Source organism: Setaria viridis, chromosome 7 (assembly GCF_005286985.2).
Source record: "Setaria viridis chromosome 7, Setaria_viridis_v4.0, whole genome shotgun sequence".
Taxonomy (NCBI): domain Eukaryota; kingdom Viridiplantae; phylum Streptophyta; class Magnoliopsida; order Poales; family Poaceae; genus Setaria; species Setaria viridis.
Window position 1 is genome coordinate 11118132 of NC_048269.2, and position 141205 is coordinate 11259336.

Here is a 141205-nt window from a genome sequence, read left to right on the forward strand (position 1 = left end):
TCAAAAACTATTTTCATTTATGAGAGAACTATGTCCAAACGCATCAAAGTTTCCTCTCCGAGCTAGTAGTCAGCGCTAGAGTGTGAAAGAAATAGTAGTAGCTTCGATAAAAATTTCTAGCATACTCACAAGTCACGTGAGAACCAATATCACCATCAGAAGTGCTTACCTGAGACCCTGAAACTAAAAGTAGCTCTCATCCTCGTAACCGTAAATAAATAATATGATAACATCTGAGGTTCAAGAAAGCTATTTGAGCCACGTGTGGATGGACCACAAGTGCAAGCAAATTGGGGTGCTAGTTCAGCCCCATTTTTACTCTCTTCTAGATCCGCTCTTTGCAATGAGTACTTCCTCGTGTCAGAAAGGCAAGAAAAAGAAGGCATTTGTGATCTAATAACAGTAGAAGATGAAGTACGAATGGGGCAACACGTACCCCTAACATTTAATGCACGTGTGTATGTCATTCTTCTTATCCATGATTGCGCACTGGTATGATCTAATCCTATTGCAGAACACTCCGCGGGCGTCTTGTTAGTACCCTCTGCCTTGTGTTAAATGTAGCCAAAATTACCGAGCCTACTACAAAACATTATTCTCTATCCTAACCACGGGCTTGCTGCGCCACTCCGCCTGGCGAAGCAGCAATGCGCTGCCCGGTGGGGATGGGGCTTGCCGCGCCAGAAAGAGTGGCGCGGCAGCAGTGATCTGCCGCACCAAACGAACCAAAGTTTCAGTAGGGTTCGCCCGGGGTGGGCCTTGCCACGCTAGGCGGAGTGGCGCGACAGCAGTGCTCTGTTGCGCCAAGAGACCCAAACTTTCAGTAGGTTTCGCCCGGGGGTGGGGGCTTGCTGCGCCAGGCGGAGTGGTGCGGCAGCAGTGCTCTGCCGTGCCAAGAGACCCGAACTTTCAGTAGGGTTCGCCCGGGGGTGGGGGCTTGCCACGCCAGGCGGAGTGGCGTGGAAGCAGTGCTCTACCGTGCCAAAAGACCCAAACTTTCAGTAGGTTTCCCCCGGGGGTGGGGGCTTGCTGTGCCAGGCGGAGTGGCGCGGTAGCAGTGCTCTGCCACGCCAAGCGAACCCAAGTTTCAGTAGGTTTCGCCCGCCCGGGGGGCGGGGCTTGCCGTGCCACTCCGCCTGGCATGGCAGAAGTGCTCTGCCGCGCCAACTGCACAAAAGTTTCAGTAGGTTCGGTGGTTGGGGGCTCCCACGCCTAAAACATTAACTGTTTTCTGGACTGCTTGACTTCCGCCGAACATTTTTTGTTCTGATTTTTCTTAACCTAGTTTCAACCATGAAATTATTCCGTATCTCCGTCCGTACGCGGTAGCCTACCAGTACGAACATTTACAAAAAAGTACACGAAACACAAGTATGTCACAAAGCAGTTCCAATAGTCTTTTACACACGTGAAATAATACCATTGTACGGACAGAAATAAACCTAATATCCAACTTAGTCTTTTACACACGTGATAGTTCCAATAGTCTTGCACACACATATAACATAAATTGCACACGTAGTGCATCACACTTGAGACATGCAACGTTCAGTGTCGTGGCCGCCGCTCAACCGGAGGGCTAAAAGGATCTCTTGGGCGACGCTCCCTCCTTGGATGCGTAGGCAGCACATTGGCGCTGCCAACGTCAGTGTGGTCCCGGGAACGACGCCGCCGGCATGGCATCCGAGTACGAGGTGCAGGTTCCTATGGAATAATTGGGCACAAAGCATAAAATTTGTATGACACTTCGGGAGTGAACATTAACAATCTAGAATTGAATTTGGGGAAACTTGTGAATGTACCTGGCTGGACTCTCCCCGCGTCTGAGTCACAGGTGGAGCATCGATCATGCCGGAAATCTCCAGTTCCTCACCATATGTAGGGTCGTCATCCTCAGAATGCTCACCTTTAGAGTCCTCGCTTGCCTGAGGGGATGCGGGTTCCTTGCCTCGTGATCTCCTGCTAGGACCTGCAGCAGTGGATGGTGTTGCAGCCCTGGGGGGAGTCGCCAATGGAGTCCGACGTGATCCCGAAGAAGTACCCTGGCCATTGCCCCCGTGGTGCACATCTGAGGACGACATGCAGTTCATCCTCATGTCCATTCGCCTGTAGCTTTTCCGAACCCTCTGCAACATGTAAGCAGCATATGTTCACGACTATGATATTGATAGGGTTACAAAGGTAGTACAAGTATAAGTGGAAATTAGTTTGGGCTTCTACCTCTGCAAACTGACGAAGCAGACCATCATCGGATCCGACGGCGTGCTCCATAACCACACCCGTCTCGTTTGAGAGCCTTGCAAGTTGCTGTCCCTGTACCCATAGTTTTCATTCCATGAGTGATCAATGTTACGATACTATGATTACAAACCGAAATCTTACCATGTAGTCGTGGAGAGGTGCACGCTTAGGCTGTGTCCCATATCGTGTCACCGTGTCGTACACGTCAGCTATGTCGGCGTCTGAGTCAGACGGTGCATCCTCAATGGGCACATTACTCCAAGATGGTTTCACTTTAGTTCTCGTCAAAGTACAGTACCATCGTATGTACTCATTGTTTGGTCCTGGTCACCAGTGCGGTCCACCTTCAGGATCTCATCCCTGCTTATTCTCCCACATGACGAGGTACTGACCATGCTTCACCCTCCAATCATTCTCCTTATACCTCTTTCCGCAGTCGATCCTGCATCAGACGTTAGTGAAGTATTAGTATAATATGTTAAGTATGTTAATTGAATAACCTCCAATAGTTATTTATTCCTGCGTACCTGTGCAGCTGCTGCGAAGTCGATAATTCCAAAGGAGGGCACGGTTGCATCCTCCCAAACTGCCGCATCACCCTATGTGGCATATGAAACTCTACGATGTAGTACAATATCATTGGCGTCGTGCACCTCCACAGCTCTTTGTCTCTGTAGCACGTCAGTGAAAATACGATCTGGCTTAGCTGCTCACGGTCGTACGGTTTCCATTCAACCTTCAAAAATTTTCACGCAATACTTATTTCATCTATCATTATACGGAAGTGAGCTTAACAAACTCTGGTGAGCAAATTACCTGGTGCTGCGTGAGAACATCAAACTCGTTTGTGTAGGCCATGTAGCGCCTATCAGGATTGCCACGAACGGGCCGCACATGCTTCCACACATGATAGAATGTGGGATGAGCATCGTCTCGATACCATGGCTGAAATTGCAAGTAAGTCCAATTGGTCACATGATACAACAGTTTTCCGAACATTAAAGCAGAAAAGGGAATTAGCCGTTTTGACTTCCATCGACATGGAGACGGGAAGGTCGACCCACGGGCATTCGCTCCCAAATCCAAATCTGCAGCATATAAGTGCACCCTCCAACATTGGAATCCCTCGCTGTGTGCCTGCAAGCCTCACATAGCTGTCTGTACAGCCAGGCAAGGGCCACTGAGCCCCAACTGTAAAGGGCTATGTTGTCCCAATGCTGACCCAAAATGGGGAGAACCATCCAAGATACTATGTTTCCAGCTGCTGTAACGACCCTGGTTAAATCCGCCGAGTTAATCTCAATCTAAGTCCCTGATTCCTCTATCTCAGCTCTTCCCGAGCAGGAGCGCTCCACTCCGGTTCTTAGTCCCGAATCCTGAGAACCCAACCAACCCCGTCGGTTCCTTCTGAGTCCCCAAACGCAGTGCTCCTTTTAATCTTGGAGCTGTGGAACAACCAAGACTGATTGGTGGGCTCGTAAATCTTTTCCCCGGATCTCCCGAGGCAGATGCACTCGAGCAGCCTGCGCCGCTTCAAAGCTTCTCCACCTCGTGGCTTGATCTCTCTGACGCCCGCCGCTTCGCCCAGTCGCCGGTCGCGACAGAATGGATTTCCGCGCCCTCCTCCCCAATCGCAGCGAAAGCCCCTCTGCAACCCTTTCCGCCTCGTCTCGCTCACGCCCTCGCCTGCCGCGCCAAGGTGCCCCGTCGCCGCCATGGCAGAAGTTTGCCGCAGTCGCGTCAGACCGCCTCGCGCTCATCATCTTGCCGGATTCCCAGCTGCAAGTCCCGATGCCTTCCGGTTTTTCCGCTGCCTCTCCACAGTCGCGCCACCCACGAACTCGCTACGCAACGATTCCTCCATCGCCAACCCCGACTCCGGCCACGAGAGCTCCTTTTCCGTTTTGCCAGAACTGTGCCCCAGCCAACCGCTGCTTCGCGCTCGCCCGCACAGCCGCAGATCGCCCTGTCTTTTCACCTGTTGCAACCTCACTTGTAGCGCCGTTCTCCCTGTCACACCAATCAAATCCGCCGCTCGACGACGCCCGCCTCCGCCAAATCTCAACCCCGGCAAAACTGCGCCTGCGCCGCCTTATCTCCAGTGCCCAATGGCCGAAGATGCTATCTCTGAAGTCCTGTTCCGCCGCCCATCGCTGCTGAATCGCCGCCATGGCAGCGCACTCCATCCTTCTCTTCCGGTCTTCGTGCCACTCGAAATCTCTCTCTTTCGCGCCACTATAAAAGGGAACGCCAGAGTTCCACCGGAGTTCCTTCGCCTTTGCTGTTTCGCCGCCCCTACTCTGAGCGCAGTTGAGCACTTCCGCTGAAACTCTTGAGAGTTCCCCTCTCCGGTCAATTCCGCTTCTCCCCAGTCCACCGAGCCGCCTGCTCCTCCGCACTGTGTTAGAGCTTCCTTGTTGCTCACAAGAAGCTCCGCCGCCGCCGGAGCACCGCCGAACATCGCCGCCGCCCAAGCCTTAGTGCTTAAGTCCTTCCACCCAAGTCTGTTCCTTCCCGACCCCAAAGCTTCACCTATAAACCGAAGGTAAGCTGCTGACCCCTTTTTCCGTCTCACCCGACCCTGCCTGTTTAGCCGACCCTTTTCCGCCTCGCCCGAGGACTCGGCTGTATCCTTTTCCTTGACCTGAGGGTATCTGTCTAAAAAATCAGGATTTCTCTGCGTTAAGTTTGAGGACCCCAAACACAGTTATCCCTTAAAGTTTAAGGGTCAAATCACAAATCTATTTTCCCATCTGACCCCTTTTATCCTGATCTCCACCAACTACAGTGAACCTCCCCACCTTTTCTGTAACCTTGCTACAAGTGTCCGAGCTTAAACTGCAAGTGTTGTTGAAATAACCGTCTAAATACTAACTCCTGCATTGCATTCGTGTAGAGTTACACCTTGCTGACAGCATCTACGAGCTACACCCGGCGCCCGAAGACGGAGCTATAGCTGAGCTGCCAGTTCCAGAAGCCGAAGCCGCCCCAGCTGAAGATCAGTTCTCCTCCCCTCCGCTTGAAGGCAAGCCCCGGAGCATGAACCCCAAATTCCTAAACTTGCACATGCCTTCCTACTTATGTTTGTGCATTTGCGTATAGGAGTTGTTTGCAACCATATATGCATGCCATAGTTCCTGTGATCTGAACACTGGTTTTGTTGGGCCGAGTAGTTGCTATGCTTAAATAGGAATCGGTAAAAGCCGAGTGATTCCTTGTCACTCGCGAGTTATAGGAGTTGTTTGTTTTTCCCTTCTGTTACAACTATAAGGACGATGGACAGGGCAGGGTTTTGGTTAACTCTTTTGGTGGTCGGCTGATCGCCCCGTCTATCTATGGAATCTGTTAAGGCCCGATAGTGGTGGTTTAGATCTATGTTTGCTTAGAGTAAGTTGCAAATGTAGACTGGTTAATGAACTTAGAATTTGAGCTAAAAACTTGAAAATAAGGACTCAACATAGCCGCTTTTGGCAAACAAAACCCCTCAGCCAGAGAGCCTTGCATGTCTAGGCGTGGTGGAGTAGTTCTTTTTCCACCGGTCGGTTAAGTCTTGTTGAGCTTAGAAGCTCAGCCTTGTTGTGGCTTCTCTTTTCAGGTGAAGTTGCAGCTTCCGAGCTCGCTGCTGGCACTTGGCCGCCCCAGCTCCCTCCGGGTTGGACGGTCGAGTGGGATCCCTCCTCGGACGGTGGGGAATGGGATCATTGATGTCCCAACTAGCCTCACCAGGGATGTCCGACCCGACGAGTAGCTTCCGCTTGTTTTATCTTCTATTGTTTCCTTTAGAACTTGTAAAACTCTGATTTCAAACAAGTGTGTACAACTTATAATTTACTGATGGACCTATTGTATCCTCTAGAACCACTCACCTTCGTGTGGGTTATGCTAAACTCGGTCTTGTCAAGTGGTTAAATCGGATGAAATCCGACGGCACCTCGAGTTAGCTCGATTAAGGCATGAGGATCGCCTCTTAAGCGACTTAACTGTGCTTTAGTTGGGTTAATCCGAGGTGGTTCTGCCACAGCTGCATCTGGAAGGAGGAATGTGCTGACAAAGTGCCATAGCCAAACTCGAGCATATCGCTGCACAACCTCGTCATCCCACCTAAGTGGTGAGTGCACCCTAGCCCTGAGTGGTTTCAAATCCTACAAAACATTATAAGATTATTACAAAAATGAGAAGTCAATGCATTTGAGAATAACGGGCTACTAAAGTGGTAAGTAACACAAATATGATATAAATGACATTTCCAGTATGAAATTGTTTACATTGTACACAAGCAAATAGTAACGATAGGCACATCCTCAATTTATAAGAACATTTCATACAAAAATCTTGCAATTCTCATCCTAAGGTATGCATTCATCAGCATAAATTAGCAACCATTGTTAATAACTAATGTAGTACCTCATTTAGGTCCGCGAGGTGGTGGGCATGGTGCTGCAAGTCGTAAGCAGACTCAAGAAGAGGGTACGGCGGGGCCGCCATCCTAAAGAAACAACAAACAAGATCGTTAGTAAAAAGCTTCATTATATGATAAGTACGGTAACTATGATAATTTACTACTATAAAAAAAGATAAAATGATAACCATGCAAAATACGAGCAACGCGCATACCCTATTGTTCGAAGAATGCGGCCTAGTACTGTTCGCCCTAGATTTCGTGCCTTTAGATTTTCTATTGCGGCACGTGTAATTCCTAATGATCTTGTGGCACTTCGAGCAACGATTTTCCGACTTGTCCACATCAAAATCACTAGTGCCATAATCTGCAGAAAGCCTCCCTTCTGACACGTCCATGTTGCCTGTGAAACGCTTCTTCTGCCTCCTTCCTACTTTATTTCTCATCAAATTGAGGTTAGGCACGTATCCTACCCCTTCATATGCCGGCCATTGTGATGGATCAAGGTAAGGTTGAAAGCTTGATTTCCATATTTTGACGGTGTGCTCCCTAGAGTACAACGGTGACATGTACAAGGGGCTTTCATAGTTAAGACCTCTTGCCTTGTAAGCTGTAATGAAGTGTGAACATGGAAGGTGCAACAATTGAGGAATGTTGCAGGTGCACAAAACTTCGTTCAGATTCACTCTGTAGTGTCGGCCTCCATGACTCTCACCCCCAATGTTAGTCGTACCGTAACTTCTTATAGAATACACCATCCTTTCTGGCCCGTACGGTTCTGCTAAGTGGTGCACGGATCTAAGCTCAGCCTCTGATCATCTGCAACTTTCCCAATTCTATAGCCTTCATCCAACATTGCACGTGCCTTTTGCCATCGGTCCACAAAGTAGGCGTTGCATTTTTCGAATGAGTATTCAATAATTCCAGAGACGGGCCTACTTCAGATGCCTTTGAAAACTGTGTTGAGTGATTCCAAGTAGTTCGTGGTCATAATACCCCAACACATCCCTCCCTCATCGAAAGCCTGCGCCCATTTATCCTTGTCCTCATTTCACCCTTCAACCATTCTTTTGCGTCATCGTTCAAGTCCTTCACTAGATCTTCTAACTTATCACTAAATTCTCTGTCCATATGAACCTTGCATAATATCTTCAATTTTCCAATCACACGGTTGCTCTTCTGCCGATGCGACATGTTGGCAGCAAAGTGCCTCGTGCACCACCTATGCACAAGCGGTGGAAAACCATCCATGTGGTCCTTCGCACAATTTAGGAGCCCATGATACCTATCTGATATCATACACACTATCCGTGAAGGTCCAAGAACATGTCGCCGAACAAGTTTCATAAACCATGACCAACTCTCATTATTCTCACTCTCGGCCAAGGAAAAAGCAAGAGGCACAAGCTGCTGTTCTAGATCTACACCAACTGCCATCATTAATGTACTCATATACTTGCTAGTCAAGAATGTATCGTCCACAAGTATCACAGGACGGCAATGTTGAAATGCCTCACTACATTGAGGGAAGCACCAAAATACCCTTTGCAGTATATGCTTCAAAACTCCATTGTCAGGATGCATCAAGCCACATGAGTCGATGCACCATTTAACCCCGGGATTGTAGTAGGTTATAGCTGAGAGTACCCTAGGAACCATGCCGTACGACTCCTTCCAGTCGCTCCAAAGTAGGGCAACAGCGTGTTGCTTCGCCTGCCAAGCCTTCGAATACTTCACACGGTACCCACTAAAGACGAAGATGGACTCCACGAGGGATGACACCGATGTCTCACTATCTTTACGGATAATGCCTAGGATACGCCACCCAAGGTACTTTGCTGTGCACTATACATGCTCTCGCTTTGGCTGTGATGACCGACAAGTATGCGGTTGCACAACATTTGAAATCCTCCATTGTCCGGTGCTTGATATTAGCCGACACCATACACGCCAATGGCATCCTTGCTTGCACATCACATTGTATCTTAAGTTCTTGTCAGAGTGAACTACGCTAAAAGGTCTATGTAACCTCACTGCATAGTCAACCAAGAAAAACTTAAGCTCCTCAAGACTATTGAACTTCATCCCCTTCTTAATCACTGGACTCTCACCAACGGACGTCCCTTCGGCATTCACCATACTAGATTCACATATTGCTTTGTGGACCATACTGATGTCCTTATCATTGGGAACGGATGGCAGTTCTACATCATGTTCTTTTAACAACCGCAACTCGTTCTGGGTGTAAGAAAAACAATCATCCATACGACGAATGCCTTCTACATCATGCACGGTTGTGGTGTCAAATTGCGGTTCATCCTCTTCATTTTCTACCCCGTCGTCCTCATATTCATGCCCACCACTCTCAAATAGTGATTCCTCCTCTACCTCCACACCTACTACCCCATCTTCCTCGAATTCACAATCTTCGGAACCCATAGAGACATTATCAACATCTATGTTTGCTTCATCTCTCCCAAAAATGTTATTGGGAAAATCATCATTGGCAATAGCCAAGTCAAAATCATGTTCTGTTTCACCTAACACGTGATGCAGCATTTCTGACTCTTGGGTACCATTATGGTTCACTACCGCCACTTCCTCCCTCATGACAACATTTGGGCTAGGCATACAAACAATTTCGACTATAACCTCCAAACATGCAACATTAGCTTCATGCACTACATCCTTATAGTGCTTCCAATTCGCATCGGATGCTAACTTCATGAGAACATAATGAGCTCTAGCTTTCCCACAATCAAAACGACCTCTCAAACTGATCTCATCCACTCTACATCCATACTTCCTCATTACACGGTCAACTAAATCACTAAAACTTGGAGGACCCTCGAAGAATTCAATCGACTCATTCATATTCTCTAACTCCCCATTTTGTTTCACAACACCACCATCAAAAAATCGAACTAAACAATCCATCTACAAAATACAAATATTTCACCATGTCATATACACTACACATTGCACATATTCGACATATCAACTAGACACATTACACATACTGGACAAATTGCAAACAAAAAATATATATGTCATATCAACTACACAATTCAATGAATATATACCTAAATCGACAAGTTCTAGACGTCAATATTGCGGGCAGAGACTCAATTGCGTATGAACTACGTATCATCTAACACAAAACACCATTGCATTTCATTCAAAATTGAAATCATCAACCTAACCCTAAGTAACCTAAACATCCTTCGATCTACCAAATGCAACGGTAAAACACGAGAAAAAGTAGGGGAATACCTTCCACACGAAGCAGGGACCGATTTCCACTACTTTCCCCTACCGAATCGCCGGATTTTGGGTGGATTTGGGGGTGGGGCGGTGGGGGGCGGCGCAGGAACTTCGGGCTCGGGCGGATCTGGAGGAAGAAGGAGGGAGGGAGGAGGAAGGGAGCCGGCGCGTGGCTGTAGAGTAGCCCCTGCCACGCCAGGCGGGCTGGCGTGGCGAGTGCCCGCCCATGTCAGCGCCCACCTGGCGCGGCGAGTCACTGCGCCAGCGTGGCAGGGGCCCGCTGCGCCAGTGCATGTGGCACGGCAGAGGCTGCCTGCCGCGCTAGGCGGTCTGGCACGGCCAAAAGGGTTATATGCACAAATAAAGTCCCGCTGAGGTTATTTTTAAAATTAAATAAAAAAAGGTTAAAAAAAAATTCAGGCGGGGAGCCCTCCCCGACCAGGCCCACATCTGATCAAGACGATCACGGTGATTCTTGGATGCCGGTGGCCAGAAGTTGTGCTGCCTCCACTCTGGGGAGTGCATTCCGGCCTCGCAATACTGCACCAACGGCACCAGCGTCACCAGAGGCGCCATCATTGCTAACTGGCAGCCCCGCGGCCGCCAAGGCGAAGACGGCGGCTTTCCTCGCCTCTGTACGTTTGGCGCTTCAAGCGCCATTAGCTGCAGGGCCACCACAGCATGTCATCCCAGCCACGATGGCGCAGACGCCAAGGTGCAGCAAAAGGCTCGCCGCACAGCCACTGAACATGGCAATTAGAGCGTCCAAAAAAGGTGAAGTGCTGGCGATGAAGAAGCTGGGAATTATAACCCACGATCATGAAGCCGGCCAAGTCACTGACAAGGAATTTGACAAATTCCTAGTGACAACCATGCAGCCGTGCCACTTCGCCGCTCTCAGGGACATCTTCTCCACTGCCAACAACCTAACTGATGAGGAGCTCCTGCAGATCACCAGCCAGGCGGGCAGCGGCATGCAGCACCGCTTGAACGCGCACGGCTCCCTTACCTACGGTTGTAAAGTGTCATGGATCCGGACAACCATAACTTGCTAGTTTGGAATGTCCGTGGGTTGAACGCACCAAGCCGTCGAGATTCCTTACAAGCGATGGTGTGCGACGCGAATGTTTCTGTTGTAGTTTCCAAGAGACCAAGCTCCATGTAATCTCCCAATACCTTGTTTGTGAAATGAAATGCTCATCCACAGGTTCACGAGCTTCGCCTACCCTTTTGTCAATCGGAGCTAGCGGAGGCATTCTGGTCGCCTGTAGAGGACCTGAGCTCAGCTTCACTGCATTGCACGTTGGCCGCTTCTCCATCACGGTCACCATCGCCATGGGCACGCCGTCGGAGCACTGGTGCCTCACCGCCATTTATGGGCCACAACCAGACGTGGACAAACTTGAGTTCCTCGACGAACTCCGTTCCATCCAGAGCGTAGTCACACCACAGTGGATGATTGCCGAAGATTTTAACCTCATTCTCGACACCTCAGATAAGAACAAAGACAATATAAATCATAGAAACCTAGGAAGTTTCTGGAGGTTCGTTGATGATCTGCAACTCAAGGATATGTACCTCCATGGCTATCGCTACACGTGGAGCAACGAGAGAGCGGACCACGAGTTTCAGGTCAGCCAACGGTTGGTACCTTTCAAGAATTGGGTTGCTTGATCTTGGGTGTGTCTTCAACCTTCCCCGAGAAAACGATTTTATGGCAATGTCCCCGGAATCCCCTCCCTTTGGCCGTCACTTCAGGCACCATCCCTCCACCTTCCCGGTGTTCTCCGCCACAACCATTGCCGACCTCTCTACCTCTTTGTTCCCAAGTTTCCTGGAAGCATTTGCAATCTGTTCCTTGTGAAGTCTCAGCTCTCCACAAACACTCTACTACTGCACCCCCATTTCGGGCACTCCGCCTTTAGCTATAGTGTTGCCTGAAGATTCCCCAATGGCGTATAAGCTGGTTGATCCTACTCCTTTTATGCCGCGGGGATGTCATCGGCAAGTGGTGGGCTTTAGAAAGCCAACGTCTTGGGTGGTGCTTGGAGGAGCACGCAGGAACCAAAGTGACGTCGCCATTGCCTACATTGATCTGCTCCCGCAGCAGCAGGTATCTTTTCAATCCATCCGAGAGATGCTGGATGATTTCCTAACTAATCGGCGCAGAGTTGGTATACACTCCATCTAGCCTTGCCCCTATGGTCAAGCATATGTGCGCTTTCAGTTTGTTCATGACAAGGATTTCTTGATTGGGGGTGGGCCACATGAATATGGTCATTATAGCATAACTTTTTCTGATCACAATAAAGGGTGGAATAATAGAGTTTCAACTATGAATTGTGAAGCTTGGATTATGCTTCTTGGTTTTAACATTGATTATTGGACGAAATTTTACATTGAGAAAGTTGTTTCTGATTTTGGAAGATTAATGGTATGGGAGGAGGATCCTCATAATCTGGCCAGGATTGTAGCTAAAGTTAGAGTAGTGGATCTATCTGAAATTCCTTGTGTTGACGCCAGATTTCGTCACCAGTAGAATCGGCGCCAAGAAGAAAGGAAATTGGAGAAGCACAGTTGGGAATCGGCCAAATGGTGCTACAGTGCGAAATCGGCTGGCGACTTTTGTCTCGCTTTAGGACGAATGCACCAGAGTCTCAATCGGTAATCTTTTGCCGATGAGAAATCGGCCGATTAGGAGGGTGGATTAATTGGGCCTGTATGGGCTTGGAAAGGGATAGAAGGATAAGGTGGAGGTCAGCCCACGAAGCGTGGAGTAACTAACCTAGCACAAATTGTGTTTGTAGATATTCGTTTTCTGTTTGAATTAGAGATAGGATTCTAGTCGGTTAAGGAATTGTTTGTACGGGGCTATAAATAGCTACCTTTGTAAATCTGTAATCATCAACCAATCAATACAACCAGCTACTTTTTCTTCGTACTTACTTTCGAGCAGGCGACTTCGCCATTACTTTTCTCTTCTCACGAGTTCGTGCGGGTTGGCAGGGCTGCATCATCCTGATCTCCGGCCGATTCTGTAAGTTCCGTTTCTCAAGTAATATCTAAGCTTTAACTCCGGGCGTATCGCTGTTGTTTCGTTTAGATTTATTCACTAGTTATCGATATTTGCTAGATTCATAGGTTTTTACCTGTTTTTCTAGTTTCTTATCACCAATTATCCAGCTAGGAATCGGTAGTATCGGCTTTCTTTATTTTCTATCGTTAGATTCATCTGTTGCCGATTAGATCTGCTTCTAGTGTTGTTATCACAAGCTTTGTACCGATCACTTTAGCAATTTCCTGTCTACAAAGCTATAGAGATCAGGCTGTCTTATAGCCGATTTCCTTATCACAGTGAATCGGCCGATTCGCCGATAAACTCTCTCGATCGGAAACTTAGCCGATCGTAATTTCTGGACCTAACACGTGTTCTTCCTTGCCAATCAACAGGTCAGATTGGCTGGCACGCCGCGTGAACCGCACCAGGGCATTCACCCGAATAGGAGCTAAGCAGATTCTCCCGGGTCGTGTGTCGGTTGCTGGGATTCGGTTGACCGATTTCTAGCGCCAACACACTTTTGGCACGCCCGGTGGGACAAATACAACCGCCGTCATGTCGAAAGCTGCTGAAGTCTCTGAAGATAACATCATCGAGGTGACGGAAGAAGATCTAAAGGACGACCAAAAGGAAGATCTGAACAAGTATATGGAACAAGTCCGGAAAACTTGCTTGAAATCTTTCAGCCGTTCCAGGAGCGGGGAGACTGTTAAGAAAACTCCTTTCCCTACTCCCCGACAGATCACAATTTCTGAGGATTCGGATAAAATGTCCGATATGATTCAACAATCTATTCATCACGCCTTCATCGATCAGTCCCCGGTAATCTCAAACATGGTGCACAACGCCGTTGTTAACTCCTTCACCGGGGGCATACCTCAAGGGTACAGAGGACCTACATATTTTCAGCCGATCCCACCAAATCAAACTTACCCATATTCGGCTTCACAGCCGATTCAATTTTCTGTTGGGAGTTCAGGCGCATCTGCATCATCAACTCCGCTGGGATATGGCTCCATCCAGATGTCCTCTGCACCGTTCCCTCCAGTCAGCCCTTCACCCTGGGGGGCACCTTTAAACACGGCCGGTCTGAATCAATCGGCCAGTCAAGGAAACCCTCCGTTCCAGGCACCCTCCCAAGCAGCCATCCGGCCAACCACACCACCATACCAGCCTGTCGCTCCGGAGGTCAACAAGACAGCAGAGCTCATGCTATACGATGAAACGAGTGGTTCATTCAAACAGCCAACCTTTACTACACCGCCGGCTTATACTCAGATACCACCTTTTCATCAGTCTCCTTTTATTCAGCCTCCGATTTATCAGCACGTGCCGATACCGCAGCCAACTATTCCCAAGCAACAACCAGATTGGTCGGCGCAAATTGCGGAGGTGATGCAAGAACAATTCGGCTTGAAGCCGAAAATGCAAACTTATACCTATAGAACACCATACCCATCTACATATGACTTGTTGCCGTTCCCCCATCGGTACAAAGTTCCTGATTTTACCAAATTTTCGGGGATAGACAATACTTCGACCGTGGAGCACATGAATAGGTTCATCATCCAATGCGGAGAAGCAGCTACGCAAGATGCCCTACGAGTACGATTGTTCTCGTCATCTCTGTCCGGATCGGCCTTCCAATGGTTCACGACTTTGCCACCAAACTCGATTATCACATGGGCCGATTTAGAAAGACAGTTCCACAAGTACTTCTATGCTGGGGTCCATGAGATGAAGCTGTCCGATTTGACTAGCCTCCGGCAAAGAAGTGATGAGCCAATACCCTCGTATATACAGAGGTTTCGGGAAATCAGAAACAAATGCTACTCCCTAGCTCTAACCGATGCGCAGTTGGCCGATATAGCTTTCCAAGGCCTTCTGCCACACATTAAAGAGAAATATGCTTCACAAGAGTTCGAGAGCCTGAGCCAGATTGTTCACCGATTGTCCGGACAGGAGGTGCGTCCGTTCGATCCGCGGAGGAATTTCCAGAAGAAAGTGGCATTCCTGGAAGAATTAGAGGATGAGGAAGATGTCGAAATCGGACTTGCGGATTGGATCAAGGGAAAGAAGCTGATATCATGCCCATTCGGCAAAAAGGAGCCGGAAGCATTCGGTTTTGATACAACTAAGGCCGATAAAATCTTCGATCTTCTCCTCCAAGAAGGGCAGATTAAACTCTCGCCTTACCATACAATACCCTCTGCCGAACAATTAAAAAAGATGAAGTATTGCAAGTGGCACAATGCCACATCACATAATACCAACGAGTGCAAGATCTTCAGGCAACAGATACAGTCGGCCATTGAGCAAGGCAGACTCAAATTTGAAGTGCCGGTGAAATCGGCCCAACCAATGAAGATCGACCAGCACCCCTTTCCTACCAACATGGTTGATACGGGAAAAAATTCTCTCCAAACAAAAGTGCTGACATCCGAATCGGCCAAAAAGAGTGGCTCTGTCGATCCCAGAAATCAAGCTACGCCTGAAGATGTCAAAGGGAAACGGCGAATGGAGGACGATGATGGTGAGTCAGATGGACCACGTATTACTTCCCAGTTCCTGCTCCAAAAGTACCAACGCCAACATGAACGCTCAAGGTCCCGAGAAGAAGCGATGCGTCGGCACGAGGAGCACTGGAGATGCCCATTCTTCATTCATTGTTGGGAAAATAACCTCAGGCTACCTTCGGCCGATACTTGCCCAGAGTGCAACGGTCCCTATCGAGGCAATCGACCATTCAACAGGTCTCGCTCCAGGGATGGAAGGCCAGAACCGATCAGCAGGAATTGGCGCAATCAAGATGACCAGCGCCCTCCCGTGCGTGATCGGCTGGGGGGCAGAAGTGACCGATATGATCGGTCGGAAGATAGACGCCATGATAGGCAGGGGGGCAGGGCTGATCGACATGATCAGTCAAATAACAAAGCCAGCGTTCACAGCCGGCTCGAAGACATGGCCGATGCTCGGGTGACGGATGAGAACCCATTAGGGCGCGAACCGGAGTGGGAACGTGCCAGGACAGAAGGGAGGCCAATAAACCCCAGGTGGTGCCCCGACGGTTTGACCAAGTCACAAAAACGGAGAATCCAACGTCTCCGCCAATGGGAACAGCAAGAAGAAGAAAGAGCGACGGACAAGAAGGAAGGGAGACCTCGGGTGTGGCGCCCCAAAAGAAACGATAAGGGAAACAACGAGTCGGCGGGTGATGAATCGGCGGCCGAGATCGGCATGGTCTTCATACTGCCGATAGAATTTATGACCCCCGCCGATCAACAGGACGTATCGGCGATAGAAGGACAGACAACACGATTGGCTTTAGAGCCAATGATGGCCACGTTCGAAAAGCCCGAAGACGACGAACGACAACATATGAAAGCATTGTTCCTTAAAGGGCACGTCGACGGTCGCCCCCTCACTAGATTGATGGTCGACGGAGGAGCTGCTGTCAATATCATGCCGTACGCCGTACTCCGGAAGCTGGGCAAAAGCGACGACGACCTGACCAGGACGGACATGATGCTCAAGGATTTCGAAGGCAAGGTGTCAAACGCTCGCGGTGCTCTCTGCGTCGACCTCACCATCGGCAGTAAGACCCTTCCTACCACGCTTTTCGTTATTAATGGGAAGGGATCCTACAACATGCTTCTTGGCCGAGACTGGATACACGCAAACTGCTGCATCCCGTCAACTATGCATCAGTGCCTTGTACAATGGGTCCGCGATAACATCGAGGTGGTCAAAGCCGACTCCGCGTACAGCATTGCAGCAGCCGACACGCAGCAGTGGAGCTGCGAGACCGTCAGGTGCATATCAGGTAGGGTGTGGGAGACCGATTTCCTGAAGGTCACCGATTTTGGCCTACAGCCGATCCGAGCAGTCGGCTCCGAAGACACATAATAGATGGATCAGTTCGCCCGAGAAGATGGGAAGCTGGGGCACGGATTCACGTCGGCCGATTCATTAGAGATGATAGACTTAGGTGATGGAACCAAACCAAGGCCGACTTTCATTAGTGCAAATTTAGACAAGGAATACAAGTGTAAATTGACAAATTTGTTAAGGGAATTCAAGGATTGTTTTGCTTGGGAGTATCACGAAATGCCTGGTTTAGACCGATCTATTGTTGAACATCGGCTACCCATAAAACCAGGGTATCGGCCGTACCAACAACCCGCACAGCGTTGCAATCCTAAAATTTTACCAGACATAAAACCTGAAATAACTCGGCTAATCGAAGTGAAATTTATTCGGCAATGTCGGTATGCCGAGTGGATTTCCAACATCGTGCCAGTATACAAGAAAAATGGGAAGTTACGCGTTTGCGTTGATTTCAGGAATCTTAATCAGGCCACACCGATGGATGGCTACCCCATGCCTACGGCCGATGTACTGATCGACGCCGCCGCGGGACATAAAATTATTAGCTTCATGGACGGAAACGCCGGATACAATCAAATACTTATGGCCGAAGAGGACATACCCAAAACGGCCTTCAGATGTCCAGGCCATCTTGGTTTATTCGAGTGGGTAGTGATGACTTTCGGCTTGAAGAATGCTGGCGCTACATATCAGAGAGCTATGAATTACATTTTTCACAAACTCATTGGCCTCTTGGTGGAAATCTACATCGACGATGTTGTGGTCAAGTCCAAAAGCCATGAGGAACATCTGGCTGATTTGCGAAAGGTGCTAGAGTGTACCAAAAAGCACGGTCTTAAGATGAATCCCAACAAATGCGCTTTCGGCGTATCCGCCGGACAGTTCTTAGGATTCATGGTTCACGAACGAGGAATAGAAGTCAATCAGAAGACCATAGCGGCCATCAACAAAGTCGTGGCCCCACAGAACAAAACTGAGCTACAGTCTCTAATTGGCAAGGTAAACTTCATCAGAAGATTTATATCTAATCTATCTGGACGGATTCAAGCGTTCACGCCACTTCTGAAGTTGAAGCCAGACCAAGAATTTATATGGGGAGAAGAACAGCGCAAAGCGTTAGAAGATATCAAGCGATACTTGGTCTCACCGCCAGTCTTGGTTCCCCCTCAAACTGGTAAGCTGTTTAAACTGTATTTATCAGCCGATGAAAAAGCTATTGGGTCGGCTCTAGTCCAAGAGTTTGAAGGCAAAGAGCGGGTAATTTATTACGTCAGTAGAAGACTCCTGGATGCCGAAACAAGATATCCTCCGGTGGAGCGTTTGTGCTTGTGTCTTTACTTCTCGTGCACCAAACTCAGGCACTATCTACTGTCGGCAGAATGTGTAGTCGTATGCAAAGATGACGTAGTAAAATACATGCTATCACTACCGATATTGAAAGGACGAATCGGTAAATGGATCTTAGCTTTATCAGAATTTGACCTGCGGTATGAATCGGCAAAAGCCGTCAAGGGTCAAGTCATGGCCGATTTCGTCGCCCAGCACTGTGGACCGGAGATCGCCCTCGTGGAACTGGCGCCTTGGCAATTATTTTTGACGGGTCATCATGCGGGGTCGGATCAGGAATCGGCATCGTTCTCATATCGCCTCGGGGGGCAAGCTATGATTTTTCTCTGCCGATAGAAACCGCCGCCACTAACAATCAAGCGGAGTACAGAGCGGTATTAAAAGGCTTACAATTATTGAGAGAAGTCAAGGCCGATTCTGTTGAGATCTTCGGAGATTCTATGCTGATTGTGGATCAACTAACTGGAAGGGCTGAGTGCAAAGATGACGTATTAAGAATTTATCACGAAGATTGCTTACAGCTTTTAAAAGGATTCAGATCGGCAGTAATCGAGCATGTTCCAAGAGACCGCAACGAAGAAGCAAACAAACTCGCCCAGCACGCATCTGGGTATCGGCCGATTCTGGGCGCTATGGCCTTAGAACTTGCAGCCGACGACTGGCGTAAAGAAATTGCCCATTACCTGAAGGATCCGTCTCAAAAGGTGGAGCGACGAGTACGCTTTCATGCCACCAAATACGTACTGCTCGAAGATGATCTGTTCTACCGAACGGTCGACGGAGTCCTTCTTAAATGCCTTGGGACAGAAGAAGCCAAGACTCTAATGGGAGAAATCCATGAAGGGGTATGTGGAGCACACCAGTCGGCACATAAGATGAAGTGGATGATCAGGAACAACGGGTACTATTGGCCTACAATCCTTGAAGATTGTTTCAAATATTATAAAGGTTGTCAGGAGTGTCAAAAGTTTGGAAACGTCCAACGTGCACCCGCATCAGCCATGAATCCCATCATCAAACCATGGCCGTTCAGGGGATGGGGAATAGACCTTATCGGCCAAATTTACCCACCGTCAAGCAAGGGGCACAAATTTATTCTGGTGGCTACAGATTACTTCACCAAATGGGTAGAGGCAATCCCGTTGAGAGCCGTGACATCGGCTATCATGGCCGACTTCGTAAGAGACCACATCGTCTACCGATTCGGCATTCCTCAGACTATAACAACCGATCAAGGAACAATGTTCACATCGGGGGAATTTGAGGAATTTACAACCGATATGGGCATCAAATTGTTAAATTCTTCTCCGTATTACGCCCAGGCCAATGGTCAAGCAGAATCCTCCAACAAAGGAATAATCAAGTTGATCAAAAGGAAAATTGAAGAAAATTCGAAGAAGTGGCACCTATGTTTGACTGAGGCCCTGTGGGCATACAGGATGGCTTGTCATGGGGCTACTAAGTTGTCTCCCTATCAGTTGGTGTATGGTCACGATGCAGTACTACCATGGGAGTCGAGGGCAGGATCGAGGCGTATTTCGCTCCAAGACCAGTTATCGGCCGATGATTACTCATCACTTATGAAAAGGGAACTTGACGATTTGGCTAGCCAACGATTGAGGGCCCTGATAAGCATTCAAGAAAATAAGAAGAGAGTAGCCAGGTGGTACGATAAGAAGGTCAAAGTCAAACAGTTTTCCCCCGGAGACTTGGTATGGAAGTTAGTACTGCCGATCGGGTCGAAAGATCCTAAATTCGGAAAATGGTCCCCTACCTGGGAAGGGCCGTATAAAATCGGCAGATGCGCTCCAGGAAATGCTTACATTTTAGAAACAATAGAAGGAGAAGAGTTTACTAGAGCTCTAAATGGAAGGTACTTAAAAAGATATTACCCTAGTATATGGGTCGGAGCGTAAGAAATCGACCGTAACACAATCACACGTAGCTGATACAAATCGGTTCAAAATACATAAGTCGATCGGATCGGCCGATTACATTCATTCGGTACGGGCGACGGATTACATGGCCGACAAAACATTAGTCGCCCTTAGAACAAAAAAATACAAAAAACAAACTAATTGTTCTTCTTCTGGGATGCCTTCCCATTCCGCTCCAACTCGTTCACAGCACGGAGGCGCGAGGCCTCTGCCGCCGCAAGGATGACTGGCCGAGGAAGCAGACGGGCCCTATCAGTGGAAGGCCGCTGGCCGCCGTTCCTCTCCATGAAGTCCAGGATCGTGCGGGCTGCCGAAGTGACGTCATCTCCAGGTGCGTCACGACGACGACCCCTCGTGGTTGGAGATCGGCGATGGCCTTCACTTACCACGGAATCCAAGACCGCACAGGCCTCTGCAGTAATGTGTTCTTGAAGCTCCTCTCGGTGAGCCAGAATTAGAGCCTTGTCCTCCGGGGTCAATGGATCTTCAGAGTGGATGCACTCGATGGCGCGCACGAGCTCCGGACTGAGGCGTTGGGGCTGAAACAAAGAAGGAATAAGGCGAAACATTCGTTTCCTAAGATCTAAGAGGGAAAAGTCAGGGCTTCACCTGATTAACAGAAGAAGAGGACGATGAAGCCATGATGAAACAGTTGCGCCGATGAGAAGAAGAAGAAAAGTAAAATGAGAGCCGAGTTGATACTATCGGGAGTAGGCGCCGAGGTCGATATTTATGGAGAAAAATGCGTGGAAATCTGGTGAGGCCACGTCCCATCGGTAATAAGGAAGGCAGTAAATAGAGAAGGCGTCGCGAGGGACGGTCAAAGAAGATAGTAAATGTTCGTACAAAACGGTCAGTGTGTTACAGATTACCCAAAAGGGTATCGATAGCCGTGATGGCCCGGCGCCGGATCTGATCGGCAGAGTCAAGAACCCGTTGGTCTTCTTCTGTCGATCCAGGGACCTCCGATGCGATGCGGTGGAGTCTCAGGGCCTCATGAGCAAAACGCTGCCTCTCCCGTGTCAAATCGGCAATAGCAGAGGGCAGCTCTTGGAGTTTGTTCTCTTCGGCACTGATTGCTTTAGTCACTTGCTCCATCTCTTTGGCGAGCTCCGCCCTTCGACGTTTGAGGCGGTGTATCTCACCGATGATCGTCGGGCGGGAGTCTTCTAGAACATGGATACGCCGATGCGCTTCTTGGGCCTGACGCTTGAAAGCATTTTCATCTTCACGAGTTTTGGCCAGTTTTGCGCGATCGGCCATATGACGAAGGGCCCTAAAGACTGGGATCCTCATGGATTCGATGAAGGCCGTCGGCGCCAAGGCCTCCTCCGCCTCCTCTGGTACTCGCCCGCTGACGTCACCGAAGAGTTGCCGAATCGGTGAAGCATCTTCTACTAATCGGCCGATGTCCCCTTGGAGGAGGGATCGGATGGTGAAAAGTTTAGCTCGAACGTCATCAGGAACGGAGCTCAGGGCGACTTGGCGGGAAGCGACTTCTTCGTCATCAGAAAGTGCAACCGCGAAGGAAAAGAGGCTGTTATCGGGAGAATCTTGTTCCTGAAGAAAATGAAGAAAAAGGGTGAGTCGGCGGAGAATGAGAACAAATCGGCTAGTTGAAAGCCGAATTAGAAACTTACCATTTTGAAGCGAATTTCCTCATGTTGCACTTGTAAAGCCGTCGTGCTTTGCTCAGGAGCCTACGCCGTGGGTTCATCAGATGAGGAAGATTCCACGATAATCGGCGCAGTGCTTGGACCAGCTCCCTAAGAAGAGATCGGTGGTCGAGGAGCGCTCGGGATGCCGATGGCCTGTGTCAGAGGATCGATCAAGTACATTACGCAAATACCCGAAGGAAATCCGTGAGATAAGTACTATACCTCAATGGATGAGGGCGGGGGCGCGTTGGTGTCCGGCTGAGTTGTCGTCGATTGTGGTATTTCCATAGGGGTGCTCTGAGAAGTACAAGGAGAGTTAATATCAAGATGGCAATCGGAGATAGTAAAACTCGGGCTTACCTGTATAGCTTCCAACAATAATGATGCGGCAGCCACCCCGGCTTGTGTGATGGCTTGAGTATCGGCACTTTGAGTGACCAGGGAAGGCGGTGCGGTCAAAGTTTCTACCGATACAAGCACAGGAGGATCCGCCGATTCCGTGCGAGCCCTGACTCGGCGACTGGTCTTTTTAGTGGTTCTCTTATGAACTTGCTTTGATCGGCCGGCAATCACGTCAACAGACGGGGCGTTATAGCCGATGAGAGGGTAGGTGGTATATGGATTGCTCTCTATCAACCGTCCGCTGCGGCTGTGCGTTGGAGGGGTCCGATTCCCGGCCTAAAGAAACAATGAAATCATTAGTGCTCAATCATGTTGGGAAGAATAAAAATCGGCGATGAGAAATACCTCGGCGTTTGGATCAATGTTGGCCGGGTCTAGAAGGTTGCAGTATGCCGTTGCAGAATAGAAATTGCTTCCATTCGGCCCACCAAAGTTTGAACGGCTGGACGGCAAATGGAAATAATAGCCAGTCATTCAAGTTAATCGTACTGGAGTCCGGAATTCGGTCTCGCAACCGACAGTAATCCAGCCCAGATGTGAGCACATCTCTGAACTTGATTCGGCCAGCAAAATACACTTGTATCGGCAGTTGACCCATGCCGAATTGTCGTGCTGCAGTAGATGGGTTGTAGAATTCGTATGTAGGGGCATCCTTCCCTAAAAAGAAGTTGGCTGGTAGGAGTCCTGGTTTGATCAATCCTTCATAAAGATCCTCATCAAACCGGCCAGAAGTCGAATCGAAGCAGGTGGGGAGCTCAAAGACTGGGTTGTCTCGCTGGTACGGGAACCAAATGGATGCGTCTTCATTAAATCCATTATAAAAGCACCGAAAGTACTCGGCTACCTTTGTAGCAGAATACGCACAACCTGGAAAAGCTGACGCCGCTTCACCAAAGGACATGCATCGGCGACGCTCGGTGGGGTCCTCCGCCGATTCGATATTGGGAAACGTCATATGGTCCACCAGATGCCGGGTGATTCTGCTCATGTAAAGGTTCAACCATAGATTGACAAACCACCAAGGCCCGCCTGGATTGCCGATCGGTTCTCCCTTGGAAAGTCTTGTGCCGATTTGATGAAGCATGTGGTACACAGCACCCAGTAGATGTTTCCCGAGAGGAATATGGTCCCCTCTGGACAGTGCTTCAGCTAAGGGTTGGGTGTTGGTTGTTGGGCCGGCCGCTCTTCCACAAAAGAAGTGTTTTTCTAGCCACATCATCAGGAAAGCTGTGTGCTCCCTGTTCTCGACGGTACCGGTCTTCTTGTTACTTTTGATGAAGCCTTTCCAGCCGCCGATTCCCCTTGTGTCCAGCCGATGTGACGTTGTAGTCAGAAGGCGGAAGGGTGTGTCAGAGGAAGATATGTCCAGGCCGGTCAAGAGGATCACATCGGCCAGTGTGGGGGTCATAGGACCGTGTCCAAATAAGAACGCATTAAGTGCGTCAGACCAAAAATAAGAAGCCGCCATCACTAACGGCTCATTTTTCTCCATTTGAGATAGGGAGAGGTTGATGCACTGGCCGATTTTGAGCTCTTCCCACGAGACGCTCTTTGACGTGGCCACCCATTGGTACCATTCCCTCCAACCTGGGGTTTCATTCGGCCAGGATCTGAAAGTACCCACCCATTGATCTAAGTTCATATCGGATCGTTTGAAGGGTATCCGATCAGTTTCCAAATTTATAAGATCTATCGGATCTGGGTCTCCCATAGGACCGAGGCAAACAAGGCTAGGACTTCCCGTGAGGTGAATAGTAATTCTATGCCTAACCGCCTAAAAAAGGAAAAAGAGTATGGAAATGTAAGAAACAGATCTAAGAAAAATACGTTGCCGATAGGGGAAGGATTCGGTATTTACCTCCGGGATGAAGTTCTGAGTAATCGGCGTGGTCGCCGATGCGGATGTGGATGACGGGGCCGCAATGGGGATCGCCATTGGGATTTCTGATGAAGCTTCCTCATCTGTGGATGGAGTGACGGTTGTCGCCACCACCACCGGAGGCGCTGTCTCTAGGGCATCGCGTGCCGGGGAGCTGCCGGAAGGAGCCGCCATTGAAGGAAAGAGGGAAGAAGTAACAGGAGGTGGAGCTAGAAAGCTTCGGCAGCAAGGGAAAGTGTCGAAAGAAGAAGGATGCGCGCGCGTTGGAAAAAGAGACGTGAGCTTGAAGGTGAGGTGCGGTGAAGCGCTATTTAAAGGATGCCTGAAGAGGGGGTAAAAATGGAATTTTCACCGCGCCGGCGTTTCGAGTTTTTCGGGGGTAGTGGCTATCGTGGGCGCCCGTTTCAAAAATTGCAATGATCAGCTGGGAGATCGCGAAACGGAAGGAGATTTTCACTGCGGCCGTTTCGGAGGGGAGGTTATAAAGAATTTTGAAGTAAGAGACTGTGTTTTACTCCGAAACTGGGGGGCATGTGTTGACGCCAGATTTCGTCACCAGTAGAATCGGCGCCAAGAAGAAAGGAAATTGGAGAAGCACAGTTGGGAATCGGCCAAATGGTGCTACAGTGCGAAATCAGCTGGCGACTTTTGTCTCGCTTTAGGACGAATGCACCAGAGTCTCAATCGGTAATCTTTTGCCCATGAGAAATCGGCCGATTAGGAGGGTGGATTAATTGGGCCTGTATGGGCTTGGAAAGGGATAGAAGGATAAGGTGGAGGTCAGCCCACGAAGTGTGGAGTAACTAACCTAGCACAAATTGTGTTTGTAGATATTCGTTTTCTGTTTGAATTAGAGATAGGATTCTAGTCGGTTAAGGAATTGTTTGTACGGGGCTATAAATAGCTACCTTTGTAAATCTGTAATCATCAACCAATCAATACAACCAACTACTTTTTCTTCGTACTTACTTTCGAGCAGGCGACTTCGCCATTACTTTTCTCTTCTCACGAGTTCGTGCGGGTTGGCAGGGCTGCATCATCCTGATCTCCGGCCGATTCTGTAAGTTCCGTTTATCGAGTAATATCTAAGCTTTAACTCCGGGCGTATCGCTATTGTTTCGTTTAGATTTATTCACTAGTTATCGATATTTGCTAGATTCATAGGTTTTTACCTGTTTTTCTAGTTTCTTATCACCAGTTATCCAGCTAGGAATCGGTAGTATCGACTTTCTTTATTTTCTATCGTTAGATTCATCTGTTGCCGATTAGATCTGTTTCTAGTGTTGTTATCACAAGCTTTGTACCGATCACTTTAGCAATTTCCTATCTACAAAGCTATAGAGATCAGGCTGTCTTATAGCCGATTTCCTTATCACAGTGAATCGGCCGATTCGCCGATAAACTCTCTCGATCGGAAACTTAGCCGATCGTAATTTCTGGACCTAACACGTGTTATTCCTTGCCAATCAACAGGTCAGATTGGCTGGCACGCCGCGTGAACCGCACCAGGGCATTCACCCGAACAGGAGCTAAGCAGATTCTCCCGGGTCGTGTGTCGGTTGCTGGGATTCGGTTGACCGATTTCTAGCGCCAACACCTTGGTTCTTGGTCTGCTCAGAGGGGGAAGATTTTGAAGGTATCTCTTGGACTACTCAGGTTGAAATCCTTCAGTATCGACTCCTTGGTATAGAAGCTGCAGATGAAGGTCACCCTCCTGATGATGTGGATCCACATCTATTTGACTTCTTTGGATATGGTCAGCCAAGTAATGCAGGGAATGGGGCCAATCCTAATGGTCATAATGTAGGAAATGGTGGTCCTGCTCAGCAATGGGGGTTATGGCCTGCTGGGCCAAACGAAGAAGATGCTCCTCTCATTGGCCCAGAACTTCCCCAGGATGTCCCAAATGGGCCAGATAATGATGTACTCAATGATAATATAATACCCCCAGGGGATCATGCTTTGCCAGCTAATCCTAATCCTCTGAATATTGATCTCAACATGGCTATGGAAGAAGATTTGGGGGGTATAGAGAATATAGTGTTACCAGCGGATGACAATCTGGCTGTTCAGGATCCCATTCATGAGGATGCTCAAGTAATTGATGGCACAGATTCCTCTGACTGTGAAAATGCTCCTCCAGCACTGTTGGTTAATGATCCAGTTGAGGTGGAAGTTTTCATACCTCAGGACAATGGGCTTCCTATGCATATGATACAGGATGAAGTTAATGAGGATGAGTTGATGGTTGGTGGTCATGATCTTGCAATTCAACCTGAAAATGTTCATCAGGATATGCAGCTCAACTTTGTGGAGCTTCTTCAGCCCCCAACTGATCCAGTTTTTGCCCAAAGATCACAGGCTTTCACTAAGCCTACAGTTGAAGCTCTTGAATTATGGGCAAAGCATTTCTCCCCTCAAGCAGGAGAGCAACAGGCCCAAATCCCTCTCATATGGTCAGATTTCTTTCTAGCCAAGCTTATGAATCCAATTAACTTTGTATGGGCAAAAAAATTTGTGTCATCAGCAGCAATGCAATATCTCCAGTCGGATCCAAGCCTGCAGATAAGTATCCCTCTGAAATGTCCAGCTGCAACACCTCCGGGCTGTTTCCCAGCACTTGTTTCCTAGCAGCCAGACAGTAGCAAGGACAAGGCAATTGTCTTTGAGGGGGAGACTACTGACAATATTGCCAGCTCCTCTGTAGCCCCTTTTGTGCCTACAAAAACACGTTTCTGTTCAGAAGAAACAGTGCTGCCATCTATGACTATGGGTACTGCAACATCCCCTTCCACTCCTCTGGAAAAAATGATTGAAAAAGTTTCACATACAAAGGGTCCTTGGTCCCGATCTCTTCTGAAACATGCTGATCAGACTAGTCACATACAGAATGAAGAAATGCAGGCTAGAATTTCAGATGAAGATCTTCGAAGAAGCAAGAGGAAAAAATTTCATAACAAGGGCTTTAAGGGCTCTGGTTGCAGGGATATCAATTGCATTGGCTGTTCTGCAAATCCACCTGCTTTAACTTCTACAGTGATCAGAAATTTAGGGGAAGCTTTTTGTAACATAGATGCTTCCAAGCTCACATCTGAAGCACTCAACAAGAAGAAGAAAATAGCTCCACCTGGAGACAAGAAACAGCTTAAGAAGAAGACTACAAAGACAACTGATGATCATGGCGATATCTCTAAGCCTACAAAGAAGAAGCCTAAGAAGCAGTGAAATGGACAGCAAAACAATTATATATAGAATGAAGGGTCTTCAGCTTTTCGACTGGTGTTTTTGCACAATACCTCTTTTGTTACTATTTGGCTCTGTAATGAACCTCCTTTGCTGTTTCCCTTGGTCTGTTTTAATATTAGCTCTCTATGGTACTGGTGATGCTCATCTAGTACTGGGGTTCTTATTTTTCTCACAACAGTTGTCTTTATGAGTGCCTATGACTCTAAAAGAATTTGGAATGTTCTGTGTTGGAATGTGCGGGGTATTAATTCGGATAAAAAATGGATTTCTGTTAGAGATAAAATCATTGAATGCAAGAGTGTTATTGTTTGTTTACAAGAAACAAAAAAGGAACATTTAGACCTTCTCTTTATTCACAAATTCTACCCCCGAAACTTTGATAGGTTTGAATATCTTCCTTCTCAAGGTGCTTCAGGAGGGATTGCGGTCATTTGGAAATCTACCTTTTTTAGTGGACAGCGGGTTTTCATGAACAAATATGCTATTTCCATAAAATTCTCTTCCACTCTTTCTGATAATGAGTGGATCCTTACAACAGTCTATGGACCTTGCACTCTTGATGGAAAAAGGGAATTCACACAATGGTTAAAAAATATACAAATGCTAGATGGAGTTGATTGGTTGCTTATTGGTGATTTTAATCTCATAAGAGAGCCTACAAATAGGAATAAACTTGGAGGTAATTATTCTGAAATGTTCATATTTAATGAAGCCATCAGTGCTCTAGGTCTGCTAGAAATACCACTAAAGTCCAAAAGATTTACTTGGACTAACAAGCAACGCATTCCTTTACTTGAGAGACTGGATTGGTTTTTTTCTTCAACATCTTGGTCCCTCTCCTATCCCAATACCACAGCCTTTCCGTTGGTCATGGAAACATCAGACCACTCTCCATGTGTCATTAGCCTTGCAACTGACATTCCCAATGGAAGAGTTTTCAGATTTGAAAATTATTGGCTTCAACATGAAGACTTCCTAAGAATTGTTGAACATGGTTGGACAGTACCAATAACAGCCACGGATAAAGCTAAGATCATTACTGCAAAATTCAAAAACTTGAGGAGAGTGCTGAGGTTTTGGCAGGCAACACTATCTGGTTTAAAGACAATGATACAAAATGTGAAACTAGTATTATCTTTTTTGGAGCTGATTGAGGAAAGCAGAGATTTGCTTTTAATTGAATGGAATTTTAAGGCACTACTACAGGAAAAGCTTCAAACTCTTCTCTTACAGCAAAAGAATTATTGGAAGCAAGGGGGTCCATTAAATGGGTAAAATTTGGAGATGAATCGACTAAGTTCTTTCATGCAAATGCAACTATCAGAAATAGAAAAAACTTTATAAGGTCCTTGCAACATGTTTCTAGGGATATTAAAACTAGTCACAGGGATAAAGAGTCTCTTCTCTGGGAAACTTATAAGGACAGATTGGGAACCTCAGACCCCAACCCTATGCAATTTAATCTACAGCAGTTACTGAAAAGGGATGACAATCTACAGTTCCTGGAGGAACCGTTTGCGCATGAGGAAATTGACACAGTGATTCAACAACTGCCTAGTGATAAATCACCAGGACCTGATGGATTCAATACAGACTTCATTAAAAAATACTGGCCTATAATCAAACAAGACTTCTATGGTCTATGTGCAGCCTTCTATTCTGGGGAGATCTGTCTAGATAGTATCAATGGATCATTCATCACTTTGATAGCCAAAATTGATGGTGCTGCAACATGTTCAGACTACAGACCAATATCACTGCTCAATACATCGATGAAACTATTGACCAAATTACTAGCCAATAGACTTCAGCAGGTTATCAAGCGATTGATTCATGAAAATCAGTATGGTTTCATTAAATCCAGGACAATCCAAGATTGCCTAGCTTGGGCATTCGAATACTTGCACCTCTGTCATAGATCAAAGAAAGAAATTATCATCCTCAAATTAGACTTTGAGAAAGCTTTTGACCGGATTGAGCATGCAGCTTTATTAGACATTATGCGGCATAAAGGCTTTGGGGACCGATGGCTAAACTGGATAACAAAGATTTTTGAGTCAGGAACCTCTTCTGTCTTGCTAAATGGTGTACCTGGCAAAAGATTTCGCTACAAGAGAGGTGTTAGGCAAGGGGACCCACTCTCACCACTCCTATTTGTGCTTGGAGCAGACGTATTGCAATCCCTCTTAAATTCTGCCAAGGATCAAGGGCACTTAACACTTCCTGTTACTCTGAACTACAGTCAAGACTTTCCTATCCTCCAATATGCTGATGACACTCTTATTATCATGGAAGCTTGCCCCTCCCAAATCACATTCTTGAAGGGCATCCTACAAGCCTTTGCCACCTCAACTGGTTTGAAAATCAACTTCAACAAATCTATGATGTTGCCAATCAATATTACAGATGACAGATTACAGGGGTTTTCACAACTTTTTGGTTGCACAATTGGCCATTTGCCTTTCACTTATCTGGGCCTTCCTTTGGGCATCACAAAACCAACAGTTGTGGAATTCTTACCTATGGTATCAAAATGCGAGAGACGACTGCTATCTACCTCTAACCTTTTATCTGAGGCAGGAAGGCTCCAATTAACCAATGCTATCTTCACGACGCTGCCAATGTTTCATATGTGCACATTCATGCTTCACAAAACGATATACAAACAAGTGGACAAGTATAGAAAGCACTATCTGTGGCGAGGGTCAGATATTAATAACAAAAAGCCACCAAAAGCAGCTTGGGAAATGGTAACTCTACTGAAAAAAGAAGGAGGTCTGGGAGTTCTTAATATCAAGACACAGAATGAGTCCTTGCTTTTAAAATACTTACATAAATTCTTCAATAGATCGGACGTACCTTGGGTACATCTCATTTGGGAAAAGTATTACAACAATGGAAAATTGCCTGGACAAATAAATAAAGGATCCTTCTGGTGGCGAGATATTCTCAAACTACTTGATAAATTCAAAGGCCTTGCATCTGTTGTAGTTCAAGATGGAAGCACTTGCTACCTTTGGCACGACATGTGGCATCAACAAGTATCTTCGCAAGCCTATCCACACCTTTTCTCTTTTGCCAAAAAAAAGGATATCTCCTTGCGGCAGGATTATTTTGCCCAAGATATACATCAACTTTTTCACCTTCCTCTATCCACGCAAGCTCTGAATCAACTTTTTCTTCTAGCAAATAATCTGCAAGGGCTCAACTTCCTGAATGAAAAGGACACTTGGACATATATTTGGGGTAATGGTTTCTTCTCATCCTCCAAAGCTTATCGACATTTAACTGGTCACCGTCAGGTTCATCAAGTATTTTCTTGGCTCTGGAAGTCCAAATGCCAAAACAAACATAAAGTCTTCTTTTGGCTCGTGTTAAAGGACAGATTATCCACGAGAAACATTCTTAGAAGGAAGCACATGTTTTTACCGTCCTACTCTTGTGTCCTTTGTCCCCATGACAAGGAGGAAACCCTTTTCCACCTCTTATTGGAAGTCCTTTTGCTCAAGAGTGTTGGATCAACCTTGGCCTGTTCATAGATTTACGAGAGCAGCCTTATAATATTTTGACTAGCTTCAAGAATCAGCTACAAGTTCCTTTCTTCATGGAAATCATTGTTATTATGAGTTGGTGCATTTGGATGGAAAGAAATGACCGGATCTTCAAGGCTATTGATCCCTCTTCTCAAGGAACAATTTTTAGATTCAAGCATTTATTTAGTTTGCTTTTGCACCGTGTGAAAGAAGCTTGGAAGCAACCTATGTGAATGGCTAGAGCGCACATTGTAATTTTCTTGATCTTTTTTGTCTCTTTTTTTGTCTCATAGGTTGTAGCTTCTTGTACTGTCCTTCTTTAATTTAATATATAATCAGCAGGGGTTCCCCTTCTGTTTCCTAAAAAAAAAACAAGAGAGCGGACCCAACCATGGCCAAGTTAGACAGATTTCTTGTCTCCATGAAATGGAAGATGAAATTCCCCTTCGCCTTATTGCAAGCTCTTTCATCTGACATCTCTGACCATTGCCCGCTACTCCTAGCGACCAATGCCAGCTTCGCTGTCAAGAGACGATTCCATTTTGAGGCTTGGTGGCTAAAACTACCTGGGTATATGGACGGTCATGCAAGGTTGGACACATGTCCTCCACAGATCACAGACCCTTTCACCAAAATCGACGTAAAGCTAAAGAACACTGCACGGGAGCTCCAAAGCTGGAGCCAAAGCAGCGTCGGCCAGATCAAAACAAGTTGCTGCTCGCCAAGACACTGATCTTGTGGTTGGACAAGGCACAGGAAGAGAGGCAACTCACCGTGGAGGAGAGAAAGTTGAGGAAAGAGCTCAAGTGTAATGTGATTGGACTCTCATAATTTGAAAGAACGATGGCGAGGTTGAGATCAAGAATGATTCACCTTCGGGATGGGGATGCTAATACAAAGTTATTCCATATGCAGTCCGGCTATCGTGCCAAGAAGAAGCTCATAGCCAAGCTGGAACACGAAGGTGCAATGGCGTTCACACACGAAGAGAAGGAAGATCTGCTGTTCAGGTACTTCTCTGAGATCATGGGAACAACGGTGCAGAGAAGTGAAACCATCAACTTGACGATTTTGGGTATTCAGCTAGCGATCCTGAATCATTTGGAGGTGCCTTTCTCTGAAGATGAGATTTGGAATACAATCAAGACACTGCCCAATGAGAAATCGCCTGGGCCTGACAATTTCACCTCTGAATTCTACAAATCAGCGTGGCCAATTATCAAAACTGACATAGTAGCAGCATTCAACGCTTTCTACAGAAACACCTGCGGTCAGTTACACAAACTGAACGGAGCGCTGATCGCACTGTTGCCTAATACGGCAAGACGTCAGGACGCCGGGTGACTACAGACCCATAAGCCTCATTCACAGCTTTGCATCGCAAAGCTCCTAGCAAACCGGCTAGCACCTGAACTCAACCAGCTGATCGATGTAAACCAAAGTGCGTTTATCATGCAGCGGTCAATTCATGACAACTTCAAATTTGTCGAGCAGGAAGCAAGAACATTGCACCGCAAAAAGAAACCCTCACTGTTGATCAAGCTGGATATCTCCAAAGCTTTTGACACAGTATGCTGGCCATTCCTCTTACAGGTGTTGCAATCCATGGGTTTTGGGCTTAGGTGGCGAAATTGGATCTCAGCTTTGATCTCAACAGCGACAACAAGAGTGCTTCTCAATGGCACACCTGAACGTACTATTCACAATGCAAGGGGTTTAAGACTGGGCAATCCCCTATCCCCGATGCTGTTCATTCTGACAATGGAGGTTCTACATCGCCTACTGAAGAAAGCTGTGCAGGAGGGTGTCCTAACACCGCCTGCGGACACTACCATCCACCACCAGTGCTCCATCTACACCGATGACATGATGTTGTTTGCAGCACCTAATGTTCAGGATATAACAACCATCAGAGAAGTGCTGCAATTCTTTAGGAATGCATCTGGACTTCACACCAACTTGCAGAAGAGCTTGATGGCACCAATAGCCTACTCAGATGAACAAGTTCACAGGATCCAGGCCATCCTGCCAGTTCCAGTCTCTGAATTCCCAATTCAATACTTGGGCCTGCCACTGTCAGTAACTCGCCTGAAGAAATCCCATTTGCAGCCTGTGATTGACAAGGTATCTGCAAGTATACCAATCTGGAAGGCGCCTTTGATGAACAAGGCTGGCAGACTGACCACTGTAAAGGTGATCATGAGCTCCATCTGTGTGCACTTTCATCTCACTCAAAGTGCCAGACTGGGTGCTGCAAGAAATTGACATGAGGCGCCGAGGATTCCTCTGGGCCGGCAAGAATACAGCTCATGGTGGGCAATGCTTGGTTGCTTGGCCATCAGCCTGCAGACCGACTGAATATGGAGGGCTTTGCATCCCTGATCTTCGCATTGCTTCCTTCTCCTTGAGAATGAGGTGGTTATGACTGCAAAAAATGGACTCCAACAGGCCCTGGAGACACATCCAACTTGATTTTGGGCATGACCCTGCAGTAGTTGTTTCAGGCCTCCATTGAGGTACACCTGGGAGATTCAGAAACTTAGCACTGTTTTGGACAGACAAATGGTTGGCACACTCATCGCCTTGCATCGTTGCACCGGAGCTATGCAACCTGATCAGGCCAAGAATCAAAAGAAGACAAACAGTGGCACAGGGTTTGCAGCACAAGCAATGGATTCATGATATTGCCGGACGGTTAACAGTAACTGCGCTTTCTGAATATGTTGCTCTTTGGCATGCACTGCAAGGGATTCAGCTCAGCGCTGGCGTGGAAGACACCGTCACCTGGAGATGGGATCTCTCCGGTACCTATTCAGCAAAATCAGCATACAAGATTTTCTTCAAGACCGCCATCACTTTTGCTCCAGCGGCACCAATCTGGAAAGCCTGGGCACCGCTTAAAGTGAAATTTTTCATGTGGCTTGCGGTCAAGGACCGGTTGTGGACAGCAGACAGGAGGCAACAACGTGGGCTGCAAGATCAAGCTGCTTGTGCTCTATATGATCAAGAGCTGGAGAGTGCAGATCACCTGTTCTCCAAATGCTCTTACTGATCACTGCAGGTTTGGCACGAGATCAGCGGGATACTGAACTTGCAGAACCGCCTTCCAGCACAAGGGGTCTCGCTGCTTGATTGGTGGCTGAAGAAGAGAAGGGACATCAACGCTCTCAAACGAAAAGGTTTGGACTCAGCCTTCATGCCAATATCATGGAAGCTTTGGAAGGAGCGCAATGATCGAGTGTTCAATCGATCGCCGGCCAAGAAAGTTGCCTGGCTGGTCACTGAAATTTCAGAAGAGGGGCAGCTTTGGTGTGCTTCAGGTGCAAAATACCTGGCGTCAATAGGTGTGCTAAGCCAGGCATATCTGCCGTCAACATTCACTAATCGACTGTCTGGTTGCTAATTTTATCGTGTAATCTCCCATTTGTAACAACCCGTGTGCGTGTGCCCGATTGGCCCGTGTTGTATGTTAAACCTTTCATCTTAATACAAAGATACGCAGCTCTCCTGCGTATTCACGAAAAACATATAAAAACATTGCCAATTACCAGTTCCTTCAGTTACATTCAATCCTTCAGTTACATGTGAGTTGGGGTAGTAGGGAGGATAGGACTTTACAAAATTTGATGATTGTTAAAATGTTCTATTTTTTATTCTAAGATGTGTTGAATATTGTGCCTAATACATTATACATTGTTGGATGATTATCACCAATGACAAACCGGCTCCAACAAATATACATTTTTGTTGTTTCGTAGGCAACATAAAAAAGACGAAGAGAGCCTTTGTGTTGGAAAAGGATGCTGAGAGAATTTCATTTAGATGACACATGTTTCTTCTCAATCATTGTTTATTGGCCATATATAGCATAAAAATTGCAGACATGGTACCCAATTAAATGAAATGGAACCCTCTTTGGAATGGTCTAACATCTCGGATTAATGCATAAGCCAATGGCTCTAGCCACACGGTACCTTAAACATTAATTATTTCAGATGGCTCTACTATAAGACCGTCTAGAAAAATGATATATTTGCGACTGTTCGAAAAAACTGTCCGTAATGACCTGTCAAATGTGTCTTACTGTGTAGCAATTACGGATGTATGTTGTCTTCTTTGTGCACATGATGATTTGTAGCTCGACCACAGTTTATCCTATACAAGTGAAGCAGTGGTAAAAAGAAAATCATTCCCTATAAGGCGATGTAGAAAGGTACTGCCATGACCATAGAATGACAAGAACGGATACTCATGAGTCGCAGGCAGCAAAATTTCATTCTCAGTATTGGACCTTGGTTGGAAAAATTCATTCAGCTGTGATCTCTCGGAAGATTGTTACCAAGCACTTCCAAGTGACAAGGCCATCACTTACAGCCAGCATACATCCTCTGTGCTCCTCCCGGCGCTCATGGTGGTACTGTTCTCAGCAGGGCAACTACTTCTCTCAGGCCTCTGGGCAAAATTCATCTAGGTTCTAGTTGATCCTACCCCCCATGGCGCGCTCGGCTGCTAATCCCAACTAGGATTGAAATCTGAGTCCGTGCACCATTGGACAGATGTCCAATATACTTCCCCGGTGCATGCAGCCGCACCACATGTTGACATCGATTGAGTGACTCATACGTGGTCAGGACTCAGGATATAGATAGAAGAACGAAGAAGGCGAATTAGGAGGACAGTATACAAGACTATGAGGTGTGAGATGGTAGCTAGCCGAAGCTTGATAGTACTACTTATAAGACGTTTAGATAAATGGTTTATTCAGTTTCCGTCAAAATAAGAAATATATTCTGCTGTTATTTTTATTTATTTACTCTAGATGGCTATAATTGGCCCTAGCTCTTGTACAGTAGTAGTCACAGCAGCAATCCGACAGTGAGCAACGACCTACCAATCCACTACCAGGAAGTGGGAGACTCGATCTTGATGTCTGAAAACTGTCAGTAACCACCCAAAAGGCTCACATGAGATTACTGATTCCAGAGTAATGGATTAGTTCAAGAGCTGCGTTTTATTTTACACGATAGCTGTGGGTTCTGTTATACTCCTACTACGCACTAAACAGAATAATTTAGGATTAAATTAATGAACAAGAAATTTCTAGTACCATGTCCATATAAAACCTATTTTAAATTAAGGATTAACCTTTACTCCCTTAAGTTGGTCGTAGGTACCGCAAAAACTCTAATGTTTCGGTAGTCATGGAACATGGCAATCAAAGTTTGTCAGCAGGTCCAGTCTTGCTGGCCAAACAACATCCAAAGACCCAGTTTGTGTGGGAGCTTTCAGCACTGGATACATATCTTTATTTTTTTTGTTTCTCATCATTTGTGAGAACAGCCCAAGTATCTTGCTACATGACCTTCACATCATGTTCATAAAAAATAGAAATTAATATTTGATGGATCGATACTGTTCTCTTTTGGATCGGTTCTGCTACACATGATACCACAGCCTTATCCTTGCCAACATGCTGAAGCAACCGAGTAACAGGACGATGCATCTCCGATCCTATTCTACAAACCAATCAAGTATTACAAGCGTAGTAGATGCATGCATCTGCTCCATGTCATGAAAAAGAGGAGGCTAGCTTATCATAGAGAAACATTTTCCTGGCAAGGAAAGGACAAGCGCAATAGAAATACCTGCCCCTGACTACCATGTGATAAGCATTCGTAATATGAGAATGAGCATCAGATCTCCCTCCTAGCTTGATGCTCCTCATTCTGATGAAAAATGTGACATTGTTCAATAGGTAATCAGCATGCTGTTAGAATAACAGTGGCAAAAACAAGTATATATGTCTAACTTTGAACATCTGCGCATTCCCATGCTGATTCCAGAGTAATGGATTAGTTCCTGAGCTGCATTTTTTTACCCGGTTGCTATGGCTTCTGTTATACTAGTCACTAAATGAAATAATTTAGAATTAGATGAATAAGAAATTTCTGGTACCATGCCCATAAAACCCCTTTCAAATGAAGGATTAGATTTAACCTTTGCTCCTTATATTATTATGTTGGGAGTGGGTACCGCAAAAGCTCTAATATTTTTGTAGGTTATGGGATGGCACAGCACATGACAATCAAAGTTCGTCAGCAGGTCCAGTCTGGGTGTCTGGCTCATCAAACAACAATCAATTGGGCAACGCAAAGATGGTTACTTGTACTCACCACACTAGATGTCTTCACACACGAACATGATCAATAGCTAGTCATACCAGGGGGTTTGTTGGAGCAAACAAAATTGATGTGATCTCTGAAAAGAAATTTGATAATTTTTATAGAGCTGACATGCGTATAATCAAAGGAGCTCCCTAATTTACAGACTGCTATATGAATGTATAAAGCTTAGGCTCGCTAGATGAACCGGGCTGTTTGGTGGCTGCACGAGAACCGTAGAAGACTCCTCAAATGCTCCACCAAGATTACCTTTCCCTACTATTGATAGTGCTCGTTATCACACCGAGTTCGGAGGGATGTTTCTGGTATATATACACCACGCACTCCTCCATTTGAAGCAATGTTGATTTGAGAATTTTTAGAACAGCCACATGCATGGCGTCTTCTCCGCCATAGCATGTGAGTTTATGGAGGGATTCTTATCCACCCCTTATATTCTATCTTTGTGTGGGCTGGTTTCTTGATAGTGTTGCTGTTGGATAGTCCTCGATTCAGGTCACCGGTTAAAAACGGTGATCGGCTTCGAGTTTTACTATGAGTTGGCACTGCTTACTCCGACTGCTTGCAGCTAGTTACCATGACTGTGTTTTCAGCTAGTTATCTTTGGTGATTTCTTCTCATGTCGTGAAGATTGGGACTGAGTTTCATCATGTCGCAGGTCCTTTCACGCTATAGCAGTTCACATTGCAACTCTTCCTCCCTCACTTTTATGCCTGTTTCTACAAAGTCCCTCCGTGTCAAGTTCTATGTTGTATCTTTGGTTTTTTTATATCTAATATTTCATTGTTTCATGTGTTTTGTTCAGCATTGTGTTGGTTGCTTTAGTTTTTATACTGTATATTAGGTCATGACTCTCACTACGGTGGCTGAAAAGGAAAAGAAGAATAATCTAGAAATTCCAAAAAAAAAGGAGAATACCCTTAATATCTCCCTTTTTTATGTAAGGATCCACAACGTGGTACTTGACAGGGTCACAGAGCGCACTTGCCAGCTAAAGTCTGGATTGCTAGTGGTCGATGCTAGGAAAGTGCCTTCAATACTGGTTCCTAAACCCTCTTAGTTCCAATTGTACAACCGGTATTCCTACTTCGGTACTAAAGAGAGCCTTTAGTGCTAGGATACTAAAGAGGGGCCTTTAGTACCGGTTGTTTATACCAACCGGTACTAAAAGTCTTTTTTCTTTTCTGTTTCTTTTTTCATTTCATTTTCTATTTCTTTATCCTGTTATGCACCCAATAAGCAGTTATACGAATACAGACAAAACACACAAAATAGATGGCATCTTGTGCACACAATTAGATCGATCATGCATTTCATACATATAGCAGTCCAATACTTCAAATTGGTAGCAGCAGGACTCAAACCAGAATCAAGACTCAAACCGGTAGCACGACTCAAACTGATAGCAGACCATCTAGATAACAAAATAGTAGGACTCAAACGGGTAGTCTTTCATGATAGTAGTTCATCAAAATTAAAGAACAATAAGTAGTATAATTTCAGATATAGGAGCACTTCATCCATCCAGCAGACATGAGCCTCCATCCATCAGGCAGAGCAGCACCACCAAATGACAAGACCTGATCTGGAGAAAGGAAGAGAGAGAGAAGTAAGAAACATACCTCAATTATCTTTAGAAAATAGGGCCAATGTCATGCACTCCAAAGCTTTGGATCTCTCAGCCTCTGCTTCTTCAGTAAGATCACTTGTGGGAGCATACAGTAAATCTCTATAATGGTCTAGCATTTTATTGCTAGTGTCGATTTCACTTGCATCCTATGAGTACAACAGTGCAAGTCCACTTGAATGTTTCAGACAAACTTCTACCATTAAACAATCTAACAGCCCATGGGGGAGGCGTGGCTGGGTGTAGCCAGCAGGATGCAACCGGGAGAGAGGCAGGTCCGGCAAGGAGGAGGGAAGAGAGAGACAGAGAGAGGGGGGAGCGCATTGGATCTCATCGCCACCGCCGGATCCTGCCACCGCCGTTCTATCCACACTGCTACATCTTCTCACGCCAAGCCCGCTAGCCGCCGCCACTCCGTGCCCCGATGGCCATCGCTGCCGCACCTCTCCCCGCCACCGCTCCTCGTCTCAGGCACGAGGTAAGGGGCGAGCGGAGGGTGGAGGAGAGAGGAGGCTAGGGAGAGAGGGAGGGAGGGAGGGGGCCGTTGGAGGGGGAGGGAGGGGGTCAGCAGTGGAGGGAGTGAGGGGCTAGTGGGATAAGGAGAGAGGGAGGAGAGAAGTGGGACTAAGGGAGAGAAAGGGAGAAGTGGTGGAGGGAGAGACAGGGAGCGTGGACATCAAGCGCGCTTAATTGGATTTGAGAAACATTTCGGGTCCGGTCGGACCCGTAGTCACCCATTAGTACCGGGTGGAGCCTTAGGCCACCCCGTACTAATGGGTGACCTTTAGTAACGGTTGGAGCTCCCAATTGGTACTAAAGGGGGTCACGGGGGGCTCCTGGGGAACTAGCCGTTAGACCCGGTGTCGTACATACATCTATGGGCCCACCAGAAGGTTTGGACAATCCTAATACAGGGCTTTACACCGAGACATGTAAGACATGGAGACTACGGTGCAGGATGGCGTGGTCTACGTGGCAAGACAGGAACTAGTTGAGGATTAGGAAATTACTCATAGCAATTAGAGTAGGACTCACTAATAAAATTCAACTAGTATTGTTATAAACAACCAACTTGTAGGCAATTAAATCCAATTCATTACAACCAACACACAGGATGTAGGGTATTACACAATCTAGCAGCCCGAACCTGTCTAAACTATGTGTTCAAGTTCACCTTCGAGTTCCCAATCTCGGCAAGCCCCATGCACTAAACACTACCTTGGGCACCCCCGTCAATAGGTTGTTAGGTATAAACACCGACAACCGATGCGCTATGTAAGGGCTCTTGTTGAGAATCAACTGGCGAACTTGATGGACCAAGTCATCATCAAACCCACCATCGCGTTTGAAGCGGGCATGACATTCATCTTCGGCTCCTGGTTTTGTGTCACTGATGGCGCAGGAGACTTCCACGGCCACATTGCACCAGCACTGGAGAAGCAGCAGCACGCCATCAACCTTCGGCGCCAAACTCTGGAGGATCTCTTTGAGAAATTCGGCAAATTTTCAATTTCTGACCTAGTCAGAGGCTGGGGGGATGAGCCCAAGTACAACCCGACTTCTCCTCCTAGTAGGATTGATTTTCACGAGTCGGCGCTTAAGCCATCGTGCGAATCAGTCTACAATTCAAATCAATTTCCGTTTGGACTCCGAAACACGGGTACTATCTACCAAACTACCATGTTTAGATCACAATTCAACTCAGATTTGATCGAGGACCTCAACTACTACTCAGATCCGGATGAGGAGATCCCATTATTAGGTCCGCAGCAAGGCATGGTGATTACATCAAATCCACAAGGCAGATTCTTCTACTGGCCCAACATGAAGCCACCTGATCTCGCCAAACATGATGAGTCATGCCTTGTCGCCTACCTTGATACTCTCCCGTATCAGGAGAGAACTCCTCTATTGCCTATCTATGAAGAAGACTGCTCCACATAGGTCATCACGTCAAGTTCGGGAAGCTATTCTTCGGAACGAGAACTCTTTGCTCTCGTCGCTACACAAGAGGGCGAGGACATAGAGCAACTAGAGAGAAATCTGCGGCATGAACGTCACCCATATGACATCTCGTAGGATGAACTCACCACCAACATAGTCGGAGAAGAAACTAAACCTCAAAGAACTCGACGACAAGCAAGGAACGCTGCAAGATCATAGCGCTGCCGCCACCTTGCAGCCAACATGCCTATCATTAACCTTGATCACGCATTCGAAGTAGTTCAAAAGCATCAACTCTTGCCACCATCGCATCCATTGATCTCATTACCCGGACGATGCCGCAGGACAAGTATACTAGGCAGTTGGCTGAGTTGGCGGAGTGTGTGTATGAGCAACTTGATAAGAAAAACCTGATACACTCAGTTCCATAGACCCCATCCCAGCATGGCAGTAGCCATAGGAGCACTCAATCCAAACCAAGTCAAATTGGAGGCGCCAGACCAAGTCAAGCCGGAGTAGAGGGTAGTCGGGTGGAACCCTGGGGAGGCCGTGGCCACTGTGGCCACAACCCAGAGCCTGAACGACCAGTATGTTGGGGATAGATCCCCAGTACCCGCAAGGAAGGAATAAGATGGACTCCTACTAGGATTCCAATGTAATCCTACTAGGACTCATACCATGTAATCCTACCAGGACTCCTCCTTGTAACTGACTAGTTATCCCACCCCCTGGAGTATATAAAGGAGGGAAAGGGTACCTAGATTGGCAGAACAGAGGACCAAATCCTCATACCTCGACACCCAAGCGCGGGATGCAATATACAACACCCCAAACAGGACATAGGGTATTACACTACTCTAGCGGCCCAAACCTGTATAAATCAGTGTCTTGTGTCCTCGCTTTTACCTTCGAGTTCCAGGTTCGGCAATTCCCCACTAGCCAATCTACTACCTAGGGTACTCCCTTAGTAAACTGCTAGGTATAAAACACCAACATCTTGTGTGTGCCAAGTAGGGGTGATCGTCAAGGTCATCGGACGAGCTTGAAGGACCTCATTCAATCTATTTGGAGCAGCGAGGTTGTTCTGTTGTGACCAGTCAATGAATCAACAAGCTCCTGCGTTAACTCCAAGCTGGATTCAATTATATTTTAATTCCAAAGCAAAGTCACCAAGTTGAAACTCGAAAGCGGAGAGGATTACCTACACTGATTGCGCTGTCTACAAAGGCTGCAACGCTGCTCGGCTTCGGATAGCCTAGCAATCGGAAACTTTTTGCGGTTAAATTTGAGTCTGAATCGAAGATGCAGAGTTCCCAAACTGTAGTTGTCCAGGATGTGTCAGGCGATCTCATGGCCAAGACAAGGATCGATAAATTACTGGAAGAAAAACTGCATGATGTTGCTGGTAGATCGAGGTGGAATATATGCCTACCACCACCGTTCGAGGCTACAAGGAATTCATTTGCCTCGTTGCTGTAGGCACATGGGCAACGCACCAGGGAAGCTTCGTTTTGATGCTGCGTGCACTCTAAAGTTTATACCAGACAAGACTTCGGCTTGCACGGCAACACTAACATCCAGCGGCATCGACTCACCAACCACTACTTCGACTACTTTTCTCGACTAGAAAACTAGTCGAGGATGAGCGACTACTTGTCTCGACTAGAAAACTAGTCAAGGATGGGTGACTTCAACTACTCATCTCGACTAGAAAATTAGTCGGGACAGACTTCACACCATCGATAACTGGTCAGAATCAACTCCGATTAGTTGGCTTCATCAACAACCGTCATGACTTCATCGACGACTGCCATGGCTTCGAATCAAGCTAAGTCACTTTTCTAATTATTTTCCGGCTTGTCTTCCACATGTGGGGCAACATGCCGACTACTTATTTGTGTACGCCTCTCGACGGTAATTACCCTCCAAAGCTACACCTCGCCGGAGGGCAGCAAACTCTTTGCACAATTGCGTTCTCTTTTTGTGGCAATGCTGACTACTTTTGTCTTCTCTTAGCCGTTGATAATCTCCTTGAGCAGAACATGCCTTAATTCATGAAAGCCTCAGCAGCATCTATCATGCCTAAGTGCTAGCACACATACATGAGACAAAGATTTCAGATGTGCAAATGGCAGTGCCCATATGCATACAAGAGACAAAGATCTCGTCACGCAGTGGTTGTGGCTAAACGGAGACTGAGAGCCTAAACACAACATGCTAACTACTCAGGAGAAATATGGCTGAAATAAGAGTATGACACAAAATGTTTTTGATCACTGAATAAATTTCAATATTCTACAAATATGCTACATAACGTACGCATCTTTTCTTTCAGATCAAGCTCTGGCAATGACGCTTTAGAATGCTAAGCGTACCTCCAAAGGCATCGCTGACTCCCATGCTCGGGGGTTAAGTGCCAGTTACTACTCGGAATATCTCCAATGGATCAGCTAGCTTCCAAGATCGGGGGCTAAGCGCCAATAAGTAATCGGCATGGTTCCTCTAGATCATCTGGCCCATAAGCTTGGGGGCTGGACGCTGCAAAACTACTCGGATGATGACTTGCGTGAAGATTCAATATCCTTGAGTTGATTATCCAATCAATCCAAGGATCGGGGGTTGATAAGCTACACCCAACAATTGATTTTTTCAAGTTGAAAGAAGAAGATTTAAGATTTTATCAAGCCTTAGCCTGATTCTACGATTCAACCTAAGGCTCGGGGGCTACTCCATATGGAGTGCGACTTTCGTCGCCCTCCATATATGAAAATTGTAGAATCAAGACGATCAAAGGCTTTGAGCATGCCATAGCCTCATGGCAGCTTTGAGAAACTTTGAAGATTCAGCCGTATAAAGTACTTGAAGACTACCAAAACTACTCAACGAGGATCTTAAAAGTACTCAAAGACTACTGCATTCGACTATGAAGCGCTCGGGGGCTTATCGAGGATAGATCCCCAGTACCCGCATGAAAGGAAGAAGATGGACTCCTACTAAGATTCCCCTGTAATTCTACTAGGACTCATACCATGTGATCCTACTAGGACTCCTTGTAACCGACCAGATATCCCACCCCCTAGAGTATATAAAGGAGGGGAAGGGTACCTAGATCGGCAGAACAGAAGACCAAATCCTCATACCTCAACACCCAAGCGCAGGGCGCAATATACAACACCCCCAAACAGGATGTAGGGTATTACGCTACTTTGGCGGCCCAAACCTGTATAAATTTGTGTCTTGTGTCCTCACTTTTACCTTCGAGTCCCACGTCCGGCGATTCCCCACCAACCAATCTACTACCTCGAGTACTCCCTTGGTAGGTTGCCAGGTTTAAAACACCGACACAGTACGGGATCTCCATCAGAAGATCAGAGCCAGCCGCGATGCCCGTACAATCATTGACGGACGCCGACGCGAGCACAAGCAAGAAGTGGAGTACCCAAGAGAGGATTCTAACGGGTTCCCATCTTCTCAAAACAAGTAAGGAGGACAGTTCTACCCAAAAAATTCAAACCTCCGAGTATCACCAAGTATGATGGCAAGTAGAATCGAGTCCAATGGCTGCGGTGCTACTCACTGTTAGTACAAGCGACAAGAGGGAATGAGGATACCAAGGTCATCTACTTCCCCATCTGCATGGAGGCAGCACCACTCACGTGACTCGAGTCATTAGGCAAGAAATGCATGGACATGTGGAAGGATCTCAAGGTGGCATTTACCAATAACTTTGCAAAGGGCCATGCAAGGTCCTGGCAACAGGATCAACTTGTCTCAAGTCAAACAGCAACAAGGCGACTCCCTACGCAGTTACTTACATCTCTTCTTCGACAAGAAAGCCACAATCGTGGACATCACCAAACCCAATGTCATAGATTGCTTCCAGAACGGTCTCTATGACAACCAGATGTTCCAAGATTTTGGTAAGAGACGCCCCAAAGATATCAAATCTCTTAAGATCATGATACAAGTGTGGGCAGATGAACAAGACAAGGAGATTGAGTGGTTTGAGTCTCGTCGCAATAAGGTCTAGAACAACAACAATCAGAGTAATGACCAGGCAATGACAAGAACCGTAACGATCATCCCAACAATGACAACCAAAATAACTACTTGGGTGGTCAGAACCGCAAGAGGAAGCCAAAAAATACTATCACAGCAATATCCCATTCATCCAAGAAAGGTGGTAGAAATCAAGAAAGGACTCCGTTTAGTGAGCTCCTAAAGAAGCAGTGCCCGTGGCACCCATATCATAAGCACTCTGCGATGGATTGCTATAGTCTATGCAGACATGAAAGATGTACTGGAACCTTCTGGAAACAAGGACAAGGGCAAGGTCAAAGAGGACGAAGACGACGGTGACAATGGCAAATTCCAGAACCCTTCAAACACCATCAACATCATTTCCGGCGGCACACCGGGTACTGCTACTAAGCGTTCCCAAAAACTAACCCTCCAAGAGATCATGTCCATTGAACCAGCAACACCTACATTCCTCAAGTGGTCTGAGGTGCCAATCACCTTCTCCCAAAAGGATTAGTAGACTAGTTTCTTAGACCCAGGACGATATCATCTCATCCTAGACCTAGTAGTTGTTGGCTCTATGCTCACCAAAGTACTCATTGATGGCAGTAGCGGTCTTAACGTACTCTTCGCCAAGACTCTAAGGAAGATGGGCCTCGATATTACTGAAGCTCACCCCCGACGAACTCTCCGTTCTACGAGATTGTCCCAAGAAACGCGTTTATCCCCCTTGGTCAGGTCGTTTTTGCCAGTTACCTTCGGGACCAAAGAACACTACCGGACAGAGTACATCCAGTTCGAGGTGGCTGGTTTCAAAATGTTATATCACGCTATCCTTGAAAGACCAGCATTGGCCAACTTCATGGCCATCCCGTACTACGTGTACCTAGTGCTCAAGATGCCATGACCCAAGAGACTACTCTCCCTACGGGGAGACTTGAAGAGATCATATGACTGCGACACGGAAGCCGTGGAGCTAGTAGCGACTACTCAAGTGCCAAATTCGATGATGCAAATCTTCACCACTTCCAAGAAACTATCCTCGTTAGAACTTGAGATCCCAGAAAAGAAGTTGGGGGCAACCAAGGTCAAGCTGGCAAGTAAAGTCGATATCAAAGCCATCGACCTTGAGACTGGTGACGGCTCCAAGAGAGCCCTGATTGGCTCAGGGCTAGATCCTAAATAGGAAGTCGTGCTCATCAACTTCCTCTGGACCAATCGAGAAATCTTCGCATGGAAGCCATCAGATATGCCGGGGGTGCCCATGGAGTTGATCGGGCACTCACTAAATGTGGATCCAAAAGCTACGCCAAAAAGACAATGACTATGCCGCTTTGCCCAAGACAAAAGAGAAAAAAGAATTGGCTAAACTACTCATGGCTGGCTTTATAAAAGAAGTCTATCATCCAGAGTGGCTAGCCAACCGTGTCTTGGTGTGAAAGAAAAACAACAGCGAGTGGAGGATGTGTGTCGACTACACAGACCTCAACAAGCATTGTCCAAAGGATCCCTTTGGGCTCCCTAGGATTGATCAAGTCATCATCTTGACAGTTGGATGTGTCCTACTCTGTTTTCTTGATTGCTACTCGGGGTATCACCAGATAGCTCTCAAGGAAGAAGACCAAACCAAGATCACGTTCCTCACCCCTTACGGAGCTTTCTGCTACACAACAATGACCTTTGGGTTGAAGAACGCAGACGCTACCTATCAACAAGCAATCCAGGAGTGCTTCAAAAAATAGCTACACCCCAATGTAGAAGTGTACATGGATGACGTGGTCATGAAGATCAGAAATCCTGACGACTTGATTACGGATTTAGAAGAAACCTTTGCAAGCCTGCGAGAATTACGATGGAAGCTAAACCCAACAAAGTGCATTTTTGGCGCACCCTCTGAAAAAAGTACCCGGGTTCATCATCAGTTACCAAGGGGTTGAAGCCAACCCCGATAAGATCTTAGCCATCACCGATATGCACGCTCCATCGTGTATTACGGATGTCCAGAAGCTGAGTGGATGCATGGCGGCCCTCAATAGATTCATCTCAAGGCTTGAAGAACAGGGATTACCCTTCTTCAAACTACTCAAGCGGCAGGACAAATTCCAATGGACCGAGGAGGCATATCAAGCCTTGCAACAGTTGAAGGACTTCTTATTAAAGCCACTGGTCCTCACGGTGCCAAATTCTAATAAAGACTTGCTGTTGTACATCGCTGCGACTACTAATGTCGTTAGCATGGCGATCATTGTTGAAAGACCAGAACCAGACCATGTATACAAAGTACAGAGGCCCGTCTACTTCGTCAGTGAGGTGTTGTCAGACTCCAAAACTAGGTACCCGCCAATCCAAAAGTTGCTATACGGAATACTACTCACCTCGCGGAAGCTATGACACAATTTCAGCAACACAACATCTCCATCGTCATAGACTTCCCCTTGGGAGAAATTCTCCACAATTGAGATACAACAAGAAGAATATCCAAGTGGATGGTAGGATTCAGAGCATTGTCCCTGGAATTCAAGTCAAGGACTGCCATCAAGTCACAGGCACTAGTTGATTTCATGGCAGAGTGGCGGGAAAATCAAGTACCAGTGCCAATAGAATGCCCGATTGGGTCATGTACTTCAACGGATCACTCAAGCTTGAGGGTTCCGGCGCAGGGGTACTCTTAATCTCTCCCAAAGATGAACAAGTCTCACAATGCAGTAAGAATTATGTTCCAGTCAGAGACAAGCTCTACGAAGAGGCGCATCATCTGGAGTACTCATGAAGCGCGTCTCGTGACAAGATGGCAAGGACATACTAGAGGAAATCCACAAAGGCATTTGCGGCAATCATGCATCCTCCCGAACAATCGTGGGTAATGCTTTCAGAGTAGGGTTCTATTGGCCTACAGCTCTCAGTGACTTTAAGGAACTAGTCCGCCAATGCCAGGGGTGCTAATTCTTCGCCAAGCAACAACTTGTGTCCCTGCCTACAAGCTGATCACCATACCACCCTCTTGGCCCTTCACATGCTGGAAGCTAGACATGATTGGCCCATTCTCTACGGTGCCTAGAGGGTTCGATTGAGTATTTATGGTGATGGACAAGTTTACCAAAGGCAGACAGAGTACTCAACTTCCTCGACGAGATTGTCCATTGCTACAGTTTCCCCAACCGCATCATAACAGACCTGGGCTCCAATTTCAACAACCACGAGTTCTGGGAATATTGCGAGAATAGCGGGATTGACATTCGGTATGTCTCTATCACTCATCCATGGGCCAACGGCCAGGTTGAGCGCGCCAGCGGGATGTTACTGGAGGCTCTCAAGAAAAGACTACACAACATTGGAAACACCAAAGGGGGCAAGTGGCTCAAGGATCTACCCAATGTCCTCTGGGAGCTTCGCACTCAACCATGCAAGCCTACAGGGTACTCGCCATACTTCCTAGTCAATGGATCAGAAGCTGTCCTCCCTACCAACGTCATGTGGAAGTCTCCAATAGTTTAGCAGTACGAGGAAGGCGCAACAGAAGAAACAAGGCGTCTTGACTGAGACAGTCTCCAAGAAGCTCGCTATGCAGCACTCGTCTAGTCGGCAAGGTACCTTGAAGGAATCCACCACTATCATGATCGCAATGTCAAAGAATATTCATTCAACACAGGTGATATGGTCCTAAGGCATATCCAAGACACCAAGGGACTGCACAAGCTAAATTTGCCATGGGAGGATCCTTTCATCGTCTCCAAGATCACTGGGTCTAGGTCGTATAGGCTCCAACACCTCTCTGGCAAAGATGTTGACAACTCATGGAATATTGAGCAACTTTGTCGATTCTACCCTTAGTTTACATATTCATGTAAATTGGCCATCAGCCTAAGTTGCATAGTTACAATTTAATAAAGCAAATTTATTTTTGTCGTAAAACGACTACTTATCTCTACCTAACCATGACTTGCAACTCGCAACTTGTAATAACAAGTCTATATTCAGCTATTTAGCTTTAGGGGAAAAATTGCCTACACACGAATTGTAATAATAAGTCTGCAAAACATCTTTTTGAGTTATTCAACTCATCGAGCAAACATGTCCTGGCACGGCCTACAAAGACAAGTACACAGACAAATTCATGAGTTGTTTAACTCTTCGGACAAGTCTGCCCCCTCGACGGCCTTCAGAAAAGAAATTGTCAGCAGTTTGGGAGTCATCTAGACTACTCGAGCTAATCAATCTAAACAAGTCTGTCTAGTCGTGGCTTGTTATAAGAAGTCCGTAGTTCTAGGTTTTCGGGAGCACAACATCTGAACAACCCAAAGAGGTTGAAAAGATAGGCACCAGCTGATGAAATCCTGGAGAGTGTACTCGCCTAAAAAGTTTGACTACCCAAATGCACAGAGTACTTACACTCCGCAGAAAGGGGTCGCATCCTAAAAGTACTCTACACCATGTGTCTGAAGAGGCTCACAAGAGTATCCTTATGTCCAGACACTCACGACTACCGTACGAGCAGTTACCATGGTAGTTCATGAGATGCACTAAACAACACAAGTTGACAGCAATAGAACTTGCAACAAGACTTCAAATAATTTACACTCCATTCATATCATGTTTTACAATGATCTGATGTTTACTTTTTTACACAAAAATTACTCAATTTCTAACTGATTGGCTACTTACTTTGCGATAGGGGCCACCTCTTGAAGGTACTACTGAAACTACTCATCAGAACAATCCTTAGAAGACTTCACAATAGCCAATAACTACTTGGAGACTGACTTGCCTATCTTCTGGATGTAGCTAGTAATCTTGGTAGGCACTTCCTTGAGTATCTCCGCCAGAGGCCGGGGCTCCACCATATCAGCAATGGGCTAAGCGGCTTTAGTTAGCTCCTTCAGAGCAAGCTTTGTGGTTGTCCGCTCAGCCTCACACTCTTGGATGCTCTTCATGGCATTCACCAGGTCGACCTCCCCATCAGCGAGCATCTTTCGCTCCTTCTCCTAGCGGTGCTCCAAGTTGTTGTACAGGGCAGATAGCTTGCCATGCTGATCAGTTACCCGATAGTAGCAATTCTGCCAATTAGTGGTTCAGCCTTGGAGATCTTCCTTTGTTTTATCGAGCACTACAGGAACAACACAACAAACAAATCAGTGTCATCAAGAGCAATCGGTACTCGAAGACCAACAAGGGAAGATAAGTTACCTTTCATTGTATGCTTCTATTGACGCCGGATTTTGACACGTGTTTGGGGTCGGCGTCAAAGGAGGAGAAAGGGGGTGATGCAGTGGACTAGAAGCTACACTTGGGAATCAGCCGATTAAAACTACAGTATTTCGGCCAACTAACGCAAGAAGAGGCTAGCCGATTGGGAGTCAAAGCGGCTTAGCTAGTATGGGTCTAAGGTGGGCCAGGATGAAGATTTGTTGTAAATATTTGTTATCGTTTAAAATTAGGGATAGATCCTAGTCGATTAGAAAATCAGTTGTAGCAGGCTATAAATAGTTGCCTTGAGAGGTTTGTAAAGGACATCACATCAATCAATATAACAAATCTACCTTTTCCTCGTACTTTACTTTCAAGTCGGCGACTTCGCCAAAACATTTTTCTTTCATGAGTTCATACGGATTGGCAAGGCTGCATCGACATGATCCCCTTCCGATTCTATAAGTTCCGCTTACCGAGTAATATCTAAGCTTTAACTTCGGGTGCATCGCTGTTGTTTCGTTTAGATTTATTCACCTGTTATCGATATCAACTAGAATCATAGGTTTTTACCTATTATTTTAGTTTTATCACCAATTATCCAGCTTGAGGTACGAATTGCCAGCTTTTGTCGTTTCAATCCTTCATCGTCACATAGCCGATTAGATTTGCTTTAAGTGTTGTTTCCGAAGTGTTGTTTAGGTTACTCTAGTAGCTTCTTTTACAATTATTACATGAGTATCGGCTACTTTATAGCCGGTTACCTCTACAGTAAATTGGCCGATTCACCGATATGCTTTTCAAGATAGATCGGAATTTTAGCCGATCGGAACCCCTGGAATTAAATACCTTTTTCCATGTCAATCAACAGCTCAGATTGACTGGCACGCCGCGCGAACCGCACCAGAGCAGTAACCCGAACAGGAGTTAAACAGATTCTCCCGGGTCGTGTGTCCGACGCTGAGGGTCATCGGCCGATTTTCAGCGCCAACAGCTTCAAAGCCTTGTTGCGCCTCCAGAGGCGATCTTTCTCTTCCGTGGCCTGCTGGACAAGGTTATAGTACTTAGTAGCTTGCTCATCATACTTTGTTAGCAGCCGGGAGGAGTACTCCTGGTCCTTGGCGAGTTCTTGCTCGAGTGCCTAAGCTCGCATAATTGTATCTCCATAGCCCTAGAGCATCTCCGACTTCTGGTGGGAGCATTTGATCAGATCCTGCAAAATAGAGCAAGTACTCATGCCAAGATACATGTACTAATTTCAAGCTGTGGACAGCGCAGGAGGAAGCTTACAGCTGCATATTCGCCAAAACGGTGGTACATCTCCATCATCATGGCCTCCCTCTTTATGGTGAGCAGCAGGTCCGCAAAGAGTTGGATGTCTTCCAAGTTCACCCCATCAGCTATCCATGGTTCCTCGTGCTCTTTGGCGATTGTTGCACCAAGCAGAACCAAGGTGCGGCTGGTCGACGGACCTGCCTCGGAAGGTGGGATGGAGACCAATACTTTCAGCACTCCAGCAGCTTCAGCTTCTACTTTTGGCTTGGGGGCTACAAGGGTAGCCACGATGCTCGAAGTTGTCGCCACCATAGCTTCGGTGCCTACCTCCGGCTCGGGGCTACAAGAGTAGCCACAACAATGGAGGTAGTCGCCGTGATGGCCTCGGCTACTGGCAGCTTAGGGGCTGGTACTAAAGAATCATTCAGTGATGCAATTACATCATGCATTAATACAGCAACAAGGGATATAGCACCTAGATTGGTTGCTGGCGCAGGTTGCTCCTGCAATGGCAAACTTGCTAGCGCTGGGACGATGTCTAGGCCAAGTGGCTACTACCATCGGTTGTAGACTTCGGGCTCAGGCCTCCAATTTCCATGCTAGAGGATTTCCTGCAAAAGACAAGTTGTTAGGATACAGACTACAAGGAAATATCAAGCTACAATTAGTACTCGAAAAAAGTACAAATACTTACTTTAAAGACCTCTTCACCTTCAAAGAGGGTTCCCCTAACAAGCGAACTGGCTTGATCGTCGGTGACAGCTTCTTTGGCGGGGCTTGTTGGATCACAATCTGATCCTCGCCAGCCTTGGTCGCTATCTCCACCTCTCAGGTAGTTTGTGCACTGATAGGGTTGACCCTAGGAACGAGAGGTTCTTCATCATCCTCGATCTCAATGACCTCCTAAATTGCTAGCAGCTACTGCTGCACAACTTCTGTAGTTCCCTATGCCTCAGTTACCTCCCCGACTACCTGCAATCCACCAGTGTCGTATTGAGTAGACATGGTGGTAATGAATTCACTTATGAGTACTTGATCCTCAGGATCTTGTGCTTCTTTGAAAGTTATTACCGGCGAAGGCACGTCCTCGGTGGTGAGAGCCTTCTTCACCGTATGCTTCATGGCGACAATGCATTTCTTCTTCGGCGGAGGTACCAGTCCAGCCTCCAGATCATCCTCCGCTGCTCGCTTGGATGACCCAAAGGAAGACCCGGGTTTGTCTAACGGTCAGGCCTTGATTACAAACTCTTCAACAGCCTCAAAGTCAGAGCTGCTGAAGGATGAGAATTCCTCTAACTCCTTTTCCTCGACTACCCCCATATACTCGCTATTGTGTGTACGCGCGGGGCAGCGTCAGAGCCACTTGATCAAGTGGGAGTGGAGAAGAACAGGTGCACATCTTCCTGCATAAGAAGACAAGTCAGGTCATCAACACTTACAAAATTCAATACTTGGGGGTTGCGGCACCGGTGCATACACTACTTGGCGGGTTGGCGATGTAGTATTACTGCATGATTGTTAGCATCTCGCTCACATTCTTGAACAGGCGCCTCAATTGTTCCATGATTTCATCCAAGTGAGGTCTTCTGATGACATCCGGGATGGATCGTTGAGGTCGGAGTAGTCGTACCCCTATGTACACCGCAGTTGCAGGGGTTGGATCCGCCTCTTCATAAAACTAATAGTCACACCTACTCCTACCAGCCCTTGCTGCTTGAGTATGGCTATCTCTGTGGGTAGGCTCGTACAACCACCTGTTGTTCCAAATTGGGCGGTGGCCTGTCACCTTGGAAAGCTTGGGCTCGTGGTTGCCAATATAGCACCACCTTTCCTTCCAACCAGAATGCGAGTCAATTAACTTGTAATCTAAATACAAGTCATTGACTTTCTCCCTCATTTGGATCCCAGCCCCGCCGACTACTTCTGTATCCTCCATCTTGTGCTAGGGCTTGACTCTAAAGATCTTGTGAAACAGCTGAAAATATGGTTGGATTTCGAGGAAGGCTTCGCAAAGGTGAACGAAAATTGCAATATGCATAATGGAGTTGGGGTTGAGGTGAACTAGTTCTAGCTTGTAATACTCTAAGAGCCCTTGAAAGAAATCCAAAGTGAGCAAAGCCAAGCCGCGTTCAATAAAAATTACCGTCTCATCGGCAAATGTCTCCATTGGCTAGGGGTTGCCATATGTAGCTCTCCAGTTGATGACGTCTTGGCCTTGGAGAAGATTGGCTACCACCAGTACCTTGATGTCCGCCTCCTTCAGCACAGATTTCTTCCAGGCGCACGCAGGCAATGGTGGGGCCGTCTGGTCAGTCTTGCCGTACTTGGGAACCGGCAGCTGGATCTCTTTCTTCTTCGACGACTTCTTCCTCCCACCTTCCGCCAACTTGCTTGTAGTCGCTTTCTTCCCTATCCGTGCTGCTACCGTGTGTTCGAGCTCACCTTTGAGTTCGTGATCTCGGCGAGCCCCACGCACTAAATACTACCTCGGACACCCCCTCGGTAGGTTGCCGGGTCTAAACACCGACACCCAGTACTAACGTTCACATTAGTAGTAGGTTAAAAACCAACCAGTATTAAGGACTAAGACTAATGCTCAGTTTTTCAGTAGTGAATTTTGCCTGCACAACTCAGGCGAGAAACAGCAAGTTAAACCAGCAAGATGCGGCTACATCGAGGACTGAGCCACAATTGTGACCACTGGCGGCAAGTCCAAATCGTACACATATGGCGGTCTTCATGTTTGGAATCGCACACTTTGCCTGAAGAGGAATGTCTACGCTATGCTAGCGACAAGTAAAATTTCTCTTCCATGGTCATTTAAAAAAACATATATAAGTAGGATATTATGGCTCATTTACTACTAGACGGGCACCGCTGTGGTGAAGAGTTGGAGGTCAGTTACCCCACTAATGGAGAAGAGTTGAAGATTTTGGTCCAACATCGTGGAAGTAGTCAAGTGTATGTCTCTTCGTGGGTTTTTTTCACTGAGGAGGAAGGTCTTCATGGTATCCACATGTCACGGGCCACGGGGAAACATTGGCCACATAGCTCTCATACATATTGCGCTTGCTAATGGGGTGCCACACGTGCCAAAAACGATTGTAACCCTTTGTCTTCCTACTAGTTAATAAAGCTCTGTTTTTACCCAAACAAAGAAGAACAAGCTGCCCCAAAATTGCCCATAATTAATCTTCTGTTGCTATCATTACCACCTAACACAGTGAAATCAATCTTCATCGCACAGAGAGGATTAATCACTAAGAAATGATATTAATGTGCATATCATTTATAAATTATAACTTCTCAGACTTTAAAATAAATTTCCTTGCACAGTACATAAAACATATCGTGAGAACCCATGCTTATGTGCGGGAAATTTGACTAGTATTTAATTAAAAAGAATTCACTGAAAAAACTCGGATCGTTCTTAACAGTTACGAATTAAGTGTAATCGACCACTTGGAACAACAACTATTTCGGTCTCTAGAAGAAAATTTATGAACATTGGAAGGGAAACTTTAATTGGAGTGATCATATATAAAAACTTCAGATTCTGAAGTGATTACAATATACATTTGTTACCAGATGTATTATTTCACTGCTTGAACCATCACGATATTATTCATGTATGCAACACAAGCAAATCCATATCAGGGGCGGAGCCGGCTCTCAGAGCCACCGGTGGTGGTGTCAGCTCTATTACACATCGATGTCAGCTCCGTGGACAAACAATGTGGAAGAGTAATTATTAGCTACTGAATTTGTAGGAAATCATTGATGTCAGCTGACATCAACAAACAGGCCTAGCTCCGCCCTCCTATCCATCTCCCCAAACATCATTCTGTATTCCATACCTAAATCTACCTCAATGGGCTGTCACGAATAACTCCATGCCTGTCCTTGGCTGCTATTCTTTCATACAACGGGACTTAGAATATATACAGTGGGATTAAAACTTCATGTGTAATTGCAGATGGCACCATTCAGTTTAATTTAAATTGCTAGACTGAAATTTATGTAGATATATAATCCAAAATAGTGGCAGTGTGCCACAATGGAGTCAATTTTGTATGATTTTTTCTACGCAATGAACATATGTGCTTGTGGCAATGGACATATAGCTAGGTGATGTGCCGTGTGCGCATGAGCATAGGCGACTTGATGCAGCTAGTAGTAAATTATGAAAAATTCGACGGCCACCAGTCATAAGTTTTCCCACTAAGATTGTGGTATGCTCTAATCTTTACATGACAACACCTTAGTATTTTATTGATCAGTGGTGTTAAGTGATCAAGATCTATCTTTAACCATCACATTAATGCCACTATAAATATAATGGTCAACTCAGCACCGCCTAGGCAAATAGATGATAACCATCTTGCATTATACCAGTGCTTAAAATAGTACGACCACTCCTGATCTATGAAACTAGGCACAGAATAATGAGACACCAGAGAATTGACAAGTATTTGTTTGTTAGTGCCTAAGTTCCTCCAACTAGAGGACGGCCACCTGGGCTGGAACTAGGGATTAGGTCATCACTCGTTAATATGAACTATTAGGGTATCTCCAATAGCATAGGTAAAACTGGTGACCTAAAATCAGTTTTAGGTACAGGAGAGAGAAGATTTTCATAAAACTTTGGTGCTCCTCTCCAACAGCATACTTAAACTTGGATACCTATAAAGCCCCTTCAAGACACACGAAAAGTACCAAAAATTACATGTTTCAATGAGGGTCTTTTGGCCAAAGGTCATGTCCATGTCAAAAAAAAGTCCCTTCGTCTCATTCGATCCCCCTCACATCATTATCTTCCTCGCGCATCGTCGCGCCCGATGCCCGCCTCCTCCCCTCCCTGTGTCCGCCCACGAATCGATGTCGGCCATGCTTTCCCCTCTGCTCAAATCGACGCTGCCCTCCTCCTCCATGGCTAATTGACGAGCTGCAGCACCCACGAGCTCCTCCCGCATCCATGGATGGCGACAAGGATGTCAGATGAGGAGATGATGAGGACCACCGGCACGTAGGGTGACAATTTGGCAGCGGAGGGCCTCAAATCTAAGCGGAGGACAATGATTCAGTGGTGGATGGCCTCCAATCGAATCAATAACCTCTTCCTCACCTCCTCCTTCCCCTTCGCCACTAGACACCTCGGCCTCACCGACTGCGGTAAGCCATGCCGCTTGAGCTTCTCTCTTATTCGACCGTCGGATTTGGTGCGGCCTCTCTCACTGCAGCAGCAGCGAGCAGGTCGAGCTCGCCCACGTGCCGGGGGCAAGCTCACGGGGAGAGGAGGGGCACTGGCAGGATGGGATGGGATGGGCCGTTGGAGGGGCTGCTGTAGACAAGAAAGGGCGCATGATGGTTGGCGGAGGGGCTGCGGGCAATGGTCCGTTGCCTTCCATGGTAGCGCCGGCGGCCGGGGGCGGAGAGGGCACGAGCTGGGCGCGGAAGCCTCTAAGCGGAACAGTCCCAAGCAGAGCAGTTGGCCTTCCCACGAGAGCATTCCAAGTTTTACCAATCCAGTGTTGGATTGATATATTTGCATATAAGAGATAGAAATTTAGGTCATAGCATAAAATATTTAGGGATAGCAATCAATATAGCAAATCTGTTGGAGCAGTTTTTTTTGCTGTTTTTAGGTATCTTGACGGTTTTCAGGGATAGCAATCCATTTTAAATAAGCTGTTGCAGATATTTTTATGAATGGATTTCAAAGTAGGAGAAGTGGGGTAAGAACGAACTAGCTAAGTGATTCACTACTGTCAAATGGTATCACCACTTGCGTCCCTAGGTGAAACCCGAGCTTCACTAATTCACTAAGGGGTCCAACAAGATTCCTGGCACGTATACTCCCACTATAAAAAAATTGCAGATTAATTATGAGAATTTATGACAAATGTAAAGAAGTTCCAAAACATCAAAAAAGTCGCCGCCAAGGTCAAACAGAAAACATTACTCACTATTACACGAAGGTTTTGTGATAAAATAAGGTCAGTCAGATTATCATAAAACAACCAGGAACCACGTATAATTATGAGGTGAAAAACAAGGTCCGCAAAATCTCCGTAAACCGACAAGGCTCTGACATGTGAGTATGAGGTGAAAAATAGTGAGGCAAAATAAATAAAAAAATCTCCCATGGGTCAAACTCGTAACCGATCGAATTTGAACCTGTGACTCTGTCATTGCACCATGCTCAAATGTTAAAACTACTCATCACCACCGCCTATATCACAGCCAGATTTTCTCAAACCGGTGGTGATCAATTGTCACCGTCGGGTTTTAAAATGATCTGACAGGAAAAAATTTGAATTGGTGGTGATAGTATAACATCACCATAGGGTCAAATAATTATGAGTTGATGGTGATGTCTATCACCAGCAGGCGGTACTAGGAACCGGCCACCGGCAGTGAAGCATAGATCTCGAAACTGGCATCCTCATCCATGTCCATGTCTTTCCCCTCTCCCTCTCCCACCTCACAATCCCTCACTGCTCTCCAAATCTCTCTTGGACTCTCCTCTAATCTCCCCACCCCTACCCCCCACCCCCAACCTCTCCCTGCTCAGCTCCTCAGCCTCCTCCCCCATCCCCTTATCTCCCCTCTGCTTTTCCTTCCTCCCCCATCCCCTTCTCTACCTCTCTAGCAGATCCCTTTGCCACCCACCTGCTGCCCCCTACATGTGCCCCTCACCTCATGCCTGTGGCGAGGAGCGGCGGTGGGGCGAGGAGCGGCGGCGGCCAGCAGGGCGAAGCGCAGCGGCGATAGTGGGGGAGCCAACATATTTCATGTGAAAATCACATATTTCACTGTCGTCAGCCAGCATATTTTGCGTGAAAATTGCCGTCAGCTAGCATATTTTGCGTGAAAATTGTGTGACTTGTGACATTCAACGTGCGTGTGTGTGTGGGAGCCTCTTGGCTGTTCAGAAATGTTTTCTTTATTTTTTTGGACGCAAAGCCATTTAGTACCGGTTGGTATTAATTTAGCCCTTTAGTAGTGGGTGGATGATCCGGTACTAAAGCTCCCACTTTTAGTATCGACATAGTGATACCGGTTTCGTAACTAGTACTAAAAGGGGGTCTTGTCCGGTACTAAATGTCACTTTTCCAATAGTGACATTATGCCATGTATAATACATGTATGCACTGTTCATGAACAGAATCTGGCCAAGTATAAGAAGTATGATTATTGATGTATAATTTTGACTAGTTGTCTTCCATAGAAATATATATGGAAATAGATAAATAAATAATTTAAATTTAAAGTATGTCTGATGATAGATGTAATGGTACATATATCACTTTAAATAACTAATTTACTTCCCAAAATAGTAAGGGTTAATTGGATATATGTCATTGCAATTGTCACGCTTCTAAGATATGCCATTACTATTTGCGATATCGTAAGTGTGCCATTACAATTTTACAGGTCTTGAGATATGCCGTTACTTACCCAATTAACCCTAGGTATTTTCATCCACAATTTTTTATAAACACGTTGAAAGGGTAAGTAGTGGTATATCTTCAAGACTTGCGAAATTATAATAGCACAGCACGCTTACAATATCGTGAATAGTAATAGCATATCTCCGAAACGTGACAATTGCAATGGCATATATCCAATTAACCCACATAGTAATGGATAAAAGACTCATGAGCTTTTGCTTACAACGCGGGCCTTATGGCCAAAATTCCTGCGAATTCTTTTTTTTTATCCCCAGGACCTTTTCACTATTGCTCAACTGTCCAAACATGTGGTATAAAATGCTTTTCTTAAACTGTCCATCAAGGTTCAAATAACTTCTTTATGTGAAGGAAAAGCATGAAGAAATTACTGCATTCATACTAAAAGGTTTATGACTCTCATTTCTTAAAGTTAGTCTCCAGTACAAAACATAGACTTGATGCTACATGAAGCAACAAAACCAGAAACAGATAGTAGAAGGATACAGTACATTCGCAGAGCAGGCCGCCCTTGATAAAATACACAATCTTACACAAACACTATATTTCACATTCTCTATGTTGGTACACTTTCAGTGTCCACCAAAACCTTGTGTGCTTCCCTGAGAACTCTGGATCATGGCTCGACAAGGGTAGCTCCCAAGTGGACAAACATGATGTATGTCTTCACCAGCTTGGGCAGCCCTTCCATCAATATTGGTGAGTTTGCGCATCTCTTGTCCATGAATTTTCTTGTACATTTCATCCCCATGTACTTTATTTGGAATACATGGACATGAATGGAATAAAGCAAGCCCGATGACGGCCAACACAATAATCGTCGTTTTCATATTTTTCTTGTTGCCCTACAGGTAATGAACCTTTTTAAATCTAGATTACTTCTTGCAGGACCAATTAAGGATCTTATGCAGATATAGAAGTTCTTTTGCTGATGATATAGTTATTCATTGCGAAAGGAAGGACAAAATTATTTACCAGAAGAAGAAATAGTCGAAGCTGCTTTCAAATGCTTCCACTGATCAGGCCTTCTCTCGTTTACACAAAATGTTATAGGACGTTGTGCTACTTATAGGAGAGTAAAGTAGTGCCGCTACGTTTGAGCTACTGATTTCATCCAAGTAATTCTCGAGACTAAAAACTACTCCCTCCGTCTCAAATTGTAGATCGTTTTGGATTTTACGTGTTCATCGGTGTTTGTATGCATCTAGACATATACTATATTTAGATGCATACAAATATCTAAAAGCGAAAACGATCTACAATTTGGGACGGAGGGAGTAGATTCCCCTAATTATAGATATCAGACAGCTCGAAGTGGGCGAGATGTTGTCTTTTACCCATGACGCATCATGATAAACGGTAGAGACTTCTATATCATTCTTTTAAGACATTATGAATTAGCAATTGGTAGCGTTCTCCTTTTTCCTGTAGTGATAAACAGACATGCTATCGTTGGGTACCATTCAGTTGTCTTGTCACAATAATGTTGAGGGAAAGGAATTTTTATGCATTTATATCTAGAGGTGCTCCTTTTGCTCCAAATGTATATTTCTCAAATATGTGATTATATTATTTGACTATAAAGGCATAATCGTAACCATGTCTAAATAATTTTCAACATTTCTTAGCCTACGGGTTCTTATTAAAACATGTTTCTTGAGTCCCAAATGTTTTTACTTACCTATTTACTACAGTTAACTGGGAGGTTGTCACTTTGCACCCCCCGCTGATCTAGGCTATTTTCATTTATATGACGGTAAATTATAGTGTTTCGTCTTTTGCTATTCAATTATGTGAAAATTAGTTGCATTTATGAGGAAAATTAGTAACAAAGGCCATATAGTATGATGGAGGCACGACTTCCACTTTGTTATTTTGACAAGACAATTGAAAATTACACAGCATTACGACATTAATAATTAAATTGCCATTGTGCTCCACTGGAGAAATGACAACTGAGAAGCAGTGATATGCCAAGGAGAGATTCAATTTTCAGCTTGTTACCCTCAGTGACTTCCAGCAATTAAGTCTATGGAAAGTTCCAGATAAAAGATATTAGACAAATTTATTTGAAACTTCGGATAGCCATTTTTTTCTTAGTCTTGTTGTGTCATGAGTATAAATTCAAATTTAAATTTTAAAATTTCCATATGTGGCGAAAGGACCTCTAACCTAGTGATGATTAGGTCACCTGAGTAGCACCCAGCAAGTCATGGTTCGACTTCCCGTCGGAGCGAATTAAACAGATCTTAAATAAAATATTATAAAAAAATAGGCAGGGTTCCTGCTGACTTTCCACATGTGAAATATTATATCAACCCACCCACTCATATCCCTTTTGTGACGCACTTATTCTTGCTGGTACCCTAAACACGAATAGAAGTGTGTCAACTTACTTTAGCTTCCAAGTCCACTGAGAAGTTTATGTTATAAAATGTTCGAATACCAAATTTTCACTTTTATCCCCTATATAACTAGCCTATCACCTCTTGTAAAAGTAAACAAAGTTTCACAAAAACAATTTAAATTCAATCAGTTTGCTCAGATTTCAGCAAGTATTATTAACCCTCGCATTTCTAAGAGTTTATATTCCTTTTTTGATGGGAGATTTCAATTATTGCAATTATTTATCCTACTTTATTTTAATGTCAGCTCCCACGGGTAGAAAACTCGCCTCTAATCCCGGTTAGTAGGGAGCGAATCTCCCAAAATCCATCCGGGATAAACCAATCGAGACAAAATGGGGTCTTTTATCCCATGTCACTCAACCGGGATTAAAGACCCCCTTTTATCCCAGTTGGTAACACGCCAGGCGCAGCCCAAAACAAGAAATCCCGAGGGATCCCTGGGAGGCCCCCCCCCCACACGCAAGTCACAAGTCACACGAAATATGCACGTGCGCGGTGTGTGGGATTCGAACCCATGACCTCAAGCCTCGCACGTAGCTTCTTTACCATCCCACCTACATAGCACATCTGACTATATAGGGGATGCAATCCTTTTGTATTAACTCATGGGGCTCCTTTTATCCCGGTTGGAAACACCAACCGGGACTAAAGAACCCCTTTTATCCCGGTTGGTATTACAAATCGGGATAAAAGGGTTCGAGGGATTTAGTCTTTTTCTAGCCATCCGTGGGGGATCCTTTTATCCCCGTTGGAAACACCAACCGGGATAAAAGACCCCCTTTTATCCCCCTTTTATCCCGGTTGGTATTACAAACCGGGATAAAAGACCCTCGACCCTGTTACCAACCGGGATAAAAGAGGGGCCTTTTATCCTTGTTGGTCCTTCTTTTATCCCGGTTGGTGTTTCAAACCGAGATAAAAGGTCTCTTAGAGCCTTTTTTTTCACTAGCCTTTACAACCGGGATAAAAGGTTCCAGTTGGTGAGCCCCCCGCCAGTGACCGAGCTTTAGTCCCGGTTTGTGAACCTTTTGTCCCGGTCCAACTTTAAACCGGGATAAAAGGAGTACATGGAAGGTGAGTTCTCTACTACTGTCCATTTATGTTTTCTCTCATAAATTGAGGACACGGAGAAGCTGGGCATATTCTTCAGGATTCATTTTATGAACTTGAATATCTGCATTCCAAGGGATATACTGAAGGATTATATACATCATACCTCATAGTTCAAGCGTGCCGCAGAAGGAATTCGCAGTCTAATGGCTGGTACAGATGGAAGCTAATTAATTAGGAATGGGCCTCCCAGCATTGATTACCAGTGCCCGCTTGGGACATACCCTTAGGAATGTCTCAGAGCAGTCAGGAAAATCACAATATGTTGGATTAAATTGAGGCAGTGTGGAAGCAAGACTGTCACCACTATGAACATACTATGACTAAGAATGAATTTAGTATGTTTATAGTGAAAGTTACATTAAAGTAACTTTCCATAAACATACTAAATCGAGATTACATTAAAGTTTCACAAAAAATGATAAAGTTACCAATTTAATGCCTTGAATCTTGCTAGAGAGAGGAAGAGTTGATAAATTGAAATGGACACAAAATGAAACAAATCATTACCGCTAGTCCATTGTCTTGGTGGAACCTTTTTAGATATACTATAAGGATGTGTTTTGGTCCCAGTCCAATTTCAGAATTTTCTACGAAAATTAGGATATTATTAAATTTAGAAACTATCAAATAGGTAAGAAAACTAGAGTATTAAGTATACAAACATCTGAATTTTTCCTTCCAAATCTGGTGTGGTATAGAAATGTATGAATGGACTCTCATATTTATTTGTTTGTAATTTAAAGATCATTTTTACAACACATGTAATTCGAATATGTAGTAGTTTCAATAAAAGTAAAATACACAACAGGTCCCCGAACTTGTTCCACAATGTGTCAATCAAGTCTCTTAAGTTCTAAAATGCATTATTTGAGTCCCTATACTATCTAAAGCGTTCATCCACTACTAGGGAATACGCCATTAGTACCGGTTGAGAATTCTCCTTTAGTACCGGTTTCGCAACCGGTATTTGAACCTTTAGTACCGGTCGAAATAACCGGTACTAAAGGGCTATTAAAAAAAATTTTAAAAAGGAAATCCCCGCCACCCTCATCCCACCTCCACCCCACCACCCTCCGCCCCGCCTCCGTTCTGCCCCTCCGCCTCCGTCCGGCCCCACCGCCCCATCCGTCGGCTCCCACCCGCCCGCCCACCGCCGTCTCCGCCCGGCCTTGCCACCTCCACCTTCGCCTAGACCCCGCCTCCACCTCCACCCAGCCCCTCCGCCTCCGCCTCCACCTGGCCCCGCTATCAGTGTTTTAGACTGGCAACCCGCCTAGGAAGTACCCAAGGTGGTCTTTTGTGTGGTGGGTGTCGTCGAGAATTAAGGAGTCGATGGTGATGCAAGGAACATGATTTAGACAGGTTCGGGCCGCCAGATCACGTAATTCCCTTACATCCTGTGTCTTGGTTGTATTGAACTTGTGTCGAGTTGCACTTGTTGTTTGGAGGGGGTCCCTGCTCGCCCTTATATAGTCGGGGGAGCAGGATTACAGGGCACGAGTCCTAGTCGAGTACGTTACAGAGTCCTACTCTAACTCGGTAGAGTAGTTTCCTTTGGACCCGACTAGTCTTCAGGGGGTCCATGAAGCCTACGCGCCCTGTAGAGTAGTCTTCATGGCCGAGCAGGTTTCGGATACGTTCCCTTGAGCGGGTCTGTACAAGTCTTTTGGTGGGCCCGAGAGTGTCCAGCCGACACCCACCACCCCCTCCGTCGGCTCCCACCTACTCACCCACCATCGCCATTGCTGCCTCACCTTGCCCCGCCGCTCCTCCTTACTACCGGTGAGGGGCGAGCGGAGGGGGGACGGGAGGGGAGGCAGAGGAGGAGAGCTCAAGAGTGTGAGGATTGAGAGAGATAGAGAAGAGACGGACCGGAGAGAGACAGAAAGTGAGGAGATAAGAAGACGGATGGATGGGAGAGAGAGAGAGGATAAGAAGCCGCAGGGGTCTGTGAGAGAGAGGGGAGGAGGGCCCGACGGATGGGAGCTTTAGTATCGGGTGGAAGGTTCACCTGGTACTAAAGGGGGTCACAGGGACCATCTCGGAAACTATCCATTAGGCTCGGTACTGCTGCTCTTATTAGTACCGGATCAAAATATAACCGAAACTGAATCTCGGGATGAATGCTCTAAGCAGTGATCCCAGCACGGTGACACGTTGTTCTTCGATTTGCGTCCTGTCTCTCTTCTCCTCCCATCCGTGCCTGCCGGCCTGCGTATCCGCCGCTGCACACCTCTCTCACCTATCGCCCCTCCCCACGCTGCCGCGTCGCCCCGAGCTCCCAATCACCGGTGCACACCACCACCCTCGCTGCCTTTGACCGCAGCTTGGCTGACCACGTCCACGTCAACAAGTACGACTCGTCACGTGCTCTTTCGTGAGGCGAGACGGGCAGGAAGTAGGGCACAGTAGCTAATATATATTATTCTTCCTCATAGTATGATATGTGCATCTTCACGTATATTCCTATATATAATGTTCCATGCACTTATATAGTACTAATTTAAGATTAATTACTGCCAGTGATCCGTAAGTCAGTCAAGAAAAGAAATTATATCTTTCAGTGACCCTGTCTTCGGAAAGCAAAAAAGTTTGTAGATTATATAAACAAATCATACATGTAGATTAACAGATCGTTATTACTGATGAATCCACACTCTTGTATGCTATCAGGTTAATCAGATTACAAAGAGCAATGAAGATTGTAGTGTGTGCCGTTCTCATGCTTGTCATCATCAGCAGTTGCACTGCAAAGATGACCCAGATTATGGCTGCCGAGAAGGAACATACTGATCTCTCACGACAAGCAAAGGCATGTCAATAACGATTTGAACAACCAATCTTATGATGGTCATACTGGAAATAAGAACTGTTCTTATGCTCGCAAAAGTGGTTGACTAGCAAGCTTACATAGGTTGTATCGGTTGACGCCGGATTTTGACACGTATATTGAATCGGCCTCAAAGGAGAGGAAGGTGGCCGACACGACGAGCAAGAACCTACAGTTAGGAATCGGCCGGTTAGAGCTACAGTGTTTTGAGCGATTGACTGAAGGAGTCAGTGAAGGCTGGCCGATTGAGAGCCAGAGCGGCTTGGCCGATGTGGGCCGAAAGTGGGCTAGGGTGATGATTAGTCAGAGAAGAAGGTTGGCCCATGAGAAAATAATAACCAACCCCGATACGGGTTGCGTTTGTTTGTAAATATTTGTTGTCTTTAAATTACAGATAGATCCTAGTCGGTTAGGAAATCAGTTGTAACAGGGTATAAATAGCTGCCTCGTAAGGCTTGTAAAAACAACACATCAAACACAATACAAATTACTTTTTCCTCGTACTTTACTTTCAACTCGGCGACTTCGCCAAACCCTTTTCTTTTCACAAGTTCGTGCGAGTTGTCGGAGCTACATCAACACGATCTCCGGCTAATTCGTAAGTTCCGCTTATCGAGTAATATATAAGCTTTAACTTCGGGTGCATCGCTGTTGTTTCGTTTAGGTTTATTCATCAGTTATCGATATTAACTAGAATTGTAGGTTTTACCTGTTGTTTTAGTTTTATCACCAGCTATCCAGCTTGAGACGAAAACTGTTGGCTCTTTATCATTATTCTTATTCATTATTATAGCCGATTAGATCCATTCCAAGTGTTGTTTTTGTAGCATTGTTTAGGTTACTCTACTTCACGATCGCTACGTGATTATCGGTTGTATTATAGCCGGTTGTCTCTATAGTAAATCAGCCGATTTGCTGATACACTTCTCAAAACAGATCGGAACCTTAGCCGATCGACATCCCTGGGATTTAATACTTTTCTTTCCTTGTCAATCAACAGGTCAGATTGACTGCTACGCCGCGCGAACCGCACCAGGGCGATAACCCGAACAGGAGCTAAGTAGATTCTCCCCGGTCATGTGTCCAACGCCAAAGGTCGTCGGCCGATTTTCAGCGTCAACACACTTTTGGCACGTCCGGTGGGACCGAAGCAAGATCCAACATGTTGAAGGCTGCTGAGATCTCGGAGGATAACGTCATCGAAATCACCGAAGCAGATCTCAAGGACGACCAGAGGGAAAAGGTAGCAAGGGCTTTGGAAGAATACAAGAAGGCATGCCTCCAATCTTTTAGTCGTACCAGAAGCGGGGAGACCATCACGAAGGCTGCTCTTCCAACTCCTCATCATATCACCATCGCCGAAGACTCGGGAAAGATGTCTGAAATGATCCAGCAGTCTGTTTATCAAGCTATGATCGACCAGTCCAAGGTGATGACCAACACAGTGTACAACGTCGTCATCAGCTCCATGATCAACGGCGTGGCTCAGAGGTACCAGGGACCAGCTTACGCCCCCCCCCTATTGTGGCACCGATCAGAGGCTCATCAACGACGCCAAATATGCCTCAGTCGGCTTCTCAGCCGATGCAGATGCAGAGTGGGGGGTACAATACTACAATGCCCCTGAAATATAACAGTGCGGCAGTCTATCAATCACAAGCGCCATTTTACCCCACACCAACTCCTCCCGCACAACTGCTATTTTCAACCTCGGCACCGTGGGGAATGACTGCTACACTTGCCGATCTAGAACTGTCTGCTAGTCACAGGAAATCTCCAGCACAGGCATCGTTTCTATCGACCCCTCGGGCGACAGCTCCGTAATACCATCAGACCACCTCGGAAATCGACAGGGGGTAGGGGCTCCAGATCCACTCAGAACGGCGGCGTCGATGATATTATACGATGAGGCGGCGGATGCACTGCGTTAGGTTGACCCCATGCGACATCAACCATCGGCTCCTCAGCTGACAGTCCAGCCGCAAGATCCACAGCACATACCAGCCTATCACCCGATTGTGGTACCGCAAGTCCAACAGCACATGTCTATTCCTCAATCAGTCGTGCATCAGCAACAGATGCATCAGCAACAAGTGGACTGGACCGCGAGGATAACTGATATAATACAGGACCAGTTTGGGTTGAAGCCAAGGGCACAGACTTATACACATAGGACGTCATACCCGCCCGCTTATGATCTATTGCTGTTTCCTCATCGGTACAAAGTGCCCGACTTCACCAAGTTCTCGGGCTAAGACGACATGTCCACGGTGGAGCACGTCAACAGATTCATCATCTAGTGTGGAGAAGCTGCTGCACAAGATGCCCTGAGGACTGTTCTCGTCATCCCTCTCTGGGTCGGCCTTTCAATGGTTTACGACGCTGCCACCCAACTCTATTGTTACCTGGGCCGATTTGGAAAAGCAATTCCACAAGTATTTCTTTGTGGGGGTTCACGAGATGAAGCTCTCAGATCTAACCAGCCTCAAGCAGAGAAGCAACGAGTCGGTAGCCAGCTACATACGGAGGTTCGGAGAGGTCAAAAACAAGTGCTACAGCCTAGTTTTGACCGACTCCCAGTTGGCCAATACCGCCTATCATGGACTCCTGCCGCACATCAGAGAGAAATACGCTTCCCAAGAGTTCGAGAGCTTGAGCCAGATTGTCCACCAGCTATCCGGCTAGGAGACGTGCCCCTTTGACCAGCGAAGAAACTTCCAGAAAAAGGTGGCGTACGTGGAAGGGTTCAAATCGGAGGAAGAAGTAGAAATCGGCTTGGCGGAATGGGTGAAAGGGAAAAAGCCGATATCATGCCCGTTCAGTAAAAAGGAACCAGAGACATTTGGCGTCAACACATCTAAGGCCGACAAAATCTTCGACTTGCTGTTTCAAGAAGGATAAATCAAACTCTCACCCTACCACACAATTCCGTCGATCGAGCAACTCAAAAAGATGAAGTATTGCAAGTGGCACAATGCTATGTCTCATGATACCAATGAATGCAAAGTCTTCCGTCAGTAGATGCAGTGCTATTGAGCAAGGGGGACTTAAATTCGAGGTCCTCACAAAGCTGGCAAAGCCAATGAAGATCAACCAACATCCCTTCCCTGCTAACATGGTTGACACAGGCAGGAACGTACTCCAAACCAAAGTGCTGATGTCGGAATCGGCCAAAAGGAGCAACACGGTGGACCCCAGAAACCAGACCTCGGCTGAAGATATTAAAGGTAAAGGCTGGATGGAAACTGAAAGTGAGAGCTCAGAGAGGCCACATCGACCCGTCACGTCCTGGGATCTACTCGACAAGTATTAGAGGCAACGGGAGGACTCAAGGCGTCACGAAGAGATGATGCGCCGGCACGAAGACCATTGGAGGTGCCCGTTCTTCATTCACTGTTGGGAAAATAACCTCAGACTACCGTCGGTCGACAACTGCCTGAGTGCAACGGTCAGTATCGCGGCAGCTTCCTATTCAAGAGGTCACGCTCCGAAGATCGAGGACGAGAACTGATCAGCAGAAACAGGCTTGAACAAGAAGATTGGCGCGTTTCAGTGCGTGATCGGCTGGGGAGCAGAGTATACGAGCGTAATCGGCTGGGGGCAGAGCCAGTGCACATGATCGGCTAGGAGAGATGGCCAACGCAGGAGTCTCAGACAAAGGCCCTCTAGGGCGGGAACTAGATTGGGAACGTGCTAAACCACCAAGCAAGCCAGTGAACCCGAGATGGTTCCCAGACGATCTAACTAAGTCCCAAAAGAGGAGAATCCAGCGTTTGCGCCAATGGGAACAGCAAGAAAAGGAACAAAGGCAAGCAGTGGACAATGAAGGAGTCAAGTCCAAGGTTTGGCGTCCTAGGAGAAAAGCCAACAACAAAAACGACGATCAAGATTCGGCTGCTGACGTCAACATGGTATTCATCTTCCCGATGGAGTTCATAGCTCCCATTGACCACGACAATGCAATAGAACTAGAGGAGCAGATGGCTCAATTGGCTCTGGAGCCAATGACCGCCACTTTTGAAAAACCCGAAGACGAAAATTGCCAACATCTCAAGGCGTTGTTCCTCAAAGGGCAAGTCAACGGATGACTCATCGCTAAACTATTGGTAGACGGAGGCGCTGCTATGAACATTATGCCGTACACTATGTTTCGCAAACTGGGCAAAGGGGAGGAAGATTTGATCAAGACGAATATGATGCTCAAAGATTTTGAAGGCAACGTATCTCTAGCCCGGGGGGCACTCTGCGTCGACCTCACCATTGGCAGTAAGACCCTACCCACCATGTTCTTTATTATTAATGGTAAAGGGTCCTATAATATGTTGCTCAGGCGAGATTAGATTCACGCAAACTACTGCATCCCGTTTACAATGCACCAATGCCTCGTCTAGTGGATCGGCGACACCATCGAAGTAGTCACCGCCGACTCCACCTACAGTGTTGTCGCAGCCGACGCACAACAATGGAGCTACGAGCACGTCAGATGCATATCTGGCAGGTACTAGGACACCAATTTCTTGAAGGTGTTCGACTTCGGTCTATAGCCGATCCAAGCAGTTGGCTCTGAAAAATCAAATTAAATGGATCGGTTCGTCTAAGAAGACGGGAAGCTTGGGCACGGGTTTACATCGGCCAATTCATTAGAGATGGTAGATCTTGGAGATGGCAGCAAGCCAAGGCCGACATATATCAGTGCTAGGTTAGACCCTGAGTACAAGCATGAGTTAACAAAATTGTTAAGAGAATTTAAAGATTGCTTTGCTTGGGAGTATCATGAGATGCCTGGTCTAGACCGGTCCATTGTCGAACACTGGTTGCCTATAAAACCAGGATATCGGCCATACCAGCAGCCTGCACGACGTTGTAATCCTAAAATTTTACCTGACACAAAAGCCGAAATCACAAGATTGATTGAAGAAGGGTTTATTCGACAGTGTCGATATGCCGAATGGATTTCTAATATTGTTCCTGTTTACAAGAAGAATGGAAAGCTACGCGTGTGCATTGACTTCAGAAATCTTACCAAGCTACGCCGATGGACGGGTACCCCATGCCGACAGCCGATGTGCTGATAAACGCGGCCGCAGGACACAAGGTCATCAGCTTCATGGATGGCAATGCTGGATACAATCAGATACTGATGGCCGAAGAAGATATCTCAAAAATAGCTTCTAGGTCCCCTGGTCATCTCGGTTTGTTCGAGTGGGTAGTCATGACCTTCGGTTTGAAGAATGCTGGAGCCACATATGAATGGGCCATGAATTATATATTTCATAAACTCATTGGTGTCCTGGTGGAGATTTACATTGATGATGTCGTCATCAAATCGAAGGGGCATTGGCAGCATCTGGCCGATTTGTGCAAGGTATTGGAATGCACAAGGAAGCACGGGTTGAAGATGAACCCTAACAAATGTGCCTTTGGCATTTCGGCCGGCCAGTTTCTAGGCTTCATGGTCCATGACCGCGGCATCGAGATCAATCAGAAAATTATAGCCACCATCAACAAGGTTGTGGCCCCACAAGACAAGACCGAGCTACAGTCTCTAATCGGCAAGGTCAACTTCATCCGAAGGTTTATATCAAACTTGTTTGAGCGCATTCAAGCCTTCACTCCTTTGTTGAAATTGAAGCCCAACCAAGAATTCGTCTGGGGCGTGGAGCAACAAAAAGCATTGGATGACATCAAACAGTACCTGGTCTTCCCTCCAGTGTTGGTTCCCCCACAGGCTGATAAGCCGTTCAGACTGTATCTATCAGCCGATGAGAGGGCTATCGGCTCGGCGCTGGTCCAGGAGTTCGAGGGGAAAAAGAGTAATTTATTACGTTAGTAGAAGACTCTTAGACGCTGAAACCAGATACCCTCCGGTGGAACAGCTGTACCTTTGTCTGTATTTTTCTTGTACCAAGCTCAGGCACTACCGTTATCGGCGGAATGCTTAGTTGTGTGCAAAGATGATGTTCTCAAATATATGTTATCACTACCGATTCTGAAAGGAAGAATTGGAAAGTGGATTCTAGCCCTCTCAGAGTTTGACCTAAGGTACGAATCAGCCAAGGCGGTTAAGGGTCAAGTAATCACCGACTTCATGGCCCAACACTGTGGACCGGAGATTACCGTTGTTGAACCAGCTCTGTGGACTTTGTACTTTGATGGATCTTCATGTGGGGCCGGATCAAGAATCGGCATCATCCTCATATCCCTTCGGGGGCAAGTTATGATTTCTCTCTGCCGATTGAGGCATCTGCCACTAATAATCAAGCAGAGTATCGAGCCATCTTAAAAGGAATCCAGTTGTTAAGAGAGATCAAGGCCGACGCAGTAGAAATATTTGGGGATTCCATGCTTATTGTGGACCAGTTAACTGGGAGATCTGAATGGAAAGATGATATTCTAAGAATCTATTATGAAGTGTGCCTCCAATTACTAAGAGAATTTAAGTCTGCAATTGTTGAGCATATTCCAAGGGGTCACAATGAAGAAGCTAATAGACTTGCTCAGCATGCTTCCGGATACCGGCCGATCCAAGGTGCCATGGCCCTAGAGCTTGCGGCCGACGACTGGAGGAAGGAGATTGCCGATTATCTAAAGGATCCATCCAGGAAAGTCGATCGACGAGTACGCTTTCATGCTACAAAATAAGTGCTATTCGAAGATGATTTGTTTTATCGAACGATCCATGGAGTACTACTCAATTGCCTTGGAATGGAGGAGGCAAAGACTCTGATGGGAGAAATTCACGAAGGTGTATGTGGGTCCCATCAATCGGCTTTTAAGACGAAGTGGATGATTAGGAATAATGGTTATTACTGGCTAACGATACTCGAAGACTGCTTTAAGTATTATAAGGGGTGTCAGGATTGCTAGAAATTCGGTAATCTACAACGAGCACCAGCTTCGGCTATGAACCCAATAATAAAGTCGTGGCCATTTAGAGGTTGGGGAATCAACCTCATCGGATAGATTTATCCTCCATCAAGTAAAGGATATAAGTTTATATTGGTAGCTACTGATTATTTCACCAAATGGGTGGAGGCAGTTCCTCTAAAAATCATGACGTCGGCCAACATGATTGAATTCGCGAGGAAGCACATTATCTATCGGTTTGGTATTCCTCAGACTATTACGACTGACCAGGGGTCAATGTTTACTTCAGGAGAATTTGAGGAGTTCACTGCCGATATGGGAATCAAGTTGCTAAATTCTTCTCCGTATTATGCTCAGGCTAATGGGCAGGCTAAATTGTCTAACAAGGAAGTCATCAAGTTGATTAAAAGGAAGATAGAGGAACAACCAAGGCGTTGGCATACGACGCTGAATGAGTTCTTGTGGGCATATAGGATGGCCTGCCATGGTGCCACCAAGGTTTCTCCTTACCAATTAGTATACGGGCACGAAGCAGTGCTACCTTGGGAGTTGAAAACTAGGTCTAGGTGCATGTCACTTCAGGATCAGTTGACGACCGATGACTATTCTATCCTCATGAAAGGGGAGTTGGAAGATTTGGCAGGACAGCGATTGAGGGCCTTGATCAGCATTGAGGAGAATAAGAAAAGAGTTGCCAGATGGTATGACAAGAAGGTCAAGGTCAAGCAGTTTTCCCAAGGGGACCTGGTTTGGAAGTTGATTCTGCTGATAGAATCTAAAGATCCTAAATATGGCAAGTGGTCACCTACTTGGGAAGGACCGTACAAGATTAGTCAATTTGCGCCGGGCAATGCATATATATTGGAAACTATTGAGGGAGAAGAATTCACAAGGGCTCTAAATGGAAGGTATTTAAAAAGATATTATACCAGCATATGGGTAGATGCTTAGTCGATGATATGGCATATCAGGTTCTCACGGTCGATACCTATTGATTCGCGTTTATACAGCCGATGTAGAAGGCATCGCCTTGAGGATGAGTGAGGCAAGGAAAACATTCATACAAATAAGCCGATCACTATTCGGTACACTAATTGGATACATGGCCGACAAGGTACAAGTCTCCCTTAGAACAAAAATACCACCACACTCATTAAGTTGCGATGCTTCAACGGCGTTTTAGCTGGGCTTTATTCGCATCGATTTCTCTCTGGATCCGACCCAATTCAATCAGAAGGTGGGTGCTCTTATCTTTCACGTCGGCCATTGCGTCTTCGAGAACAACTTGGCGGGGCAGTTGATGGCTCCTTTTGACGTCTGCCATCTCGTCTTCGAGAGCTATTTGGTGAGGCAGTTGATGGCTCCTAAGATTGGCGGCCGAGCTAGCCTCCTGGAGGTGTTAGATTCAATACTATCTACAATCTTCCTGATATGGGCGGGGAGGTGGTCCTGGAGTTCTGCACGATGAGCTTGGATTAGGTCTTTGTCCGCCTGTGTCAGCGGCTCGTCGGAGTGCATGATCTCAATAGCCCATTCAAGACTAGGGCTGAGCCAGTTTGGCTGCAGAGACATTGGACAGTCAGTCGACGGTAAAGAATAGTTGAGGTGCGCAAAGGTTAATTTCGTACCTCGTTGATGGAGGAGGAAGAAGCCATCAGAGCGTCTGATTGGAGGCTCGGAAGAATTTAGCAGAAGGGGAATGTATGAATGTTACGCAAGTGCCTCTGGGAGGATGCGAGGGGCTCGTATTTATAAGGCAACAAGCAACGGTTAGTAAAAGGAAGGCATTCAAAACAAGTAACCGTTGAACCGAAAAAGCTGCGAAAACAGTCGTTTGGATTCATATTCACATGGAAACCGTGGAAGGCATTAATGTTTTACAAGACGTTCAAAGGGTATTCGAGTTCAATACAGTCATCCAAGGAGGAAATTCATGGCCTTGATCGCCCGCAGGCGAATCTGATCTGTCTAGTACTCGCCGATCGTCATCGGCCGATTCTAGCATGTTGCGGTGGAGTCGGATGGCCTCATGGGCAAGAGTCTGCCTTTCTTGTTTTAAATCGGCGATGACGGTCAGGAAATCTTGGAGTTTCTTCTCTTCAGCAGCGATGGCCTTCACAACTTGCTCCATCTCTTTAGCAAGTTCTGCCCTGCGCCGTTTGAGTTTATCTATAGCGCTGACAATACTTGGTCAGGAATTTTCAAGGGTGCCGATCCGATGGTGCACCTCTTGAGCTCGATGCTTATAAGACTCCTCTTCTTCGCGTGCTTTTGCCAGCTTGGCGCGATCGGCCATATGGCGCAGAGCTCTGAACACTGGAATTTGCATTGACTCGATGTATGCCGCATGTGTAAGAGCTTCTTCTGCATCTTCTGGGACTCGGCCTTTGATCTCATTGAATATTTGCCGAATTGGCGAAGCGTCTTGCACCAATCAGCTAATATCATCCTGGAGAAGAGCTCGTATGTTCTAGAGTTTGGCACGGATGTCTTCTGGTATTGAGCCCAAAGCCACTTGATGAGAAGCAACTTCCTCGTCGTCAGAGACTGCCAACGCGAAGGAGAAGAGGCTATTGTTGGGCGTGTCTTGTTCCTGTGAGAAATTAAGGAAAAAGTGCTTTAGCCGACAGGGGTAGGAAATCAGCTGGTGAAAACGAAGGGTCCTTACTTCTTTGAAGCGGATTTCTTCTGCTTAGGTTGGTAGGAGCGCTACTCCCGTCTCAGGAATCGGCGCGGGCAGTTCATCAGAAGAAGAGGATTTGATGATGATCGGCACTGTGCTTGGACCCAGCTCCTGGAGAATGATAGGAAAAAGTCTCTATGAGCATAAAGGGATAATTGGATCTGGGAATGGGTGTCAATTATCTTACTTCGGCAAATCGTGCGGCCGATGGCTCCTGGAAGGGTACAATCGATGTGTCCAAGATAGTCTACACCAGAGATCAATCAGTTTCAGTTAAGGATTGGGAAAAGTCAAATGAAAGGTACATACTTTACCTCGATTGGAGGGCTTGCTGGTGGTTCGGTCTCTGCCTGAGGGTCGACCGATTGATGTATAATTCGCTCTGGGAGAATTTGCGTGACTTGATAAGGAAAGGAATTTAATGTTGACAGTATACTTAGAAGGTGTGTAGCATAAAGGATTACCTGTACAGCTTCTACAAGCAAGGATGCAGCCATTGATCCGGCTTTTGGGGGTCAACCTCCTGAATGACTGGCAGTACTTCTGATTGAGTCGATGCAGCTGAGGGCCCGACTGGTAGCATCGCCGATTGATCGGCTGATTCTGTACGGGAGCGTACCCGATCGAAGAAGACATCTTCAGTTTCTGCTTCAATCGGCCGGTGGCTATGTCTTCCATCAACGGGGTGTGAAAGCCGATAATCGGGAATGATGTGTATGGGTGGCAGTTCTCTATCGGCCTACCACTTCGGCTGCGTGTCGAAGGAGCTTGGCTCTCGGACTACATAGAAAGGGGAAGTCAGTAATAGCCCTGTGGCATAAAAGGATAGTAAAAAATAAACATCGGCCAGTAAAATTGATACCTCTGCGTTCGGGTCAATACGAGCGGGGTCCAGCTGGTTGCAATATATTGCAGGAGACGCGCAGAAAAGATGTTGCTTCCACTCACCCCACCACAATTTGAATTGTTGAGTAGAGAAGGGTGCTACCAGCTAGTTGGTTAAGTCGATGGTGCTGAAGTCTGGTATCAAGCTGCACAGTCGATTGTATTCAAGCCCCCTTGAAAGCCACTCTCAGAACTTTTCACGGCCGATGAAGGCATCTGTCCAAGGCCAAACTGCCGGGCTACCACCGACGGGTTGTAAAATTCATACGTTGGAGAATCCTTCCTGGAGAAGAAATTTGCTGGCAAGATTCCGGGTTTGATCAAGATGTCCATGATGTCATCTTCAAAAGAGTTGGTACCCGAGTCGAAGCAATCAGGATTCTTGAAGAGTGGCTCTTCTGTCTGGTATGGGTACCAGTTCGTGGTTTCTTCACTATAGCTAATATAAAAACATCTAAAATACTCGGCTGTTCTTGAGGGAGTAAACTTGCTGCCGGGGAAAGATGACACGGCTTCTCCAAAAGAGGTGCAACGGCGTTGTGATGATGGGTCATCCTCCGACTCGACATTGGGGAAGGTTTTTAACTCAACCCGTTCTCTGGAGACTTTGCTCATGTATAAGTTAAGCCAAAGGGTGATGAACCACCAAGGGCCACCAGGGTTCCCAATAGGCTCTACAGATGATAACTTCACAGCGATCTGGTGCATCATATAATAGGCCGATCCCAGCAAATGTTTCCCCAAAGGAATAGTAGCGCCTCTTGTTAGCGCTTCGGCCAAAACTTGTGTGTTGGAGGAAGGGTCGACTGATCTGCCACAGAAGAAGTGCTTCTCTAGCCACATCATTAAGAAGGCTGTATACTCCCTGTCGCCGATAGTTCCAGTCTTCATATTTTTCTCGATGAAGCCTTTCCACCCGCCAATGCCTTTTGCTTCCAGACGGTGGGTGGGCTTGATCAGAAGATCGAAGGTCGTATCGGGAGAGGATACATCAAGACCGGTCAACATCAAGACATCGGCCAATGTAGGGGTCATGGGTCTGTGGCCGAATAAAAACGCATTGAGGGCGTCAGACCAGAAATAAGATACTACGATGACTAAGGGGTCGTTCCTTTCCATTTGAGACAAGGACAGATTTATGTAGTGGCCGATTTTCAATTTGTCCCAAAGAACTCTCTTGGAATTTGACATCCTCAGGAAATGCCCTCCAGCCCGGGGTTTCATTTGGCCAGGACCTAAAAGTACCTAACCAGCTGTTCAGAACCATGTTCGATTGCTTGAAGGGAACTCTGTGAGTTTCCAGGTTAATCAATTTGGCTGCATCTGGGTTCCCTATGGGGCCAAGGCTGATAAGACCAGGTGCATCCAGGTGCATCGGATATAGGAACGGTGATTCTTTGCCTAAGTTCCTGAGAAGATATGAAGAAAAATTAAGAACAGATCTAAAAGATGCGTAAGACGGTGAAAAGTAAAAGGGGGAGATTTCGGAGTATTTACCTCTAGGATGAAAGCCATGGTTGTTGATGGGATCACCATTACAGAGACCGGCGCGGAATGATCAAAAAAAAAGAAAAAGAGTCGCCGGAGGAATACGGTTGGAAGTTGAATGAGTGCTAGAGTGCGTCGGGAGATGATCCGTTGGGAAAGAAAAGCTTTTGAGCTCAGGAAGAAGAAGCGGCGGGGGAGGCGAGTACTTAAACGATGGTTTGAGAGAGGGGTAAAGGTGGGATTTTTACCGCACCGTCTGCGCGAATTTCGAGAAGAGCGGTTGCCTGCGGGCGCGTCGTTCAAAAGGATTGCAATCATCAGATAGAGGACTTCGGAGCGAAAAGGGGTTTTGCTACGGTTATTAAATCTCCTGAGACGATGCTATGTGCGTATCTTAAGATATAAATAAAGGGACTATCTATTTATCTATTTTTCTGACCATTGAACTAAAATCCGATAGTTTGGTTTCATCCTTTATGTTAGAAAAGGCTAAATTAAAATAAAATTGAAAAAAAAATGATTTGTCTACTTGGAACATTTATTTCTCTGCTGAACATTTTGTTTTCTTAGACCGGAACATTGCCAATCTGACATTTTTCTTAGAAAATCTGCCACCCCTGAGTTTTTTTACATTTTATTTCATTGTCGGGATATTTTTTAATAGGCTCAACATTGCAAATCTGATAGATTTTTCTAACAAATCTGTCGATAGATAAATAGTGTTCCTCATAGATAAACATGGATATGGCAAGATAGGTCCCTGGCCGTTATGCCATCAGAATGCTTCTGCAGTTGTTGAAAATAGATGTTTCGCATTCATCCATGCAGTTTAATTAGGTGTCAAAACTTAATTGTTTTACTTGCTGCTAGAAGTTACAATCCAATCTATCCTAACCCTATAAAAGAGCGAGAGCTAGGGAGAGAAGACAGAGAGACCGCAAGTGAACCTTAACATAGGGAAGTTCCTTAACACTTTTGGGTACAAACCCCCGAACCTAATTATGCCCTACCTTAGTGTTCCTTCCTAGCGTCGACACATACATACCCCAAACTTGATATTGGCTAGTAACAAAGAAGTCAGTAGCTAAATAAAAGATGAGAAAACTACTTATTGAACACTGAAAGATGACTCAATTCCTTTCTTGGTCCTAAAAAATTTTAGATCAAGAATGATATTGTCGGTGTTTCGTATTGCCGGCTAGTGCTTATACGCCACGCTCTCCTCACTCCCGGTGGATCCCACACAAGAAAAAAAGATTTATACTAGTTCGGGAAGGTCCCTACGTCCAATCTCGGAAAGAGTCTTTGTTCCTCAAGTTTAAGCGTGCGAAGAGCTCACAATGGGATGCTTGCAAGCATGCATGTGTGTGTGTGATGAATGTGTGAGAATCGAGAGAGGGAGAGAAAGATCAAGGGCCTGATTCCTTTATATAGGCTAGGGATCGGGCGACAGTTCGAAGAAAGGAGGGGGTCTCCCGACCCTAGTGGTTAGGAGCTTCAGGAGGAGTGGTCAGGCATCTATCCTGGAAGATGAAGATGGGCCCTCCCTGGCCGGGCCCTCACGTCCCGTCCATCCTTGTTGACATGCCACTGCCCCACGCTTTGTACGGCCAGGCATAGTGAGCCCTGTACATCATGGAGTGCTCATGCGCGGCGTGATCTGGTTCGTGCTGGGGATAGCTCCCATCCCATCCACCAACCCCTTAGTAGGGAACGGGATGGGGGTGGTCGTACTCGGGCAGGTGAAAGTGAGGTCAACACCCCTAAGCAGGCATGTCGCACATCCCAGCTTTTCCCTGACTAGTCGGGCACCGTTGTGTCCATCCCATGCCGTGAGCCCTCTCGCTGGGCCTCGCCTTGCTGACAAGGGTCCGTCCCGAGCCGGTCACGATCGTCCTGTTTTGACCATGACGAGTCGTTACGAGAAGGATGAGGATGATGGCATCACGGTGTCCTCCCCCGGATGTGCGTACAAGCCTAGTGCTTCCATTCCCCCGAGGAAATCCTGGGCGGTCCGAAGGGTGGAGCCTCACCCTTGGATCCTCGGGTCTATGGTCGGTTCCATGCTCAGCCACATCTCCGTACGCGAGCGGGTGGGCACAGCTCCTTCGGTGGCATGGTGCGCATTAAATGCACCACTTGACCCTGCGACACTGGCACCCCTTGTCAGGAGGTCAATGGGGGCCTCCGGACCCATGAAGGACCCCTCCGTGAGTTGTGCCCGAGAGGTTGGATGGGGCGCGGCTTGCCGTGGTTGATCCCAAGAGGTTAGGGCACGGGCCACGCTGGAGCATGATGGGCCTGTTAGATCATGCAGCCCATCGTGGATTAGGGCGTGTAACCCCCTTCATGAGGGCACCCCTGGTACAGGGGCCCCTCAGATATTGAGTTCTAACTTTCATCCCTTATTTAACATTTTCATCACTTCTATTAGCTAACTTGAACATAACGACCATCAACATACTTCCAATATTCATGAAAAATTTCCGGGTCATAGAGCCCATGGAGATGAATACTTTTTGCACATGTACCTTTGCAGTTTTAAATTAAAATTCACCAATTTCAACTACTTTTGAAGCATATTTGAATTTTTTATGGCACCAAACATACTTTTTCAAAAATTTTGGAAAACAACTAGTATTCCTCACAAGAGATGTATCAATTTATAAAATTATTTTCTATCATAAGTCCCATTCTTCATAATTCTCTATGTAACTTGTGCTAGAAACAAATTTAATAAATTATTGCATCTGATGTGATGAATATTAGATATTTTCCTATAATTTGTGAAAAGTTTTTTGGTGCCATAAAAATTCACATAATTTTCAAAAAAAAATATCCTAATCTTGTGATTTTAATTTTCAAATTGTAAAGGTACTTGTGTGTTTTTTTATAAAAAAAATGTGTTCACCTTTATTTATTTTATTAATACAAAATGTTTCATGATTTAGAGATCATTTCAGCGACTTAACTAATAGCAACGATGGAAATATCAAATAAGAAATGAAAGTTAGAAGTTGTGTCATAGTCCCTCCATTCTCTTTTTATAGGGCTATTTGCAAAACTAAATTTTCTCTTTTGATATTCGTATTTGAGTTGCCATCTCAGGTTTAACACAGATGCCCGTGCAGAGTAACTCCTCTCTAAAACTAATTGGTGCATGTAGATGATGTCATCGATACCGAGGTGCATGTATATGATAACGAGGAGTACATAATGACATGATTCATTAGATGATAAGTAGGGTTCATTCTCCTTGGTCATTGTGCTAATGTGAAATAGGTCTATCAAAAGAGGATGGAGGGAGTACGAGGGAGGAAAAACTTTTCATGACCATGGAAGGAATTGAATTATCTTGTATTCTCAAACATGGAATTTCCTCATAAAAGATGCACTTCTTGTCGATTCTATATAAACCTTATCAAACTGTCCTAGGGAGAAGCTATAATTATCCGTGTGTAAAAAAATAAAATTTTAGCAAATATTTCTGTAAATTTCTTTCCAGCATGGGTGTTAATCTAGTTTATACGAAATTCATGATCCATGCTTTTGGGAGGAAAAAAAAGAAAGGGTTCAGTCCAAGGACTCGCTTTTAAACACGAGATGATAGATGTTCCTTGTGCTAATAGAAATGGTAATTTGTTTATAAATTTTGTTGTCCTGAAATACTCTACATGCAGATCTGTCTACAATAATATATCGTCATCCAGCATGCCAAAATATTGTATTGCTCCTTTGCATCATCCTGCAAATCCACAGTAAACTGACTCAAGCATCATGATTCCAATAGTCTCTTGAGAGTAGACAAGAATTGATCACACCCGTCATTTCATATTCATGAGATAATGTTTGTGACCCACAAATACATTTCGTGGCAATTTACTGGACTAATAAGGACTACGTCAAAAAGTACTTGACTCAAACAGTACTACACCTCCTATAAATAGCATACCACAAATGTGCATTTTGAGCCAACGAAAGATCATTGTTAGCCAGTAGCTCTTATAACTTCTGGTATGCATCAGAATATAACAAAGTTTTTCCTTCTGTTCATAGATTCTTCCACTTAAGCACAGTAGTTGGTACATATTCGTCTCCTCTCAGTAATGTGTAAATCTTTATGTATTTTTTTTCCTAATAATGGTCAATGCACTTGTAGTACTATGATTTATTACTGACACAATATATATCAGTAAGTGAGTTAGGGTTCATCTGTGGCAAGGGAAAAATCGTAGATTACGCAAGCAAATCATACATGTAGATTATCAGCTCATTGATGAATTCTTACATTCTATGCTATCAGGTTAATCAGGTTCACCAAGAGCAATGAAGATTGTGATGTGTGCCGTTCTCATGCTTGTTATCATCAGCAATTGCACTGCAGAGATGCCCACGATGATGGCTGCAGAAAAGGAGCATGCTGAGCTTGCTGAAGAAACGAAAGTCTCTGCAAAACACGTTAACAAGAAACTTTATCATCGTACCAACGGAGAGCGGAACTGTACTTACCCTTCTTGCAATTGATTCGCAAAAACAAACTACAACATTTTCGTGCACGTGTACTGTATCTTGCTATCTGCGTATGTATCAACATGTAGTATAACTGATCCATGAGACGCTATGTATCTATCAGCATATGTGTCAGCATATAATGGGTATGGGCCGGGTACCCTACATTATAAATAAAAATGGATACAGATCGGAGAAGACATATCTCTGAACTTAATATATGTTTTGCATCTATCCATGCGGTTTAATTTAATGCGGAAAGTTTAACTTATTTACTAGCTATCAGAATATTTGAACAAACAATCATATCTGATTTAACCCCCCTCTGCAAAATTCCCTACTTGGCGGGTAATTTCAAAGTAATTCATCTTACATTGTACTCCCTCCATCCTATATTATTAGTTTTTTTGACTTTTCAAGATTCATAGATTGTGCTATACACCTAAATATATACTAGAAACACAGGCACTGCTTTGTCGCGCCGTCTGTGGAGTGGGCCGGCCCAAAGGTATGTTCAGTTATGTAGTATGTATATGTATCATCATACAAATATTTATCTCTCCCTTTTTAGTAGGATGATAAGAAGGTAAAAATCCATGCAGGGTTCTAGAACTGATCTTCCTCCAGCTACTACAATGCTCATTGTCCATGTTGGCACTTGCAATTTAAATAGCTCTAAGAGGACCTTTAACCAGATAAGGCTGATTTGTTCGTAGATTCACAGCTCTGATTTACTGTGAGTTTAGAGATTTCTCAATAAAGAGTTGGGCAGTGATTTGTATAGCTTTTTTTTTCTATGACATAGGAGATTCAGGGGTGCATGCGTGTCTGAAAACTGAAGGAAAGGAAAGTATTATTCAGAAGCCGAACATGCAATAGAATCTTTCTAAAGAATCTTACTTGAAAAACATACAGATAATACTGAAATCTAAGGTTTAAAGGGTAGTTATACTTTGGCATCATAATACCATTTGACATGGCAATTTTTTGCATTCACATATCATTACATTTGCAAAGCTCTTTCTCATATATATCGATAACAAGATACATATTCAGTCTCCATACCTTTATAGTGTCAGGTGGTAGTTAAGTACCAGCAGCTCAGTAAGAATGATACTGGTCAGCTTTTGAGATTCCTCCCTCTTTCTCCGAAAGCTCAAGCAGAACATACCGATAGGTTTTGAAATATATTCTTTAGAGTAAAGTTAATCCAGATTCTAAGTCTTATGTGCTTAAGAGCACAGTTTAAATACTACATTTAGAAAGAACAGTATAATTTATTATTTAAGACCACTACATCATCGCTGTCCATTGTGGACCTCAGTTGTTATTAACTTATTATACCCAGAAGATTTCAGAAGATTTCAAAAGGTAAACTAAGTTATGTGAATATTTGTTCAAGACCTGGATCCAAGGAAAATAAATTGAGGTGTAAAATATTACATGTTTGGGACTTTTGTCAACCTGATAATAAGGTGGTTCATTGTCTGATGAGGTAGAGTATACCTCACATGCCAATACATCAATCTCTTTTCAAACGAAGTACTGATGTCTCAACCTTTTCTCCCATGGAAAAATAAGAAATACACCTGGCCATCCTATGTTATACTTGATTTGCGTAGGTACAGAATAAATGGGAAAAAGCATCAACCTTGAGTTCTTCGGTGCATGTACATACCACATAGATAATATATGCAAATTTTATACCAGTTCATTGGTCACATGAATTTTTATTAGAAGTACTACACTGAAATTGGCATAATACTGAATGACTGCACGTGGGTGAAGTTGCCATAACTCTGAAGTGCACAAACATGTTCAAAGCACTAAGCATCAAAGGCATACGCAAAGAGACGTAGGGACTCCGGCATCACCGGTAACCTCATGGCCCCTATGACACCCGCTTGCCGATGCAGCTTGGCTTGGATTTGGTGGCACAGAGAGGGAGTGGCTGGCATGGACCGGTCGCAGTGGAGGTGCGATGGATGAACAGGGACAAGGGGCTTAGGTAGGAACTCATTTTTTTTTCGGGGAATGATTTTGTTTCAAAATTTGATTGAATTTAAAAATTTTCAGTGAAGAATTGGAAACTATAGGGGGCCTGGCCCATGCCCGCTCGCCACTGAACACTTAAACAGGGATGAACCAGGTGCTGGATTTGGTGCTAATATTTTGTTAGATACTTTGATTGAAAACGGAGAGGAGAGGAGATGTCCGGTGATAGCTCGAATTGGATGTTGCGGAGCAAGAATTGCGGGCCAACTGTTCCTGCGGAAGTTGGTACTTTTTTCCACAAGGAAAATTTTATTAAATTCAAGGTTTTTACATCGAGTTGATACAAATTTCTTGAACTATTTTTCCAGCTTCTACATGGATTCACACAGCCAAAAGAAAGAAAGAAATAAACGCATAATCAGCGAGCTAATGGCTGTCAATCCGTAGAATAGACCACCATCCATGTGTGTCTAGGTAAAAAACTCCTTGGCCACCGAGCCAAGTGTTGCGACGTCACTGCAAGTAAGCCCTATGAAGCTGGTTTCTGTAGTATAATCCATGAATGAAGCCAATGGATAATTGAGAAGATAACCTGCAAAGGAGAAGGGTTAAGTTTTCTTTCAAAGACGCAATCATTCCTGCAAAGCTATAACGACCAAACAAGTGGTAGCCACTCCTAGCAGAACTAGTGGTTTCATTTGTTTGCTTATACTCCATAATCAATTCCCAAACATATGTGGTATGCTATGAGGCTGCAAAAGACCTGAAGCCGCATGTGTGATGTACCATACTGTGCGCACAAAATGACAATCAAAAAACAAATGCTAAATCGTTTCATCATTCGCACAGAAGCAACACTTCTTGTTGCCTTGCCAATTACGCTTAGCTAAGTTGTCTTTTGTCAACACTACCCCCTTCATAAATACCAAAAAAAATCATAAACTTTAGGAGGGCTTTTATTTTCCATAAAAAATTGTTTAGGTTTGGGACATCTTCATGTATCATGGCTAGACAGTGAGATTTCACTGAGAACTGTCCAATAGGTTGTATGTTCCAGTGAAATTCATCTTGCTCTTAGCTCAGCACTATATTAGCAATACGGGTATAGATTATTCCATGTTGCTAATGTGTTGCCTATGAGATCCCTACGCCATGAGATATTGATGGGTGAGGAGCTTAAAACTTCTACTATAGTATGCTGTTTTTGTCAAGTTATGTTATATAGACAAGGATATTGACCATGCAAAGTTACATTACCCGACCACTTGTCTTCCCAAAATCTTATTTGTGTCCCATATTTAACTGTGAAGGTTCCAAAATGAAGGAGCTCTCGTTTTACCTTCACCAGACTAGCCCAAAAATGGGAGTACCCATTTTTTCCATTCAACTTGTGATAGAGGTTTAGAATTGAGGTGCAATAGCAAAATTTTTTGCCATGTCCCATCGGTCGTGAGCAGTCTAAAGAGCCACTTACTAAGCAACACAGTATTCTTGATATCTAAATCATGACTTCCTAGCCCCCTTGATTTTTTGGTTGACACAAAATACTACACTTGGCGAGACGGTACTTCCTTTTTTGATCGTCAATTTGCCAAAAAAATCTGGACCGAAAATAGTCCAACTTCTTTAGCACTCCTCTTGGGATTGCGAAGAAGGACATCATATACATGGGTAGGTTACTGAGTTAATCAGTATCAATCGCCCTCCTATTGAGAGATGTATGCCTTTCCAGCTACTCAATCGTTTTTCAAACCGCTCCTCAACTCGTTTCCAATCAGCATTCGATAGTTTCCTAAAGTGAATTGGAATCCCTAAATACTTGAGAGTGTTCACCCTCATTACAACCAAACAGTTTTGTGTATTGAGCGATTGAATCTTTAGCCTCACCAAAATAGAATATTTCACTCTTATGCAAATTTATCTTAAGCCCCAAGAGTTGTTCAAATGTACAAAGCAATAACTTCATGTTACGAGCTTTTTCTAAGTCATGTTCCATGAAGAGTATTGCATCATCAGCACATTGTAAAATAGATAAACCACCATCAACTAGATGAGGTACTACTCCATTTATCTGACCGTCCTCCTTGACTCTCTTTATTAGAATCGCTAACATATCCACAACAATATTAAAAAGTAATGGAGATAAAGGATCTCCTTGTCAGAGGCCTTTTTTCGTTTGGAAATAAGGCCCGACCTTAACATTTACATTAACTGCAACACTTCCACCTGAAATGAAGGATTTGACCCAATATATCCACTTTCATTCGAAGTGTCTACATTAAGAATGGCCATCTAAAGCTTTCTGGAAATCAATTTTGAATATAATTTCACTGTGCTTTTTTCTATGCAACTCGTGAATAGTCTCATGTAAGATAACGACACCCTCTAAGATGTTTCATCCTCGCATAAAAGCTATCTAAGTTGGACTAATTATATGATCTGTAATTGAGTTAAATCTAATGGTGGCCACCATAGTAAATATTTTGAAGCTAACATTTAGCAAATAAATTGATCTATATTGTTGTATGCAGTTTGCCTCTTGGACTTTTGGTAGCAGAGTTATGACACCAAAGTTCAAGCTAAAGAGTGGTAATACTCCAGCGTGAAGATCTAGGAACATTTGCATCAGGTCCCATTTGATGACTTGGTAGAACTCAGCTGGAAATCCATCTGACCCTAGTGCTTTATTATGTTCCATGTCAAATACTGCATTGTGAATCTCTATTTCTATAAAGGGGGCTGTTAGGAATTCATTTTCTAAAGCTGTCACCGGGGGAATATCATCCCTTAGTGACTCATCTAGGGTGAAGGAATTTTCTTCTGGAGCTCCAAACAGATCTTTGTAGAAGTGTGTTATGTATGTTTTGAGATCTGCTTGTCCCTCAATTTTCCCATTCTCGTTATCATCAAGGGAAAAAAATCTTCTTTATTCTATGTTTTCCATTCGCAATCATTTGGAAATATCTAGTGTTATTATCCCCTAGCATGATATCCGTTGCTTTGGCACGCTGATAATATTTAATTTCCTCTTCATGAAGCAGTATGGTTAACTGATCGCGAGCCCGAGTCAGCTGGTCCCGCTCAGCTTCAGACAAAATCCGTACCTCAGCAGCAATATCCAAATCATTTATCATAGATTGTAGGGATGTTTTCTGCTGCTTGTACACACCATTAGTGTGCGATGCCCAGCCACAGAGATGTCTACGTAGCGAGCTCATCTTTTTGTTCCATCGTTAGTACGTTGAACAGAATTTTGACCTGTAACCGGCTAATTCCACAGATTTCCACTACCCGATCATGGAAATTCTAGCAGGAGAACCAACTTAGTTCCATTCTAAATTGGCGTGCAGCCCCTGTGTAAGCCGATGCTCCAGTATCTAGTAATAAAGGTGTGTGGTCCGTACTCCTCTATCGAGAGCCTGTACGGTCACATGTGGATACTTAAACTCACATTCAGTACTCATTAACACCCTATCCAACTTCTCACATAAGTAAGGTTGTGTAACGAATTTGCTCAAGTAAATTGTTGACTAGTTAAATCAATTTCCCTAAAATCAAAGCTGCATTGAACAAGAAAGGCCACTGATCATTAAAATTGTCTTTGTTTTTCTCCCTACTATGCTGCATAATATTGAAATCCTCACCTATGAGAGTAGGTAGGGGGTTTTGTTGACATGCAAACCAACTCAGACAAGAACCCAGATTTGAATTCATCTTGTGCCGGCCCGTACACCACCATAAGAATCCATTTAAAGTTGTCCACTTTATGATGGAGATGGAATTTAATGTAAAGCTCCCATTCCACAATTAGTAAAATATCCAGTTCCACTACTTTAACACTTAGCAGAATACCTCCAGAATGTCCTCGTGGAGGAATTTCACTTTGATTTGCGACCGGTCACCATCAGATCACAACTTCTTATGTCTAGTTCCGTGTCATCAAAACCAATAGCAGAGACATCTTTCACTAGTTCATTTAGTAGGGCACTATCAGTTTCATTGTCCTCGGCATCACTAGTGTCGAAAAGATTTACATGTTTTTTATCTTTTCGGGCTACACTCATTCAGTCAATCTCAACTCTTTTTAGGGCATTAATCGATATATTAACCATCTGGCTACCCCTATCCCTATCGAGGTAATAAATAGCGAATAGCGGGTTGGTAGCGGATTGACGTGGAGGTAGCGGATTGCGGATAGCGGGCGATATTGCAGACGATAAGTTCCAATAGCGGCACCTAATAGTCTCACATAATTTTAATTATATATATATCATGAATAATAAGTATAAATAGATATTTAATTGCATACAAACAACTGATGTCTCACATGCTTAAATTAAGAGTGTAAGACAGCAAAGGTATATGAGGATTAGGAGGAGCTCGAGTCGAGTATGTGAATCGGCGGCGCTGGCAAAGGGCGGCGGCACCGGCAAAGGGTGGTGGCGGTGGGCAACCAACACGGGTGGCGGTGGCGTGTTCTGGATGGCAAGGTCGAATGGCCGATGGGGATCCACTGGTGGGCTGGGCTATTAGGGTTTTTTTTCCACACTATTGCGGCCTGCTACCACCGCTATTACGGCCCGCTATAGCGCAATTGTGGCCGCAAAGTTCCAAACCGCAACAGCCCGACCGCTACCTAGTAGCGATAGCGGCAATAGGCCGCTACCGCTATTGCGGCCGCTATTGCGGCCGCTACCGCCGCTATTTAGTACTTTGATCCCTATCCGTCGAGAACCCTGTATTTTTTAAGTTTGAGATACATCTATTGCTGGACATACCAGGAAATACAGAATATGGGATCATAGGTGATGACCTAACATTCAACCCCTTTTATCCCGGTTAACATTGGACCCGTGACTAAAGTGACTTCAGTCCCGGGTCAAAAATGTGCTACCGAAGGTCACCGCGGGGGGAGCTTTAGTCCCGGTTGTAACGGCTAAAACATCTGGCACCGACCCCCCCCCCCCCCCCCCCCGTCCCGGTTGGAAATTCCAACCGAGACTAAAGGCCCCCCATTTTATCCCGGTTGGTAATTCCAATCAGGACAAAACACCCTCCCCACGCGCGCCCCTCCTCTCTCCACATATCTTCTCCTCTCTCTCTTTCCCCTTTTCCTTATCTCTATCATTTTCCTTCTCCACCGGCGCCTATCTCCTTTTTCTTTCCACCGGATCCGGCCTATCTCCTCCCTCTCCTCCTCTCTCGTGCAGGCACCCCCTCCCCTTCCTCTCTTCCTCTCTCTCGCGTGCGGGGCGTGTGCGGGGTGCGTGGCAGCGTGCGGCCGGGCTGGCCGGCGGAGCGGGGCGGAGCGGAGGCGTGCGGCAGCAGTGGGCGGAGGCAGGTGGGCGTGGGCGGAGGTGGAGGCAGGTGGGCGGAGGCCGATGCAGGCGCGGGCGGCTGGGCGGCGCGCGCAGGCGGCGGGGCGGCGCAGGCGGTGTGGGGCGGAGTGGAAGCAGTGTGGGCGGCGGCCGGGCGGTGCGCGCGCGCAGCGGGCGGGCGAGCGTGGGGCGCGGTGGTTTTTGAAACTTTTTAGTCCCAGTTGGTAACACCAATAGGGACTAAAGAGGGTCTTTAGTCTGGGTGAATAACCCGGGACTAAAGAACCCCTTTTGTCTCGAAGATTTAACCCCGGTTGGACATTGAAAAGATATGGCTCTTACCAACTGGGACAAATGCTCACTTTTCCACCAGTGGATTGAGGTGACGCACCATTGCCGACCATCGTCTTGACCTCTTTAGGTCCATCCAAGTTCCTTGTTGCAGCTCGCCTCATTGCCTTTAATACCGTGTCCTCATCTGCTTGAGAAATTTCATCAGCAGAAAATACGGTATTAGTACGCAAGCTGCGTCATTTTCCATCATAGTAACTAGACCCAGTCAGTAACATGTGTTCAGTACCTGATTTACATGCAGCATGAGATGCATCAGTATTGTTCAGAACAGGAGTGATGGGGGTAGCTTCCACATGTTCTTCTCATGCAAGCAGCGCGGCGAACTACCTTTCGCGCCCAAAGCCGGGGACCATGCTAATGCAACCAATGGTGGTGCCATCTCCATTGCTGAGTGCGCCCGACTAGTATGCTCGTGCCATGTTGGTGGTATCGATGTCGCTACAACCTTCGCTGGCATTTCACGCTGTTGCTATTCATCAACTGCGCATACACGTCAGGATCCCATCCAGCCAGCTCTTGGCGTATGGCTGTAGGGATTGCGGCCTGAGTCGGCACACAGGATGCGTCCGGGGTGTCTGAGTGGGAGTAGGTATAACTGCGGCCACCCTGAGTTGGGGTAGGCAATACTGCAGCTTGGTCTCCTAATTTTTTGCGAACCCACACTAATGGAAAAAGAACCTTTCATCGAGCACCTTAGTACCAGATTTAACGGATAATCCCTGAGAAGCCGGTGACTCCCTTTGGTACCGGGTGAAAGCTCCACCCGGTACTAAAGGTCAGTACCAAAGCCTCCACCTAGTACTAAAGGGTTTCCCTTAGTCCGCTAGCTCCCCGCGCAAGGACTTTAATTTGCCTTATCCACTTTCCATCCGCTAGCTTTATCCTCTCTCCATCCGCCTCAACCTCCCTTCTCCTCCCTCGCCACCGCACCAGCCCCTCCCTCCAGGAGGTCAGTGCCGACCCGGCCCCTCCCTCCCTCCCCGGCCTCACACCCCCCCCCCCCCCCCCCCCTCTGCTCACCCCTCACCTTGTGCCTGAGGCGTGGAGCGGCGGTGGCCATCGGGGCACGGATGGAGCGGCCGGCGAGATGCGACGGATGGAGCGGCGGCGACAGGATCTAGCGGATGGAGCGGCGGTGGCAGGATGCGGGGTCGGGGCAGGGCGGCGGGAGGTGGGAGTGGGGAGGCCGGCTGTCAGTGGGGGCCGGCCGGGTGGAGGGGGGCGGGGGACGGGGAGCCGGGATTTTTTTAAAAAAAATTAATATCCTTTTAAGTACCAAACTAGTAGTATCGGTTGCACAACTAGTACTAAAGGAGGGTTAGGAACCGGTACTGAAGGTCCTTTCCTAGTAGTGCCAAAACCACATGATCATTATGTGTAAAATCAGAAAGAACAGCCGGATTATATACATGGGTATTAAGCAAGCCGGCAGACTTAGAGCTCACCTTGACATGCCTTTCCAGCCGCATTGGTGTAACAGTGATGCTGGGTAAGGGTAAGTCAACATCTAGTCAAAATTTGTAAGAGGTGTCGAGCGTTTGTTCCCAAACGGCGTCCCTGCAAACTGGAATTGGCACTACTGCAAAACTCGGTATTAGTACCGATTCGTAGACTGCATATCTCCTGAAAATTCAACCAGGATTAATCCGTCAAGATAAAAGGGATCTTTTATCACGGGTCCCTCAATCGGGATATAAAACCCTCCTTTAGTCCCGGTTTGTTACGCCACGCCAGGCCAGGCTAACGGGACTGCCACGCCAGGCGGTGGATAGACCCCTTTAGTCCTGGGTGTTACAAATCGGGACTAAAGGTCTTCTCTTTAATCACGGTTTGTAAAACAAACCGGGACTAATGTGCGTGCCGTACAACACCATGCAGGTGCCTGCATGGCACCTATAATTTCATGCATATCTCACGTACCCCTTTTGTTAACCTTTAATAGTTGAGAACTTTTTTATAATGAAATCAATCAAACTAGTATTTAAACGAATCAAACAATTATTTAAATGAATCAAATAAGTATTTATACAAATACTATCCAATTCTTAGTGTACTATATATATATACAAATCTAATTAGCGTACGTATTACATATATTACAAACTAAATCAAACTATATTTATATATGTATAAATCAAACTATATATATATATATATCTACACTGATCTTCCCGTCGAGATGCTGGGAGCGTCTAATTTTCGACTATCGTAATGAAAGTCTCCTTTTGGATTTACCACCTCGTCCACCAGGAATCCAATGAGACCTTCACATATTGCCGCTACTCTTTCCTTCTTCAAGAGTCCCAATTGAATATTCCACATCTGTAATTTGGATACATATATGTGAATTTTATACGAACGATTGTAGAAAATATATAACTATTAATAGTTTTATTTTACATACTTTAAATTCGTGCTCCGTGGCCTTGCTGGTCTTGGGTCCCAATAAATTGTGCATGTGCTCACAGGCATAGTAGCCACATAGATTATCATTCCCAGGTTCCTGTCTTAAGCGCTGTTGTAGGGAAAAATAATTAAGTTATTAAATATTCGTGCTATAGAATGTACAAAATGTGCAGACTTCATACGTATCGGGAAGTCTGTTCTCCATGTAAGTTTTTCTTTGAATTGACCTGATCTGTCTGCCCTGATGAATTCTCTCCATGCTCTGCGGATTAAAATAATGAATGATATAGTGTTAAGTGAAAATTTAGGAAACAAAATTTTGTATAGAGATATAGATCCAGAATTATTACATGTCTAGCATGTGTTGAATGTCTTGGTACTCCTTCGGATCTCTCCTCAACGAATCGAAGACAGTGACGTGACTTCGATCAATGTTAATAATAATGAGGATCCAGTGGGAGCTGCGTATGTAAATGTTCATATATATTAGAGGTAACTAATATTAATCAGGTAAGGAAAAAGAAAACGAATACAGACGGTATACACACACTTACTTGAAGTTGTATGGAAGTAGTATGTGATCCTTTAATTTTTATCTCTCTAAAGAATTGTATACTGCCAGCAACGTTTTGTCTGGAAAATCTCGTATCTGGGATTGGTTCACTATGGATGGATCCATGAAGCCAATATGGAGGTACGCTTCATGTCGGCACGTCCGAATTAGCATCCTACATAAAATGGAAAATGAAGTTAATTAGTACAGCGACGCATGCACAAAAAAAATGATATGAGCTAATATTTACATGTACATATAAACGGACACTTACAGAGTCCAGGCACTCATCAGAGAGACGTCTAGGGCACCATGATGGTACACTTTGTATATATCCTTGAATCGTAGCCACAGGACTGCCTCGCCTTCGCCGTTAAAATCTGTCGGTTTTATCTTAAGGCCCAACATCTCCCTCTCGTTGGTAGACAACTTCATGTACCATTGATGGAATTCGTACATCTTCGTTGATAGCTTCTTTAGCGAATCAGGGCTAACCATAGGCTTGCCTAGCTCAAAGGTCCATTTCGGTTCACTTGGCGGTGCAACTGGCAGCTCGACTTTTTTCCTTTTTTTCTTCTCATCAACCTTTACTAATGCTCGTTCATAGTTCGATAGTAGTGGTTGACTCTTCTTGGCTTGTTCTTGCATCTTGATGAATTTATATAATTCTCTTCGATCTACTGGCGGTGGCTCCATCTCCCTTGCTTTTCTTAATTCCCTCTGTTCCCTCAACCACTCACTAGCTTGCACTTGGATTTTGGTCCAGCGTTCCTCATGAGTCATTGCCTCCTAGCGTTTCTCAGGAGTCACCTCAGGCTCCTTTGTTTTCTTCTTATGCTGTCTTGGCTTGGGAGGCGGTAGTCGCGACTTCTTAAATGGGGCTCTTAGTCTCGGCGAAGGTGATCGTTGAGGGGTGTTGTTGTCATCGTCATCGCTACAACCACCAGGATGTGGTGGAGATGGAGACCTTGATCGTGGAGCAGGTTGTGGTGGAGATGATGGTCTGGATGTTTGAGGAGATGGTCGCTGTTGTGGATTTGCGGAGAGTGGTCTTGAGCTCTGAGGAGGTGCCTTCACATTGGGGGTGATGATCTTGTGTTTGCGCCATAGAATGACCCCGTGAACCACTTCTCCTAGTGTTGTTAACCCGTTGCATGCTGGGAAGTCAAGCTCTAGGCCTTCAAATTGGCTATCAGGGATTCTCTCTACGCCAACACTGGCATAGCCAGGTGGAAGCTCCATGCCATGGCATGTATGATTTGGCAGGATTGGCAATGCACTCCCGTACGCCACCTAGATATATAAAAGAAATGAAGTTCTTAAACTTCAAATTGCGAAAGCACTCCCGAGGCTCCGGTGCATAAATATTATGTATATATACATACCTTAACGCTGAGGTTGCCGATCGGTGTATGCAGCTCACATGTGGTGCATTGCGTGATGGCATCCACAGGGAATAGTTGCTCTTCCACAGGTAATCCTGGTATACGTGGCTTAGGGAGCCCTGTGGACGCACAGCTGCTCCCGAGGTGTTGAGAAGGGCTGCCAACTGCGTCAGCCATTCATCTACTGCCTTCCTCCTGTATTCTTACTTCTACAGATTGCAGTTTGGATTCTATCGTGCGCCACTACCTCTCATCCTCTTGCTCCTTTCTTCGGTTATGGCTTGTGTACTTGTCCAAGTCGCCTCGGAATGTGAACTTCCACAGAACAAGCCCGAACCCTCAGGTACATCCTGGGTGTTTAGGACTCCCCAGGGCTATTGTAAGCTCATCATTCTCTCGGCACACCGTCAACATCCCATCCTTAACATCTTTAATAATCTTGTCAAGCTTTGTGGCCGCTTCACGTAACAAGTCATCGAAGACCAGCGTCCCATCATCTAGGTTTATCTCACCTCCATGAGCGTAATACCAATTTTTCGATCGTTTGGGCCAATCAATTGTTCCTGGTACGATACCCCGCTCAATCAGGTCTTTTTCCATCTGATTCCATTTGGGAATTGCTTTGGCATAACCACCTCGCCCTAGCTTATGATGGTACTCCTTCCCCCCAGCATTACCTGTGTTCGGGGTGACCTTGTTCTTACTATCTTCGGTGCTCTTGTATTGTACAAATGTCTCCCAGTGGTCCTTACACTATGGATACACAGTAAAATCTGGAGTTCGGCCCTTCTTAATGTAGGTGGTATCCAACATCTTCTTGAATGTATGGAATTGTGTGGCCATCTTCTTCAGTGTCCACGCTTTCACATCATTTTCAATATTCCGTCGGGAAATGTGAAATGTTTCTTAACTTCTTCCCACAGCATATTCTTTTCTGATTCCTGGAGCACGTATGGATTAGTCATTTTGCCCTTCCATTCCCTTATGCTGATGGGCACGTTCTCCCTTACGATTGCCCTAATCTGACTCACGTACTGTGTTGCCACTTTTTGGGAAGCAACCGGCCTGCCCTCTTCTGTGAATTCCGTGATGATAGCCTTTTTTGTTCCAGTCTTCACCTTGGAAGGACCTTGGGGCTTCAGACGATGGTTCGTCGATCCAGAGGACTAACAGTTCAAGATTCATTAATTAATTAGTACATAGTAATAATGAATAACATCATATATTATATATAGAGAGGGTTAAAATGTGATCTATACCTCGTCGGAACCTTCTTCCACAGTAACATTTTGCTGGGGCTCGGGCTCTTCATTGCCTTCGACAGACAGGTTGAGAAACATATCTTCCTGGCTACCCTCTTCATCGGTGTACGCTATGGGAAGGTTGGAACTACTATCACCAGCAATAATCCGCTCCATTAGATACCTTCTGGCATCATCGTCTGCCATCAATCTCAACTACTTTATACATGAAATCATATATAAAACAACCATGAAAAAAAATCATTTCAACAATTTTTTTTGAAATATACAAAATGTACTACATTTTTGAAACATACAAAATGTAATATACAAATTGTACTAAATTTCAACTAATTTTTAAGCATTTCAACAAAATTTTGTAAACATGTGTACCAAAGTTCAATTAATTTCTAAGCATTAATTGGCAGTATACAACTATATTCCACAAACAATTAGAAATAATCTACCAAATTTCAAAAATTAATTCAGGCCGGGGGGCATCGGAGTTGGAGGTGGGCGCGTCGGCGATGAGGACACGCGGCGATGACAGGGGAGGCGGCCGGCCGGCTGGCGACAGGGACGGCGGTCGCGACGACGGGGACGGCTACGATGACGGGGAGGAAGTGGAGCCAGTGCGCGATGAAAGGCACGCGCGGAGGTCACGGCGACGGGGATGGATGCGCCGGCGGCGGCGACGGGGACGGAGGAGGAGGCCGGCGATGATTGCGGGCGAAGATGATGGTGGTGGCGATGGAGACGGAGGAAGCCGACGAATAGGATGGGCCGCCGCCAGGGAAGGGGAGCGACGACGGCGAAGGCAGGCGACGGGCGGGACGAGGACGACGAGTGAAAAATTCGCTAAGTGCTGGGCGGGGGAGTGTAGAAGATGCTATAACTTTTATACAGGACCCCCTTTTTATCCCAGTTTGTTACTGCAACCGGGATTAAATGACATTTAACCCTGGTTCCTAATACAAACCGGGACCTTTTATCTCGGTTTATGATCACCCATGATAAAAGCTCCCCCTTTTATCTCGGTTTATGATCAACCGGGATAAATGGGTACTTCCAAGCGGGAATCGAAAAGTCCCTTTTATCCAGGTTCTACTTTATAACGGGATAAATGGGGGCCTTCTCCTGTTTTTCATCTCACGACTAGTTTTTGAAAATTTATTCGATTTATGTTTTCACTGGATTTCAGGATGCAAAAATAAGATATTTACATATTTCAGACATGCAAAAATATATTAAATTAGCAAGTTTGTTTACAGTAAGTTTTAACTAGTAATAAATTCTATACTATTTCTTTTTTCTTCTATTTGAAAATTTATTCTATTTATGTTTTCACTGGATTTCAGGAAGCGAAAAATAAGAAATTTACATATTTCAAACATGCAAAAATATATTAAATTAGCAAGTTTGTTTACAATAAGTTTTAACTAGTCATAAATTCTATACTATTTCTTTTTGCTTTTGGAAATTTATTCTCCTCAGGTGGAACTTGTAGGCATCGGATCTCGCCCGGTTTCGCTAGATTTCATGAAGCAAAAATTAAAACTTTACATATTTCAAACATGCAAAAATGTATTTAATTAGCAATTATATTTACAATAAGTTTGAATGACTCATTAATTCTACACTAGTTATATTACCTTCTTAAATAATTATTTTACTGCATCACTATCATCTATCATTAATCTCAGAGGGCAAACAATATGTTTAGCTTCATTTGTTGTGGATGGCAATTCATTATTCTCAGGAAGAATCTTCTTGATAATTTCCAACATCAGTATCGCAAACTCAAATATTGCTGAAAGTTTACATAGAAATACATAAATTATTTAGCTCATATTTAATTTACAAATAACTAAACTATTAAACAATTCAATATTTCCCACATAATTTACTTATTCTAAAAATGACTAATTCCATACCTCTATCTAAAAAGTACTAAAGTATGAAATTACACCTACAATTTATATGGCTAATTTATAAATATCCATCACATTGTAGCTCAAAAATATATATAAATACAAATCCTCTGCATACTTAACAACAAACAAACTCATTTTTCTCCCTCTCCAAAGTATAAAACAAAGCTTAACAACAATAAATGAACGGATCATGAAGTAGCTAACCTTCACAACACTTTGGATGAGTGAAATTCCCACGGAAATGAGGAAAAAATATTCAGCAGCACCTCCCCTAGGCTTGCTTTGGCGCCATGGAGAGGACGAGCTTCTCAGTCTTTGTGGAGTGGAGTGGCTCGGGCTAGAGGAGTGATCCCTCCTGTAGATAAGATTTTATCCCGGTTGGTAAATCCAACCGGGACAAAAGATTAAAGCTTTTGTATCGGTTGGTGTTTACTCCCTGTTGGTAATCCAACCGGGACAAAAGCTCCATCCTTTTGTCCCAGTTTGAATTACCAACCGGGAGTAAAACGGTTATCCCGGTTGGTAACTCCAACCGGGATAAAAGATCCAACCTTTTATCCCAGTTGGTGGCTCCAACCGGGGGTAAAGGGTGGCGCCGTAGGTGTCCGGAAACTAGCCGTTTTAATTGAGATTAAAGGGTGGCCTGTAGTCTTGGTTGCAAAAAAGGAACCGAGAGTAAAGGTGCGCCCTATTCTAGCCTACCGTGGCACACCCCTTTTCTCCCGGGTCGAAATTAAACCGAGACTAAAGGAAGTGGTATCTAAAGTCAGTTCTCTAGTAGTGTGCATTGGTGATGGCCCTGTAGCCGTAGGTGCTGATCCCGAACCACTTGCTCCTCCAGTGTTCTTTTGCTTCTTTGCTACTTGATCAGGATTATTGTTGTCCAAAGACCCATCACCGCTGGACTTTGGATCATCTTGATCCATCTGACCGTTGCTTTCCGGCGGTGGGGTTGCAGGTTCTAAGTCATTCGCCTCCGGCGTGAAGGTTACTTCATATCCTTCTACTCCAAACACAAGGTCTGTGGAGAAGGGCAACAACCCTCTATTCAACATCCCGACCAGAACTCTGATGACACCTTTTTTCTGTATGTAAGCATGTCCACCTCCAAAGTCGCCCCTATGGCAGTACCTCGAGCCCAGAAACAAAGATAGTGCCTCCATGCATGCGGGACTCCAGTGATGTGTACCCACACTCTTCGTCCAGTCGATATGTGGGTACAATGTCGCCGGTGGCCTCCCATTCAGAGATGGTCAGTGTGACACCATGATTCTTCAGCCGGAAGTCAATATCACTCATGCTACTAAGAATGAGTCTCTTCGCCATGTGGTAGAGCCTCCCAGTTCCAGTCTGCACGAGTGATCGAGTCTTGCAAGCTCAGTTTGGACGACCTCTGCTGCTAATTTACCGCCGGTTACCTTTATTAGAGCTGTGGGTGCCGGGTTTGGTGTCTGCAACTTAAAATCAAATTCTGGCATTCGAAGGTATCCCATCTCATTTTTTCCGAAACCAAAAAAAGTTGCATTCGGTTTTGGCATTTTGAGGATCGGGCACTTAGCGGAGATGTGCGAATTCTTCTTGTTGCAAATGATGCAATCAAGGTCTGCTTTGAACCCTTCCACTGTATCACCACTGCACTTACATCTCCAACAATATGGTCGCTTCTTTGCTTTTGATGTTCCAGTATCAACTGTACCAGCCTGATGTTGGGGCAGCGCTTGCTCCGGACCATGAGCATTGGTACCCTGTTGATTCACACTGTTACTGCCAAAACCTGGTGTTTCCACTCTACCTCTAAACGTCGGTGCTCCTTGTTGTTGTCCAGCACTACCATGGCCATTCCCATCTTGATGATCTCCATGTCCCGGACCATGTTCCCGACCATAGGTCTGCCCAACCCCAGCTCTGATCCGTATGACGGCCAGCCAGTGGACGGTGGGGACGATTTTGTGGTTGCCAATTTTGGCGGCTCCGTGGAGGCGGCGCGCCGCGCATCGGCTGTAGGTGGTGGCGCAGGCTGCCGCGCTGCCATGGCGGGTGGGGCGGGCGGCGGCGTGGTTCTGTGTCGTGGTTGCAAAGCACGAATTAAGGTGTCGATAGGTCTGGTACCCTAGACCCCGTTTTTTGCTAAGCGGTGGACCCCTTGTTATTTTCCGTGTCAAATTAGGACGGGATGGACCGTAGGCTTTGGCCCGCTCGATCGACATTGTGTGGCAATTCACAACTTTGACAATTGAATTTTGAAAAGACCGATGATTACGCTGCTCGCCATGATCTGCAATTCTGCATGCCCCCGCTGATTATGTTGCATGTTGTTGGATAGGATCCGATCGGCATGGCCGGTACGCTCCGGCGGCATGTATCCCGCCAACATCACCGCCGTCGATGTTCGTGGCCGCAGCAACGGACCCTTCCAGGGACGGATGACAACTCCTCTTCGTGGAATTGCGCGTCCTAGCGGCCGTGGGGGTAGTCGCTGCACTTTGTTCGATCACAGGAGGGCCAGATGGTGACTACTGTTCGATTGCAGGATGGCTAGGCAAACCCGAAGACTGGATCACTGGGCCGTGATCCTGATGCTCCCACCACCTGGTTCCTCTTGGAAATCCAATTTCGTTCCAAAAATCCTCGCACAAATCGGCGTCAGATTTAGAACTTTTGGGTGTTTTGTCGATGTTCCGTTCCGACGACTCAACTTCTCCTGTAGCGAGTCCGGCAAAAGTTGCCTCATGAGAAGAAAATTCATTACCGTCAGCAGAGCCGTAGGCTTCGAGAACATCTAGGCCGGCGTGGGTGGCTGCTTCCACGCACTCGGCGTAGTCTGTGGAATGCGCCCTGATTGCGCCGTCGATGTTGCCGTCGTCGACGTCGCCTCCGTTAATGTCGCCGCCATCATTCCGGGCGTCGCCGCCGCCGTCGTCGTGCCTTCCGTTAATTGCGCTGTCGATGTTGCCGCCGTCGTAGTGCCTTCCGTTGTTAGCCTCCCCTCCGCTGGTGGTGGCCGCCAATGGCCTGGGAGCGAGGGTGGATCGCCTTCGCGTCGCCCCTCAACGGTCATCCCCTCGCCTAAGGCCTCCCGTCTTCGCGGAAGTTGGTACCGATCAAGTAGGAGGAAGAGAGGTCAGCTGCTGGCTTGCTGCTTCCGTGAAGAACTGGCCGCCACCGCGGGGACGCAGTGTTGACGCCGGAGAGAGATCGCAAGGCGGTGGCGAGGCGGTCCCTTGAAGAGCGCGAGGTTGGTGAAGAGCGCGTAGGCCGCGGGACGAGCAAGGGAAACGGCGAGCCTCGTGTGGAGTCGCGAACGCTGTCCCTACAGGCGCGAGAATGACGGCTGGATAGAGAACTTTTCCGGGATCTGACGGTAGAAAAATCAGGATAACCGGACCCCAATGATATGCTTGAGGGTATGTGCTAGTTTCGTTACGCAGATATATCTAGATATAGATGTACCGTTAAAATTATAAATCTAGAAAATTCGAAACAGTTAATAATTTAGGATAAAAAAAATTTGTTGTGATCTTTGAATATACATAACACAATGCATTTTTTAGATAGCCTCGCTTACGAAAGTACAATGAACTTATACATAGACATACACCTCACACACACCCATGTGCAGCCTAAAGCATACATCATACACTCACACTCACATGCCTACCTTGAAGAGATGGTTTCGGACACCAGCATGTGTTGAGGCTGCAACAGTCTAGAAAAAATCCTAAAAAATCCTCTCGAAATCCACTTTCGAAGGAGATCGAACGACCCTTTCACCTTCTGGTGACCAACCCATCCCAGACCCTTTCGCCATAATAAATGGGCATAATAGATGTGAGGCAGCCAACGAGAGGTCCGGATCTGTGGTATCACTCTATCAGATGGAGTGTGGTGTTGCAACAGCACTACGGTGAAGGGTCCCGCATGGCAGTGGCCTTCTTGGTGCGCTGTAGTCTGTTTTCTCTTAGATCCCTGTCAACGCGGGGCCACGCCGGGAAGTTTCGGCGACTATATGAGAATGAGATTGTTAGTGGGCACTACGATAAGACTTTCGATATGGCTGCTGTTGTCAAGTGGAGTTGTGTGGTCGCATTGAGGTCCCAATCCAATCGGTCATCTTTGGCAATTTTGAGTTAAGTGTTATCCGTGTTGATGTTCCAATCCAACCGGGCGAGTATAGGTCTTTTCTTTTTCATTTTCCTACCTATAGCCTCCCAGGCTGTTGTCCTATATATTTTTTTTTTTGCTATATCAATAGAAATTTGCATTATCGTGTGCGGTTAGTTCAAAAAAATAATAAATGGGCGTTATCGTTTCCATGGCTCTTTAACTACTCATTTGGTGGGCAGCATCCACTTTGAGGTACAAATAAACATAGAGGCGGAATGTTTATCTGAAGATTCTGGAGGCTTGTACTTGTGATATTCAGACTATACTGAACACGCCCAAAAGATGTTTGTCGTAATGCCAAGCCAAGGTGTTACTGCGATAATATGTGTACTGATGCAATTTAGATGCAGATTGTCTTTCGTCAGAGGTAACACGTCAGAACATCAATTGTGTAGATCAGGGGACATGAGGCTCAACCGCTGAAGCAAGCAGAAAGTTGTACGGGGCCGCCGGGGCATTAGCGGACCTTTGTTCATTCGTGGCCTTTTTCTCTTGGTGGATCCTAGTTCCTTGTTCTACATATTTTTGCCAAATGTAATGTAGGATGTGCTGAGGCCTGGTGCGCATTTATATTTTGCTGCTCTTTCATGCGATTAATGATTGGTGGAGCACCTGCCCTATTTTACAAACACGAAATATCCATGTTGGGCTGCTATATATTGTATGTATGTCCCCTGGAAATGGGTAGGATAGAGAACAAGTATTTGAAATTTGGTTATTATTAATAAATGTTTGTAACACAAAATTAATGTACTAGTTTTTATTGAAATCATCACCTAATCGCTATATTAATTGAGCCAATCAAAGTCTGATCCTAATAAAATGAAATAAACCTTGCAGACACGGATTTACCATACTAAAATTTTTGCCACCCTTTTTACATAGAAAATAACCGTGTCGCCAAATACGCAAAAGAATGGCCAGCCATGTTCCGTCGATTTCACTCCTTTGTGCTAATCACAATGCTACGAGTGCCGGTTGACAAAACCTGTATTGCCAACGAAAACACACAGCTCCAAATGCGCAAACCATACACTATATCACCGTGGACAAAAAATGACTAGTGCTACGGCAAAGTAAATCCGCCCCCATTTAGAAGAGCAACAAGTATATTACATAGCATCCTCCACATACTGACGCTCATCTAGCAGAAACTAATGCTGCAGCACAATGTACATCTATTATCCACTGTAAACTTGTACATGGCCAAAAGGATTTACAGTGCCGAAAACCTAACCCTCATCTAGCTACTCAAGCTCCCGAAAACACTTGATTATATACAGGCAAAATAACTCCTAAAGTATCAGCTAAGTACCCCTATGAAACCATGTATCAAAACGTAATCTCCACATTACTCGTACCAACTGCTGGTTATATTGACTCCAATGCTTAAAAAGGGACTAGCATGCATCTACCGTGCGTCTACAGCTGTACAGATCGGTGACTGCTGTTGTTGGGAACTCAGGGACACCATCCTTGCCCGTTTCTCTGAAATCATGTACAAATATTAGAAATCTGAAAGCATCTCGTCCAGGAAAAGTTCATCGAATTTGATCTCTGCATACCTCCTGTAACAATTAGTTTCTCAACACGTGCAACAATATGCTTCCCGTATGTGTAATTCTTCAGCTCATTCAAGTGTAACTTGATGCTTGAAAGAATCATCCCTAGGTACTTATCATCACAAGTCTGAAGGACCCTCTGTACAACATAGTTACCAAATTGATCTTTCATCAATTCCTGCAAAACAGATGCAAGTCTAGCAGTATCAGTTGAAATCTAGCAGCTCATGGACCACCCAGAAAACATAATATTCTACAAGGCTCTTACAAAATCAGCAACAGATGTGAAATGAATTAGAGCTACACAAGAAAAAACCACCACCCTGGTGCTACTGAAGTGTGCAATGTATGCCAGAATGCCATCTTTAGGGCCTGTTTGGGAAGGGGGTGTTAAAGTTTAACACCCCCTTTTTAACAGATTTTAACACTTTTGGTTGCCAAACACAAGTGTTAAAGATGAAGTGTTAAAATTTAACACCCCTCTTTTCATAAACACATGGAGGGGGTGTTAAAATGTGCTAAAGGTGTTAAAAGTGGTCCCCCTCCCCACTTATTCCCTGGTTGCCCCCCTCTCTCTCCTCTTCTCTCTCCTCCACTGCCCCCATCTTCCTTCCCCGATCCGCACGTCGCGCACCGCCGCCAGTCCGCCCGTCGCGCCGCCGCTGGTCCGCCCATCGCGCGCCACCGCCGGTCCGCGCCGCTCCTGCGCCGGGATGCCGGGCTGGGCAGCACGCGGCGGGCTCGCGCGGGCGGCCTCGCGCGGGCGGCGGGCGGCGGCCAGCGCGGGCGGCCTCGCGTGGGCGGCGGCTGGCGCGGCCGGCGGGCGCGGGCGAGGCCGATCCGGTGGTGTGGGGACCGGCGGGCGGCGCAGGTGGTGGCGGTGGGGGCTTGGGCGGGCGCGGTGGTGGCGTTGGGGGCTCGGGCGGGCGCGGCCGCTAGCGCCGCGGTAGGGGACGCCGGCGGCGGGGCGGGGCCGGAGGCGGCAGGCGCAGGGGAGGGGCCGACGGGGCGGCCGGCAGCGCCGACGCCGACGCTGGCGCCGGGCACGGCGTGGACCGAGCAGGGGTGGGGCCGGAGGCGCCAGGCGCAGGAAAGGAGGAAGAAGGAAGGAGGAGGAAGGAGAAGAAGGAAGAAGGGGTATTTGGCTGCCATTGAGAGGAGTAATGAGGGGTAAAGTTGTCAATTACAACCTAAGGTGTTAAATTTTAACAGATCATCCAAACACCTCAAGATACTAAAGTTTAACACCTTTATTTGAGGGTGTTAAAGTTTAACACCCTGTTAAATTTTAACACGCCCTTCCCAAACAGGGCCTTAGTGTGGTGAAAAAACAAAAACAGGCGCTAGCTAAAAAAATGCAAATGTAGTCTTAGGACTCTCAGATCCACTTTAAATTAAGTAGGCTTAAAAGGTGGAATCGTTTGTCTATGTAATGCTGCGACGCACCAGCTATGCAACTAGAACAAACCTGAAATGTTTGACCAGAAGAAATGATTTCTCCAATAAGGCTATCACGTTCCTCAGGAGTTCCATGAGCCAAACATTTCTCAATGACATTGGAAGCAAACTTTTGCTTGCTCAAGATCACCACTTGCCCAGAGAGCTTTTGAATAATGGATGAACGCTCTTCTGGCTTCCCGTGTTCCAAAACGTGCTAAAGAATTTTCAAAACAGATTCATCAAAAAACGGGAGTACAAAACAGGGGAAGGCATAAGAATAATGAGGTGTAAACAACCAACATAACATTAAGTTCCAATGTTTAAGACCCTAAATTGCTTACAATATTGTTCCAACTGAAATGAAGGCTATAACCAGAAGCGGCTATGTTCCTTCAGTTCTTTATGCAGTGACAGTTCACAATCCATGTGCAAGAATTCACAACTCCAACACTATTTGATTAATCAGATACAAAACGTACCATATTTGTGTTACAGTTTTCTAATTCAACCAACTGATCAAAGTCATATCCAATGAGGTGAAAACTACAAAATATCATTGGCAAAATTGATATTAATTGCGATGACATCCTTATATACTTAAGTCTTACATGAACATATCTTTTAAGCTCCATGCAACAAACATTAATTCAGTCATAGCTTCATAGGACATGTCGTATAATAGAGACCTGTACAGTGAAAGGTACAAAGATTTCTAAAAGCCATGGGATGAAACTTCCCAACACCTGGTTACATTCTAGTGTCACTGAAATACCAGACCAGGTTGCTACGCAGCAGACTGCCTTTGGTCTTTTCTTAACTGTCAATATTTAATCTTATGTTAAGTTTGTCCCTTGTTATGTTTCTTGTATTTCTTCAAAGGTCAACTCGTATTTATAATCTTTTAAAGAATAGCTGTAAATACCACTAGTACCAGCTAACTCGTCTAGTTATGGCGAGCAACGAAACAGAATCAATAGCAAGTTAAATTAGAGTTGCACATGCACATACAATTTCTTTTACAATATACAAATAAACACATGCACGGAAAGAAAGAAATAACATACTTGAACAACATAGTTCCCAAATTTATCATCTGTCAAATGGAAAGTCTGCTGCACAATCTCATTCATGATAGCACTTTGAGTTGCTGGATCATGGCAATGCTCCAGAACTCTCTGCAACAATTGAATCAGTAGTTACTACATGGAACCATTCTAACACTTCTTTAATAAACATAATGTATGTACCTGAATAACTCTGCAACCATATTGATGGGTACAAAGAACAAGAATTTGTGAAAGAATAGGCTCTATAACAAATGGAATACGATCTTCAGGAACACACTCAATGCATTTCTGGATGACATGGTTACCATTCTGATCACCAATACATTTCAGAACAGAATTCTTGAGCTCATGAACAATATTGATCTTCCGGTCCATATCAACTACCTCCAAAACCTGTATTATTGAACATCAGAAATTGTCTCATAAAGCACCAAGGGGATAGATTAAACTTCACTGGAAGTGGCACAGGACATCAACAAAAGAAACTAAAAAAATCAAAACCCATCACGTCAATTCTTGGAATTCAAAAGGATGCCAACAATTTAATGTGATGATAATTACCATTAGATGGGAAGAATAAGACTAAGGAGATTCAAGCACATGTGGTAACTCATAAGATAACTTCCGTTAAGGTCAGAATTAATACAAATTAAGTTGGCAATGAGTGCAGCTGTAAGCCAAGATTCCCAAGAGTGATTTTAATTTTTCATTCCAAGTGTGTAACTATGTATTGCAAATTCATTATTAATTTAACATAGGAGCGCAAGGTGAATTAATCTGCAAGTTCATACAGAAACTAGTCACCAAAGTGACTGAAGGAGTAATAAATGACATGAGAACACAACTAGAAGATCCAGGGTCTCTAGGACAGATTTCGAGACATAGCCATCCCATGCCACTCCACATGGCCACAATGTCAATATAAGATGGGTGAAGTTACAACAACTAAAATTGGATTGCCCCATGATGAACTGTACCATCCTAGAGTGATGGACAATCCTCAAACCAAAAGCCACCTAACGCTCAGCTAGACCCTTGCGTTTTCCAATTAGATCAGTAATGAAGGACATAAATCAGATAGAGCTTCAAGAAACAACTATAGTTAGAGATGAAACTTCCATAACAATGCAATGACATTGAATTGGAGAGACTGTCCAACACTAACTCTAGCACAGAACGACCACAGGACTTGAAACTAGAGTTTGAGATTAATTAGAAATAACAATAACACCCCAATGAACGAAGTAACATTCCAGGACAAGGGAAGAGTTTTGGGTTCTCTAGAGCACATAAGCTAGCAACCAAGCCATTTACTTCTCAACTAAATATGCAACAAGTTAAAATGAAATATACATGGCTCCAACTCAAACCAATCAGATAAATTTGAATCCATATATGATGAACATATTGGCCTTTAGTGGGGATCAACATACTCAAATGACTTATGATAGGGCTGGCGTTCAGGTTTACCCAAAATTTCAGGTAGGTTGGTTCAGGTTTTCAGAAATGACACCTAAAGTTTACCATAAAAAAAGAAAAGCCCAAAATCACTGGTAAATTTGATGCAGGAGATGCATTTCATGTATAAACATTAGATGCATGCAAAAAAGATCCATGACCCAAATTAAGGTCCAAGAACTTTTGATTCTTCCAGTTTATAAAACAAAGGAATGCTCAGAATTTCAATCATCGGAAAAATCTAATAAGTAGGAACAGTAACAATACTACCTCCATTTGGAAATACAACACATCTTTTTAGAAAACTCAAACTTTGTGTAACATTTAATCAAACCATAAGGACTTCAGTGTATAAACAAATATTATACAAATAGAAACAAACTTCAAAATGCTTCATACTATATTGGTTGTGAGTAAAACTGGCACAAATAAAATACACCTTGTATTCTTGAATGGAGGGAGCACATCACTAACATAACTTGCGGCCTTTATACATTGGAATAAATGCAAACATTATTTATATTCTCCACAAATGCTAATTGCAGGCCCCTCAAGAGGGCAGCATGACAATACTCCTTGGAAAGAAAAAGCAAGCAGTTCCCGCACTAATTTAGTAAATGGATAATTCTTATGTCACATCAATCTAGGAGGGGACTAGCCAGATTAAGTCGTGCTTTGTATGTATGAACTCACTACAGATACATGCAAATGTATAATTGAAATTTATATATATAACAAGATTCAGCGAAAAATAATATGCTTGCAGAGCAAGCAGTTCCCACACTAATTTAGTAAATGGATAATTCTTATGTCACATCAATCTAGGAGAGGACTAGCCAGATTAAGTCGTACTTTGTATGTATGAATTCACTACAGATACATGCAAATGTATTATTGAAATTTATATATATAACAAGATTCAGCAAAAAATAATATGCTTGCAGATTTTATAACAAACAAAATCATGAATTTTAAAATTCATGACTACTATGTTCAAAAGTGGCCATGTAGACAATTGCATGATATCAGTGCACCTGAGTTCACAACAACCAGGACACACAAAAAGTGCAAAAGGGCCATGTATTTAGTTCAGGTTCAATGGCATTGCTGTATTATATATACAAAGCATTAAAAATCACTAACCTTCTGTACTACTCTGCAACCATACATCTGGAGGCTGAGTTGCAGAATATGACCTTTGAGTTGATCTGCCAATTGGATTAACTGACTTTCTGTAGCGAACTCGAAAAACTGGGAACATCACATTCCAAATGTCAGGATTACCCTAGAAATACATATAATCAAAACAGGATAGACAAATATACCTTCTGGATAACATAATTGCCAAAAACATCAGTTGTTAGAGCAATTGCATTGGATAATATCTCTGGGAATATTTTCTCGCGTTCATCAGGTGATGCATTTTCAAGTTTTTGCTGAATAAACCGACTCCCAAATTGATCCATACTGCATTAGATGAGAAATGAATGAGATGAAGAAAATTTGAACGGGAAAATGAAAACTGCAGAAAGAAAGACTTGCCTAACTTCCTTAACACGGCCCACAACATCATTCAGATCCACTGAATCATCCCCACTTCTATCTGCATTATCCATGTAGTTTGCTAATGTATTATCGTGATAGACCTGTGATCCAAAATTTCTACCAGCTGCCTTTCTATTAGAGAAGATCCGTGATTGCCGATCACTATGAGAGAGAATGTTCACCGGGTTTGGATGAAAATGGGATCCAGTTCTTTGCATTCTTGAATAATGAAAACGAGGCTCATCATGATAGATCCTGTTATCATTATGTAACAGATTATCATCCTGCAGATATTCTTGTGCAAGTAGATCCTCAAGTAACGCCCTTCGACTCCTAGCCAAATCCAAGTCTCCAATGCTGTTGTATCTATTGCTCATGGAGTTGACCATATTGCTCATAGCTGTGTTGCGATAAAGATTAATTCCTCCAGGCAAGTTGCCTGATCCCATCATAGTTAGCTGTTCAGCCAAAGGTAAGTGATCAACATCCTTGAAGTGATGGTGACTCATCCTTGAAACATTAGAACCATCTAATGCACTGGTCTGCCTGCGCAAAATACCATCTTCATACATTGGTGGTGGACGCACATCCGATCTAGGTGCATGAAAAACATTACCAACCAAAGGGGTTCGGTTATCATCACCAATTTTAGAGAAATCTCTCTGACACTTGAGTAGTTCATCTAGTAGCTTTTCCCCACGATTCCTTTCATCCATTACTCTACTATTGGACAGCCTCAATCCAGATAAAGCATCTGAAAGATCAGAATCAGACATGTAGGAAGCATCCTTATTGGCATTCATCTTCTCTATATTTGACATGAAGCAATTCTGAACATTTCTGCGATATTCAGCATTTTCTGGATCCATATCTGTCCAAAGAGAACCTATGTCAAATGTAGAGTAGTTCGCCATAGCACCACCACTATAAATTCTGCTCGGTCCAAACTGCCACTCATCCAAGTCTCCTGTACCATTAAACAGGAGGCCTGGTGGTCCCACAGATAAAGATGCAGAATTACCAAAATGTTCCTGAAGCAAAAATATAAAGTCCAAAGTTATTTTGGATGCATAGATAATGATAAAGGCTATATAGAAATAGTAAATTGTTGTCTCTTCTGGGGATGTTTGGCAGGGTAGGTTCTTCCAACAATAGAAAATAAAAATACACAAAAAAGAATGACTATAAGAGATAAGAGGTGCTATGCAGTATATTTTGGTACACATTAAATCATTAAAGCATGCAACCATAAATTAAGAGCAGCAGCAAAGCTGCACCAGAACAAATAAGAAAAACAGGAAGTTGAGTTCTAAGCAATATAGAATAACTTGCAACTGATCTCCTTCCTGAGGCACATAATAAAAAATAAACCAGCATGCGTACTGGTAGTCAAGCCTTAAAGAACACGAGCAAGAAACAACTGTGCCCGTGCCAAGGTGGTAAGGTGAGTCACTTCAACAAAATAGGTAAAGGGGAATTAGCATATTGCTGAACACCAACAAACCAGCCTCCACAGCTCTGTTCCACTCATCCTGTTACATCTCCCACAATCTTCATGTCAAATCTAACCCAAGGCCCAAAGAAGTGGCTCTCCTCCAAGCACAATATGTAACCACCATAGCACAGGCAGTGGACATAAGTAGGATGTAGCAAACAGGACTAACATAAGATGCATGATAGGGATAGCTGAAAACTAGTCTCTCTACCGGCAAACCAATCCAGAACCCCAACTCTTCATCAACACCAAACAAAGAGAACATAAAAATTCCCCAGCCAACCTCCCCACCCCCCGGGGGGAAAAGAAAGAAAAGAAATACCATTAAACGTAAACTAAACAGTATTAATAAATGAAGACAGAAACAGGTAAAACATAATTGTTTACTAACTGGATGAAAAAATGTGCCTCATGCAAAATTGAAGATTTTCGATCAAGCAATCAATTTCATCTGAAGCTCTGGGCATGGCAAGTAGACATAGAAAACACAATTCCAGTGCCACCAATCTAGATAATACAGAGTGGCAAACACCATGAACACCATGTGGCTTCTGAGTATCTCTAATACTGTTACTGATTTGTGTATACACAAGCACCTCTGGAAATCAAAATCCGCCTAATAGATATAACAGACAACCAAGCATCTATATAATCTAAAAGACAAAAAAACATGCAGGAAGTCATGGAATGCTGATCAAAATACAATCTTTTTCAGGATTGAAAACCAAACAAACCTAAAGATGAAAAATTTCCATGTTCCTGCCAACTTTAATAAACAGGCAAACTGTAACCTGTCGGTCCAAACCGGCAAAACTACGAATCCAAAACCAAACCATCACAGACGAAAATCGAAGCAATCCGAGGAGCAACCGTGACTCCGTGAGATGCATCTCTAATATTTGCAGTAGTAGAGCAATCTGTGAAGCTATAGAAACATATCCAAGGAGGAATCAAAGGCAACCCCCAACGTTAACCGATCCAATCTACACCCCCAAACAACACAAAAACAACGATGAGTACAAGACCAGCAGCACACCCTCACCTGCGCTCCGGCGGCCCCGCGGCGCCTGCTGACATCGTCGAGCCTCGCGCCGAACCCGAGCCCGTCCATCCCGGAGAAGAACGACGCCGCACCACCGCCGCCGCCACCGCCAAACATTCCCTCCGCCGCCGCTGCGGCCGCCGCCGCGCCCTCCATCGTCGGCGGCGCACTGCCGCTGCGCAGCGGGTCCCAACCCTGCCCCGCCTCGCCATCCCCGCCGCCGTCGCCGAACGGAGCCATCTCCTCCGCCTCCTCTCGCAGCCCCGCGCGCGCGCTCGCGAAAAATTGGGTTGGGTTTGAACGAAACCACCCGCAGGGGCCGCGCGGAACAAATGGGTGCGCGGGTGGGTTGGGTGGCGGCGGCTTTCTATTAGGGTTAGGGTTTTCGGGGGGTTTTGGGCTCGCGGGTTTTACTTGGGCGGGGAGGGAATGGTAATCTCGGCAGCGGGACTAGAATTTGGCGCCGAGAAAGGAGGAGATAGGGATGCGATTCCGTTTGGGAGCACTGCAAAAAAGGTAGGAAAAAGTTTTGATTTCCGTTTATTGGTACTTAGCAAAGTTTTGATTTCCGTTTATTGGTAATGAGCATGTCACCGCACCAGGTAAGGATATCAAGTTACTTGAATACAGGTCAAGACATTCCAAATTTATCTGCATATCATGGAATGCGTATTGGAGTTCGACTCAGATTACTTTCCATGTATCTATCGAATAGATTAGATTCAAACCGACTCGTAACTCTTGGCCGTCAGCCTATATAAGGCAGTCGAGGGCACCCTCGAGGGTATTACAATCCCATCAACTCTCAAGTAATACAAGCCACCAAGCATACAAAATTTAGAGTATTATTCTCCGGAGGTCCGAACCTGTTTAAAACCCTTATCTCCTCTTTGTGTTCTTGCGATCACCTTCAAGTTCTTGTCTCGCAATCGCCCTCACCTACAAATCAACTACTTGGGTAACCCTCTAGTGGACTGCTGGGCTTATAAATCTGACAGTTGGCATACTATGTAGAGGTAATTGTGAGATCCTCCTAGCGACCTCGATGGCATCTCATCCCGGCGTTGTTTTTCCCGAGAGCATGAAGGACTTCCTTGCCAACTCAATCTAGATTCGCTTCGGGACCATGCCAACGGATTTTGATCCGACCGCTTCTTTTGTCGACTCAGCGCCTTCCGTCAACTCGACAACCACCGCTAGCTCGGCTTTCGTAGGCTCTGCTTCAGCGGGACAAGTTCTCCACCCAAGGATCTTCACGCCGCTTGCCCAGAAAAGTCGGCAAGCTCTCTCTCTCCGAGGGTTCTAGATCTACTCTCTACCGCCCGCCCACCCATGCTCTCCGACCTGATCATGGGGAAGCCAAGCTAGCGACCTCGATGGCATCTCATCCCGACGTTGTTTTCCCCGAGAGCATGAAGGACTTCCTTGCCAACTCAATCTAGATTCGCTTCGGGACCATGCCAACGGATTCTGATCCGACCGCTTCTTTTGTTGACTCGGCGCCTTCCGTCAACTCGACAACCACCGCTAGCTCGGCTTCCGTAGGATCTGCTCCAGCGAGACAAGTTCTCCACCCAAGGATCGTCACGCCGCTTGCCCAGAAAAGTTGGCAAGCTCTCTCTCTCTGAGGGTTCTAGATCTACTCTCTACCGCCCGCCCACCCATGCTCTCGGGCCTGATCATGGGGCTAATCGCATCAGTAGCACTATTGCTGAGTGCATAGATCTGTCTGAGGTGGCGCTACATTCAACAAGGTCGGCGCAGGATCCATCCCACGCCCCCTTCGGTCTGCGGAACTCGGTTGCTGTGTACTCCGCCAAGCTCGACCAAGTTTTCCAGATTCAATCTGGAGACCCGCCCGAACCCGCCCAGTCTCCGGATTGTGGCGAATTCCAGGTGCCCCGCATCGTCCTGATGCCAAATCCATATGGAAGCGACGATGAGAGCAACTCCCCCACGCACGATCGCGAAGCTTTCGCGGTCTCCGCTAATGAGCCACCCCAGGACGGCTAAACGGAATCTCACGAAGAAGGCCGTAATGCCCGGAACCAGAACTGCGTAGCACAGCGCCAATAGGAGCAAGTTAACGCCCAACAGCAACCTGTTGCTAACGCAGACGCAGCAGGTGACCAGCGCCCACCGCTGCCCAACGACCGCGATAACGCCAACCAGGGCAGCGCTCGAGACAGACGCAAACGTCCTGTACACGTCCGCAATCTACTAGCCGACCTCGAGCAGGCCGGCCACAACGTCTTCACTACACCCCAAGCCAACCTGGGGGTCGTGTACGCCGACCTGGAGAACCTCCCAGACTCAAACCAAGTCCGGTGGATCCGGGCGTAACTCCAAGTCGCCAACGCCTAGATCAAGGAGCAAGCCAACAGCCGACCTGCACACTCTCGGTCCACAGCCACCCGGCACTCTCGAAACCAATCCGGGCATAGCAGATCCGATCACTGCTGAGGCGACCACGCGGGAGGTCGGATGGAGCAAATCCCTGAAGAAGTGGTGGAGCAGAACACCAACCCACCCGTCAACGCCAACAACGACCATCAGCGCGACAACAACGACAACTGCCGCCACGACAGGAGAAGCGATGATGAGGACCGCGGCTGACCAAGTCAGCAACGTGATCTCCATGATAAGCTGCGCGACCTCCGCAACCACCTTGACCTTCGCCCTGACCTCAACAACCGCCACAACGAGCATGATGAGTTCAAGCTCCGCCGCCACGCCGAATATGACCGTGACTACGACGCTCCTGGACTCAACCGCGACGTTGGATGCCAGGACCGATGTCACCAGGAAGATGAGATGTGTCGCCGTGCTAACTACGACTACATGTACGGCACCCCTGAAGATGCTTACGACCCACCCAGTCGCGACAACGGCAGACGCCCAAGGGCTCCACCCGTTGAGTACTACCTCAACGACGACGATGACACGGCGATTGATGGCTTCACCACCTTCACTCCATGCCTCAGGGCTGTCGATTGGCTGGCCACATTCAAGCCGACCATAAATGAAAAGTACGATGGTCGCTCCGACCCCACCATCTGGCTCAAGACGTACAGTACCGCGATAAAAGACACCAACGACACCTATGACCAAATGGCAGCCTACTTCCCGATGGTGATGGGCCCGCTCCGCTCCTGTAGCTAGAGAATCTCCCTCCAAACAACATTGAAAGCTGGGGTCAGCTCGCTAGAGCTTTCACCCAAAATTACTAGGCTACCCACAACAGGCCCAGCAACACGGAGAAACTCAGCCAAGTGTGTCAAAGGATAGGCAAAACCATCCAAGAGTACACCAATCGCTTCTTTGAGAACCGCAACAGGCTGACCGGCGTTGAAGATCGTGATATTATTATGTACTTTAGCTCTGGCCTGATGAAACCGCACCATGTTCTGCAAGATGTACGAGACTACCCCCAAGATGGTCGAGCAGATGATGGAAGTTGTCAACAAGCAAGCAGACAAAGAGGAGGTGACAAAAGTACAGTTCCAAGGTGTCAAGCATCGCCTGAGCGACGACTACGATTAGCCGATCCACGATGAACATCAAACACGTCTAGAGCCCCAACTCTGAAAAAGGGCCCCTAAGGTTCTCGTTGCTGAAGCCGATCCCACTAGGCCGACCACCTTCAACCGGGAAGAATTTTATGAAACCCTCAGCACTCCGTGCCCCTTCCACAAGGACACATGTCATACTCTTCGGGATTGCATCGTCCTGAAGAAAGAGCTCGGTACCCCGGTGGAGTACAAGTGGTGCCGCCGCACCGTCTACCGTCGGGATGACAACAGGCATGACTACTAACACCATGATGACCGCAACGACCACGACGATCGTTGTCGCGATGACCGCTACAACGATGATCGCGACTACCACCGTGACGACTACAATGACCATGACACTCGTGACAACCGCAAGCGCGATGACCACGATGATCAGAACCAAGAGGAGCACCGCGACCAGCCACACCAAGACACCCAACGTCTCGGTGCCGACCAAAACGGGGAGTTCCAGCGACCGGAGCAGCAAGTCAACATCACTATGACCGCAAGCAGAAGCTACGCCAGCGGGAGCTCCACTTTGTCTCTATACAACCAGTCCAGTATTTGCGTTGGTCAGAGCAATCCATAACCTTCTCCAGGCAATATCACTAGGTCCACATCCCAGATCCTGAGTCCTACCCGCTGGTGGTTTGTCCGACCATAGACCGGACCCTACTCCCCAAGGTGTTGATTGACGGTGACAGTAGCCTCAACATCATCTTTACAGTGACCTTGAAGTGCATGGACTTCGACTTCGAGCTGCTCCAACCTTGTGAAGAACCCTTCTATGGCATCGTCCCCGGCAAAGGATCCTACCCGATTGTTCGAGTTGTTTTGCAAATCACCTTTGGCACACAGGCCAACTACTGTCCGAAGTACCTCATATTCGATGTGGCAAACTTCAAGACTTTTTACCATGCTAGCAAGTTCATGGCGATCCCATACCACACATACCTTGTCCTCAAGATGCCAGCTCCAAATGGAGTCCTCTCCATCTACGGCGATGTCGAGACGTCGTACAAATGCTACATCAAGGCATTTCAGCTCGTGGAAGCCTTGGAGTTATCAGCTAAGACCACCGCCATAATAGCCAAGGCCTAGAAGTTCAACAAGGACCAGCTCATGATCCCTGAAATGGAGCCGACGCCCACGACGCTGCAGCCCGACCCGAAAGTCAAGAAGATCTGCCTCGGCCTTGAAGACCCAACCAAGATGACCCTCATAAGGGCCAACCTCTCGAAAAAATAGGAACTTGCGCTCACCAGTTTCCTACATGAGAACTCGGACATATTTGCATGGAAGCCATCCGATATGCCCGGTGTCCCCAAGGAGCTAGCTGAGCACTCCTTGGACTTGAGCAGGACTGCACAGCCGGTAAAGTAGAAACTTTGCCGCTTCGTCCAAGATTGCAAGGAGGCCATTAGGGTAGAACTAAATAAGCTCTTAGCTGCCGGATTCATCCATGAATGTAAGCATCCCAACTAGTTAGCAAATCCAGTCCTTGTAAGAAAGAAAACCGGTGAATGGATAGAGATCTTGGCTGACTTCGTGGCCGAGTGGATAGAGATCCAGAAGCCGCCCTCCCTGTAGAGGCCAGAACACTAGACCATGAATTTTGACGGCGTCCCCAACCTTGAAGGAGCCGGTGTGGGGTCCTCTTTATATCCCCCAAAGGCGATCAACTCAAGTACATGCTCTAGATCCACTATAAGGCTACCAACAATGACGCAGAGTACAAAGCTCTCATCCACGGCCTCCGCATCATCGTTTCCCTCAGAATCAAGCGCATCCTTACATATGGCGACTCCAAGGTTGTCATTGAGCAAGTCAACAAGAATTGGGAGTGCACCAAGGAATCCAAGGATGGTTACTGCACGAAAATCCGCAAACTTGAGGCCCACTTCGATGGTCTCGAGTTCCACCATGTCCCCAGGGACAACAACATCACCGCCAATGTCCTGTCCAAGCTCAGCTCCAAGCGTGCGCAGGTTCTGGCTGGCGTATTCATACAAGAACTCCGAAAACCTTCCATCAAAATACTGGACCCGGACCAGGTCAACGACCCGGTGCTCAGGTTTCGGCTGACCCAAAATCCACTAACGTCATGATGATTGAGGCAGAAGAAGACTGGCGCGCCCTGTTCATATCCCTGATCACCGACCAGATGGTGCCAGAGGACAAGATAGAGTATGAAAAATTAGCTCGCCGCAGAGCAAACTACATCATTATCGGCAAGGAGCTCTATAGGAAACCTGCATCTACAAGCATCCTAATGTAGTGCATTCTTCGTAGCAAGGGCATTGAACTCCTGAATGAAATCCACTCGGGAACATGTGGCAACCACGCTACCTCGGGTACTTTGGTCGACAAAGCCTTCCGCTCTGGTATCTATTGGCCAACAGTGGTAGCCGATGCAAAGGAGCTCGTCCAAAGGTGCAAATGGTGTCAATTCATATGAAAGCATTCATCAATAAGTGTACAGAACGACAACCAACCATATGCAGAGTATGAATGGAATGCAAATAAGGTGCAACAAAACACTTTAGGAGGCACACATTATGGTGACAATGCAATGCATGCAGAATAGTAAACATGAATATAAACATGATGAAGGTCTAAAAATAAAACAAGTCTAGAATAATTAGCCACAAGTTAATCATCATAAGGTGGTGCCATGCATTTTATTCTCTAAAAGAAATAAAAACTCAAAGAATGGGTTGCCTCCCAAAAAGTGCTTCTTTTATAGTCATAGAGCTTGACTTTCTCACATACCTTCTTATTATCGCAAAGCCATGATCCTTTATGTAAAAGTTAAAGGTATCCATGAAGCTCTTGTTCACTTCCCATACTGTATATGATTATTTATCCTCAATAGAAGAATTGCTCAAGCTATTTTCTCTCACATCATCATCTCCTTCTTCATCGTTCTTTGCTGCTGTCTCTTCTCTATTGAACTCCTCTGCGTCCAGTACAGAACATGTATAATAGAAGAATTGCTCAAGCTATTTTCTCTCATATCATCATCTCCTTCTTCATCGTTCTTCGCTGCTGTCTCTTCCCTATTGAACTCCTCTGCATCCAGTACAGAACATGTACCAAACTTCTACTCCATTGAAAAGTGCATCAAATTCTCTTTCCAACAAATAGTCATTCACCCAAAACAGACTCCGAATGAAAGATTTACGCCTGTTTTACTCCAGCACTGCATTTTGCCCCGAGCTGATTTTAGAACGCGCAGCGTTGAAAGATTTAATCATAACTCTTCGTACGGATATCCAAAATTAGTGATTCTTGATGCGTTGGAAAGAAGACTTGATGGAGATTTTGAATATATAATTTTCTTTTGTTGTACATCTCTGATCATAGGCAGAAAATTAATCACAACAGCAATGTTCAACTTGAGATGTTGATGATCAACCTTGCAACTCTTTGGACATGACTTCTCCATATCATTTTGGATCTCATGTTCCTGCATGGTTAGTGAAATTCGGGTAATCTCCTGACAAGTGCTCATTTAAGGTCATTAGCTTGACCAAGCGCAAAGCAAGATCGAGATTTACAAAACTTATTATAAACATAAGCATCCATAATGACAACCGCAATTGATTTGCAAAAGAATATTATGGTGTAATTAAATTTAGCATATTTTTCTTGCATAGCACTAAGAACTCCACAAGGCAAAGGTTCTGAAGGTTCAAATAAAAGCATTGTCTCTTTATCATTCTCAAGAAACTCTAGCCTATCAACATGATAAACATAGGTGCAAGGCATAGAATTTAATATATCATCCATACCATTGATTGAACATAGACAATTCAAGACATCATTATCAAAACCAATAGTACCTTGAGAGTTTAATGTGTACCTTAACCTTGGAGCTTTTTCAACGAGCGTGATTTTTGGTTCATTTACTGAAGTTGAAAGCAGATTGATCTCAACAACTAGAGGTGGTTCTTCATCATTGTCTTGCAATTTCTTCATCTCTCCATCATGTGGATCATGCAGTCCATTAGCGACATTAGGGATCTCACCCACATCTTCATCTTCAAAGTCTCTTGTATTGCCTTCATTATCTTCCATGTGTCACATGTCATCAAGATCAGTTGCTGTAAATTCATTCTTTTCTTCATCTTTGAGCACTACCATGTCCTGATTCTCTGGTGTTTCAGCTTCAATAGCAAACAAGCTATAAACCTTTGCATTACATGCTCTTGTTTTCCGAAATTTATCCTTTGGAACTTCAGCCATATCACCAGAATTACTAGAGAAGAAATTTTGAAATATTTCTACACTTACCTTCAAATCGAGAGTGATTCCCATCGCATCAGCTCTTCTTTTCGTTATCTTTCTCTCTCCGTCAGGCAATACCCAATCGAGTTCTTCTAATGACTCTAATTCTTCTTCTCCAACTTTTGTGCATGATGCTGTAGAGAGGGATCTTTTGGGCTCATCATAGTTCCGTTCTCCTTGGGCTTCATTATTTATTTCTAAAATATAATTTCGATCGATCCATCCTCCATCTTCTTCTCCTTCTTCTTCTTCAAATATTTTCTAGATCGATTCTCCGCTCATATCTTGATCAAATATATCATCAATTCTTCTGGCTTTGCTTCGATGTTTCTCATGTCGCACATTGTGGACTAAATGGCCAAAATCAATCGAAATCCAATCAAGTTGTTCGAATTCCGCCAATGATCTAGCATTCTCAAAACTTCGGCTTGCATTCATATTAGTTTCAGTAGTTTTAATATGCATAACGACTCTTACCTCAAGAAGTGGTTCTTTGATTTTTAGTGTGGCCGATCTTCCTTGAGCTCTAATTCATCTTTTTCAAAAAATTTAGCAAGCATCTCTGACTTGCTTTTGTCATTTTGCTCCTCCCAGCAGAGTTTCTGACATTCTTGTTCCACTCTTTGCGCATTGGTTGTCCTTTGTAATATCTGTGTAGCTTCTCTAATTATTTTCTCCATGAAATTACCTCCTACACACATTCTTACATACTGGGCAGAGGGAGGGGTTAGTGAAAAATAAAATGAATCCAACATCATGTCACCAGAAATTCCCAAGTTTGGGCCTTGCTAAAGTAGTCCATTCAATCAGCTCCAGGCTTCACCAATTACTTCATCCTCTCCTTGCTCGAAACAAATCACTTGCCTCCTCAAACATTAGACCTTACTTAAGGAAAAATATTGTACGCAGAATTCCTTCATGAACTCATCCCATTTTCCCTTCACTTCAATAGATGCAAGTGTGTACCATATCCGCGCTTCACCTTCAAGAGAGTATGGAAAAAGATTCCACTTGAACCAAGCAGCCGGAACTCCTTGTAGCACCAGGTTGCATATCATCGTGAATCGCTCCATATGTTTATATGGGTTGTCGTCCTCCAATCCTCTAAAAGGGTTTGTTGCCACCAACTTGATGAGTCCATGCTTCAATTCATAGTGAGTTGTAGTAAGCTCCAAATTTGATTTTTGCATCTCAAAGTCCTTTGATGATGGCATTGCTAATTCCCTTAGTGACATTTCTTTATTTTCCAATGGTAAGATGAACAGATCCATCTAAGCACTGAAAATAAAAATAAAAATAAAAAGATTCTACACAAAAGTTAAGTATTAGCGGGTTAGAAAAAATTAATACAAGTTTTAGCTCTTCCTGCGAGCCTGCAGTTCAATGTTCATCTTTGGGCCTTCCAATATCCAAAGTCCGGGCCCAAGTTCAACTTGTAGAAAAACCCTTCATTTATGTTGTATTTCCTGTGATTTTACAATATGGTCTAAAACACCACATATGCGAATATGGGGTTATTTCAGGTGCCAAGTGGTTATTTTAGGTGCCAAGTGGTGGGTTAGTATAAGAATATGCCTAAAAACACTAGTTAAATGGTACTAAAAGTGTGTTAATAACCAACGTCAACCGTGAAGATTTGGTCTGCTCCTCCATGGACAGATGAACGATGGCGACGTTGGCGTCGTTCCCCGTTGGAGGCATCGTCTTGCATGACATTCTCGCTCTACTCCCGCTAGCTTCCGATTATTAGGCAATCGGTGATGTGCATGTGTTCATGGTGTCCTTATCTTCTACAGATCTCAGTCATCTTAGGTCATGTTAAGTGTGGTGATGGTGCTGTGGTTTTTTTTTGTTGTGTTTCTGTTGCTGCTCGCAGGTGGTGGTTGTGGTAATTCTGCTCTTTAAGATCTCTCCTAAAATTGTATCGTTATAATTCTCTTCTTCTTAATAAAAAATATGCTATAGACTAAGGCCCTGTTTGGCATGGCTCCAACTCCGGGTGGAGCTGCTCCACTCCAGAACTCCACATGGAGCCAGCTCCGCTTCAAAACTCCAGAACAAAAATGAGGTGTTTGGCTAGATGGGTGCTCTCAGCTCCAAAAAAGATCGATTTCAGTGTGGATTGCCATTGTTGCCCCCAATTAAGGCCCCACTTGTCATCTTCTCTATCCCATCTTCTTCTTCCCCTTTTTCCACTGCACTGTGCCGCACACGGGAGACCCTCCACGGGCGGCGGGGTAGGTAGCGATGGGGCGGCGGGTGGCGACGGGCGACGACAGGCGGGCGGCGACGGGTGACGGGCGCGGCGGCGGGCGGCGACGGGCGGCGGTGGGTGGCGGCGGGCGGCGGCGGGCGGCGACGGGCGGCGGGCGGCGACGGGCGCGGCGGCGGGCGAGTGGGGCTCGGGAGAATAGAAAGGAGAATAGAATGAAACATTTTTTTGTGTAACCAGTGGCATTGGTGGGTAATTACCCACCAACTCCACGAGAAGGTTCGAAAGAGAGATTTCTGGAGCAGCAAAAGAGGTGCTCCAAAACTCCACCTCCATTTGCACTACAGCTCCATGGAGTTGGCAACTCCATGGAGTTTTGGAGTTGGGGTGTTTGGCTGAATTTTTTGATGGAGTTGCTGGAGTTTAGGAGTGGAGCCGTGCCAAACAGGGCCTAAGCCATGTGCCGCACAAATAGGCCGTACAGCTCGATGACCCATCGGAAATCACCGGAGCCGCCCGCGCTCTTGCCGTAGCTGCCCACGGCATTCGATTTAGACAGAAGCATCCTCTTCCGTGAGGGGCGACGGGGGTCGCATTGCTTTCCTCCTCACCGGAAGTGTGTCTCACCGTTGATGAATCAACTGGCGGCGGGTGCAAACTATGAGTCTTCCACTCGAAGATGAAAAGGGGACGGCTCGATCTGATTTTCGCTCGAACCTGCTACGAAATCGGCTCGATAGAGGAACAATGGATGGCTCAGCTAGCGAATGGGCCTACACATGAGATGGGACTAGCAGGACGCATGACGTCCATATGACGCGTGACGTCCATATGGATTTGATGACAATGTCAGGATGTTGTGATCGGGTTGTTAGCTGTTTGCTTCAGTTGTATGCAGCCTGACATTGATATCAGATTTTCCTTAAGTAATAACAAGTCATTGATCTTGCCTCTCGCACTCTAATCTCCCTCACTAACACGTTCGCCAATACCAATTCTGCGGGTGGCCGTAGGCTCGCTTGCGAGCGATCGATGTTGTCCGATGCGCACACCCCTCCCATGTGCGCGGGCCCCACCACTACCCTATTAGTCTGCCTCTTCCATTTTTTTATTTTTCCATTCTCTTTCCTTCCTCCCGAGATTCACTCCTCTTCTCACCCCTCAACTTCTTCTCAGATCCGACGTACATGCCCTGCAAGGACGACACCCCGAAGAGGTCGTAGGCTGATGATGTAACAACCTGGGTGCTTAAATGGTATTTTAATCGTAAGAACAAGACCTTCGTACTTAAAGAAGAGCTTTGGCAATATCCAAGTCAAAGTCCCCTAATTTGGTCAACTCAGCCTTCTTCAACAATTCTAGTAAGTCTGGAAATCAGCCCGACCCGGCGCCTTAGGGCGGGTTTATCTTTTAAAAGTTGAGCAGAACATCCGAAAATCCCTTCTTAAAAGTTGGAGAACTAAGTTCCTACAACAACTTTGTTAATTGGACCTTGGTCCAATTCACCTCAGAAGCTTCCCAAATTTGCAGCTCAAATCAGCCCCGAACCCTGAAAACCAGCCAAAACCGCCTCTTTTCTCTAAGTCCTGAAACTGGCGTTCCTCCAAACTCTGGAGCTTTGAATCTCCAAATCCACCATGTTTTTGAGCTCGTTCAAATTACAAAAGATGGACCTTGGTCTGTATACTACAACTCTTGTAAAGGCAGTCAACATGGCACAGTTTGAAAATCGGGAGATCCAGAGGTTTGAAGTTGGGCTCGGCAAAGGATCTCGTGGATCCGTCAGCCAGACAGCGCCAGAGCGCGTGTGCACCACGCTCCAGAGCACCGCCACCGCGTGGCGTGACCTCGCTGGTGAGCGCCGCCTCGCCCAGTCGCCGGCCACGACAAGATGGATAAGCGCGCCCTTTCCCCAATCGCGCGCAGTTCGCCCTGCAGGCCCTCCGCCTCGTCTCGTCTCGCCCGAGGCCTCGCCTGCCGCACCAGGCACACTGCCCGCAGCTCCGCCGTCGCCCTGGCCACTCCGCGACCGAAGACCGGCCCTACCCCGCCGGTGTCGCCTCACCTACCGTGCGCATCTGCCCCACCCAGATCCCCGGCCGCATGCCCCCAACGCCTTCCGGCCCTCCCGTCACACCCCGGCCGCGCTGCCCACGCGCGCGCCCTGGACACTGCCGCCTCCACCAACCGCCGCGCAGGCAGTGACAACTCCTTCCCCCACCTCGCCAGTAGCGTGCCCCGGCAGAGCCGCTAGTCCCACATCTTTTCACGTCACACCGCTCGTCCTATCACCTCGCCTGCAACGCCCTCGCCTGCAATGCCCTTCCCTCCCTCTTGTCCGCCAATGGCGCCGCCGCCATTAATGGCCGCGACCACACATGCGTGCAAACCTAGCAGATCCGCGTGCCCAGCAAACCCGCTTTGCCCCCAGCCCTAAATCCTTGCTGCCCAACTAGGGCAAGATTGCGTCCGAGCTCGCCAATGGAGGCGCCAACCAATCACCACCGCGATAGAGCACTTCTTCTCCCTCGATCTTATCCTCGTGCCCGCTCAAGCCTGTTTCCTTCCTTCGAACACTTCCGCGCATCTATAAAAAGGTACCGAACCGTCTTACCGGAGTTCCCTTCGCTACCACCACCATTGTCGCACTACCTGCTCCGTTTCCGCTCCCCGCGCCGCTGCCTGAGCTGTCTGCCTTCCACCCGACCCCGCGCCTTGCCGACCTGCTCAAGGAGCCTCTGAATCCCCTGTCTCGTCAGATCGCTGCCGCCAGTTTCCGTGATGCCGACCCGAGCCGCCGCTGTTCGTCGTTCCACCCCGGCTTGTTTCTTCCCGACCCCAAGACCTCAACCGTAGGACCGGAGGTGAGCTGCCGACCCCTTTCCAGCTCTTCCCGACCCTGAATCGTCCACGAAAGCGATCGGACCTTGTCCGCCTTGTCGGAGTACTGTCCGCCTCGTCCAAGGGCTGTCCGCCTCGCCCGAGGGCTCCGTTGTGTCTTTTTCTTTTGATCGAGGGTATCTGTGTAAAATTCCGAGGACTTCTCTGTGTTAAATCTGAGGATCCCGGTACAGTTATTTCTTAAGTCTAAGGGTCAGATCGTAAGTTTTACCCGATCTGACTCTTTTAACTTGAATGAAATCGACGGAAACCTGGAAATTACATCTTAAATCGAGGAAAAATAAAAAAATGTGAAATCACTTTGGTTGGAATCCTTGTTCTGAGTAGAATCCAATAAAGTGGGTTTCGCATCTTTTCCTATAGTTTTGCTACAGTTTTGGGTTTAAATCCTTGCAAATACTGTTGAAATCACCTCTAAGTGTCTTACCCTTGCATTGCATTTCGTGTAGAGCTGAACCTCGTAGACGGAACCTACGAACTTCACCCAGCGCCGGAAGACGAAGTCGTAGCTGAGCAGCCGCCTGCAGGAGTCGAGCCCGTGCACGCCGAGGACCAGTTTGCTACCGCGCCGCTTGAAGGCAAGCCTCGGAGCATGATTTTCCTATCTTTAAATGCTTGCAATACAAGTGACTTCTTGTTTGTGCATTTACGTTCCAGGAGTTGATTGAAACTGTAGGTGCATGACTTAGTTTCCCTTTGATCTGAACACTAGTATGATAGGCCGAGTAGTTGCAATGCTTAAACAGGACTCGGTAAAAGTCGAGTGATTTCCTGTCACTCGCGAGTTATAGGAGTTGCTTGCTTTCTTTTTGCAACAACTATAAGGACGATGGACGGGGCAGGGCTCTATGAACTAATTTGGTGGTCGGTGGATTGCCCCGTCTGCCTACATGAAATCAGACTAAGGTAAAAAAGTGATGGTGTTCGTGATCAAGTGTTTGAAAGTACTAATCTCATACCTAGTATGGGATGGGGAAGCCTAGTACCTGATTGACCCAGGACATGAGCGGTTCGATCCACTGTCTCTGGAATGAAGTTCCCTTGCGGCCGCATGTGGTAACAAGTGCGGTCATAGAATGGCAGAGGCTGGATCTGTGGAGCCTTGTACCAAGGGAAGTGGGCCCGACACAGGTCTGGAAATTGATGGGGACGGCCGACAAAGGAAGCGACCCTTCGTGGTGCGCGGATGTCGTGAGATTACGTTCACTATGCATGGTTAAGAAATTTGAATCGATTCGTCTGCCTCTCACAGTTTGGGAATAGTTGATCGCTATGCTACACTAAGTAAGAATGAAAGATGATGATGATCTAATATGGTTATCTGTACTAATTGCTTGGAAAACTATGCTTATTTAGTATAGCTGCTAACTTAGATTGGTAAATGAATTTAGAACCTGTGGCTAAAATATGGAAAGTAAGGACCTACTGTAGTTGCTTTTGGCAAAAACAAACCTCTCAGCCAAAAAACCTTGCATGTATAGAAGTTGGTGGATTAGAACCACCCGTCGGTTAAGTCTTGTTGAGCGTAGTCGCTCAGCCTTGTTGTGGCATATTCTTTTCAGATGATGTTGACGCCCCCAAGTTTGCTTCTAGTGGCACTTGACCTCCCCAGCTCCCTCCTGGGTGGACGGTCGAGTGGGATCCCTCCTCGAACGGCAAGGACAGAGACCAGTGATGTCATGATTGGCCTCGTCGTGACGTCCGACATCGGCGCTAGCTTCCGTTCGTTTATTTCCGCTGCTTAAGAACTCTGCAAACTATGTTTGAATTTCGAACCTGATGATGTAATAAATTAATGCACTTGTTTAAATTGGACGATCTATTGTATTCTCTGGAACCACTCACCTTCGTGTGAACTATGCTTTCTCGGTCCTGTGGAGTGGTTTATCGGATGAAATCCGACGGACTGCCGAGTTAACTTGATTAAAGCACATCATCGCGTGTTAGGTGACTTAATTGTGCTTTAGCTAAGTTAATTAGGGTGGTTCCGCCACAGATGATTAGCCCGACATGTATGGTGTCCCAACGCCAGCATGTCGCCCACCGGTGCCGTCCTTCAGAAGTGACGACATTCGGGGCGAGCTCCTCGTGTCGGTAGGAGCAGCTACCCGGCGACGAGCTTCAACGGGCGGGCCGAGCCGAAGCTCAACAGTCCCCACATAGGAGCGCCAGCGTGGCCACGGTGGAGCGACGGCCCGACAACGAGCTCCGACGAGTGGCAGGTAGGGCCACGATGATAGGGAGCGGTGGTGAGAGCAAGCATTTTTTTAAAAGTTTTTGTCCATTTTTGTTTCCAAATTTTTGTATAACTTTTTTGTGATATTTTTTTCGGATTCTTTTTCAAAAACTTTGTTCCTCAATGATCCAAATTTTTTTGTATAACTTTTATTTTAAAATGTTTGCTTCAAAAGTTTGCATTCACAACTTTTGTTTCTTATTTTCTCTAATTTTTTTTAAAATTTTGATCCATAAAGTTTTGTTTTGTTTTTTTCTTAAAATTTTGGTTGCAAATTTTGTGTTTCAAATTTTTGTTTGACTTTCTTTCCTCCAGTTTTTCAAAAAAAAATTCCAAATGTTTTTTCCTAAATTTTGTTCTACTGAGCAAATGCATCGTGCACAACGCGAAATGGGTGGGCTGATGTCTGGTGGGGATGTAAAGTGGGAACTGAAACTGGATGCACTGTGCATTATCCAGCAGTGAAGATCGATGTGCTGGATTTCCAAAAAAGGGAATGACGCGGTAAAGAAAAAGGCTAAAAAAGGACGGTCGGAAATCGTGAGGAGGGCTTCTTACAAACGATCGTAAATTTGATTTTTCTGCACGTTCGCTGGCACGGTTCCACCACAAGTTGATGCCCCCGCCTTCTATTGGTCAGCACCACAACCTCTGAGGCCACTCGGGCTCTATTAGCTCCTTGGAATTGCACGTGAATAACAATATCTTTTCTTCTTTAATACAATGTGAATAACAATATCTTTTCTTCTTTAATATAATGATACCGAGGCATATCTAAAGCTAAAAACTAGAGGGTGCTTCTCTTCTTCTTTTTCTTCCTCACTCCTCTCTTTCCCTTATTCTTCTTCCTCCTCTCCAACTATGGCTAAAATTTGGAGGGGGGAGGGGATCCATGGGGTAAAGGGATCCGCCAGCTCTACTACGGTCAAGACGAAAAACTGCATCTACATACTTACGGTCGTACACTGATATTGCATCCCACCCAGTAGAAAAAGTACCCCATGGTCCCCCAGAAATGTATAGATAGCCAAATGTGTATATACAAAAATCCAGTCCCAAATAGAATCAGCAAATTGCATTTGAAGATACTACTCTCCATTGCTAACAAGGACGATATAAAATATTACAATTGAAAAAAAATATAGACCTCAGGATTCTAGCAAAAATGATACAAGATCAAGTCACCGACCAGACCTCAAAACAAAATACTCCTTCGGTAGTACAACCTGCCTATTTTTGCCCATTTTCTCCATCTTGTTTCATGGGAACAACAATTTGCATTGAATCCACAGAAAATTAGTATTTAAAATTACGAGAGATTTTAGCATTTGGGTCTCAATTCACACACCTTTCATTATGTGACACCCAATTCGCAAACCTTCCAAAATTTGACACTAAGACATGCGAATTCTTCATTTTAGGTGTTTCTCCTCATTTTCCTTCTTTTCCTACCCTTTATATGTTCCTGCCCATGTGAACGGACAGTTTTGCCCCTACCTTGTCCTTTTCTTCCACGTCTCCTACCCGTCATCTCCCGGGCGGCAGCTCACGGGGCTGGTTCCCAGGTGCGCGCGAAGCTGGTGGTCTCAGCATGACCTTAAAGGTCAGTAGCATGCCGCCGTCGTCGTAGAGGTAACGAAGGGGAGCTTCTCAACCGGGGAGGTCAGAGCGGCCCTTGGGGTGGTCCGCGGTGGGGGCCTGGGGGGAGCTCGAAGCGCTCTGCGAGGATGTCCAGGTCCATGGCTCGGTGGACGAGACAGAGCTTGGGAGGCTGTCCAGCGGCCAGGAGAGCGCCCACAGCCACCAGATGGATTGCTATGAGCAGTCTACAACGGAGCAGAGGAAAAATTACCATAAAAAAATCAGAGCAGAGGAATTCTCGTGAGTCCGTGAGGGAAATTTGTGATTTCAGAGAGGAATTGTTGATTTTTTTTCACCTATAAGAACTGAGAATGGCCTGTGAGCTGTGAGACGCTGGTCTTCCTAGTCAGTGGGCCGGCGGCAGGTAGAGCTAAAAGCAGCTCTCGAACCCGAAGCCCGTGGCACCATCGCCGGCGCTGAGGCCGTCCTTGGGCCAGAGCGGTTGCCATAGCCATATGTACCCTTATCTCGAAGAGCCAACAGGCATGATCGAACTCGGTTGGCTTTGCCTGCGCAACCGGCGGCGCAACCACCGTTGCCGCATCGCCATGGACATGAGTGGGAGCGGCAGCTGGTCCTGCTCTTCGGACGAGCAGACGGGGGTAGGAGACGAGGAAGAAAAGGAACGGCACGGGCAAAACTGCCCATTCACATGGGCAGGAAAAGATAAAAGGGAAGGAAAAGAAGGAAAATGAGAAGGAACCTAAAATAAAGAATTCGCATGTCTCGGTGTTAAATTTTGGAAGGTTTGCGAATTCGATATCAAATAATGAAAGGCATGCGAATTGAGACCCAAATACTGAAATCTCTCTTAAAATACATGGACACCGTATAATTCTAGCGCAACATTCAATGGTACTGTTGTATTATCTTAGAAAGAGATGAGTATGTCCCAACACCAGCACAGCAGAGTCCGACAGCAATGATGAACACACATAGTACTACCTGCACAGAAGCACGTTTCACTAAATGAAGTTATAATACTCTTGTGCTTTGAAGTAAATAGATGGTTGGGGTCTCCCCCACTGTATGGCTTTCAAAAAAAAAAGTAAATAGATGGTTCAAGCAAAACATGCTGAAGTAAAAACATCAGTTACCTGATACCAGCTCACTTTATTCCTAAGGATCGCCAAAAAGCAGGCACATGGTAGAATATAGGCCTAGAACAAAAATACAAATTAGGAACAATGATATACAAGCAAAGGCTCCAAAGATTTTGAAGGTGAACTTACCACAAACATGGTGAGGAAAGATCCCACCAGGGACATGACGAGTCCTGAAAAGGCTCAACAACCATTAAAGCAGAGAGTCAGAAACAGAATGAAAAGAGGAAATTTGTTTGAAGGCCCATAGGCAAATCTTATGCTATACCCATGTCTTAATGTAATGTGCGTACTTAGAAAATGCGAAGAAACACCGATAATGGATAAACTAACACAAACTTACCAAAAAATGGAACAGATAGAGCGACAATAAGGGAAGATACCACCAGCGCTGATCTAAGCATTACAATGTTTGGGTATGTCTGCTGATTTGGAGGTAGCAATTCCTCCAAACTCAGGGCGAGAGGAGTCATGGTTAGTGCATATGTGGGTATTAGTTAAGGACAGAACATCTGATCCATGTCAAAACTATTGACCAACATAGGGTAAAAGTTAAGCTAAATTTGTTCATCAGAAGTGGATTGGATGTTTGAAGTTGATACCACATTGCTTTGGGAAGAGAATTATAGCAAGATATGACATAACATTAATTGTAAAGTACGGTAAACGAAGGTGTATGGGCAGCTGAAATAATAGGCCAAGGATATTTAGTTATTGGATTTGTCACCTGCATGAAAACAAAAGGCACACATTATCAGAAGGATATAATTTGCCGCATAACAGCATTTTAGTACTCATAATGTGACTGGGCTTGATTATGCTCTATCAAATGCAGTATGTGAACTGCTAGAAGCCAAATTCTGCCTTTTCAAATCTAGTCTTCTGAAATGAACAATTACCGTTGTCCAGACGGCAATCTTGGAAGCCACAAGGTTTGGGGGTAAGTTCAGAGTGAATTGGGACTCTGTAGATTCACCAAACATAATGTATCCCATGATCGCAGCACCAGCGAACAGAACAGTAGACAGAGCAATGCTGACAAGGAACATAAACCAAAGCATTAGATCATAAATAACCGAAGACAACTTACAGCTTGTGCGTGATTGTTAATTTGTTTTACCAGGTGAAAAGAACAGCAGGAAACTGGTTGCGTTTCTTCAGAGAAGAGTAGATGTTAGGGAACACTCCATGGCCAGAGTAGCAGTACCCGTACAGCCCAATGGCGATGGGGATTCCAGGAAGGTTCAGTGCCGTCCCTTCACTCTTGACTGGACCAACGTGATCAACAAGTCCAACCCAGAACAGGCAGGAGACGATAACAATAGATGCAATGACTCCGCCAGCTAGAAGCACAAATTGCAAGATGATATTTATTTGAGAAAGCGCATTCTGATCCCTCAGTAAGATTGCCTTGGTACAGCTAACTAATAAACAGGTAAATTTATTTGGTGAGATAAACAATGGAGGCAACAAACGAGTGGGTACCTGAAACGAAGCTGAGGCAGCTGAGATCGCGAAGCCAAGTGGTAGGCATGACGATAAGAGCAGTCAGGATGGCAAATAGCACATGCGAATCCAAAGTCAAGCTACCTATGGTCAGGTGTGCGTTGGGGAACAACTTTGACAAGTTGTCACTCTCTAGTATCAAATACTCAATGCAACATGCCTGCAACAAAGGATTAGGATCAATTAGCGTATAGTTAGATGTTCATAACAACTAAAAGGCAATTTGTTTTAATGGACTGCTGTAGTTTAGAGAGAAAAAAGATTCAACAGTGCTAATTGAAAGATCAGGCAGTTTATGCACATGTTGGACATATCACCATCATGATCAGATTCTTTTTTGTGGTTAGAATAGATTTCTTTTATTCCATACACCATATAGCAGAAAAAACACTAATACATCAGACGTGTTTTTGTTGTACAACAAAAAGAGTTCTACGTGTCAAGAGTGGAACCAAACCAAAAGGTGGATCCGAAGTACTTACATATAGTTCCATATACAGGATTATCTGCATATTGCAAAGACATAAAAGCAGAATAGTTAGCACAAGACCGCCCTCCATTGCACTGTATAATGTAAATAATACAAAACTGAATTAATGGGCATCACTAGTGTGGAAAATAAAATACTTACCGAGATGATGATGCGGCCAGCAGTGCCAAAGGCAGCATGTCCGATGTCTGGGTAGGTCTCAAGGCCTTCCTTGCTGTCCAGGCAACGCCGCAGAAGTATGCCTGTGTACCACGCTAGTGCACCCAACACAGCCAGTATCACTAGTCCAAGCCAACCACCTTGCTTGACAGCATAAGGTGTTGACAGGATCCCCACACCACATAAGACATTCACTCCTGCATACGACAAAAAAGTAACTGAGGCCTTTGTCTTTCATAAATCAAAATGGTGATGTTAAGATTGAGAACACTATTATGTAGTTTGCTTACAGAGAGGAGAAAGTTTGCCATTCTTTACTACACCAACAGATTTATCTGATAATTGAGATGTAACAAACGAACTGAAGCTGCAGAACTAAACTACTAATTCTACTGAATTTTACCCCTAGAATATGCAGAAGAAACTAATTGAGGTCAGTTTCAAATATTTCCACAACAAGAACTTCACATGTTGCTGTTAAGGGGAAAGTGGATACTTAAAAATTGGATCTTTGATGCCTCATAATACAGATCTCATCCACATGAGCAGATACTGAAGGCAAACATATTTCTGAGTATAAGCCACATACTGTGATTTGATTAGGACAATGTTTCTCTTTCAATTTGACAAAGACATATTTAAATCCATATGCCTGAGTACAATATAGCCAGTTGTCCATGACACATGTTCCTGTCACATGACTGTACTGACTGACAAACCATGTGATATCTAATTATCTATTTTGTATATAGACCAAGAAGAAGAAAAAAAACAATTGATGGACCTGTGGTTTGGCATGCCAACGGAGGGTAGATGTACCAAAGAAACATAACTGACTACTCTGCTTTGCTAAATCTAGTTAATTGAAAAGTAGTATTTCCTCAAAAACATTTGGCGGATGAACTAATTGACAGTGTACCAAGTTTATGGTGCTTCTTGAGTAAAATTAGTGCATCATAACTGACCTTTGTGTAAGTTCATGCAGAATGCGCCCAGGTTAATAAACTATGATATAATATCGTGAATAGAATGTGTAAAAAATGGTGAACTGGAAACTAATAATTCTGATCCCATCCTCAGCAGTCTGTTCTCATGGAATAGCAGCACCACAACAGCAACATTTCCATTTCTGTCATAGTGTGACCATTACATACCTGAAGGGAGCATCCTAAAATAGTGGTTGAATCCTCTTAAGATATGAGCCGTACCAAATTAAAATGACTATTCAGGGTCCAACCCAAGTTAAATCTAGTAAAGTTTGGATGGCTTTACACGATCTTATGATCTTTTTACCTTGGACTTTTACTTTGCACATTCGCAAGGTTTGATAAACTCCATTTGGTAGCTAAAATGGTTAGACAAGTAAAAAAGTTTTCCTTGCAAAAGAAAAGGTTGAATTACTAGACTCCATGCTTTTTCTGATTGAAAATTTGGACCTGATAAGTTCTCTAAGTTTCCTTATTGTGTTTCCTACTTTTTTGTGATGGTGACACGACATCATGTTTAAGTACATATCATCACAATAGGTCACCATCCTATTATTATTACAAATCCAACCTGCAGTTAGCATCAAGAAATAAGTGCTACAGTTACCTAAATCCAATATATCCTTTTCTTCTTCTTCTTTCCTTAGAAATTAAATAATGGCCTCCCCATCGTGAAGGCAGTTGTTTGTTCCCACCAATGTAGTTTCATTTTTAATCTTAACAGCCATATGATGTTGATAAATAAAAAATTGAATCCAACAAACTTTGTGAGAGTGCATACCATTCATGACCCCTTGAATATAGGAGCACTGCCGATAGGGCCCCACCTCATGGCCCCCAACAATAGGCCTGTGATCCTCAGGGATCCTTTGCAGAGACGATGCCTTCCTTGACGGTGGGAGGTCATGGGAGCTCTTCCGCACGTCCTCTTGCTGCTGCTGCTGGTGTTCATCACTGGTAGGAGCGGTGCTTGTTGGCAGGAGAGGCTTGATTAGGCTGGAGATGATCTCCGGTGGCTTCCCTCGAAATGAGTTTGTCAGGAAGGAGTTGGACAGACGACTCAGTGATGGTGTCCCCAGGAAGCTCAGGTTGGGCGAGTGCACGCTGCTGTACATGTCAATAGATTGCCTGCTCGTCCAAGAAGAAAGTATTGTCACTACTTTTGCTACTGAACGCATAATAAGGGTTAAACTAAAGCAGAAATGAATATGGAATTTGTGCCAGGATATGGAAGATGTGAAGTTGCACATTTTGTCCCAATGCATCAGCTGAGATCAACTTCAGCATCAAAACTTGTGATGTCAATAAACTGGATATGAAATGCTGTAAATCTGGTTATTAAACAAGAAGTAATAATCCGATTGATCTATAGATCTTTCCAATTGATTTATGTCTCATTTGAAATTTGATGCAGAATATTTGGATAAAAAGATGAGATCAACTGATTTTGCCGCAATGGCAAACCAGTGCAACTGGGATCACAAACATAGAGAGCGACATCTGGAAACCAGCCGATTGTACATACTAATGGCACATGACCAACAGGGGTTCCACATGTCAACGGTGGGACCTCATCCACACATCCATCTGCACAACTCCACCCTTAGAGAAACTAATGGGCCATAATATTTTCCAACTGAAGCAAGTATTCATTATTTCAAGGAGAAATATGCCCCTTTGAGTACTGAAAAGCCACATGTCCATACATTCTCACCAAGAAAGAACAACATTTTTCCTCATCACAGTCATTTTCGCACGCCTTAGCAATCCCAGACATTCCACAAACATGCATTTGATGGTACTCTCGAACTTTGGCCACTTGCAAAGAGAGAGAAACGGTGCTAGAGGACAAGCCACTAGTACAGACAAAAAAGTACCCAGAGTATTTTGATTTTTTTCATTATGTATGGGGATTATATTTTTCTCTTTCAAATTTACACCTTGAAAGTAATAATCAAACAAGTGAGATCAATGATTGTAATATTTAAACCACTCAGCATCGAGTTGGTATATTGTTTACTTGTTGGGTCCTTTTGTGTACTGGCACTGTCTTAAGATTCACAAACAGTGGCTGATGAAGCATAGGAACTCTTGTGTGTTTGAACATACAAGACCAAGCATTACAGAGTTGCTCCGGAAAGTGGCTGATGAGTGCGTTTTGTGGAGCATGGCTAGAGCTTCTAAGCTTCAGGACTTCCTTGCCAGGTCGCTTTCCATAGCCAATTAGGCTGTGCTGCTAGGTCGTTTTGTGACCGTTTTCTGTAGTGCACCTGTAGGCTTGAGGCTTGCGTGTGTATGCGTGTGCGTGTGGTGTGCGTTTTTGTACTGGGTCTGGCCTTGGCTAGACCCCTTGTTCTTTTTTCTACCTTAATGATAATGAAATGACACGCAGCTCTCCTGTGTTGTTCAAGGAAAAAAAAGATTCACAAACAGTTTCTATTTACATAATTTTGAAAAGATGAACTCTGCTCATATTCATACCTTTTTTTCTCAGATCTCTGACCCTTTATGAGCATTGCTGTTAAAAATTACTAGAATATTTTGAATGGGTGTGGTTCCCGCATGTCATTTTTATTGCTACTGCTAAATATATGTTTATTTAGCTTCATCCTAAGTTATTCTTTTTTAGCTTTAACCATCAATAACTAAAAAAACTATGTATATTGATAACATAAGATTGATGTTGCTAGATTCATTATAAAACATACTTTGGTAATGTGCAACTCTCTTTTCTTTGGAATAATTTTTATGTTAGATATTATTGATAAATATTGAAGTACAATATTGAATGCCACATTGATTTCCTAACGGACTTACTACTTAGGCCAATCTCAGTGGGAGTTTCACGGAGAGTTTGATGAGCATTAATTTCCATGCCACATCACCAATTTTGCTGACTTGGTAAGATATTTACGAGGAGAGAGAAGGAGAAATTCCATCATACATGAGAGGAGTTTCATCCCCACAACATTCAACCGGACAGGTACCTAATTTCAGTATGAAACTGTGCGCTGAGTGAGGATCGGATGTGAGTAGTAATTTCTCAAAGTCACATTCTGTGAGCATTATGCTTGTACGGGTAGCAACAGGCAAATATTTAGTACTATATGCAGTGCCACGCGGCACCCCTCTAGAAACATTGAAAAGCAAAAAAGTGACAATAATTCTAAAAAGTGCCAAAAAGGGGAAAAGTATGGCCGACGCGGCTGCTGCATCCTGCAGCGAGCGAGCGTGTGCCGCCGCCACAGGGCGGCAAGGGGAGCGGTTACCTGTAGCTCTGCGGCCATTGCTGGGTGTAGGAACTCGGCTGGCTGCACCTCGCGGCAACCACCCGCGGGCTGTCGCACGGCGACGACGAGTCCGACCCGGAGACGTCGTCGTCGCCCGATTCCTCGCCGCCATGGCCGCGGCGCTTCCCGTCCTCCACGGCGGCGGCGGCGTCCTCGTCGTCGCTCTCGATGAGGAAGCTCCGTTCCGACACCGAGTTCTTCATCTCTCTCTCCCGCCTCTCGGTTAACCCCACGCTTAATGGTAATGCGCGAGAAGAGAGGGAGGGAGGGAGCCGAGAGCGCGGATTGTGAGGAGGAGGGAGAGGGACGGGCTTTTATAATGGCGACGTGGTTTGGGGGCACTCGATTTTCCCCGGCGGTGGTGGCGACGGCGGAGACGGAGGGGGACGGGAGTATTTTTGTCTCGCCTTGGATCCTAGAGAGCATGTGAAACGAAACAAAGTAACGGTTTGGCGTTATCCTATTTCCCAGCTATTTTACTCAAAATCCCTTTAAACATTGGTCACAAATTGTTCTAATTGATTGTCGATGTTTGAAAATAATAGGATTGTTTTTAGGGCAATATAATGTTTGAAAATAATAGGAATGTTTTGATAAACGGTTCTGTTAATATACTTGTGCTATGTTTATTAAAAACAAGTTGTTACCAGTGTGCCCGGAACAGGATGGTATATGGTACAATGGTGAAATTAGATTGGTTGGAGCCTTGGAGGTAGTCATAATTGAAGTTCCGCTGTGGTACATCCTAATAAATCTATATCTATACCTAATATTAAAGTGCGGTTGTTTTTTTTCGACCGTCGTGATTGTTTTGTTTAAAGTCCTTCAACTTTTTCGTAATCAACCCATAGTCCTTGGAATAGTTCAACCGTTGTCGTATTTTACAAAAAGTTTCCTAAACTTTCGTAGAATCAACCTGGAGCTGCGCATGTGAGCCCGCGGCGGCGGGGTGGCTAGGCACGGGCGCACGGCTTGACCCTGCTGTGCTACTGCAGCTGGTGCTCTGCTCAGGAGGAAGAAGAAAGAGGAGATACGACCATCCAGGAGGAAGAAGATGTCTACTGCTGCTGCTTCAGTCACTGCTAGCAGGTAGCGACCAACGCTCACCCAATAATGCCCTCACTAGACAGCATCTGAACAGAGTTATTAGAACCTCCCTAGATTCGTGAGCTCTAGCTAACATGCGGTGAGGGAAACTGAGCATGGCTTGAGGAACAAGGGGTTGGTGGTGTCGGAACCAAGCATATACCCAACAGATAATCGATCACTGCGACATGAAATTCTATTTGGCTCTACAGGAATAGATCCTCTTCATTATCATCGGCCCTCAACCTTGCATTATTGTCTCCGCGGTGTAGAGCATTGCTGCAGCCTGCAGAGTAGTATATATCCTCACAGTTTCAGGTTCTAAGGATCAAGAACGAGAAAGGCCAGAGCCGGAGAAGGATTAGAGAAGGGATACTAACTTCACTTCAACAGGATCGTGGAGGGGCTTGGGAGCCAGAAGAGATCACTGCTGAGGGCAAGCTGATTAGGCGAACTACAATAGGGGAAAAGGAAAAAGGTCGGTAGATTGGATTCATTATATTGGAATTGGATAATTGCTGTATAGAATGTGTGGTATATGATTTCTCACTACTGACTACAAATCAAATGCACGTTACTCATGTTTTGATGTTTTAGATGTATTTTCTAGATGCACTCAAGTTTTATTTGATAATTGATAGTTGTGAGCTTCGACATGATCACAAGAATTTTGAAGCACGCTCTTTTTCATGCCATAAAAATAGGACAATGATTTTACCTCGGTCCCCTCGCCGCAATTGGCTAAGTGGTGTGCTCAATTATTATTTCATGTTTACAATTATTTTTTATTACTGTTTTCATAACTCCAGACATGTTTTCTTATTTTTATTTGTGCCAAGTGCCTCCTTGCAGTCAACCAAGTAGAGTCATGTACCATCAAGGCATGGCACTAGGGAGGGGGAGGGGGGCATCTAGCAATTGGAGGCTCAATTTTGCACTTGATTGGAATGATTTAGAGTGGATTATAAAAGGGAGGTGGATGGAAATGAGAAGAAGAGGAGGACACCCTCCTACTCATGGCGGCCAGAGGCGTTGTGGCCTAGCGCTCGAAACGGGAATGAGGCTAGGCACAGGGAGGATGTCGGCTTGCCTGGGCGACAGTGAGGACGGTAAAATGCACAGCGCCTGGGCAAAGGCGAGGATAGGGCAAGATGCAGGTGGTGCCAATGGACGAAGAGGCAGTGACTAGCTGGATGACGATGACTATAAGGGAAATCGAATGAATGGATAGAGCGGAGGTTAAGCAGTGAATTTTTTTTTATTTCCATATGTGTGTTCCCATAATAAACAGATGGCATCAAACCACATACAAATATCTTCTACTATTGTACTTGCAAAGAGAGAACTACTAAGGACAACGCACTAACATATTGTGAAGTGAAGATAACATATTAGGAACAAGCGAATAATAATGTGAGAGTAAGTAAGGACTCGTAGCAACACACGAGCATTTCTGCTAGTTAAAATAATAAAAATTACTAATTTTAGGATCAAATCTACTTATGTCATTTTAAACCCTATAAGTTATGACTTGCTCCCCCTTCTAATTTATAGGTTATTTTAGATTTTCTAAGTAAATAGTTTTGGCTATGCACCTAGATACATACTTATATTTAGATACATAATAAATACTATAAATTTAGAAAAATTAAAATAATCTATAATTTAAAATGAAGTAGTACATGAGTAGAGAACTAGAATATGCTCTGTATAACAGTGCACTTTTTGCTCTGTAGCACGTACTGGCTGGAAAGCCCTATTGTTAAGATGGCTCCCGTTGAGCAAGGCACGAAATAAAAGTACCCCATAGCCGATAAGCGGCAGGTTATCGCCACAAGAAAATAATTAGGGGGTGTTTGGGAAACACCTCCTAAAGTTTAGGACATGTCACATCGTATGTTTGGATACTAATTAGAAGTATTAAATATAGTCTAATTACAAAACTAATTGCACAGATGGAGTCTAATTCGCGAGACGAATCTATTAAGTCTAATTAGTCCATGATTTGACAATGTGGTGCTACAGTAACCAGTTGCTAATGATGGATTAATTAGGCTTAATAGATTCGTCTCGCGAATTAGTATAGGGGTTCTGCAGTTAGTTTTATAATTAGTTCATATTTAGTCCTCCTAATTAGCGTCCGAACATCCGATGTGACACTCCTAAAGTTTAGTAACTTGTATCCAAACACCCCCTTATTCTGATAGACCTTTTGTCAAAAGCAAAACATAATTCTATCTTCATAAATTTTTACTAACATATAGTTCAAGAAATGTACTATGCACGTACTGGCTTGAAATTCTTCTGTTGTTGAGATGTCTCCAAGCGTCTGAAAAGCGTTGTCATCCTGACCTCGTGCGGTCGTGCCTGCTGGCCTATGTGACTATGCTGGCTTTGAGGCTTCATGTTCCAAGGCAGTGACTGTGACTGATCAAGATGTATCCTTCCTGACTTTTGCCTTGATAGGACTGGACCGCCTCACTGACGCCGTGCTCATGACCAACTGAAGCCGGAAGGTGTGGGTAGAGATGCTTGGAGGCTTCCAGTTGCTGTGGCTCATGCATCTATAAAGTTGGACTGACTTTTAGTTTAAAATTTTCCTATCACATGACTTGTCTTTTTTTTTTTCCACATGTACTCCTCCCAGAAATCTCTCAGAAATAATGTAACTCTCACTTTTCCAGAAGTATTATCTTCACAATTTTTTTCTTTGAAGAAAAGAGGTGTTTTATTGATTACTAAAAAATATGACTGCTAAGGAAACAATGGAGGAATTGTGCCTTTTATGAAATTTTCATAAGTTCTAAACAGACCTACATAGAGAAAAAGTTCTAAAAAACTGGACTAGTACTCATCGTTATCTGTACATAATGGTCGATTGGGCCCTTAATTATTAAGAGCATTATCTGAACAACTATGGACCTCCTGATGATGATCTAGAACTCTCCTGCTAAAGGGACTAGGTTGCAGAGAATGGAAGCAACAGAAGTTTTTTTTTCAATATATGTAACTGAAGCAACTAACAAAGTTAGTTGTGCGAATGCAAGTGAACGGCCTAGCGGCTTCTAGACAGTGGTCACTACGTCAAGGTTAATTTTTGTCGATTTTCTCAGACCAAATGTTGTTTATTCAGGTTTAGGAATCTACCTCTGTCGTCGGTGCACGTTATTGGCACATTCATTCGAGTAGCCGCAGGGTACGATGACTCAGGTACCATCGTCTCTATTATTTTTCACGTGTCTCTGATCTGATCGAGTATTTGGATAATAGTGTTTTTTTATGGAAGGATCATATGGCCGTTGCATGCCACGACAAGAATAGTATTTTTAGTGGCTTAGTATTTTTTTAGTGACTTAGTGTCCTCATAACGAGACTAAACTACATAACAAGTTCACTGTTGACACTGTTGTGTTGAGATGAGATCATAGGAGGTGAATCTAGCTCAACTGGTTAGGGTGGAAGGTGCCATCATGCATTGGTTCGAGTCCCATCGAAATTACAGTGATCCCATCATCCTAAGTTGATCTATTTTTTTTTTGTTGAGGATGAAATCACTGTATTGAATCGGGAAAGCTAAAAAAACACTACTGTAATATTAAGCTTGTATGGAATGATTGTTTTTGCCTCTTGTCATAGTTTTCTTTTTCTGAAAATGAGAAACAAAAAATTGGAGATATTCTGGTGTTTGCGACTTGCGAGGCTGTCAGCTAAGAGTACGTTTGTTTCAGTTACAGATTCTGACAAGTAACTTGTAGATTTTCAAAAGCTGGCGAAACTCAAGTTGCTACTAGATTGTTACAATCTGAGGGCATTGTTGTAAATCAATCTGGGTGTTTGTTTGGATCTGGGATTGTTACAATCATAGTCTAAAAACTTTAGGCTGAAACAAAGAGGCCGAAGTGCCGGTTTTTTATTAAATTTGACGATTAATTACAGCCTGCCTGCAGGGTTGGCATGGTATATGAACGAGGAATGACTTTGCATTTTGTTCAACAAAGAATGATTTTGCAGACCAATAATATAGCACAGAAATGCGATCGAGTTATCTATGTCATGGGCAGGTCATGAATCTGGACGCTTAAGTGGTATGCGAGACAATTCCTCCAACAGACCACGTAGGGGAAACTCCAATTCCACTGGCGCTGGCGACCGGCTGCGACCGTTTTCTGCAGTGGTTTCAGATCTGCTGAAGTGACCAGGATCAACAATGCATGTGTTGTCCACGTGACCTCCCGAGATACATGCCAACTCTAGAACATTTCGACGGCCCGGAATCACGTCACGTCACATGCCTCGTAACCGTAGGTTATTTAATCCTAGCTATATATACATCCTAAGGCCCTGACATCTCTATGTCACGTATGGATACTTCTTTCATCTAAAAAATGCAACTCTGGCTTCTCGAGCAGTGAAACAGTTTCAAGTTTGAACAAACTTATTAAAAAAATACTACCATTCACATCTTAAATAAATTTAGTTGAAAATATATTACATAATTAATCTATTGATATTTATTTTGTACCATAAATGTTAATACTATTTTATATAAACTTAGTCAAATTTAAAATTGGTTAATTTTTAGCAAGCGAGAGTTGCATTTTTTATAGGGTGGAGGGAGTATGCTCCTACTCCTAGTTGTATCGGTGTACGTAGGTGTGTTAACACACGTACCCACATGTGACTGCAGCCCGCAGACTCCTGTGTTTGGTCCCGGCGGTGCGGAAGCTGTCGTTGTGAGATGCGTCCTCTGTTTAGATCGACACATGCGAGCTCACATGGCTATAGTTCACATTAAATTTGTCCTAAATTGAATTTTTTTATTTTCGCCAAATTCATTGAAAATCATGGCTATTTACAACATCAAATTAATGAAATAATGCGTTTATGTTGGTATTATATATGTTAATTTATTTTTCTAAATAAATTGATAAAACTTAGGTAACTTTAACTTATGACAAAATTAAAGCGAACTATACTTTTTTTTTTGAGTAAAGTGAACAATAATTTGGAATAGATCGGATAACTTATTTTGACCTAAATTTTTGAAGGAATTCTGGATCTTTTTCAGACACCTGTTTGCTATTATCCGTTAAACATAGCTCGAATTCTGGAGTTAATTATATTTTTGAATAAAGGAAGCTTTGTTGCTAGTGGGTAACTTCTCTAGTAGCTCTAGAAGTCTGGTTAACGAAATTCCAAGATAAAAAAGACGGGAGTGAATATTCTATGGGCCGAAACCATTAGTCACGGCCTTACTAGTTGGGCAAGCCGGCTGTTTCCCCCCAAGCAATTAACGGTCTAACTGGCCCAGCCTCACAGGCCCGCGTCGCCCCGGTCCAGCGTTCCCCGGTTCCCCCCCACCTCCACCCGCCGGCGACGGCGCCCGCCGCGACCCGACGGTGCCCAGACGACTCCCCTCCGCCGCCGCCTAGGGAGGGGCTGCGACCAGCCGC

The 141205-nt window shown here is 45.4% G+C and overlaps 3 protein-coding genes, 2 long non-coding RNA genes and 1 pseudogene across 6 annotated transcripts; 2 read left to right on the forward strand and 4 right to left on the reverse strand.

The window, feature by feature from the left end:
* Positions 1-58931: 58931 nt before the first annotated feature.
* On the reverse strand, positions 58932-59616 carry LOC117865672 (uncharacterized). Its single transcript, XR_004642599.2, has 2 exons — positions 59532-59616; positions 58932-59401 (listed from the first exon to the last, which is right to left on the reverse strand). It is a non-coding gene; the product is annotated as an uncharacterized lncRNA (long non-coding RNA).
* Positions 59617-80798: 21182 nt separating this feature from the next.
* LOC140223368 (uncharacterized) lies at positions 80799-81558 on the forward strand. Its single transcript, XR_011898799.1, has 2 exons — positions 80799-80844; positions 81134-81558. It is a non-coding gene; the product is annotated as an uncharacterized lncRNA (long non-coding RNA).
* Positions 81559-96255: 14697 nt separating this feature from the next.
* LOC140223426 (uncharacterized) lies at positions 96256-98732 on the reverse strand (annotated as a pseudogene).
* Positions 98733-101735: 3003 nt separating this feature from the next.
* On the reverse strand, positions 101736-110730 carry LOC117865010 (uncharacterized). Its single transcript, XM_034749082.2, has 9 exons — positions 110299-110730; positions 107759-108792; positions 107542-107683; positions 107360-107467; positions 104939-105151; positions 104756-104866; positions 103720-103905; positions 102255-102429; positions 101736-102177 (listed from the first exon to the last, which is right to left on the reverse strand). The coding sequence occupies exons 1-9, from the start codon at positions 110536-110538 to the stop codon at positions 102101-102103; spliced, it is 2286 nt and encodes a 761-aa protein (XP_034604973.1). The 5' UTR covers positions 110539-110730; the 3' UTR covers positions 101736-102100.
* Positions 110731-114593: 3863 nt separating this feature from the next.
* LOC117864582 (uncharacterized) lies at positions 114594-114953 on the forward strand. Its single transcript, XM_034748710.1, has one exon. It carries the CDS (start codon positions 114594-114596, stop codon positions 114951-114953), a length of 360 nt encoding a protein of 119 aa, XP_034604601.1.
* A 12883-nt stretch (positions 114954-127836) lies between these two features.
* LOC117862362 (amino acid transporter AVT1B) lies at positions 127837-135068 on the reverse strand. 2 transcript variants are annotated; one of them, XM_072295128.1, is made up of 12 exons: positions 134646-135068; positions 132158-132504; positions 130373-130587; positions 130224-130247; positions 129721-129901; positions 129356-129578; positions 129135-129270; positions 128947-128962; positions 128579-128725; positions 128365-128417; positions 128230-128292; positions 127837-128077 (listed from the first exon to the last, which is right to left on the reverse strand). In XM_072295128.1, the coding sequence occupies exons 1-12, from the start codon at positions 134867-134869 to the stop codon at positions 127982-127984; spliced, it is 1725 nt and encodes a 574-aa protein (XP_072151229.1). In that variant the 5' UTR covers positions 134870-135068; the 3' UTR covers positions 127837-127981. The 2 variants fall into 2 exon arrangements, with proteins under 2 accessions (XP_072151229.1, XP_072151230.1); XM_072295129.1 differs by having other exon boundaries at positions 128365-128408; positions 134646-135066.
* Between the last annotated feature and the right edge of the window lie 6137 nt (positions 135069-141205).

Coding starts and splice junctions, on each gene's coding strand:
- LOC117865010 (XM_034749082.2), bottom strand. CDS start 110,538: ATGGCTCCGTTCGGCGACGGCGGCGGGGATGGCGAGGCGGGGCAGGGT. Junction 103,906..104,755: donor TTGGGAACTATGTTGTTCAA/GTATGTTATTTC, acceptor AAAATTCTTTAG/CACGTTTTGGAACACGGGAA. Junction 102,178..102,254: donor GAAACTAATTGTTACAGGAG/GTATGCAGAGAT, acceptor ACATGATTTCAG/AGAAACGGGCAAGGATGGTG.
- LOC117864582 (XM_034748710.1), top strand. CDS start 114,594: ATGGACTTCGACTTCGAGCTGCTCCAACCTTGTGAAGAACCCTTCTAT.
- LOC117862362 (XM_072295128.1), bottom strand. CDS start 134,869: ATGAAGAACTCGGTGTCGGAACGGAGCTTCCTCATCGAGAGCGACGAC. Junction 130,588..132,157: donor TATTCAAGGGGTCATGAATG/GTATGCACTCTC, acceptor TGTCGTATGCAG/GAGTGAATGTCTTATGTGGT. Junction 130,248..130,372: donor CTGGCCGCATCATCATCTCG/GTAAGTATTTTA, acceptor TGCAATATGCAG/ATAATCCTGTATATGGAACT.